Source organism: Chiloscyllium plagiosum, unplaced genomic scaffold, assembly GCF_037043375.1.
Source record: "Chiloscyllium plagiosum isolate Xiang-an unplaced genomic scaffold, Cpla_swu_hap1 HiC_scaffold_3, whole genome shotgun sequence".
In the NCBI taxonomy this organism is placed as follows: Eukaryota; Metazoa; Chordata; class Chondrichthyes; order Orectolobiformes; family Hemiscylliidae; genus Chiloscyllium; species Chiloscyllium plagiosum.
The window spans coordinates 102,543,405-102,687,583 of NW_028270141.1; the positions used below are offsets into that span (position 1 = coordinate 102,543,405).

General features: G+C 41.1%; 1 protein-coding gene and 1 long non-coding RNA gene across 2 annotated transcripts; both read left to right on the forward strand.

The window, feature by feature from the left end:
• Nucleotides 1-11,952: 11,952 nt before the first annotated feature.
• On the forward strand, nt 11,953-85,211 carry LOC148150631 (uncharacterized). Its single transcript, XR_015751893.1, has 3 exons — nt 11,953-12,142; nt 49,910-49,975; nt 85,082-85,211. It is a non-coding gene; the product is annotated as an uncharacterized LOC148150631 (long non-coding RNA).
• On the forward strand, nt 33,096-36,835 carry LOC148150632 (transcription initiation factor TFIID subunit 7-like). The gene is made up of 2 exons (XM_087975797.1): nt 33,096-33,107; nt 36,267-36,835. The coding sequence occupies exons 1-2, from the start codon at nt 33,096-33,098 to the stop codon at nt 36,708-36,710; spliced, it is 456 nt and encodes a 151-aa protein (XP_087831923.1). The 3' UTR covers nt 36,711-36,835.
• Nucleotides 85,212-144,179: the final 58,968 nt, after the last annotated feature.

The following is a 144,179-nucleotide window of genomic DNA, read 5'->3' on the forward strand; positions in this document are numbered from 1 at the left end:
AACGTCAATGCACAGTAGCAGCAGTATATGCTATCTGCAAAACAATTGAATGAGGTTCCTTCGGCAGCATCTTCCAAAATCATTGCCACTACCAGAAGGACAAGGACACCAGATGATTGGAACACCACCACCTACAAGTTACTCCCCCAAGCCATTCATGATACTGACTTTGAAATACATTGTCATTTCTTTTCATGTGGCTGGGTCAAATCCTGGAACTTCTCCCTTACAATGTTATGGGTGTAGCAATGCCAATAGGACTGCCATGGTCAAGATGCTTTCTTACTGCTGCTTTCTCAAATGCTATTAGTGATGAGTGATAAACAATGCCTTAACCAGCAAAGCTTACACCCTATGAATGAGTAAAAACCAACTTTTTCTTTTACTTCATCAAATAATTCAACTTCATTAGTCAAGCATGATCTCTGCTTTACAAATCTGTGCTGGCTCTCCTTAATTACTTCAAAACTCTGCAAAAATCAGATCTTTTTCACTGATTACTGTTCCTCACTTTTTACCCACTTCTGACATTAATATGGTTGGCTTGCAGTAACAAGGAGCGCCCTTATACATTTTATTGAATTTTTGGCAATCTCTACCTCTACTAATCTGAAGAATATTGGAAGATTATAAAAACGCTTCTGCTGTCTTCACCTCAACTTTCTCTCACAACCTGGAAAGCAAGCCATCTGGGCTAGTTGGCTTATTCATGCTGAGTGTAGCCAGCTTTTCCAGTGCAGCCCGCCTCTCAGTTTTCACCTCATTCATAACATCTACCGTCTCTGCTTCTGTTGATATGTTGTCAACTTCCTCTTCCCAAGAATGCAAACAGACAGCGCTGGAGAAACTCAGCAGGTTTGACAGCATCTGTGCAGCATCCGTTTGTCTTTCAGATGCTGCCAAAAGATCTTCCAGCTCTTTTTGTTTGCATTTCAGAACTCCAGCATCTGAAGTTCTTGGCTTTTATTTTCTTTTTCTCTGGTCTTGTTCATCACTTGAGGCAAAGTGGAGCATATTCATCACTTGCAGTGTTTGGTAGGATTCCAGTTGGTTACATGAATGACTTCTGAGTCTGGCTGTGCCTGGCAGGTTTCACTGCAAATAACGTACTATTCTGCAGATGATTCGGATGAGTTGCTGATTCAGGATTTCTCATGGTGCATTTCTGTCTTACATTCAAGAAGGCTGCAATTTTTTTTTTGGCTGTAATAGGTGCAGTGATCATGGGCAAGTTTCTCCCAGAACTTGAAGCCAAACCTCCTAAGGGAAGCCTTCTGAATGTCCTTATAATATTTCCTTTGATCACCAAGAAAGCACATCCAGACTGAAGGATGTTTTTCCCAAGATGTTTTACGTTTAATATTGGATGGAGGGCTTAGGTTTTGTAGGATTTAGAAAAAGAAACTTATTCAAGTTTGTGGACCAAGTTTGGATAGTTTCTTCAAAAGATATCATTGAGGTAAAGTTCACAATGGACTTTGGAGACTTTCTTTGACAGGCATTTGGTATGCTTTCCTTTATTGGTCAGAGCATTGAGTACAGGAGTTGGGAGGTCATGTTGTAGCTGTACAGGACGTTGGTTTGGCTGCTTTGGGAATATTGTGTGACACCCCGGCCTCCTTCCTATTGGAAGGATGTTGTGAAACTTGAAAGGGTTCTGAAAATATTTACAAGAATGTTGCTAGGGTTGAAGGATTTGAGCTATAGGGAGAGGTTGAATAGGCTGGGGCTGTTTTCCTTGGAGTGTCAGAGGCTGAGGGGTGACCTTACAGGGGTTTATAAAATCATGAGGGGCATGGATAGGATAAATAGACAAAGTCTTTTCCCTGGGGTAGGGGAGTCCAGAACTAGAGGGCATAGGTTTAGAGTGAAAGGGGAAAAATATAAAAGGGATCGAAGGGGCAAACCTTTTCACTCAGACAGTGAGGCGTGTATAGAATGAGCTGCCATAGGAAGTGATGGAGACTGGTACAATCACAACATTTAAAAGGCATCTGGATGGGTATATGAATAGGAAGGGTTTAGAAGGATGTGGGCCAAGTGCTGGCAAATGGGACTAGATTAGTTTGGGATATCTGGTTGGCGTGGGCAAGTTGGACCGAAGGGTCTGTTTCCTTGCTGTACATCTCTATGACTCTATAACAAGGCTTCCAAGAAATCATGTCACTGGTTAAAACTGCCGTTTTGCAGTCAATTCATCTGAAGCTTTTTGAACAGGGACTGCCTTGGAATGATTGTGTTTTATTTGGGTTTACAGGAGGAATACTTGCTAAAAACAAACTGTCCATCTGATTTATCCCATTTCTGAAAAAGAAAATCCTCTGCATCCATTTGGGGTGAAACCTATTTGGTCTTTCAAAAGAATGATTAAAAGAAACATAGAAATTGAGAAATAGGAGCATGAGTACAACCTTTGGCCCTTTGAGCCCGCTTCACCATCCAATATGATCAAGTCTTGTCATCCAACTCAGTACCCTGTTACATTTTTGCCCCATAACTTCAATCCTTTTAAACTCTAAGAACTTTATCTAACTCCCCATTGAAAACATTAAATGTTTTGGCCTCAACCACTGTGTGACAGAACATTCCACAGGTTTGCCACTCTCTGAGTGAAAACAGTTCACCTAATGTCAGTCCCAAATGGTGTACTCTATATCCTTTGACTGTGACCTCTGGTTCCAGGTTGCCAGTCAGCAGGAGCATCGTTCTGGTATTCACCCTGTCGAGTCCTGTTAGAATTTTTTTAGGTGTTTACGATATCCCCATTATTCTTCTAAACTCTGATATATATAATTCTAACAGATCAAATCTCTTAATGAACATCTCAAGATTGTGTTTCCTGATGATGATTAGAGACTTAGCCACACATACCAGGACATCACAATAACAGACAACATCTAATTATTATTCAATTGTCTTCCCGGATAACTAATTGGCCAAAGTGTTTATATTTTTCAGAAATCCTACCTCTGTTTGGAAAATGATGCTTTTTAACCTCATTTCATGAAGAATATGTGAAAGTTTGTGTGTGTACTTTGGGAATATTTCAAGAGGTATAACAGATATTTCTACTTTACTGATTGTTAATAGCTTATTGTATGTATACTGAATGCCTAATACACATTATACTGCAATCTCATGTGCTCACTGAAACCCAGTTTTAGTTCCACCAGGATCATTCAACTCCTGACCTCATTACAGCCTTGGTGTAAACATGGACAAAAGAGCTAAATTCCAAAGGTAATGAGAATAGCAGCCTTTGACAACAAGACCACATTTGACTGAGTGTGACATCAAGGATTCCTAGAAAAACTAGAATCATTGGGAATTAGAGAAAAGCTCTCCACTAGTTGAATCATACCTGGCACACAGGAAGATGATTGTGGTTGTTGGAGGTCAGTCATCTCAGCTCAAGGGCATCTCTGCAGCAGTTCCTCAAGGTAGTGTTCTCGGCCCAACCATCTTCAGCTGCTTCATCCGCGACCTTCCCTCCATCATAAAGTCAGAAGTGGGGATGTTTGCTGATGGTTGCACAATGTTCAGCACCATTTGTGTCTCTTCAGATTCTTAAGCAGTCCAAGTCCAAATGCGACAATACCTGGGCAATATCTAGGCTTGGGATGAAAAGGTGCAAAGTCGAAAAATGTGGTGCTGGAAAAGCACAGCAGGTCAGCCTGCCTCCAAGGATCAGGAGAGTCAACGTTTCAGACATAAACCCTTCATCAGGAATGGACAGGAAGCAGGTAACATTTGTACCACACAAGTATCATAGAATGACCATCTTCAGGAAGAGACAAGCTAACCACTGCCCCTTGTCATTGAATGGCATTACTATCACTGTATACCCTACCAACACCGTCTTGGGGATCACCATTAACAAGAAACTGAACTAGACCAGCCATGTGAATATAGCTTCAGAATATTGCAGCCAGTAACTCACCTAATTCCCCAAAGTCTATTCATCATCTACAAGGCACTAATCACAAGTGTGATGCAATACTCCCCACTTTTCTGTATGAATGTAGCTCCAACAACACTCAACAACCTGACACGATCCAGATCAAAGCAGATCACTTGATTGGCAACTCATCCACAAACATTCATTTGACCACCACTACCAATGCTTAGTAGCAGCAATATGTACCATCGACAATGCACTGCAGAAATTCACCAAGGTGCCTTAGACAGCACCTTCCAAATTCATGCCCACTACCATCTAGAAGGACAGAAGCAGATACATGGGAACTCCATCACCTGCAAGTTCACCTCCCATCCACTCGCCATCCTGAATTGGAAATATATTGCCATTGTTTTGTGTTGTTGGGTCAAAATCTTGGAACTCCCTCCCAAATAACACTGTGTATCCATCGACAGTACATGGATTGCAATGGTTCAAAAAAGCAACTCACCATCTGCTTCGCAAGGGCAACTACAGACTGGCAATAAATGCTGACCCAGCCAGCAACACCCATAACCCACAAGCGAATCAAAAGTTTGATCTTTAATAATTGTTTATTAAGAAACCTGATCAATAAATTGTTTTGTTGAAAACCTGACGTAGGCAAGGAATTTCATTGTTCATCTTGATAACTTGACAAAAGTATTGTTATTTTATATTGTGTCCTGTGGCTAGAGTGACAGTGCCCTCCCTGAGCATCAGTCGTAACAGTATGTTTTGACAATTGGCTTTGGAAATTAGAATTCTGACTACCTTGCCAGCCAATCCAGGGTGCCGTGCTTGGTCAACTATAGTGTATACCCCAGTGCCTGCTATTTTGTCCTGCTGGCTGCATGGCACTAATCTGCAGTCCAAGTCTCAAATCTGTACAGCAGATATGAGTATTATCTCCCAGACGCTCCGCTCGGTAGGCAAACTTCTCATCATCCGCAGACGGATGTTCAAAATTTGCTGAAAGGCTATTTCTGGCTTGGCAGTTCTTTAATGTGTCCTGTCATCAATATAAAAACTTGAGAGGGTGCCCTGCCTAAACAAATTTTTATTATCAATTTGGAAGATAACACAGCGTTCCCATGCAGCTGCTACTCTTGACCTTTTCGAGGCAATGGTTCTGTGTTGGATGTTGCAGTCTCAGATACTTTGGTGAATTTTGGCAGTGCATCCTGCGGATAGCACACAATGCTGCTACTGAGCATTAACAGCTGAGGGAGTGATTCCTAGTGGATATAGTGTCACTCAAGTGACCTGTTTCGTCCTGGATGGTATCAAGCTTCTTGAGTGTTGTTGGAGTTGCACTCACCCAGGCAACTGGGGTGTATTCCATCATAATCCTGCAATGTGTTTTATTGCTGGTGGACAGGCTTTAGGGAGTCAGTAGGTGAGTTACTCACCTACCATTCCTAGCCTCTGATCTTGTATTGCAGCCACCGTATTTCTCTGACTCATCCAGTTCAGGTTCTGGTCATCCCCAAGATGTTTATAGTGGGGGTTTCAGGGATAGTAATCCCATTAAATGTCAAGGTACAATGGCTATATTCTTTCATATTGGCTATATGCCAATATGGTATGAATGCTATTTGCTGCTTCTTAGCTCAAGCTTGGATATTTTCCAGTTCTAGCTACATTTGGACATGGACTGATTCAGTATCTGAGAAGTAATGAATGGTGTTAAACATTGTGCAATCATCAGCAAATATTCCATTTCTGACTTTATGATGGAATGAAGGTCATTGATGAAGCAGCTGAAGGTAGTTGGGTCTAGAACACCATCCTGTTTAGGTTCCACCAGGACCACACATTTCCTGACCTCATTACACCCTCAGTTCAAACATGGATAAAAAACAAATTTCCAGAGGTGAAGTGAGAGTCACAGAGAATGATCACCTTGATGTGGTTGTACTATCTGCTTTCCTAATAGTCAGAGGGAATTTGTGGAGCAGATATGTACAGAGATCTCAGAATATTAGCATTGTAATATTGGGGGATTTTAATTTTCCAGATATTGACTGGGGGACTGCCAATGTTTTAAAGGCATGAATGGTGAGGAGTTTGTTAAATGTGTTCAAGAAAATTTTCTTTTTCAATATATAAACATACCTACTCTAGAAGGAGCAAATCTTAACCTTCTCTTGGGAAATAAGGCAGGCCAAGTGACTGAAGTGTTAGGGCAACACTTTGGGATTAGTGATCATAATTCTACAGGTTTTAAAATAGTTATGGAAAAGGATAAGCCTTCCATAAAAGTTCAAGCTCTTAATGTGAGTAAGGCAAATTTTAATGGCATGAGACAAGAACTTTCAAAAGTTGATTGGAGTAGACTATTCACAGGTAAAGGGACAAGTGGGAGGCATTGAGAAGTGTGATAATGAGAGTTCAGAGGCATTATGTTCTTTTTAGAGTGAAGGGTAAGGCTGGTAAAAGTAAATGAAAAATTGATGAATTTTGAAGTTCTAGCCAAGAAAAAGAAAGAATCATATCTTAGATATACACAACTGGGATCAAATGAATTTCTTGAAGAGTAGAAAGAGTGTAGAGGCGTTCTTAAGAGGGAAATCAGGAGAGCAAAGAGGAGATATGAGATAGCTTTGACACATAAGGTTAAGGATAATCCAAAGAGATTCTATAAATTCTTTAAAAACAAAAGAGCAAGTCAAGAGAGAATAGGGCGCCTTAAAGATCAATGTGGTCATTTATGTATTGAATGTCCGGAAATGGGAGAGATACTAAATTAATATTTTGCATTATCTTTTACTGTGGAGAAAGAAAAGGAGTCTGGAGAATGCAGGGAAATGAATATTGATGTTCTAAAAACAGTTCACATCACAGAAGGGGAAGTGCTGGAGAGCTTAGAAAATATAAAGGTGGATCAACCTCCGAGATCTGACCAAGTGTATCCCAGGACATTGTGGGAAGTTAGGGAGGAAATTACGAGGCACCTAGCAGAAGTATTTCTATAATTTATACCATGAGTGAGATGCCAGGGGACTGGAGGGTGGCTGATAGGTAAAAACAATGACTGCAGATGCTGGAAACCAGATTCTGGATTAGTGGTGCTGGAAGAGCACAGCAGTTCAGGCAGCATCCGAGGAGCAGTAAAATCGACGTTTCGGGCAAAAACCAGGGCTTTTGCCCGAAACGTCGATTTTACTCCTCCTCGGATGCTGCCTGAACTACTGTGCTCTTCCAGCACCACTAATCCAGAATGGAGGGTGGCTGATGTTGTGCCTTAATTTAAGAAAGGCTGTGAGGAAAACCCTGAGAACTATAGACTTGTGGGCCTGACATCGAATGTTGGTAAGTTGTTGGAGGTGATTCTGAAAGATAGACTTACATGCATTTGGAGAGGATAGTCAACTTGTTTTTTTTTGCAAGGGAAAGCATGTCTCACCAACGTGACTGAGATTTTTGAGGAAATTACCAAAAGGATTGATGAAGGCAGAGTGTTGTTATTGTTTGTATGGACTTTAACATTTGCTTTTGACACAGTTCTGCGTAGTAGACTAATTAATAAAGTCAGACCACATGGGATTTAACTGAGCTTGCCGATTGGATATAAAATTGGCCACTTGGTAGAAGATAGAGGGTGGTAGTAGAGGGCTGTTTTTCAAACTGGAGGCCTGTGGCCAGCAATGTTCGACAGGAATAGGTACTGAGTCCAATTGTGTTGGTCACTAATATAAACAATTTGGATGAGAGTATAGGAGGCAAGGTGAGTAAGCTTGCAGATGACACCAAAATTGATGGTGTAGTGGACAGTGAAAAAGATTACCTAAGACTACAAAGTGAACTTGATCAATTGGGTCAATGGGCTGAGGAGTGGCATAGACAAGGTGAATAGCAAAGGTCTTTTCCCAAGAGTGGGGGAATTCAAAACTAGGGGGCATCTTTTCAGGTAAGAGGAGAAAGTCTTACAAAGAACATGAGGGGCAACTTCTTTACACAGAGAATGGTTTGTGTGTTGAATGAACTGCCAGATGAACTGTTGGATCCAGGTACAGTTACAACATTTAAAAGACATTTGGATAAGCATATAAATAGGAAAGGTATAGAAGGGTATGGGCTGAAAATGAGTTGCTGGAAAAGCGCAGCAGGTCAGGCAGCATCCAAGGAACAGGAGAATCGACGTTTCGGGCATAAGCCCTTCTTCAGGAATGAGGAAAGTGTGCCCAGCAGGTACCTCCCCCTTACTTCCCTCCAAGGCCCCAAGGGATCCTTCCATATCCACCCCAAATTCACCTGCACCTCCACACACATCATCTATTGCATCCGCTGCACCTGATGTGGCCTCCTCTATATTGGGGACTCAGGCCGCCTACTTGCGGAACGGTTCAGAGAACACCTCTGGGACACCCGGACCAACCAACCCAACCACCCTGTGGCTCAACACTTCAACTCCCCCTCCCACTCCACCAAGGACATGCAGGTCCTTGGACTCCTCCATCGCCAGACCATAGCAACACGACGGTTGGAGGAAGAACGCCTCATCTTCCGCCTAGGAACCCTCCAACCACAAGGGATGAACTCAGATTTCTCCAGTTTCCTCATTTCCCCTGCCCCCACCTTGTCTCAGTCAAATCCCTCGAACTCAGCACCGCCTTCCTAACCTGCAATCTTCTTCCTGACCTCCCCGCCCCCACCCCACTCCGGCCTATCAGCCTCACCTTGACCTCCTTTCACCTATCGCATTTCCAACGCCCCTCCCCCAAGTCCCTCCTCCCTACCTTTTATCTTAGCCTGCTGGGCACACTTTCCTCATTCCTGAAGAAGGGCTTATGCCCGAAACGCCAATTCTCCTGTTCCTTGGATGCTGCCTGACCTGCTGTGCTTTTCCAGCAACACATTTTCAGCTCTGATCTCCAGCATCTGCAGTACTCACTTTCTCCTATAGAAGGGTATGGGCCAAATGCAGACAAGTGGGACTAGTTTAGTTTGGAAACATGGCCGGCATGACTAGTTGGACCGAAGGGTCTGTTACAATGCTGTATGACTCTATGACTCTATAACTGGAGTGGCAGGACTGCAGAGTTTAGATCTGATCCATTAGTTGTGGAATCACGTAGCTCTGTCTATTGCTTCTTTCTGTCACTTTTTGGCATACAAGTAGTCCTGTTTAAAACATCTCCAGGTTAACACTCAGTTTTAGGATGACCTGCTCCTGGCAGGTCATCCTGCATGTTGCTTTGTACTAGGATTGATCATGGTAATGGTAAAGTTGGGGGGTATCCTGGGCTATGAGGTTGCGGGTTGTTTTGAAGTATGATTCTGCTGCTGTTGGCCCACACCCAATGGATACCTAATAATGCGCTGCTGAATCAGTTCAAAATCTATCCTATTTAGTTCAGTGATAGTGACACGCAAATTTGGAGTGTATCCTTAATGTGAGACCCAGACCTTATCACCACAAAGACCATGGAGTGGCCACTCCTACTGATATTGTCATCAGATTAGATAAGGTTACCTACAGTATGGAAACACACCATCTGGCCCAACAAATCCACACCGACCCTCCGAAAAGTAACCCCCCCCCCCCAGACCACTTCCCTTACCCAATATTTACCCTTGACTAATGCACCTAACACCATGGGCTACTTAACATAACCAATTCACCTGACCTGCACAGGACTGTGGGAGGAAATCCACCCAGACACAGGGAGAATGTACAAACTCGACACAGACAGTTGCCCGAGCTGGGAATCAAACTCAGGTCCCTGGCACTGTGAGGCAGCAGTGCTAACCACTGAGCCACCGTGCCCCCCCTATAGCATCATGAATAGATATAACTGTGGATGGTAGATTGAAGAAGAAGAGGACATGTATTTTTTCTTCTGTTTGGGTCCCTCACTACCAGCTTCTGGCCCAGCCTAGCAATATGTCCTTTAGAACCCAACCAACTTGATCTTTATCGCTACTGCTGAGCTACTGTTAGGAACAGATGTAAAAGTCCCTCATCCAGAGTACATTCTGCACCTTTTCTACTGTCAGTGCTTCCTCCAAGCGGTTTTCAGTACTGATTCATCAGCTCAGGGAGAGGTGGTGTGTGGTAACCAGCAGGGGGTTTTCTTGCCCATGTTTGACTTGATGCTACGAGATTTCACAGAACCTGGAATCAATGCTGAAAACCAACAGGGCATACAGGCAAAGAAGGAAATGGGTGACTATCTGGAAGTGTAAGAAAACCAGACAGTAGCTGGTGAGTCTATTGTGTTTGCTGATGAATATTCCATTTGGAAATTGGTGACGACCATGCATTTCAGGGAAATGCCTCAGAGCCAAACCCAAAACACCACAGGTGGCTCAACTGTATAGGGAAGCAGGAAGAAAAATGGAAGAGTGATTGTTATGGGGGATTTCATAGTCAGGGGCTCAGACTGGCATTTCTGTTCTAATAAATGTGACTCCAGAGTGCTGCATTGATTCCTTAGTGCCAGAGTCAAGAATGTGGTCATGCATTTGGAAGATGCTGTCTAAGGACCTTTGGTAATTTTCTACAGTGCATCTTATAGATAGTATACAATACAGCTGCTGAGAGGGAGTGGATGCTTATGGATGTGGTGTCAATCAATTGGGCTGCTTTGTCCTGGATGGTGTCAAGCTTCTTGAGTGTTGTTGGAGCTGCAACCATTCAGGCAAATGGCATATATTCCATTACACTCCTGACTTGTCCCTGGTGAATGATGGACAGGCTTTGGGGAGTCAGGAAGCGAGTTACTTGCCATAGTATTCCTAGCCTCTGAACTGCCCTTGTAGCTACTATGTTAATATGATATGTTCAGTAAAGTTTCTGGTCAATGGTAACCCCTAGGTGTACTCTGGATGAGGGACTTTTACATCTGTTCCTAATGCCACTTGTCAGCCCAAGCCTGGATATTTTTCAGATCTTGTTACATTTGAACATGTGCTGCTTCATTATCTGAAAGGCTGTGAATGGTGCTGAACATTGAGCAATCATTGGCGAACATCTCCATTTCTGACCTTATAATACATAGAAGAGCACTGATGAAGCAGCTAAAGATGGTTGGGTCTCAGTCAGTACCTGAGGAACTCCTTCAGAGATGTCTTGGAGCTGAGATGACTGACCTCCACCATCTTCCTATGTGGCAGGCATGACTCAAACCAGCAGAGAGTTTACCCCCGATACCTATTGATTCCAGTTTTGCTATGGCTCTTTGATGCCACACTCGGTCGAATGCACCCTTGGTGCCACCTCATGTCAAATTCCCATAAAAGGCAGGGTCCTGTTGTGCAAGTTCAGTCCATGCTGTTCCAGTGACTTAAATCAAACAAAGAACTGTGGATGCTGTTAAAGTGGTCATCAGAATATCATGGCTGATAGCACACAAAAGAACACCTTTCACTGTATCTTGGTTCACGTGACAACAATAACTCAAATCAAATTAAATCAAAAAAATGTGAATATGGCAATACACTCATTCATTGTAAGAAGATTTATTAAAACATAGAATTATAATCAACACAACCAAGCAGAGTAATGATTTTTAATCCACTAGAATGCAGAAATCTTATTCTAATAAGAATAGCTGCTTGCAAGGGTCTGATGGTTAAAATAAATCTGATCAAAAACAAGTGATTCCTTGAGTTTTGCATTTCAGATGCAATCAAGAGCTAAAGAAATCGTGTTAAATCATCCCCTGTGATGAATCGCTTTCAATCTTTTGAAATGTTTCAATTGTGATATAAAACTTGCATTGATGCTCGTATGCATCTTTTTTCAACTCTGATTAGATCATTGAATCCTGAAACGTTAGAATGCAAACGTCTTCAGTACACGTGAAATTTAATGCGGCCAAAATCTCCTCCGATGACCTGATATTTTGCAACATCATTGGCCAAAACACATGATCACAGTAAACACCCCAGTGCTTGTATCAATTACCTAGTTTATTACAGTAAGCTGTGCTAATATTGATGCAAATAGAGCTACTTACATTGAGCTTTGCAACTTTCTTTGTCACGCTGAGTCAATTTCCAAAGCAATCAATGTGTAATTTTAATTTGGAATGAAAAGAATTTCTTTTCTATAATAAGTAAATTCACAGCTTTAAGTAGGTTGCTTCAAAAACATTACTTGGCAATGAAAAATGTTCCAGACGTTTTGCTGCAGAGCCCATGCATCTGAATTCTTAAGTATTAGGGATAAAGTTTTGTGGCAAAGGGATTGATGAGGTAAGGAGAATTTACTGTAGAGAGTAGAAATGATTAAACATCCTTTTTTTCAAATTAAGCTGAATGATATGTTACAGTTAAATACAATGATTTTAGTCAAAGAATGAAGCTTGTGAAAAGCCATTAGGTTATTGTATTCGTTGTTGACAGAATTATTAAGCGAGTGCCATCAACTTGAGGTCTTAACATTTGCACTTGTTGATGCATAGCAGTGGAAGAATGTGCTCTTATAACCTGACCCGCTGCCACCTTCATTAAAGGAGGATTTGCTAAAACCACAACCACAGATATCCACACCTTGACAGACACAATGTACACCTGTGCTCTCCTCAGAGGGAATAAGCATGACAGGTCAAGCAGGATTTGCTGGAATTAGATTAGATTAAACCAACTCTTGCCATCTCTTTTTCAAACTGTCACTTACACAAGGGATTTGCAAACCATGAAAGGGGTCTGCTTCCATTGTGCCTCGAGCAAGGCTTCTAACCACTCTGTCTTATGCCGAGGTCATCTGCCATTCTGACAGGTGACTGCGGTTTTCCTGTCAATTTTTTAAAAAACCATAAATGACTTCTCAAAATGATCTTCCTGCTCTTCATTGCTAATATAATGGGAGTTTCTTTCTTCCCCACTAATCGCATCCTTCCTTTGTTAGTTTGTCCTTCTGCATGCACTATACAAGCTGTCACTGGATACAAAACAAAAAAATGTTCTGTTCTTCACTATAAGCAGCATTCACTTGATCGAGAACTTCAGAGAAAAAAGATAGATTAGAACCGTAAACAGAACAAACTCTGGAAAGCAACTTTGGTGCTATTTCAGCAAGGAACAATAAATAAAATCTCCATTAAAAGTAACCAATCAATTTTGGAAGTGGAATCTGGCAAACCATTTGGCTCTGTATGCTAAAATGATTTGACACCAAGTATTAAGATAATCCTTCTCATCAGAGACACTTCTCATAATGGGTTAGTGAATGGTGAGCCAGTAGACACCACCTTTGGGGTATGCAGACTAGATGAAAGGGAAAGCTGTAGATAACATTTATTATACTCTAGTGAACTAAATCATACCAATCAGAAAATAATTTATTTTGCCTCAGTTTGCTGCACTTCATCCTCTGAGTGAAAAGACTAGGGTCAAAACCCACTACAGGTTTTGAGTGCAAAGTCATAATTTTAATTCATTTTCAATTTGCAGATGGTTCCTCATATGCCACGACTGGTGAAAGTGCTCCCCATATTTCGTTCGATCAACACTTTCCCCAACCATAGCTCCAGACTATCCCAGGTCTAAACCCTCATTTCTCTAACTTCGCCTACATCTTCCCCAAGCTAATCTTGTCCATGTGACGCACTAACATCTCTCCCAATCCATTCCTATGACAACCCGCTCTCCCCCACCCACCCTCCATCAACCTGTCATCTAATGTCCATTCCTGACCTCCATGTTAGCTGACATTGTAAATAGCTCCTTTTACTTTAAGAGGGAGTTGATGGCCTCATTGTATTATTGCTGGACTTGTCAGTCTGGAGACCCAGGTAAGGTTCTGGGGACTTGGGTTCAAATCCTGCCACAGCAGATGATGGAATTGAATTCAATCAAAATTTGGAATTCAGAGTCTAATGATGACCATTGCCAATTGTTGGGGAAGCCCATCTTGTTCACTAATGTCCTTTGGGGAAGGAAATCTGTCATCCTTATCTGGTCTAGCCTACACATGACTCCAGACCTGCAGCAATGTGGTTGACTCTTAACTGTCACCTGTGATGGACAATAAATGCTCACCTAACCAGCAACATCCTCATCCCATGAATGAATAAAAAAGACTTCAGTGTTGTACCTTTTATCATAATGCCAACCCTCCCCAGCAAAGAAAACTTTAAATTATTTATCTTTATGGGTTACCACCTCAGGTTCAAGCAGCTATTGCTCTCCAAATAACTTGACTATTTTTGTTGATCTCCAGGCCCAGGGACCATCTTTCCCAAGCTTCCTGGTTAAATCTCCTTATGTTAGTTTCGTTTGCAGTATAGTTTTCTACATGTTAGTCCACATCACATCTACTATAAAAGTCATGTTCTTGTTAAGGCAGATGCCTTGAAGTTTATTAAGAAAACCAACCATTTGCATGTCTGCAATATCCTAGGCACATATAGTCTGGGTCTATGCTTACTGATGTTACTGTATATTATACATACAGAGCCGACTAAAGCTGAACACATTGCACTGACTCCATGACATAAAGAGGCAGGTACCTTTATACCAGGATGTTTCACACTGTGATGTTATGTAACCATCTTAATGATACAGTGCTTCTGTGGTATGGCATCTATGGCATAATAAAATATCCACCTTTTCACTGTAAAGAATGGGAACATTTTAATGCATGAACACGCACAAGGAAGCATATACAGAGTTGTCTCTAAACAATCAAATGATGGTTTGTGGGAGGTATGATGTGACAACGTCTAGTACGTAAGCAGTTTTAATGACTTGCTGTGCTTTCACTATGCTATCTGTCGTAGCGGATGGAATTGTATCATAAGGCATGAATATGTCTAGCATGATACCTTCAATATCTGAGTTGGAATTCTGTGTGATGGGTGATTGATGATATACAGTTTGGAACATGCAATTTCTTTGCAAAACTTGACCACTGCTCATTACAATGTCATATGACCGAGGATGGACTCATGAAAATTAAATCTTTCCACAAACCCATGTGTTCAAATGAAAATCTTATACTCGTATATTTTGTCAAAGTGCAAGGGCAGGATAATTGAATTATGTTCTCCTTTCTTTCCAACAATGTGTGCACATCTGATTGAGTGGTGGAACAGAAAAACTGACTGGATTTGTCTTCCGAACAGAGAGCTGCCAGTGAGAGTAAACTGTTGTCTAAAGGAGTAGTTCATAGATAAATGTAGCTTCCTGAAAACCTTGGCAAAGTGCTTTACATTTAATGATCATACATACTAAGGTACAAACAATGCATTATGGAGGACCATGTGACTAAGGATAGTGGGGAGAAGAGATGATGTGTTGAAGACGATATTTCCTGCAGGTTTTGGGAGGGTACATTGCTATACTGCCCATGGTTGTCAGCCACAATTTGCTGAGGGATGTGGAACATACTATATATGGTGGTCAATGTGTTAACAGCCACAATACTAGTGGCATCTTTATTTGTTGCACAAAGAGGAATTTTATGCAATAGTCAGCAGGTAGAATGTAATTGTGTCCAAGGATATGGAAAGGATTGGCATTAACTTTGCACCAAGATCAGAGGAATCTTATGTGGAAGGAAAGGTTCTCTCCAATTGTGAAGGTTGATTGAGTTGACATGTTTGATTAGGTAATCAATTTTCTTATTTATGCACGGCCAAAATAAAGATTTATTCACCAATCTCTTCATTTTCTCTGCTCCTGTGGTCTAGCGTGGTTTAATGCAGCGCTTGCAGAATTGCCACTTGCTTATGCTAAGATTTACATTCTTAGAGAGTCTGAGTTCATTCCTGAATGACCAGTTTATCAGTCTTTTAGATTTCATTTTGGTGAAATCACACTCGTACCTTTCTGTCAATACCTGCCTATGTGTATTGATCAATTGTTTAACCTGGCTGATGTAGTATGATATGAACTCAATCCTGTGGCGCATGAAGTTGACCTGAGTTTCAGATTCTTCTAAAATCTGAAAAGTCTTGCTCAGATTTTTGTAGTCACCATCAGAAATACCAGAGGAATTTATTTTTTGAAACACTTTAGTTCCCAAAGCGAAAAGATGTTTAAGGGCCTGCTAACCTTTGTCAGCTATCTTCTGATCCATGAAATAAAGTTTGATTCTTCCTTTAAATAACTGAAATTTTTACAAAATGTCAGTGGATTTCCCATCTATGTTTAGATATATGCTTTTGATCTTCCTTCTGTATAGCTTTGTTTTCTTTAAGATAAAATATAAAAATCTGCATTGTAGGATGGCGCTTTTAGTGACTTGTTATTAGTTTATTTCTCTTTGCCAATATTATCTGTTGTTGTTTTAAACTTTTATGCTCCTTTAAAAGTTGCAGGCTTGTTCCCAAAGGTGGTATTCACAGAAACAGGAAGTTATAATGTCACACGTGCCTTTTCTCCCTATGTTTACATTTTTTTTGAAAGGCACGATAGTAGATTGACCATGATGATCAATAATCCTTTTTAGTGAAGAAAAACACAATTTTCAGGGGCTTTTTTGTTCTAAGAACTGTGCTAACAGCACCTTTTTAATTGCCTGTTCTAAAAAATAATGTCGCTGCTCAGGGCCACTTGTAAACTGCTGGGTATTTTTTGGAAACAGAGATTGAGGTAAACAACCTTCAGTGCTTCAGTACAAATTTGTCCACTTTAGTTTTGGCTGTAGCATGTTAGACCATGCTGTAGTTGCAATTTCAGCTTTGAATTGAGATAGCTTCATGGTGACTTTTAGGAAAAGGACTTTTCGCAGCTTTGATACTGTTTTCACCTCTCAACCTTTAGCATCCAATTACTGCCAATAACTAACTCTCAGGACTAGCTTTTACTGCTTACTTGCTGCCACCATAGAACATAGAACATTACAGCACAGTACAGGCCCTTCGGTTCTTGATGTTGCGCCGAACTGTGGAACTAATCTGAAGCATATCTATTCTACACTATTCCATTTTCATCCATGTGTCTACCTAATGACCATTTAAATGTCTTAAAGTTGGCAAGTCTACTACTGTTACAGACAGTGTGTTCCACACCCCTATCACTCTCTGAGTAAAGAAAATACCTCTGACATCTGTCCTGTATCTATCACCCCTCAATTTGTAGCTATGTCCCTTCGTGGTAGCCATCACCATCTAAGGAAAAAGGCTATCATTGTACACCCTATGGAAGCCTCTGATTATCTTAATATATCGCAATTAAGTCAACTCTCAACCTTCCTCTCTCCAACAAAAACAGCCTCAAGTCCCTCAGCCTTTCCTCATCAGACCTTCCCTCCATACTATGCAACATCCTACTAAATTTCCTCTGAACCTTTTCCAAAGCTTCCACATCCTTCCTATAATGCGGTGACCAGAACTGTACATAATACTCCAAGTACGGCCACACCAGAGTTTTGTACAGCTGCAGCATGACCTCGTGGCTCTGAAACTCAGTCTCTCTACCAATAAAAGCTAACACACCGTATGCCTTCTTAACAACCCTATCAACCTGGGCAGAAACCTTCAGGGATCTATGTACATGGAGACTGAGATCTCTCTGATCTTCTACACTACTAATAATCTTACCATTAGAACAGTATTCTTTATTCCTGTTGCTCCTTCCAAAGTGAATCACCTCACACTTTTCCTCATTAAACTCCATTTGCCACCTCTCAGCCCAGCTCTGCAGCTTATCTATGCCCCTCTGTAACCTGCAACATCCTACAGCACTATCCACAACTCCACTGACCGTATTGTCATCCACTAATTTACTAACCCATCTTTCAACGCCTTCATCTAGGTAATTTATAAAAATGACAAAAAGCAATGGCCCCAAACAGATCCTTGAGATACACCACTAATAACTGAACTCAAGGATGAATATTTCCCATCAACCACCGCCCTCTATCTTCTTTCTGCAAGCCAATTTCTGATCCAAACCGCTAAATCACCCTCAATCCCATGCTTCTGTATTTTGTGCAATAGCCAACCATGGGAACCTTATCAAACGCCTTACTGAAATCCATATTGACCACATCAACCACTTTACTCTGATCCACCTGTATGGTCACCATCTCAAAGTTCTCAATAATGTTTGTGAGGCACGAACAACCCTTCACAAAATCATGTTGACTATCCCTAATAAATGTATTCCTCTCTAGATGATTATAAATCCTATCTCTTATAAACTTTACTCACACTTTACCCACAATGGAAGTAAAGCTCACAGGTCTATAATTACCAGGGTTGTCTCTACTCCTCTTCTTGAACAAGAGGACAACAGTTGCTATTCTCCAGTCTTCTGGCATTATTCTTGTAGACAATGGCAACATAAAGATCAAAGCCAAAGACTCTGCAATCTCCTCCCTGGCTTCCCAGAGAATCCTGGAATAAATCCCACTTGGCCCAGGGGTCTTATCTATTTTTGCACTCTCCAGAATTGCTAACACCTTCTTCTTTTGAACTTCAATCCCATCTAGTCTAGTAACCTGAATTCCAGTATTCTCCTCAACAGCATTGTACTTTTCCAGTGTGAGTACTGACAATAAATATTCATTTAGCACTTCCCCTATTTCCTTGGACTCCACAGACAACCTCCGACTACTGTGCTTGATTGACCCTAATCTTTTTGCAGACATTCTTTTATTCCTGATATACCTATAGAAAGCTTTAGGTTTTCCTTGATCCTCTCTGCCAAGGATCTGTCATGTCCCCTCCTGGCTCTTCTTAGCTCTCTCTTTAGGTCTTTCCTGGCTAACTTATAAATCTCAAGCACCCTAACTGAGCCTTCATGTCTCATCGTAACATAAACCTTCTTCTTCCCCTTGACAAGAGATTCGACTTCTTTGGTACACCATGGCTCCTTTGCTTGACTACTTCCTCCCTGCCTGACAGGTACATACTTATCAAGGACACACAGTAGCTGTTCCTTCAATAAGCTCCACATTTCAATTGTGCCCATCCCCTGCAGTTTTCTTCCCCATCCTATGCATCCTAAATCTTGCCTAATCACATCATAATTGCCTTTTCCCCAGCTATAATTCTTGCCCTGTGGCATATACCTATCCCTTTCCATCGCCAAACTAAAAATAACTGAATTGTGGTCACTATCATCAAAGCGGTCACGGACCTCTCCAAATCTAACACCTGGCCAGGTTCATTACACAGTACCAAATCTAATGTGACCTTGCCCTTTGTTGGCTTCTCTACATACTGTGTCAGGAAACCATCCTGCACACATTGGACAAAAAGAGACCCATCTAAACTACTCGAACTATAGTATTCCCAGTCAATACTTGGAAAGTTAAAGACCCCATAATAACTACCCTGTTACTCTCACTAATATCCAGAATCACCTTTGCTATCCTTTCCTCTATATTTTTGGAACTATTTGGAGGCTGATCGAAAACTCCCAACAGGGTGACCTCTCCTTTCCTGTTTCTAACTTCAGGCCATACAACCTCAGTAGTCAAGTCCTCAAATGTCCTTTCTGCCACCATAATACTGTCCTTGACTAACAATGCCACACCACCCACTCTTTTACCATCTTCTTTGTTCTTACTGAAACATTTAAATTCTGGAACCTGCAACAACCATTCCTGTCCCTGCTCTACCCATGTCTTTGAAATGGCCACAACATCGAAGTCCCAGGGACCATCCCACGCTGCAAGTGCATCCACCTTATTCCGGGTGCTCCTGGTGTTGAAGTAGACACACTTCAAAAAACTTGTTGCTTGTTGCGACCTTGAAACCTCATTTCTGACCTCACTGCTCTCAACCTCCTGGACACAGGAACTACAATTTAGGTTCCCATCCCCCGCTGAATTAGTTTAAACCCACCCGAAGAGCATTAGCAAATGTCTCCTCCCCCGCAGGATATTGGTACCCCTCTGGTTCAGGTGAAGACCGTACTGTTTGTAGAGGTCCCACCTACCCCAGAATGAGCCCCTCCTGCACCATCCCTGTAGCCACCTGTTCATCTCCTCTCTCTCTCTCTCTCTATTCCTCGCCTCACTAGCACGTGGCATGGGCAACAAACTAGAGATAACAACTCTGTTTCTTCTAGCTCTATGCTTCCACCCTAGCTCCCTGAATTTCTTCCTTAAATGCACATCTCTTTTCCTATTTATGTCGTTGGTGCCTATGTGGACCACGACTTGGGGTTGCTCCCTCTCCCCCTCAAGGATTCTGAAAACATGATCTGAGATTTCATGAACCCTGGCACGTGGGAGGCAACAAAACAACCGTGAGTCTCTCTTGATCCCACAGAACCTCCTATCTGTCCCCAGTGACTAATGCTCTGCTCATCTCCCCACTTCCCTTCTGAGCAATAAGGACAGACTCTGTGCCAGAGACCTGTGCCCCATGGCTTAACCCTGGTAAGTCCTATCCCCAACAGAATGCAAAATGGTATACTTGTTATTAAGGGGAATGGCCACAGAGGTTCCCTGCCCTTCCTGCCGTTTCACATTCCGTCCCCTGAATATAACTCATCTGCCTTTTTCTTGAACCTGAGGTGTGACTACCTCCCTGTAACTCCTCTCAATAACCCCTCCAAATGATCCAAAGTTCATCCAGCTCCAGCTCCAGTTCCCTGATGGTTTTCGAGGAGATGGAATTGGGTGCACTTCCCACAGATGAAGTCAGCAGGGACACTAATGGTGACCCTTACCTCCCACATTCTGCAGGAGGAACATTGAACTGCCCTAATCACCATCCCCACTGTTCTACGTTCCCAAAGAGACTGTGGAAAAATAAAGAATTAAAAAGAAAACTATTTACCTTACCAATCTGGTGCACAGAACCTTTGTTGGTTAGAGGAGGAGGATGGGTCAGAGACATGACCTAAGTAGTGTTTCGGGTAATGCCACCACCCATATATATTATTTCATTTATTCAGCAGTCCTGTGTCCGCTCCTGCTCACTGTGCGCTCCGCCTATTCATGAAGTAAGTTTTTAAATCAGCAATTCATCTTCCTGTCAGCTCCCTGGTCAATGCTCCCACTCTTCCTGCTGCTGAAACAAAAATGGAGGTCCCCGATGCTCAAGGTAAGTGTTTAAATCAGTGCTTCACCTTCCTGTCAGCACTCTCGTCAATGGTCCTGCTGATGCAGTTTGTAGGCTTCCAAATGTTAGTCTACATGACATGCACCACAAATGTTAAAGTTGTTGTTGAGGTAGATGTCTTGAAGTTTATTAACAACATGATTTACAGACTGAAGTATCAGAGACATGCACACACACAGCTGAATGTTACTAGAAATTGGTTAAGTCCCAATCTTGTTGCTTTTCATGGAAGATTCCTCTCCATGGAGTTGAGCGAGATTTCTCACACTATCTTCCTAAACCACATTCACCAAGCTCCTACGGCATCCAAATAATTAATTTCACCCATTCCCTAAAGGTGGAAGTATTTGCCATCACTGGGATGACCCAGGATTCCTTGCACCTGCATAGTTGGCAACAGATCAAGCTCTGTCAGTCCAGACTTGCCATCGATAGTTTTTGTCATTTATCCCAGGGAAATCTAACAAAGGATAATTAGCGGCCATTTTGCAGACAGAGATCTAGAGGGCCTGATAAATAAGGTGGTGCAGAAGAGGGCTGTCCTCTTCTCCCCAGGACTGTCAGAGAAAGCCACAACAGCAGGCCCCTGTCGGACTGATCCAGGGGTTGCCAGAGTTAGTTGTATTTCCACAATCCATAGGAACAGCCAGAAATGTCACAAAAAGGCAGCATCTGTGGGGGTTAGTACTTTCTCTCTGCTACTTCAAGTTCACTATGCCACATGCCTCCCATCAAGGCTCTGAGTGTACAGATTGGGAATCCCTTTTACGAAACCTTCGGAACCGAGAATCTTTTGAGTAACATCTGTTTATAGTTTTCAGATAGAGGTCCATTCAAGCCTGTTCATGCCACCTGAAGTTTTCTTCCAAAAAGCCTGAACACAGCATGGCCACAGGTCTGTTCGGATCCATTCAGATCCGCTTTCAAAAAAACTTTTGAGTTTTAGGTCTTTTGGGTTTTCGGATGTGCGGTTAAAGCGAACCCAACACATACCATCCTGACCATTGAATGCAACATCTTCCCTCACACTATCACCCACCAGGCTACTAACCCTCCATGGTCTCTGAGCTGCCTACTCACTGATTTGTGACACCTCATCATCTTTTCCCCACCTAGCCCAGCTCCAACGTCCAGGCCAGGCCAGACATGTCCATCACACTCAATCTGTCCCATTGTTTCATTCAAGGATAGTTTGCAGCTGTCATGGAGACTAATGTTTTGGCTCTGACTTCACAATTGAAGACACATCAACATCCTAAAAATGTTGGGGAACACATGTCTGGTGAGAGAGAGGAACTGAAGGAAATTAATAATGGAAGGGAAATGGAGTTGGGGAAATTGATGGGAATTAAAGGCCGGTGGCTCAGTGGTGAGCATTCTGTTTCCCAGTGCAAGGGGTCCAGGTTCCATTCCACCCTCAGGCAGTTCCATGTGTGGCAGTTTGCACATTCCACCCCAGTCTTTGCGGGGTTTCCTCTGGGTGCTCCAGTTTCTTCCCACAGTCCAGAGATGTGCGAGTTAGGTGGATAAGCCATGCTAAATTGCACATAGTGTCCAGGGATGTGCTGGTTAGGCGGTTTAGTCATGGTAAATGGGGGATTACGGGGATAGGGTGGGTCTGGGTGGGATGCTGTTTGGAGGGTTGGCGTGGACTCAATGGGCCGAATAGCCTCCATCAACATGTAGCGATTCTATGATTCCATGAAATCCCCAGGGCCTACAAATCTACCTCCCAGAGAATTTAAGCAAGTGGCTGTGAAATAATTGATGCATTGGTGGTTATCTTCCGAGATTCTCTAGACTCAAGAACAGCTCCTATGTATTTGAAGGGAGTTAAGAGAACCACACTATTTAAAAATGGGAGATAGACAGAAAATAGTGAATTATAGAGTTAGTTAGCGTGACGTCAGTAGTTGGGAAAACACTCGAGTCCATTATAAAAGATTTAAAGTCAGAGCACTCGAAAAAAAGAGAGAGGATCAGCAAAGGGAAGTCATGCTTGACAAATCTGCAATTTTTATAAGGATTAAAGTAGCAGACTTGATAAGGGGGTTAATCAGTAGATGTGGCTTACTTGGATTTTCAGAAGCTTTTGATAAGGTCCCAGATAAGAGATTAACGTGAAAAATCAAACTTTATAAAATAGGAATAGTGCAATACAATGGATAGAGAGCTAGTTGGCAGCCAGGAAACAAAGAGTAGGAATAAATGGGTCATTTTCCTAGTGGCAGTCTGTGACCTGTGGGGACCACAGAAATCAGAACTTGCACCCTAGATATTCACAACATATCTTAATGATTTAGATGAGGGAACGAAATGTAATTTTTCCAAGTTTGCAGATGACACAGACTGCGTGGAATGGTAAACAGTGAGCAGGACGCAGGGGTGCTTCAGTGTGATTTGGACAAGTTGAGTAAGTGGGAAAAGGCAGCCATATGAAGTATAATGTGGAAAATTATGAGGTTATACACTTTGGTAGCAAAAACAGGAGGGAAGACTATTGTGTGAATGTTGATAGGTTTGGAGAGGGGGAGGTACAATGAAACCTGGATGCACTTTTGCACCAATTGTTGAAAGTGGGCATGCAGATACACCAGGCATTTAAGATGGTAAATGGTATGTTGGCCTTCATACTTAGACAATTTAAGTAATGGAGCAGGGATCTCTTGCTTCAATTTTATGGGGCCTTCGTGAGACAATACTTGGAGTATTATATAAGGCTTGGTCTCCTTATCTAAAGAAGAATTGCTATCAAGGGAGCATAACAAAGGTTTACCAAACTGATTGCTGGGACAGCAGAACTGACCTATGAAGACAGTTTGGATTGGTTAGGACAATATTCACAGTGTTAGAAGTAATGAAGGGGGATCTCATAGAAATCTGTTAAATTCTAGCAGGCCTCGATGAGGTAATGGCAGGGAGAATGTTCAATTTAAGAGTATAGGATTGGCATTTAGGACTGAGATCAGGAGAAATTTGTTAACCTAGGGAGTGGCAAGCCTGTGGAATTCTCTGTCATAGAAAGCGGTTGAGAGCAAATAATTGAATGATTTTAAGATGGAATTAGATATATTTCTCAGGGTTAATAGGATGAAGGGGTATGGGGAGGGGGGGAGCTGCGGAAGCAGGAACGTGGTATAGAGTTGGATGATCAATCATGATTATATTGAACAGCACAGCAGGCAGGAAGGGCTGAGTGGCCTACTGTTGCAGATACATTCAATGTTTGTTTCTATCTCCCCCTTCCATCCAGGGGTATGATTCTCATTTTGAGACATTTTATCAGGTTTTAAACAAGTACAGACGCAAGGTAAGGAGGGAGGGGGTGGGAAAAGCAAGAGTCTAAATTATGAAGGCATTATTTTGCATGGCAAAAGGAGACCATAGAATCCTTACAATATGAAAGCAGACCATTCAGTCCATCAGGTACATTCTGACTCTTTGAAAAGCATTGCATCCAATGGAATAAGTGCAAGAGGTCCTGGATTCAAATCATGGACGAGTCCTGGCATTCAGTATCTAGCTTCAGGGAAACACAGTGAATCAGAGGGAAGCACTGCTGCCTTACAGCACCAGGAATCCAGGTTCAATCCTACCCTCGGATAACAATCCGTGTGGAGTTTGCACATTCTCCCCGTGTCTGCATCTGTTTCCACTGGATGATCCAGTTTCCTCCCATAGTCTAAACATGTGCAGGATAGGTGGATTGGCCACGCTAAATTGCGTATACTGTCCAGTGAAGTGTAGTTAGGTGGATTTGTCATGAGTAATGCAGGGTTACAGGAATAGGGTATGGGGCTGGAATTGGATGCAATGCTCTTCAAAGAGTCAGAATGTACCTGATGGACTGAATGGTCTGCTTTCATATTGTAAGGATTCTATGGTCTCCTTTTGCCATGCAAAATAATGCCTTCATAGTTTAGACTCTTGCTTTTCCCACCCCCTCCCTCCTTACCTTGCATCTGTACTTGTTTAAAACCTGATAAAATGTCTCTGACCTGAGATAGATTTCTGTTTCATGTTCTCTTCCCAGCATGACACCATCACCATGGGAGCCCCTTAAATTTATATTTGGAACTCCAGCCTTACTTTTCTTAAGGCTGCCTTTTAGTAACATCATCTTCAGGTAAAAGACACCCTGCTATAAATATGCTGATAATATTCTTTAACTCTACCATGTTCCAGACCCGCAGCAAAGACTCTGTTGTAAGGCTGCATGTCCAACCTCCAGTCCTAACTGAGCTACAATCTCTTCCTTTGGGGAGTCAAGCTAACTGCCACACTGTTCAACACCAAAATTCCATGCTCTCTTGCAGACGTCTGCCCTCTTCTTGTCCACTGTCTGAAGTTGAGTCAAACCACTTACAATTTCAGTGTTTTGTTGTATCTGCCATAAACACTGGCAATTTTCATCATGGTAGCCTGATCCCTCTCCACACCATCTGAGCTCAGCACTTCTTCTCCAGCAACTTACAAATCTGTAAACTTTAAAAATCTAGAAGGATAATGGGCAGCAGATTCAAGGAAATATCCTACCTGGAGGCTACTCTCCAAACCACACACCATCCTCACTTGCAAATGCATCACTGTTTCTTCAATGGCAATGGATCACATCCTGTGAAAGAGGGATCTACATATGACTCCCCAAAATGTATCACTTCAAACTTGTCCGGATTAAGCTCCATCTGTCGTTTTTCCACCCAAGTTTCTAATAGATCTATATCCTGCTGTACTGTTTGATAACTTTCCCTATGATTCATACTTTCACTAATTTTCATGTCATCTGCAAACTTCCTAATCAGAGCACCTAGATTTTCATCTAAGTCATTTACATATATTATAAAGAACAACCATCCCAGCACTGATCCTTGCAGAACACCACTGGTCAGAAACACATCCTCCACAACTATCCTCTATCTCCTATAGTCAAATTTCAAAATTACAATGGATCCCATGCACCTCAGTCTTCCGGACCAGCCTACAATGCAGGACCTTGTCAAATAATTTAATAAAGTCCATGTAGACAACAATCCATTGCCTTACTTTTGTCACTCATCTCCATCACTTCCTCAAAAACTCAATCAAGTTTGTGAGATAAGACCTTCCCCACACAATGCAAGCTGACTATCCCTAATAAGTCCATTATTTTCTGAATGTGATTAAATCCTGCCTTAACAATCGTTTCCAACAATTTCCCTACCACCAATGTAAAGCTCACCAGTCTGTAACTTCCTGGATTAGCCATGTTTTTAAACAAAGGAACAGCAATGGCTAATCTCCAGTCTATTGGTATCTCACTTGTGGCTAAAGAGCATACAGAGATCTCTGTCAAGACCCCAGCAATCTCCTCCCTTACCTCATTCAGTATCTTGGGATTGATACCATTAGGCACCAGGGCTCTATCTACCTTAATATTTTTCAAGACAGCCACCACCACCTCCCTCCTAACATCGACATTTTCCAGAATATCTGCATTTTACTCCCCAATCTTACCCTTATCCATGTCTTTTTCCTTAGTGATTACTGTAGTAAAGTGCTTATTAAGGACCTCACCTGCTTTCTCTGGCTCCAAGCCTAATTGCCATCCTTCGTCCTTGAGTGGACCTACCCTTTCCCTTGTTACCCTCGTGCTCGCCATCTGTATAAAATTCCTTGGAATTCTCCCTATACCTACTTGCCAAGGACATTTCATGGTTCCCTGTAGACCTCCTAATTTTGTATTTAAGTTATTTTCTGCTTCTTTTATATTCTTAAAGTATCGGAGAAAGTTAGCAGGAAATATAAAAATAAGATAGTAATGATTTCTTCAAAGACTTACGAAAAGAAAAGTATTAATACTGTGAGCATTGGTCCTTAAGAAAGTGAGTTTAGGAAATTAATCATGGAAATAAGGAGTTGAAGATTAATTGTACAGGTAGTTACATCATCTTTCATTATAGACCTATAGATAATGTACCAGAAATAGCTATAAATCAGGAAATAAAAGGGAGGAAGGCATTCAAGGAAATTACAATTTCCAGGTAAGTGCCGCTCAGCAAATTGTTGCAGGCTGACACATCCCTGGGTCCTGATGGACTTCATCCTATTGTCTTAAAAAAAGTGGTTAGTGAGGTGATTGGTGTGCTGGTTTTAATATTTCAATATTCCCAAGATTCAGGAACAGTTCCGCTCTATTGGAAAGTAACAAACATAACTTATTTATTCAAAAATTGAAAAAGACAGAAAACAGGGACCTGCAGACCAGTTACCTTAACATTTGACAGAGGAAAGATCTTGGAAGTGATTATTAAATATGGCTTAGTATGACACTCAGAAAAATTCATGAAAACCCCAGGCAAAGTCAATATGGTTTTATGAAAGAGCAATCATGTAACACCAATGCACAGTCTGTTCTGATATAACACAATAGTTCCATTCCCGTGTGATCCTGCTTGAGAAGAAAATCACTTAGTAAAAGCACCATTTAAACCAATAGGACTGGAATTGCATTGTAACCAATATAGATCAAGAAAGTTTGTGATCCACAAACAATGGTCTGAACACAATATAATCAATTCGCATAGAAGAAATGCGGGTTATAGCAGAACCGACTATATTAGAGTTTTTTGAATGAATGATGATTTATTGTCACTTGTACTAAACATAAACGACACAGTAAAATACAGTGAAAAGCTGCAACTGTTGCCACAATCCGACACCATTTTAAGTAGCTTAGGAATAAAAAGGATCAAAAGATATAGCTGAAAGATATTCCCTCGTCATTCTGTCGCCTCCACTATGAGATCTGAGCCCTGAGCCAGCTCACCATTGACACCTGCACCAACACCCCTCTGTCAATTGTGCTGAACCCACCAACATCGGTGTTCCCAATGTTCAGGCACCATCTCTTCAGCACCGGGGCTACCTCACCAACACCCTTGCTGATGCTGGATCCCATGCTGGACCTACACTCACCCTGCAACCAAGAGACCTCCCACTCTACCGCCACTGCTGCCTCCTCACTGATAACCAGGAGTCCCTAGCTCCAGGCCTACCACAACTAGAAGTTGCCAACATCGCAGGTACATGGCCATTGAGTTCACTTGTGCCATGGATAAAGAGGGACTGGTAGATACACTCTGCTTTGCTTTCCAAAGACACTTGATAGGATGGCAGATAAAGGGTTATTGTGGAAAATAAAAAGTTATTATGTGGAAGTTAACCTCTTGGCATGGATAGTACATTGGCTGGCTCACAAGAAACAAAGAGTAGGCATAAATGGATCTTTTTTGGACTAGCACGATATAATGAGCGGTAACGAGCTGGGGTTTCAACTGTTTATAACTTAAATAAATGATTTTGATGTAGGGATCAGAGGTATATTACTAAATTTTCTGATGCTGTAAAATGGATAGGAAAGTAAGTTGTGACAGTGCAGAAAGAAGCTACAAACTATCAGTTATATGTTAACTGAGTGGACAAAGTTGTGGTAAATGGAATACAATATGGAAAAATGGAAATTGTCCATTTCAGAAGGGAAAATCAAGAAAACAACATGTTATTAAATGTTGAACGATTGCAGAGTTCTGGGATACATGGGCATTTGGATGTCCTCGTGCATGAATTGCAAAAGAATGGTCTGCAAATACAATAAATAATTTTGAAAGCTAGTGGAATATTATTGTTCATTGTGAGGGAAATTGAATACAAATGTATGGAGGTTATGCTTCAATTGTATAGGGCAGTGTGCTGAGACAACATCTGGAGTACGATGATCTCTTTACAGAAGGAAAGATGGAAATATGTTGGAAGCACTTCAGAGAAAGGTTTACCACACTAACATCTGGACTGGGTGATTTGGCTTATGGGGAAAAATTGAAAAGACTATACGTGGAGTTTATAAGCAGGTTGATTGAAACGTGAGATTCTGAGGGATTTTGACATGGTAAATGTGAATAGGATTTTTTCATTTTGAGGAAGACTCTGTAAACATGGGTCACTGTTTGAAAATCAAGGGTGTACCATTGAAGGCAGAGATGAGAAGAACTTTTCTCAGATGGTGGTGTGTCACAGGCACCTGGGAATCTCTGGCACAAGATGTCCAAAGTGGAGGAGGTGCATCTGGGAAGTTGTCGAGCTTCTCAAGAATTGTCATCGGGAAAAAAATGGAAGCCAGGCAAAAATAGCAGCACAAGTGTGCAGCCACACTACTGCCTCACCCACCCCTTCCCATGATCACCACCTGCCTCAAGTGTAAGAGAGCCTGTGGTAGCTGTATGGGTCAGTGCAGCCACTCATGGATTCACGCTGAGAGTGGAACAGAGTCATCTTCGTCTGCAAAGAACCATCAGTGATGAAGGTGATTCTACAAGGGTCAGTGGAATTAGAGTCTTTAAATATTTTTAGGGCAGAGGTGGATGTGTTTTTGATTAGCAAAGGGGTGAAAGGTTATCAAGGGTAGGGTGAATGTTATGGTTGCCAGCAGTGTCTGCTGTTTCTGGTTACTTTATCTATATCCTAACTGACCCAAAAACCAATTGGCCTTAAAGATGCTTCCATCACTCTCTCTCCACGCTGCCACTCACCAGTTTGGACTTTCGCTCAGTGTTATCATTTCAGCTTTAGATCTGCAGCTGGTCCCTTCTGAGTCTTGGCACATTTCCTTATCTTCTGAGTTTATAGATCTGCTTTGATGAATTGACCCAATTCAATATAAACATCACAAGTGTTATCCAGCAATTCCTGTTTTTGTTTGAGCATAACTTTGATGGTGACTAGTGGCATTAAAGAGCTGCCATTTTCTTCTCAAAGCAACGCACACCAAAAACTCTCACTGCCATTGATGTTCAGTATGTTCAGTGTTAACATTATTTATTACATGGTAGTACTGTTTAGTTCTGTCCTGAATTTCCTTGTCACCAATTGTAGCCATCCATTAGAGGGCATTGTTGTACCATTCATAATTTATTCATGCTGTGGAAATCATTTTGAGGTTTTCAGTTGGAACAACAAAAATATTAGATACACGAAAGATAAGTTTTTTCCTTAAACAAAATCAATTGAAGATTCATTTAAAGAAAGATTACTTGGGCTGAATCACGCATTTTCTTAGTCAAATCCAAGTTGCATTGAGATTTTGGGAGGGATTTCTACTGCAAAGCCAAACATTTCTTTTGGATAACACCATAAGACATAGCAGCAGAATTAGGCCATTCGTCCCATCGAGTCTTCTCCATCATTCAATCATGGCTGGTATGTTTCTCAATCCCATTCTCTTGCCTTCTCCCCACAACCCGTGATCTTCTTACTGATCAAGAGCCTACCCATCTCTGTCTTAAATATACTCAATAACTTGGCCTCCACAGCCTTCTGTGACAATGAGTTCTACAGATGCATCACACTGAGTGAAGAAATTGTTCCTCATTTCATTCCTAAGGATCGTCCCTTCACTCTGAGCTATACCCTCTGGCCCTAATCTCTCATACTAGTGAAAACATCGTCTTCAAGCCCACTCTATTCTGGCTTCTCAGTATACAGTAAGTTTCAATGAGAACCCCTGTCATCCTTCTAAACTCCATCAAGTGCAGACATAGAATCCTCACCTGCTCCTCATATGACAAGCCCTTCATCCCCGTGATCATTCTTGTAAGCCTCCTCTGAAAGCTGTCCAAAGCCAGCACAACCTTCCTTAGATATGGGGCTTAAAACTGCTCACAACATTCCATATGTGATCTGAATGAGCCTGATACAGCTTCAGCAGTATATTTCTGTTCTTGCATTCAAACCCTATAGAAATGAATACTAACATTGCATTTGTCTTGTTAACTGCCAACTGAACCTGCAGGTTAACTTAAAAAGGATCCTGAACCAGTACTCCTAAGTCCCTTTGTGTTTCACATTTCCAAATTTTTCCCCATTTAGAAAATAGTCTATGCCTCTATTTTTCCACCAAAGTACATAACCCTCCACTTTCCCCTATTGTATTCCAAACATCACTTCTTTGCCCTCTCTCCCACCTCCTCAACATTATCTTTGTGTCATCTGCAAACTTAGCAATGCCCTCAATTCCTTTGTCTAGTTTGTTAATGTATACCACGAATAGATGACCTTCCCTTAATGAGGCTGTGCTGGCTCTGCCTTATTTTACCATGCATTTTCTAGTGCTTCACAATCTCCTCTTTAGAAATGAACTCTAGATTTTTACCAATGACTGAGGTCAAACTAACTGGCCCATGGTTTTCTGTCTTCTGCCTTCCTCTCTTCTTAAACATGTGTGTTACCTTCGTCATTTTTCAGTCCTCTAGGAACCTCCTTGACTCCAGTGATTCCTGAAAGATCACCACCAATGCCTCTTCAATATCATCAGCTATTTCCTTCAGAACTCTAGGGTTTAGTCCATCTCGACCAAATGATTTATCCTCTTTTAGGCCTTTCAGCTTCCCCAGCACCTTCTCCTTAGTGATGGCCACAACACTTACCTCGGCCCTCGACACTTGTTGAAGTTCTGGAATGCTGCTGTTATGTTCCACCATGAAAACAAAGCACCTATTCAGTTCCTCTGCCACTTCTTTGTTCCCTATTACTACTTCTCCAGCCTCTTTTTCCAGTGGTGCAATATCCATTCTTGCTTCTCTTGCATCTTTTAGATATCTAAAATAACTCTTGCAATCTTCTTTTGTATTATTAGCATGCTTACTCTCATATATCATCTTCTCTCCCATTATTGCTCTTTTTATTTGTTCCCTGCTGGTTTTTAATTGCTTCCAAATTCTTTGGTTTCCCACTAGTATTCACCACATTTGTGTGTTTTCTCTTACTTTTATGCTGTCCCTGACTTCCCTTGTCAGATCTGATTGTCTTGTCCTACTCTAAATATATTTCTTCTTCTTTGGAATGAATTTCACTTGCCACATATTGCAGAAATAATTATCCACCTTGCCCCATGATGCCTGAATCCAGCCTCAATTTGCCATGCACTGTACCTGTAACAACTCGCCATTCACCAGTATCGACAAAGACGCCAGAATACCCTGTCTCTGCACCATTCTTTGTGGACCTAGAACAGTGCTAGCAAACTGGCATTGTGCCTCACTGGCAATGAAACCCCATTGCTCAGGGCACATAGCTGTTGTGGCTTTCATTCCCTCAAACATCCATGCTGCCTGAACTCTGGCATTGTACCTTGGTGATGTTCACTCTGCTCCCTACAGTCCACTTTTGGAAGCCAGGATTTTGCTCAGTGCCATTAATTTCCCGCTTGCATCATTCTGCCATTCCCTCTGATGCATTTCACATGCTTCTCCCATTCACCCTTAGTTTTTTCCCATCATTATCTTTGTCCCCACCTCTGCTTTGACCCCCTCCCCCAACAATGATTAACTCTTCCATTCCTTTTGGTAGTCATCGGCCTACTGCCCTTGCAGACCCTCCTTGCACCTTCCTGAAGGATCAGCAGATCGACACCCAGGACTGTATTGACCTTAGATCTCTGATCAACTTCAATGAGCAGCTCCGAAACCTGACTGATGAGACCCTGACCATTGTGTTTGCAGCTTCCAAATGACTGTATGTGATTGCTCAAACTTCTTGTGATGGCCTTGCAGGACTGACACTGCCCACGGCCAGACTCAGGTTAGACAGATTCCCTTACCATGAACATTCTAAGTGGACAATTAACAGTGTTCAAGCCTCTGAACTGTGCAAGGACCATGCATGTGAATGATCGCACTGGGATCCCTGAATGACAGCAGCCCCAGATCTTGACTGGACTGAAGACTACACCCAACCATTTAATTGAATGAACTGCACAGGCAGCAGGCGCATGCTGCAGGTGACACTTTGGCTGCTCAGTGTGACATACAATAAGATGTACCCACACATCCCCCTCTAGTGCCAATATCCATGGGTATGGGGTGCATGGGACCTACGCTCATTGAGTGTTCCCTGAATTGTTAATACCCTGTGTCCAACATGGAGGTTGCTTAGAGCAAGGGGTGAACTGAAGTTGCAAAGTACTCACTCTGATTCCCATTTCAGGATTTCTTGCTCTCCTGCTCATTTCATCCATTTTGTGAGATAGGAAGCTGAATATTAATGAGGCAATTTGAAGAATTAACAAGGCATTGAATAAGCAATAATTCTCCTCAATTGGCAATTTGTCACTACCAAGAGAGAAACTCACCTCACCGCTTGTCAAAGACATGAAAGATGAAGTGAGTTGCTCCTGATGTTGAGATGGGCTTTGTTGGATCTCTGGTTTGACTCTGCCATAAATCTCACCAAAGCTCTATGGCACTCAGACCCCTATAAAACTCCACTCTTTGGTCTTACTAACTATAAACTACAGTGATAAAACTACATCCTTTGATATAACACATGAAGTAATTTTGATAAATTGCTTACATCATAGAAAAATTGTGTAGAATTTAATGCACCCCGCAACAGCAAGTTTGGAGATTAAGTCATTTCCATCGTCGCCTTCAGTCTCCACCTGATTAAGGTCAAGTCCAGAAAGCTTGAGGATGGATTTCCTGTCATATTGAGAACATTGACTTGGCAATTAATATCCATCCAAGGGCCTGATCATGCTGTCACTGCTAGTTGACCAGCTCCAGGCAGGGGAACTGACATGTGAGGTGACTTAAAAGCCACATTCTAATGGGTTAGCTTGGGGCTTATGGAGCAAACCCTTGCTCAAAGGCATTGGGAAGGGTGTCCCATTGACAGCCAACCACTTGTCTTGTCTCTTGAACCCCACCGCCCTGACCAGTGACCCTGACCAATACTATTCCTCTGTCAGGTATTTGTGACCTGTGTCCATCTTCAATCCTAGGCCTCTAGTAGATGTTTACTGGTGACGGTCGTCATTGCTGGCTGAGCTGGTGGGCAATGGAGAGGCTTCCTTTGATTAGCTGGCTGCTTGTGACTGAAAGGTGGGGTATCAGTCAATGGGGTTCTAAATCCCGAGGAAGACCTAACATTTGCCAATAAGTACCTGACGGGCTCTTTGTTCTAGCTGACCTTTCCCAGCGGAACAATGGGAGATTCCCACCAGTTCTCCAGCCAGTAGGTAAAATCTCTTGCCAACAAATTAAATTCCACAGATTGGAAACTGTTGGGGAGGCTCAAAAACAGAATGAAATTTTCAGCAACAGCATCAAACTGGGCCATGCAGCTTTCTGTGAACACCCAAAGATTCTGTACAACTGAAACAAATAAAAGTACTTGGAAGCGGGAGCAGGGCCTCACCACATAAAATAACAAACAGCATCCATGCACAGAGGTTACAAACTGGCAATTTTTACTGCTGTAATTTCAAGCAAATTAACATCTGTGATTGTAGTTATGGTAACTGTACCTTTTTTATTAGCTCGATAAATGAACAGCGCTTATGCCATTTTTCCAGATTGTTGGGTTGTCGATTTTACATATGTGCAATTACATTTTTATTTTGGCAGGAACTTTGTGATGATGAGAATTGGATCTTAAGTAGCAGTGATAGTAGAGGAAATTATTTATTATCTATTGCGAAAATTAGCTGAATGCAGTAAATACCATTGTGATGAGTGAAACCAGCACAAACTTTATGCTACTCCTGCAGTTGGGAAAGCAGTTGTACTAACAAAGGTAGTATTTATTCTCCAGCCACTCATTCTCTGTATTGGAATGTGGGTTACACTGACAAGGTTACAGATCTGCTCCTCGGATGCTGCCTGACCTGCTGTGCTTTTCCAGCACCACTCTAATATATACACATTTTTACATGGATCATACTTAGATGCTCTGAGGGCATTAAAGTCAAATGCAAGGAGTCAAAGTGAATGGCACCGATTGAGTTATACTTTACAATGTCAAAAAGGTTTGATGGACATATAGACTACAGTGGTTCAAGAAGGAAGCTCATCACCACCTTCTCAAGGACAACAATAATTGGGCAATAAATGCTGGACCATCCAGCAGCACCCACAGCCCATTAGTCAATAAAAGAAACATGTCTAGACAAAGGTAAAAATCACAAACATGAGGTTATAGTCCAACAGGTTTATTTGGAAGCACTACCTTTCAGAGCGCTGCTCCTTCATCAGGTGGTTGTGAAGCAGGGCCATAACACACAGAACTTAAAGCAAAAGATTATAGTGTCATGCAACTGAAATGATATATTTAACAAACCTAGATTGTTGCTAAGTCTTTCATCTTTTAGAATGGGTTGCAGGTTTCAGTTCATTAATATGTGAATCCCAGAGCTTCTTTTAACTCACATTCTCAAGACAACTTAAGGTTTTATAAAAAAACGGTGGCTTCTCAGCTCAGACAATGCATAAAAGGTGTGACGTCAGAATTTGTCTGAAAACCAAATTGAGTCAGATTGGTTCTATTTCCAAAGTGGAATTTGCAAAATATTACATGGATTGACTGCCTGCATTGACTGCCTACAGGCTGTGCATTTTTGAGTAAAATAGAATGTATCTGCAAATATAATTCTGTAAAGACAAATTCTCCCCATAGACTGATATGTGTGCTCATGCAGGAGAGAGAGAGAGTGTGTGCATGTGAGTATTTGTGTGTGCATGAGAGTGCACGTGAGGAAGTGTGTATTTACGTGTGTAAAGTGTATGTGTGAGTGTGATAAGCCTGGGAGAGGGTGCATGCATGGATGTGAGTGTGGGGGGTATATCTGTGTGTGCCTGAGAGTGTGTGTATGAAAAAGGGTCTGCGTGAGGTGTGAATATGTAAGAGTGTGTGTGTATGTGTGCTTGTGTGTGTGTGTGTATGTGAGAGAGAGAGTGTATAGTATAGTGGGGTCACCTAGGAGAAAGTGAGGACTGCAGATGCTGGAGATCAGAGCTGAAAAATGTGTTGCTGGAAAAGTGCAGCAGGTCAGGCAGCATCCAAGCAGCAGGAGAATCAACTTTTTGAGCATAAGTCCTTCTTCAGGAGTGATATGAACCCAAGGTCCCAGTTGAGACCTTCCTCATGGGACCAAACTTAGCTATCAGCCTCTGCTCGGCCACTCTGCAGTGTTGCATACCCCTACGTCTGCCTTGGAGAATGGTCATTCGAAGATCTGAGGCCAAATGTCCCCAGCCACTGAAACATTCCCTAACTGGGGATACACAATACCCCTGCCTGGCAATTGTTGCGCGGTGTCCATTCCTCCGTTGTCCATTTTCCATTCAACTACTAATTCTACCATAAATAATTGATTCTAGAAGCTTTTCCACTGTTTCATTTAAACAGAATGGTCTGTAACCCTTACAGTGTTCCTTGATCAAAATGGTAATGTTTGGTATTCTCCAGTCTGCTGGCATTTCCTCTGTGTCTAGAAAAATCTAAACAATTATATCTAATACCTCAATAATTTTCAATCACAGCATAAATATCCTATTCACCACACCTCAGCAGTGGAGAGAGATGAACTGCGTGAGATCTTCAATGACATCAGCAGCAGCAGTGAGGAGGATGAAGATGAAGGTGATCGCCATGATGACGAGAACCTAAACATCATGGATTCAGAGGATGACTTGGCCCGTCGCTTGCAACAGAAACTCGAAGAAACTGATGCTCAAATGCAACCAAAGCAAGAATCAAACCAAATGGTTGTGCAGTTCCAGGATGAGATTGAAAAACTGAGAGAGACATTACAGTTAACCCAGGAGAAGAGAAAACGACAGGAGGACCTTATTATGAAGGTGGAGAATTTGGCATTGAAGAATCGTCTGCAGGCTGTGGTTGATGAGATCAAACAACAGGAGGAGAAGGAGAAACTACAGTTGGCTTCTTTACAGTCACAGCTTGACAACCTGCTGAATAAATGAAGGACTGCTCACCGACTCTTTTAACAGGGACAGTGCCACAGTGTGTGGGGTGCAAGCAACCTGCTTGACCAGACATGTCAAAAATCAGAATCAGCATTGCAAACCATTTGTAGCTTGTACATAAATGTAAAAAAAAATTAAAAAAATAAATATCCTATTCAATACTCCCTCCTTATCAATTTTGAACCTTCTAAAGACAAAACTCCCTCCTTTATCACCGTGGAGAAAGTGAGGACTGTAGATGCTGGAGATCAGAATTGAAGATTGTGGTGCTGGACAAGCACAGCAAGTCAGGCAGCATCCGAGGATCAGGAGAATCGATGTTTTGGGCATATGCCCTACAATCCTGATAAAGGACTTCTGCCTTTTACTTCAAACTAGTCCTCTATTAATTGAAATTTCTACCCCAGAAGAAAAGATCCTGATTATTCATTCCACCCGTGCCTCCCATAATTTTGAAGACTTCTGTCAGGTCGCCCCTCAATTTTTGATGTTCATGTGAAAACAAGCCAAGTTTGTCCAATCTCTCATAGAGTCATAGAGTCATAGAGATGTACAGCATGAAAACTGACCCTTCGGTCCAACCTGTCCATGCTGACCAGATATCCCAACCCAATCTAGTCCCACCTGCCAGCCCCCGGCCGATATCCCTCCAAACCCTTCGTATTCATATACCCATCCAAATGCCTCTTAAATGTTGCAATTGTATCAGCCTCACCACTTCCTCTGGCAGCTCATTCCATACATGTACCACCCTCTGTGTGAAAAAGTTGCCCCTTAGGTCTCTTTTATACCTTTTCCCCTCTCACCCTAAACCTATGCCCTCTAGTTCTGGACTCCCTGACCCCAGGGAAAAGACTTTGCCTGTTTACCCTATCCATGCCCCTCAAAATTTTGTAAACCTCTTTAAGATTACCCTTCAGCCTCCGACACTCCAGGGAAAACAGCCCCAGCCTGTTCAGCCTCTCCCCATAGTTGAAATGCTCCAACCCTGGCAACATCCTTGTAAATCTTTTCTGAAGCCTTTCAAATTTCACAACATCTTTCCGATAGGAAGGAGACCAGAATTGCACGCAATATTCCAACAGTGGCCTAACCAATGTCCTGTACGTCCGCAACATGATCTCCCAACTCCTGTACTCAATACTCTGACCGATAAAGGAAAGCATACCAAACACCCGCTTCACTATCCTATCTACCTGCGACTCTACTTTCAAGGAGCTATGGAACTGCACTCCAAGGTCTCTTTGTTCAGCAACACTCCCTAGTACCTTATCATTAAGTGTATAAGTCCTGCTAAGATTTGTTTTCCCAAAATGCAGCACCTCGCATTTATCTGAATTAAACTCCATCTGCCACTTCTCAGACATTGGCACATCTGGTCCAGATCCTGTTGTAATCTGAGGTAACCCTCTTCACTGTCCACTACACTTCCAATTTTGGTGTCATCTGCAAACTTACTAACTGTACCTATTATGCTTGCATCCAAACCATTTATGTAAATAACAAAATGTAGAGGACCCAGCACCGATCCTTGTCGCATTCCATTGGTCACAGGCCTCCAGTTTGAAAAACAACCCTCCACCACCATCCTCTGTCTTCTACCTTTGAGCCAGTTCTGTATCCAAATGGCTAGTTCTCCCTGTATTCCAAGAGATCAGACCTTGTTAATCAGCCTCCCATGGAGAACCTTGTCGAACGCCTTACTGAAGTCCATATAGATCACATCTACCGCTCTGCCCTCATCAATCTTCTTTGTTAATTCTTCAAAAAACTCAATCAAGTTTGTGAGACATGATTTCCCATGCATAAAGCCATGTTGACTATCCCTAATCAGTCGTTGCCTTTCCAAATACATCTACATCTTGTCCCTCAGGATTCCCTCCAACAACTTGCTCACCACTGAGGTCAGGCTCACAGGTCTGTAGTTCCCTGCCTTGTCTTTCCCGCCCTTCTTAAACAGTGGCACCATGTTTAAGAAGGGCGACACCTCACCCGTGACTATCGATGACACAAATATCTCAGCAAGAGGCCCAGTAATCACTTCTCTAGCTTCCCACAGAGATCTCGGGTACACCTGATCAGGTCCTGGGGATTTATCCACCTTTAACCATTTCAAGACATCCAGCACTTCCTCCTCTGTAATCTGGACATTTTGCAAAATGTCACCATCTATTTCCCTACAATCTATATCTTCCATATCCTTTTCCACAGTAAATACTGATGCAAAATATTCCTCGTGAGTATTTCCCTCAAACCAGACAACATCCTGGTAAACCACTTCTGTACCCTTTCTAAAGCCTCCACATCCTTCTGGTAGTGTGGTGACAAAAGCTGGAATCAGTTTTCCAAATATGGCGTACCTAAAGTTCTATACAGCTGCAACATAACTTGTCAATTTTTATTTTCTATGCCTCAACCAATGAAAGCAAGCATGCCTTAGGCCTTCTTGACCTCCTTATCCATTTGTGTCACCACTTTCAAGCAACTGTGGACCTGTACACCTAAATTTCTTTTACATTGATGCCACTATGTGTTCTGCCATTTATTATATATTTACCTCCTGCATTGGTTCTCCCAAAATTCTTCACTTCACATTTGACCGGATTATACTCCATCTGCCATTTCTCCGCCCAAATCTCAAGCCCATCTATATCCTGCTGTATCCTCCAACAATCCCTCTCACTATCCACAGATCCCCCAAACTTTATGTTACATGCAAACTTACAAATTTGGTGACCTACATTCTCCTCCAAATTGTTTACATCTATTACAAACAACAGGGGTCCAAGCACTGATCCCTGCAGAACACCACTGGACACAGACCTTCAGACAGAAAATTATCCTTCCACACCTACTCTCTGTCTTCTATGACTAAGTCAGTTCTGTATCCAATTTACCAGCTCTCTGTGGATCCCATGTGACTTCACCCTTTGTATCAAACTGCCATAAGGGACCTCGTTAAGGGCCTTGCTAAAGTCTGCATAGACAACATCAACCACCCTGCCCTCATCAATCATCTTCCCCCTCTGCTTCCTTGCCATTCAGCTAATTCTGGTTCCAATTAGCTAAATTTCCTTGGATCCCTTGGGCTCTTACCTTCCTATCAGTTTGATCAAAAGCCTGGCTGAAGATGAAGTAGATTATGTCAAAAATCTTATCCTCATCTACATACTTGGTTACCTCTTCAAAAGAATCAATCAAGGTCGGCAGGCATGACCTCCCCTTAACAAAACTATGCTGACTTTTCTTTATTAATTGCTGCCTCTCCAAATGTCTATTTTCTCTATCCCTCATAATTGCTTCTAACAGTTTCCCCATCACAGAAGTTAGACTGGCCTATAGTTTCCTGGTTTATCCCTTCCTTCTTTCTTGAACACTGGTACCACACTGGCTGTCCTCCAGTCTTCTGTCACCTCTCCTGTGGCCAGAGAGGGATTGAAAATTATTGCCAGTGCCCCTGCTACTTCCTCCCTTGCCTCACTCAACAACCTGGGATACATTTCAATGACCCTGGAAATGTTTTTTTTAGTACTTTTAAGACTTCCAGACCACTCAGAACCTCCTCTCTGTCTTTGCTAATTTCTTTAATTGCATCATAGTCCGTCTCCTTGATGTCTATGCTCACACCATCCCTCTCAGCGGTGAACACCAAAACAAGGTATTCATTTAGAACCACATCTACATCGTCTGGCTCCATGCACAAATTACTGCCGTGGCCCTTAAAGAGTCCTCGTCTTTACCCAGTTATTCTTTTGTCTTTTGAAAATAAATAAGGCATTTCCCTTACTTTACCTGTCATTCTCCACGTTGTGTCAGTTGCTCTCAATGATGGCTGCACTCTACACCTCCTGTATTTATATTGTTTTTGGCTTAGGTAAGCCAATTCTGCTCCACTGTTCAAGAACATGCTTTAGCTGGCTCTTTAATGAATTAACTACACGAGCTGCTCTCAATAGAGAACTTCCTTGTTTAAGCCTGAAATAAATTTTAGATTTTAACTCAAATCAAACAAGATTTGAGAACAAAGTCCACGATGTCATACTGCAATTGTACAAAACGCTAATACGGCCACACTTGGAATATTGTGTATCGTTCTGGATGCCCCATTACACAAAGGATGTGGAAGCATTGGAAAAAGTGCAGAGGAGATTTACCAGAATGTTGCCTGGTCTGGAGGGAAGGTCTTATGAGGAAAGGCTGAGGGTCTTGGTCTGTTCTCATTGGAGAGAAGAAGGCTAAGAGGTGCTTTAATAGAGACACACAAGATGATCAGAGGTTTAGATAGGGTGGACAGTGAGAGTCTTTTTCCTAGGATGATGATGTCAGCTTGTAAATTGAGGGGTGATAGATTTAAGACAGTTGTCAGAGGCAAGTTCTTTACTCAGAGAGTGGTAAGGGCGTGGAATGCCCTGCCTGCCAACCTCAGCCGCATGAGGGGCATTTAAATAGTCCTTGGATAAGCATATGGATGATGATGGGATGGTGTAGGGGGATGGGCTTAGATTAGTTCACAGGTTGGCGCAACATCGAGGGCTGAAGGGCCTGTTCTGTGCTGTATTATTCTATGTTCTATTTTCTAAGACATCTTACTTAAATGCTAATTTATATCAGCAATTAACATGAGATTTTTAAAAAAGCAATTAACCTTTAAAAGCTTCACTCCTTCCAAACTGCCCAGTTTTCCATTCTGTGACAATTGTTTGATGGACACTTATCTGATATACCAAAGTAATTAAATTAAACTTCACAAATTTCTGTTTGAACTCATAACTGTTGATTACTAATACAGTGCCATATCAACTAAGCTAAGCTACCCTGTACTTAGGGTAGTGCAGTTATGCAATATAAATTCAATTGTCTCGCAAATTTGGATTTATAATTGCACAAACTTCAGGCTTTCAAAAGTGACAAAGGAAAGCAAGATAACTTGATTGCTAATAAACATTGGGTACATGAGAAAGGAAAGCTTGGGTAAGCATTCTTGCGCAGTTGGCCTAGATGTGACTCCCATCCCAGAGCAACATGGTTGACTCCAACTGCCTTCTGAAGTAATTTAGCAAGATATTTAATTTATTAAACCAGAAAGCACAAAAAATGCCAGCCCTTCCAGCAGACTGATAATGCCTATATCTTCAGAGTCAAGTATAATCATAACAATGCCCTACTACAATATGAGATGAGATGAGATTACTTACAGTGTGGAAACAGACCCTTCAGCCCAACAAGTCCACACCGATCCTCCGAAGTGCAACCCACCCAGACCCATTCCCCTACATTTACCTAACACTATGGTCAATTTAGCATGGCCAATTCACATAACCTGCACATTTTTTTTGGACTGTGGGAGGAAACTGGAGAACCCGGAGGAAGCCCACGCAGACACAGGGAGAATGTGCAAACTCCACACAGACAGTTGCCTGAGGCGGGAATTGAATCTGAGTCTCTGGCGCTGTGAGGCAACAGTGCAAATGGAGTTGAATGTTGTGATGGGCGGCACAGTGGTTAGCATTGTTGCCTCACAGCGCTAGAGACCTGGGTTCAATTCCCACCTCAGGCGACTGACCGTGTGGAGTTTGCACATTCTCCCCGTTTCTGCGTGGGTTTCCTCCGGGTGCTCCGGTTTCCTCCCATAGTCCAAAAATGTGCAGGTTAGGTGAATTGGCCATGCTAAATTGCCCATAGTGTTAGGTGGAAGGGGTGGAATGTAAGGGAATGGGTCTGGGTTGGTTGCGCTTCAGCAGGTCGGTGTGGACTTGTTAGGCTGAAGGGCCTGTTGCCACACTGTAAGTAATCTAATCTAAAAAAAACATCAGTGAGCAACCTCCAGTCTGAATATGTGACATTCTTAAGGTCACTGATAAAGTAGTTGGAGGTTAAAACAACTGTGGATGCTCGAAATCAGAAACAAAAACAGTGAAGAAGGGTTGTTAGACCCGAAACGCTATCTCGGCTTTCTCTCCAGAGATGCTGCCAGACCTGCTGAATTTCTCCACAATTTTTTTTGTTGGTGAAGCAGTTGAAGGTGGTTGGACCAAGGACATTGCTGCAAGCAATGCCTGCAGTGGTTGGTCTTCGAAAAGCAGAGACAAGCACTGATTTGTGACCAGCTACTAGCTTGCTTTCTATTGCCTTCATTGACCATAATTTTAGTGTTAATTAAGGGACATTATCCGTATCTCTCTTTCTGCATGTATTTCTTTTTCAAAGAATTTGATCAGGTCTGGCGTGAAATTATTTTGGAAATATATATGCTAATTGACATTGAACACAGGTTCTCAGTGAGTAAGTTTCTTGCGTCATCCCACTGTGGTCTGGGAAGTCCAATTGGGCATGAGTTGTCCTGGTTAGATTTGTCATACCTTTGGTTGATAAGACATAATGTAATATTCTACGTTGTCAGATAGATGCTGGTATCAGAACTTCAGGAAATTAACTCACCTAGATTGTTGGCTAGTTGTGACAAACGACTTCACTATGACAGGTAGTTGCTTCAGGGCAGCTTGCTCAATGTCAGCATTGCTCCTCAAAGTCACAGGAGGTGAAATGAGTCCGACTTAATTAATTAAAATTATTCACAATTAAGTGAAGTAGGATTAGTCAACTTCAAGAACAATATAGAATGCAAGAATGGCTTTTAGAAGATGGGGGCTATCTTTTACAGTATTTGCTAATGGTATCTGTCAAGATCCCCAAATTGTACCAGCACGTTATTACATGACACCTGCAGGGTTATCTGTAGGTCATACTATCGACATGCTTTGATGATACTTTGATTGTTTGAACCAATGCAGTGCCATCCAGCCAGGAAGAGTAACATCATCAGATTGCTGCATGTTTAATGATTTAACCAGTATAAGAGGAGAAAACAATGACAGTGCAAGGAGCCAGAGAGCTGCAGATCCCCGGGAACAGCGAGTGGCTGATATCGATTCAGCTGATGTGCAGCAGTCAAAATGGAAGGAACACAGAGATTACCATTTACATTCAATACTAGACATCATGTGCCATTATCCAGTCATAGCTCTGTGGATATGGCATATATTTCCTTCATCCTTATGCTAGGAATACTGTTGAAATGTATAAATTAACTAACCTTGCATTAGAATGCAAGATCAAAACCTGATGCACCAAGATGACATTATAATCTCAAAGCATAATGATTAAGTGAGCAGAAATTCAAATTAGTACAAGAAAAGCATGTGACATGGAGTTCTAAAAATAACGGTGGAGGAAAAACGTTGAGTGACTTAAGAAGAAGCTGAATGCTCTGACATGAGACTGTAAATGTTGAAGTTTCAAGCAAAATTCTTCAAAGCCAATGAATTACCTTTAAGATGAACAACCAGCTAATCTGTGATTGGTCACTGATGAATGTTAGCCAGTTTGCCATCAAATCCTGCTGATCATCTTCATTTTCTTTTATATTCATTTAAATAGATAAATGGGAACTCCTGAATGAAAAAAATGTGGATTTCCTAATGGATGTCTGATCCTTATAAAATTCAGGAGCAGAACTATGGTCATTTCACTCCTCAAGCCTGCTCCACCGTTCAATAAGGTCATGGTTGACCTGATTATGGTCTGAGCTTTTTCCTCCTATCCGACCCCAGAATCCTTCACTCCTTTGTCGATCAACTACTTATCTAACTTAGCTTTGAATAAACTCAGTTACCCAGCTTCCACTTTATTCTGAGTAAGAGGCTTCCACAGACTGACAACTCTCTGAGAGAAAATAAACCTCCTCATCTTCTTCTTTAAAGCAAGATCTATTATCTTTAAACTATATCACCCAGTTCTACTTTCTTCTAAAAGGAGAACACCTTTCCGGCATCCACCCTATCAAGTTCCCTTAGGATTTTACATGTTTTCATACGATTACCTCTCAATTTTCCAAACTTTATGGATAAAGGCCTAACCTGTTCATAAGATATCAGTCAAGTAAACCTTTTCTAAAATGCTTCTAATTCAATTCTTTTTAAATTAGAAAATCAAACTGTACACAGTACTGTGATTATAGTCTCACATCACTCTGTATAATTGTAGACAAAAACATCCTGACTTTTATTTTAGAAGAATTCTAACTTTTTAATAACATAACCTGGGAACAATCCAAAGAATTACAGTAGATTCCACATGAACTCAAATGATATACAATCAACAAAAATGCAATCTGAAAACACCTCAAAGTAAAATTCAATGTGACTTGAGCCCAGACTGCTGGCTTACTGCTTCACAGGCATCACCCACTCACCGTAAACATTACAGAAATTGCTGGAAAAGCTCAGCATCTGTGAAAAGAAATCAGAGTTAACATTTGGGATCAGGTAACCCTTTCTCAGGAAGTTAACTGGCTATGATAGATTTGTTATCAGAGTTTGGAATGCTTCTGCCATGATGCAGGATGTGATTCCTGTATTCTGTATGTGGTCCATTTTAACATCACATGATTTTTCATGGTTACAAAACAAACACATCGACTGTGTTGCTAAAGTCCCATGCTCTTAGTTGGAGGGTTTCACTTCGATTTCCTGCATTCTATTTCAACTTCTGTGATGGTGGCCCCGTTTAGCAATCCCCTCCCTCCCACTCTGTCCCAGAGACAGCTGTAGCTGTAGCTAATATCCTGACTATTATATTCCATTCCTCTTGCACTAAGCATTCCACTTACTTTTCTAACTATTTGCTGTACTTGCAAATTGACTTGTTGTGACTCAACACCCAGGTCCCTCTGTATCATGGGGCACTGCAGTGTCTCCCCATTTAAATAATGTACTGCTTTTCTATTCTTCCTGCCAAATTGGACAAGTTCACATTTTCTCACATTATTCTCCATCTGTCAATTTTTTTTGTTCACTCATTAAATGTCTATATCTATCTGGAGAAAGTGAGGTCTGCAGATGCTGGAGATCAGAGATGGAAATGTGTTGCTGGAAAAGCGCAGCAGGTCAGGCAGCATCTAGAGAACAGGAGAATCGACGTTTCGGGCATTAGCCCTTCTTCAGGAATGAGGAAAGTTGGTCCAGCAGGCTAAGATAAAATATCTTTTATCTTAGCCTGCTGGACCAACTTTCCTCATTCCTGAAGAAGGGCTAATGCCCGAAACGTCGATTCTCCTGTTCCCTAGATGCTGCCTGACCTGCTGCGCTTTTCCAGCAACACATTTCCGTCTATATCCATCTGTCAACTCTCAAACTGCCTTTGACAAAATACTATCTTACCTACTTTGGTGTTACTGAAAACACCATATATTCAGTCCTCACAACAAGTTATTAATATAGATTGTAAGTAGTTGGACCCAGCCACAGAAATGGTACTCTACTAGTTAAAGCTTGCCAGTCCAAAAACATCTCATTTATCTCTACTTTCTGCTTCCTTTTAGCTACCCAATTCTTTATCCAAATTACGTCATCATATTGAGCAAAAAGTTCCCAAGCATTTTCAATGCTGTGAAATATTAAAACGGTCTTCACAGATATATTTACAATATCATTTTGAGTATTACACCAAGAAAATCCTTTTTTCTTGCTTGATCATGAGTAAATCAAATTGATCGTGCATTTCCATGAAGGTTATAACTTGATGTACAGAAAATAAATGTTAGAAATGAAACTTTGTCTCTCAGAAGTTTTAGCAATCAAACTTAACTCTTGGTTTTTTTCCCTCTCTCGAAAAGGGGAGCTATAACCTGAAATCCACCTGCATTCAGTCCTAGGATCAGTGACCCAATTATACAACAATGTCTGCTCATCAGTCAATTAAATTGTGATATTTTAATAACATTTCTTTTGAGCCAAACCAGTAAGTTTACACAATGTTGTTTTCATTATTTGTGGATTAAACACAGCTTTGCTCTGTGCCAGTAATAAGTTCAGAATTAGAATAATATAGCTTCTTGTCTACAGTTTAAGTGAAATTAATATCCTAAATTAGCAGCAGTTACTATGCTCCCAATATTCTGTTCCCCTGAAAGCTAATACATTTTAACAGTTCAATATTCCAATGTTATTAAATACTCAGGGAACAGAAAGAACTCTAATCCTATACTCTATTGACAGACATCCATTTGTTTCTAATACAATCTTGCATAACGTAATTAATTTTACATTATCTTTTGCACAAATATTTACAATGATATGCATCTACTCAAAATGACTAGCATGAATGTTATATATGATTGCACCTTAGTTTGATGAGAGCAGTGGAAAGTAAAGCATCAAGTCAGCATAAGCTTGTTGCCAACGACACCAGATGAGAATATTCAAATTAGCTTCATTGTCACATGTACTCACATGAGCACAGCGTAAAGTTTACAAGTCACCCTAGGCATAGATTCTTAAGTGCAAATTCCAAGGAAGAATATTAGAAAAATGAATATGTTAAAAGCCCAGCATTACAGACCTTTCTGCCATCTTTGGTACGAAAGTACAAAATCATTGGAATAGATTAGGAAAATGAAATAAAAAGTTCAGAATAATGGACCCTCCCACTCAGTCCACTCCAGTACCTTGCCTCCAGATTGCGCTGGGATTCACCTCGAGCCCAGGAATCTGCTCTGGATTCACGTTGAGGCTGGGAGTCCATGTCGGCCTCAACTTGAGGCCAGGAGTCCTCTCTGGCTTCACCTCAAGGCCAGAAGTCCGCACTGAAGCTGGGAGTCCATGCTAGCTTCACCCTGAGGATCTTAAGGCTGGGAATCCACGCTGAGTCCAGGCTGAGCCTGGGAGTCTACTCTGGATTCACCTCAAGTCTGTCAGTGCAGTGTTAAGCATTTAATTCAAATATTTTGAAGACATTTTACTAAACCACCAAACCGCATTCTCTCCACAATGTGTTTTTTTAAAATAAACTGAAAAGTCAGTAACTAAATGTAGATTTTATCTATAAACTAACTTTCAACTATTTCTGCCCTTTTCATTACTTTGATCATCGTGGTCTTGAGACCGGTAACACAACTGTCCAAAAAAATTGGCAGCTAAGGATTCTGCTGGAAATAAAAATTTAGAAATTGACCATAGACCATCATAACAAGGGCTGAATTTTTGTAGAGGTTCTCCTTATTCACCACCATTTACACTTCAATAAAAGCAAAATGCTGTACATATTAGAGATCTGAAATAAGAAGGCTGGAAGTCTGGAGAAACTCCATAGGTCTGGCAGCCCCTGTGGAAAGGGAAACAGAATTAGCATTTTGCATCCAATGACATTTCTGCAGAATGCCATTTACAGCTTCCCAGGGTTTCCGCAAAACAAATAGCAACGGTTGGGCAAAATACCTCACTCTTCCAATTTCCAGAAAAAGGTCACCGGAACCTTTTTGCCAATCATTGCTTGAAGTCACACTGGGCACCTGGGTGAAACTCCATGGAAGTTACTGATGAAGGAGTCATCTCAGAAATTCCTAACATAAGGTGATATTTACGCAACCTCCAAGAGTCAATTGTAAAGCAGGGTGGGTGTAAAAATTATGTGAGATCGTAGGGACATACCAGTCTATTTGTTGTTATTGGTATTTTGCCAAGGGTGAGACAAGTGTTAGGTGGGCCACCCTCACTCAGCTCAATGACACCCTCAAGTGACCAATTACTGGCCACTTAAGGGCTCCCCCATTGCTGCTGGTATTTTATCAGGAATGGGGAGAACTCAAGCCATGTGCTGAGGCTGGCAAGTGAAATCCAAGCAACCTTGTTGAGATTTGGGTCTAGAGGGGATTTCTCTCTTTTGGCCTCCCCTGCTAACTAAGGAGTTAACTCCCATGTGGACTCAAGTTTGGCTTCCACACAGCTCTCACCATGGACTGCTAACCTGGCTCCTTCCATTCACCTTGCGAACCACCTCCAGCCATGACCCTCACTGGGGACTGCTTGCAGGCCCACACTGCCTAGGACTTCCAGCTGAGTAATTTGTCCAGGAAATGGAAGCCTTGCCCTGAATCAACAGCCTGACAGCTATAAAAATCAGCTCCAGGATTTCCAGCCACAGGGAGGTGGGTTCGTTCATGGAGTTAAGTGGGGTCATCACATTAAATCCCACCTAATAGGTACAGGAGGAGGTTTTCCTGGCTCCCAGCTCCAAGCTAGAAAAGCTCATGAAGTGTTGTGCACCAGAAATACGAAGGCAGCAGAGAGGGTCCCCATTCCAAGGAGGCCACCAGCTGGATACAGTAGCCTGCAAGTGCATGTAGGTAGTGTTTGTATGGCCCTGGGTTGGGCAGGGTGCAAAAACAAGGGGATTCAAAGCCCAAAGAGAGGGTAGCCTGCTTTTATAGTCAGAGAGTTATGGGGAGTGATTGCTTTGCTTACCTGAATGGCTTTTATCTTTTCTTATGCGATAATCACGCAAAGTAAGGTCCAAGATCATATCGGCTGAAGAGCCTTCTTCATCTGAAACTGTATTGTGACTTACTCTAGGCATTTTTTTTCTGAAAAGAGATAGGAACTTACATAATAAAAGTCATCCGAATGTTTGCAATTTCAATGGAGCAAATGCTACCAGCAACACCCACACAGGTTGAAATGTTCAGAAGGTTAAATCCAGAAGAAATTAGATTAAATTTGGTCCTGTCAACATACATCTTCAGACTCCCTGTAAGATTAGGGTGGTCAAAAGCTCTCAGTGGATGATCTGACAGACTAAATCTCAAACAAATTGCTGTGTTCCAGTAATCCCCTGTCCAGGTATGAACAGTATTAGCTGAAGGGCTCCCTATAACTCGACACATCAGCACATTTTATTAGATCTGCTGCTGAGCAGAGCAGCTTGAACCGCCGCCAGGTGTGTCTCAAGGCCACTTTAACTGGTATTTTGACAAGAAATAATTTTGTTTCATGTTTGTCTTTATGTAATAGAGTAAAATAGTGGTTAGTCAAACAAAGGTTTATATTCATTCAAAACAACAGAGGATCCAGTCTTGGGAAATGGAATAAAATGCTGTTAGAATTGCACATGTGAGGTGTTTTCAGGTAACTGTTTCAGAATTCTTTAATTCAGAGATTATATGCACCATGCCATTCCACTCTCATCAAAGTACTTTGATGCTCAGTTTATTAGATTCATCTTTATTTTCATACATTTGTTTCAGTCCTTTACTGCAAGATTAAGAAAACTTGTCATGCAACATACTGCACCAGTGAGAAAAAATAGAATAGTTTTCTGATGAATACAAATAAATAGAAGTGTTATGTTTTCCTTCTTCACAGCTTAAAATTCTGTGGTTCCAGGAGAATCAGGTGGTGACTGACACATAGGAGAGAACATTAAGAGAGGTGAGTACGATCCTGTTTAAATTAAATAATGGTGAATTAATGTTATTATTTTCCAATTTAGAATCTGGATTTTGAATGTAAGCACTTGTCCACTCACCTCGTTTAGATGGCTGTATCTAAGTGAAAGGGTCACATGGCTGACCTTGCTGTAACTTTCAGGTAAACTTGCAATTCGTCAGTCACTATGTTGGCAACATGACATAGTAAGCTTAACACAGCAACAAAATCACACGTAATAAGTGCTTCTAGATTATAGAAAAATCTGATATTGGTTATATCTATTCACATAGAGCAATATGGTTGATATAGCAGCCATATGTTTAATGATAGTCTCTAACCATAAGAAAAAGATTAGCACAATGTTGCCTAAGAATCAATTTAATTATGTCTGGAGTTTAATTTGATTGCTAGCCAGTTTGGAAAATATGATTAATCTAAATGCCATTCAATGATTAAGAAATCCTACAGGGCTTGAAAACGATTAGATGAACTGAAACTAGTTTTATTAATCAAATTAACTATAATGTATCATCGTCAGTTTAAGAACATATTCTTAGATTTGTTGTTGAATCAGAAAGGGAGCACCTGCTGCATTTATTTGAATTGTTGCCATTTTCCTGCAGTTACGGGAGAATATTCCAGCATAAAAATCTAAGCCTAAAAATCAGGTGTTCAGATCTTACAACCCAGCGATTCGAATTCTTGATGTATGCAAGCAGACACAAAAGAATTACATTGCTAAGTCTCAGATCCACATCATCAGAATTACATGACCTACTTTCCTTGAGACATCTGAGAAGTGATTAGAGACCAGCAGTCGTCCTCGGACAAAAACAAACTGTGAAGAATAGTAGCCATGTTACCAATTTGTAAAAGCTGGAACTATCAGCAATAGAATCTTGTAACAGGTCAAGATAGTAAATGGTCTGGAATGGATGACCAGAATACAGAGTTATAGACTCATAGAAAACTACAGCACAGATGAAGTTCCTTCAGCCTATTGTGTCTGAGTTGATCAAAAATAACCACCCAACTGTTCATTTATGTCCACTTTCAAGCACTTGGTCCATATAATCATGGTCTGATCTGCAGAAGATAAATGTTTATAGATCTCTACTTGTCTATCAGCTTCATATGAGACTGGGTCAAGAGCTGCAGTCGGAGGAGGAAGGGTAGACGGGTGCGGTAGAGAGAAGGTATATTTGGGTGGTTATTCAAATAGTTATTTCGCCAGGAGTAGTCAAGCAGTCAGGTGTAGGGGATAAGGACTGTGATCATCACTCCTATTGATGATCTATTTAGTGTGACATACTTCCATTTTACTCACCCAGATTCCAGCTCATGTTGTAATCTTAATTCGAGCTGTTTTTTTCTGTAAATTTCACTTTCCTCTTTGGGAACTTAAGAAAAAGCATAATTCTTCAACAGGTTGATTACCTTCTAGGTCAGTTACCATATACAAAAGCTACCCTATTATCTTTTGATCACAACAGAGTTGAACTTTAGACTCTCATCAGCAAACTTTTCATCCTAGGATCAAATAAAATGATGATGACAGCTGAGGGATGTGAATCTAGGAATTGAAATGCTCCTGCTTACATCTTATATATGGCTGATCTTTTCAGAGTTAAGAAAGTTAAGCTTTCTATTTTATCATGAGTAAACCTTCAGTTAGAGAGAGTGAGAGCACTGTCACACAGTAATGATAAAGCAGAGACACAGGGAGAGCACTGTCACACAGTGATAATAAACCAGAATGAAAGTTTCGTTATGTTCTGAAGAACTATCATACCGGATGTGAACCATTAACTCTCTTTCTCTCTCCAGAGATTCTGCTAGACCTGCTGAGTTCCTTCTGCATTCTCTGTGTTTGTCAGTGCTGTTGGTTGTGGGGTAAATATTTGCTACCTTGTTCTTCATGAAAATAATGGCAATTTTTCTCGTAATCACCTGAGAGAATAAACATGTTCCCCAGTTAATGCCGCATTCTGAAAATGGCATTTGTGACAATGCAGCAGTCTTTCAGTATTTCTCTGGGATTGTCTAGAAATGAAAGCCACAGCCTTCCAACTCAGCGTTTGAAATGCTACCATTGAGTTATAGCTGCCACATCTCACAGATAGAGAATAACATTTCACACAGCTCAACTCCGAGAACCGCAGCAAATTCTCTTTATGTTCAACAAGTATTTACCTATCAACTGGAATTTACTTCTTGTGGAGCATCACACTGATAGTGGGAGTTGGTGGCAGGTGGTAATGTCACTATCTTAGTAATTCTGAGGCCCAGGTTACTGTTCTGGGGACATGGGTTCCAATCCAGCCCTGCCAGATGACGCAAATTTAAATTATCAAAACCTTGAAATAAAAGCTCGTCTAGTAGTGACCATGAATCTTTTGGTGATTATTGTGAAAAACCACTTGCCCTTAAGAGGATGATATCTGCCGTCTTTACTTAGTCTGACATTCATGTGACACCAGAACCATTGCATTGTGGTTTCAGATAACATATGAAATAGTATAGCCAGCCACTCACTTGTATTGTCTCCGTTTGTATTATATTGTATCATTTATTGTATCCGTTGCTCCCGATGGGGTCTCCTCTACATTGGGGAGACTGGACACCTCCTTGCAGAGCGCTTTAGGGAACATCTCCAGGAGACCCGCACCAATCAACCCCAGCGCCCTGTGGCCCAACATTTCAACTCCCCCTCCCACTCTGCCAAGGGCATGCAGGTCCTGGGCCTTCTTCACCGCCGCTCCCTCACTACCCAATGCCTGGAGGAAGAACGCCTCATCTTCCGCCTCAGAACACTTCAACTCCAGGGCATCAATGTGGACTTCACCAGTTTCCTCATTTCCCCTTCCCCCACCTTAGCCCAGTTCCAACCTGCCAGCTCAGCACCGTCCCCATGACCTATCCTACCTGCCAATCTTTCTTCCCACCTAACCGCTCCACCCTCCTCTCCGACCTATCACCTCCATCCCCACCCCCATTCACCTATTGTACTCTATGCTACTTTCTTTCCACCCCCACCCCCCCTCTCATTTATTTCTCCATCCTGCAGGCTCCCTGCCTCTATTCCTGACGAAGAGCTTTTGCCCGAAACGTCGATTTTCCTGCTCCGTGGATGCTGCCTGACCTGCTATGCTTTTCCAGCACCACTCCAATCCAGACTCGGGTTTCCAGCATCTGCAATCCTCATTTTTACCCAGCCACTCACTTGTACCAATCCAACAAAAAGCCTGTGACAAGGCATAAAAGTGGACAGACCACCTAAACTCCAAACTGGCAACTGTTTACCCAGCCATGTTGACACTGCAAACCCATCCTTGCTAACATCTGGTTGACCCAAATCATGCCAAACTTTGGAGATCTGTCCTACAGACCAGTCAAGCAACACCTTAATATACTCATGCTTGGGGAATCTTGATGATACTCTCATCACCATCTTTATTTTGCTATTGAGATGAGACCTACAATCAGAGAGATTGTACAGTGTTACGCAGTCCCAAGGGGGTTTCTCTGGGAGTCCTCAACATTTACTTTGGACTCCAGGAAGTCTCAACGCGCAGTTCAAACACGGGCAACGAATCCTCATTCTGATTACCATCTCCACTCCCCCCCCCACCACCTTCCCCTTTACTCCACCTCACCCCCTCCCCCCACCATTGATCAGTCAGCCCTCCTGCATGTTTAAAAGTAAATTGAAGAAGAACTGAGGGGGAAAGGGCAAAAAAATGTCTTCTAGCTGGGGGTCTTCAATGTCCATCGCTAAGAGCAGCTCATCAGCCCCACTACTGACTGAGCTGATTGAGTTTTAAGGGATGTCATTGCAAGACTGAATCTGTGGCAGGCAGTAAGGGAACCAACAAAAGGGAAAAACATAATTGAACTCATCCTCACCAGTCTACCTGTTATAATGGGACTGACCTAGATGGAGTATAGGTGATTCATCACAGACCCTGCATCCCTTTGAAGGTCTTCTTGAGCAAATGCTAGAAATAACCCCCACATTTACCATTTGCCAAGATTTGTGATGCAAGAAAAGAACACTGCCATTAATGGGCGTTCAAGCATTCTAGTCATCATGATGCAATTGAACCCCCTAATCATGCACTTGCTTTGCAGACTGGATTTCTGTGCCCGCTGTGTATTTGCCAAGGTGGCAAGTTTCAGACTACGCAAAGGGACCTCCAGTGGGAGGTGGCAATGGTGATAAAGGGCAATGAGCTAGTTCTCTGGGATGGATAAATGGACAATCACTGGAAACAAAAGTATCTTTGATGGAGAGAAAACTACTGGTTCGCACTGCTGCCTCATAATGCCAGGGTACCATATTCGATTCCACCCTTGGGCAACTCTCTGAAATTCGCACATTCTCCATACATCTGCATGGGTTTCCTCCGGGTGCTCCAGTTTCCTTCCACAACCCAAAGCTGTGCAGGCAATCCATGTTAAATTAGATTGGCCATGTTAAATTACCTATAGTGTCCCGGGATATGCAGGTAAGGTGGAATATCCATGGGAAATGCAGGGTTACAGGGATAGGGTAGGGTGAGGGTCCAGATGGGATGATCTTCAGAGGGTCGGTATGGATTCAATGGGCTAAAGAGCCTGCATCCACATAGGGATCCTACAATTCTAACTAATGGGAAGCTGATCAGATAGACAAAATAATTCCTCAGCCCTATATAACCCAAATGTTCATTCCGTGGACTGAGTGTAAATAGTTCATTGTTTTTCTTTCATTTTCCTACATGTTTGCAATGCTCTGATATGATTGGAGTAAAGAATCCCTGCTTCGTGATCTTTGGGTCTTCTGCCTGTTCAAGTCTCATGTTTCAAAAGCTTTTCGTATTTTCCCTATGAAAGATGTTCAGGTAACTGGCCTGGAGTCTCCTGTTTCTTGTCTCCATTCTGTTTTGAACTTGCTATTTTTTAATCTAATGGAACCGTCCCTGAATCCGGGAAATTTTGGAAAATGAAAACCAATGCATTAACAGTCTCACTAACCATTTCCTTTGGGACCCTAAATGGAATCTATCAGGAAGCAGGAACTTGTCAGCCCACAGTTTCAAAGGTTTTTCAGCATTGAAATAACTCCATAGAGGCCGGTATCCTGTCATCAAGTCATCGTTTATTTACACATGGAGAGTCCTTAACACTGATCCAGCTCCCTCAGAGCAAGCTCTCAGCACGAACAGAACCTCTGCCACTCCTGTTTATATCTGTCAGCCAGGGGTCCCTGGTACGACTAGATTAGCAGCCCCAATCAGGGAACTCATATTCTATGAGTTCCACCTGACTGACCTTGTTACAATCACTACAAGTATCACTTTCCTAGTGAGTGTAATCTTCTTGATTTCCTCCCTCCCTTTCATTTCCTGATTTGCAGCTATTCCTAAGATGTTACTTATATTGTCTAAAGTCAAGACTGATGCCAAATACATGTTCAGTTCACCTGCCATCTCCATTTTTCCAGAATCAATCCCCCAGTCTTTCTGTTGAACCAACACTCACTTTATCAACAATTCATTTTTTAAATTATCTATAGAAATTCATACTGTTTTTATATATCAGTCATCTTCTTGTCATAATCTCATAATCTAATATTTCCCTCCTTATTGAATTTATTAATTTGTTGCTGTTTTTATATTTTGCCTAATCATCAGACTTACCGTCCATCTTTGCATTATAGCAGTCTTTTTCTTTAAAGTTTGATGTTATCATCTTTAGTTAACCACGGATTATGGGTCTTCCTTGTCAATTTTCTTTCTCATTCTAATGAACCTATCCTGTGAATTTTGGATTATCTCCTACATACCAGAATGGCGAGTCCAGGGAGGGGGGGTAATGCGATTGAGGAAATGGACAAGTATCATTCAGCTTTCTGGGTATTTCTTGTCCTGGGCTATCCAGATAAGCTCCTTGAGAGGGGGAGCCACACTCATTCCATTTGTTGTCTTCAGAGAACATCAGGAGAAAGTGGGTGGTGGGGAACAAGGTGGGGAAAATTATCCAGGAACCTATTTGTGGGAACAGGGAGCTGCAGGCTGGGGAAAAGATGAAATGACGATTGCGAAGGGCAGGAAAGTATTTGTAAGGGGGCATTATATTAAAGCATGGAATAACTGGAGTCATATGGAAGGGAGGTCATCGATGGTCAGGAGTATCCTGGTTTCAAAGGGTGGGACAATGTCGCCTATACACCTCAAATGCCCGTAGCTGGGAAGAACACTGGGGAAATGAAGACTTATGTTGACAGTGTGGTTGGGGACCTAGGGAGATCCTGTGGGGTTTAGTGGAAAGGCTATCACAAAGGGAACTTGGATATTCAGGGCCTCACTGACACTTAGAGGCTGAAATGGAAACCACAGGTTGAAGAGCATTCACTGTCGCTTTCCATCATGTTCACAATGGAGAAGAAAATGGCAGCACTCACAGCTGCAATGGTTTGGATAAGTGTCTCCACCTTGAGGAAGGGGGCTGCATGACCTACTGGTTTGAAACACTTTCAAGGGCAACATCATTACACACACAGCCACATACTGTATGGAACACAGACCTAGAGAGCTCCTTATTCATGCCAATCCAAGGCATTAACTCACCTCATTAATTACTTACACCGCACCTAGGAGTACCTCTCACCTGATTCCAGCCCCATCTTACCATGTGTCATTCCATGAACAACTTGCCACTCAGCAAATATCCTGGAATTGACTGGCATCCCTGGCTATCTTTAAAAGGCCATCACACATCCAGACAGTCACTGGTAGCCCAGGGGTCTCCTACACTATTCCTGACATTGGTCTCAGACATGGCTGATAACAAAAAGCTGGCCGTTCTCTCTGTGGCAGGGACCTAGGGTCCCACTGGACAGAGGGATTAACAGGAAGGACATCTTCTTGCCTTAAGACTGGCAGTGGAAGTCTCAACACCAGACCATGCTAGCCTGGTCCAATGTTGCTATCTGGGTCAGTGCAGTCTCAGCCATCTGGAGTAATGCTCAGCACTTCAGGAAGAAGGTCAGTGACCTTCTCCACTCTCCTAGCATAAGTGTCACTCTCTTCTCTCCACTATCTCCTATTCACTGTATCTCTGCTACTGCACACAACTCCCATCAAGGCTCATGCTCCATTACTCTCACGAATGCCCACCACATCCTCTGTAACTTGCTGTCGCCCACTCTAATTCCGATGCTACTAACTCTGAATGCCACCTTCACTGCCTATTCACTCTTTCAGGTCACCACCTCCCCCCTGCCTGCATTGAAAGTAACAGCTTACCACCCTCTTTCATCTCCCTGAACACTTGTCTTTCTCTGATTCTAATGGAAACAAGACCACAACAGAGTAGAAAGCGTCAAGATGGATGATGGGCTACCTGACGTTTAGCACCTTACCCCTGATGTGGAAAGCATCGTGACTCTAAACACCATGACCATTGACCGACTGTTACCAAGTCCCTGGATTGGGATTGGAGGCTACCCTGGACTTATTGTGTCAGGACTCCCTGACTGAAGGCTATCTTCCTTGACTTGGCTAAGGACTGCTGACAACCATGACATGTTCTGCCTTTGTGTCTGCAAGTCAACAGTACTATGACCCTGGTGCATCTAGGAGAAAGTGAGGACTGCAGATGCTGGAGACCAGAGTTGAAAAATGTGATGCTGGAAAAACACAGCAGGCCAGGCAGCATCCGAGGAGAAGGAGAATCGACGTTTCGGGCATAAGCCCTTCTTCAGGAAGGCGTATCTAGTTGAGGAACCAAAACACAAATAAGCAAGGGAAAACAGGGATGCTGTGAGCATTCAGGTCGGTTCAGAGTGACTGAGTGTTAAGAGAGCAAGCAAACAGGCTGGAGCCTGGTCCATTCCATGAGCTGGGTACATGGTGCTGTCTGCACTGTAATCTTTCTGCGCATGATGGAAATAGTTGCTGAGATGCAGCATTGAAGTGCAGAAATACAGTAAGTGGAGTACAGTGAGTCGATCAAAGCTGTTCCATGATGATTCATTGAGGCATGCACACTTTGGGAACAATATCTGTGTGCATGTGGGTAGTGCTCATAGAGTGTTTCCTGAGACGTTGTTAACCAATGTTCAATGCGGAGCTCATTTGGAGTTGGCAGTGAGTTGTGATAGGGTTAGAGATAGGGATACTCGCTATGACTTCCATGTTGAAAATTCCTGTACATTTGGTAAGATAGGAAGCTGCATGTTAATGAGACATGGTTTGTAGCTAATAAAGTAATTAACAAGCAATAATCCCCTTAACAGGCAACAGGCTGCTGCTTCGCCTTGACACCAGGCAGTTACATAAAAGACACAGCGAGCTGTTCCCAAAGCTGACCAATACCTTGCAGCATGTTTGTGCCAAGATCTCATCAAGGCCCATGTCATTCAGGCCCCTGTAACGTATAACATATAACCATAACTTTTCTTTCTCTGTGCTGTACTGTTTTACCTGCTCATGAGTATTACATTCCATCAGCACACTCTGAAAATGTTTAAGAAATATAAACAATAAAGTCCAAATATTTCAAATCCTTACAGACACCTTAGTTGGAGTCCCTGATGCTGGCATCTATGGTGTGTCTTACATACAATATTTTTCTTTTCGGAATTTTCTTCACAACCTTGTATCCACCTAAATGATAATGTAATCCAGGGTATAACAATACCACCAGCATGTTTACCTGAACTGAATTATCATGTCAATTTTATGCCCCTCCAAAATTACGTTCACAATGGGGATAGAATTCAACACCAGTGAGGGTGCAAACCTGCTTTTAGTGGAGCTGCCACCATGATACATCCCACCATTGATGTCCATGGAAAGAAAAATCAGGCACAGCTCATTTTAAGATCCTTAATCTCCTCAGACAATGACTGAGAAAATATTTGGCAACATTCTGCACAAATGTGAGCAGGAGTTGTTGTGGGCTCGAAACATAAATTCTGTTTATCACACTCCAGATGATGCCAGACCTACCGAGTTTCTCCAGTGCTTTCTGTTATTATTTCAGATTTGCAGCACCTGCAGTAATTTACTTTTATTTAAGTGGATTATTAAGTTGCTTTATCTCACAGCAAACAAAGATATAGGTCGATATTATCATCATTCTCACTTGGTTCAATCTTCATAGCCTACATTGTGTAATGATATTAAACATGCTATGCATCCCTATATCAGTGAGTTGACTTTGTGGACTTCTGCATTTTATTGTTCTGAATCTGATGCCTTTATTTTGGGTTTTAACTCCATACGCACACAACTTAAATGTAGGCTCGATAGAAATCCCCTGCCAAGAGTCTAGGTCATCAGATCTCTCAATACAGAGGTTGTCAAATGATTACCCAAAACAAAATATTAAAATGCTTTTGTTGACAGTAGTTTGCACAACAACTTCAATGACAATTTCATGTGTAATGTAGGCACTTTTCATCTGAATCTTTACTCTTCAAAGAACATTTATTCGTAACTCTTTCCTCATCCTTTCTCTGGAAAAGTGCTGAAAAATACAGAACAAAGAGTCAGCAAAGCATATTATAAAACTGGAGTAAACTTGACTTATGCATACTTAAAGACAATTAAATTATTTTCCAATACTTACTAGTTTCTTTACCCAAGCCAAGTTAGCTTTTCTTTCTTTTGTGCTCCTTTGGGGTTTTTGATGGTCTATGTAGGATGATGTCAAAATTAGGTTTTATGAACTGGTACTGCACTTGTTGCATTAGGTAGATTCATAAAATGTTGTATGCTGACCAAATTTGGCATGACCATGCATAAACAACCAAATGCTACAGTTAAAAGAGAATTAAACAGAATGGTTTTTTAATTGGTTCACTCATTAGATTTGATCTCAGTTTTTTACATAATCTTTTGCAGATATGAAAATTGTTTACAACTGTAAAATATTTCCAGATGTGAAATATCACATCTGTAAATTGGTTCAACACTATTTGCTAAGGAAGCATAACGTGAGGATTCAGCAGTATCATCAGGATATGTGTGCCGAGCTACTGATATTTTATAACTATGATCCATACAAGCATATTCAGAAAAACAGATGTAATAGCTAAAGGTACTGCTGGTTTCCATTACAGCCAAACACCTAAAATATATCTTTCAGAACTTTGTAGTCAATCTTGCAGACAGACATGTGTAAATAATTTAATCAAAGTATTTCCTGAACTAGAAGTTTCCCTCTTTCCTTCCCTTGCGATAGCAAACCACAGTTTGAAATGTATGCTGCCTTGTTCAGGAAATGTCTGCAGTGCAGTGTAGTAAAGTAAATAAGTCCAGCCTTTACTGTCAAAAAAAACTACAGATCAAAAAACAGTCTAATTGCTTGTGTGAGGCAAAGCAAGCATCTATTGACACTTTGCAGATTGCTTACAATCTCTACATTTAGCCTTTAAGTTAAATAAGATTTCAGCACTTTGGCATTTTATATCATTGAGCACAATTTCATTCAACTTACTTTCATTTTTCTATTGAGGCAGATGACATTCATTGAGCGTTGACGTTCAATCTCCATCTTGTTGTCAAATCATAAAAACACATTTTTGTTTTACTTCCAGTTCTGCCATTCATTTTCACTGAGAGAAAATACTTATGCAGCAGGTCTTTTTTGCACGAGTATAAAACATCTTTTGTCCTTGAAAAAATGCAGCCTGTACCACAATTATGGCCCAGTTACACAGGAAAATCACAGTCAGTTTTGATCATCTCAACATGAATTAATTGCAACAGTTCCAGGCTTTCCACAGTTATCCAGCTGTGGGCATGAGGGACTTGATTGAGACTGTAAAGAACTTGCAAGGCTTGGAAGGTTTGGCATGTGGGTGGGAGAAGGGATAGGTAGCTCATGATAATTTAGAAACTCATGTATTTAGAAATAAAGCAGATCTGTATCTGCATTAGATAACTTCCCTTCAGTCTTAAAGCCAATTTATATGCAGTCTCCAGTAAAATTTGGGCCACAATATAGTATTCTACATATGGTAGACTATGTAGGTGGTTTGACATATTAAGAGCTCAAGGTTTAATTGCTTTAAATAACCACAAACTCTTGTGAAAGGATCAAAATCTTGGCATTCCCTTGCTAAAAGCATTGTGAGTGTACTGCCACCAGATGGACTGCAGTTGTTCAAGGCAGCTCATAACTATCTGCTCAGGGCAATTAGTATTGGGCAATAAGTGCTAGCCTTATCATCGTGTCCATAACCAAAGAATGAATGTAAAAAAAAGAGACCAAGCCCAGTTTGAGGTCATTTTGAGAATAATAATTTAGTCATAAATGGCATAATGGCCCATGTGCGTCAATAGGAAAATCCTATGTTTTATGTTGGGGTGATGGTCCTTCAATAGTTAGACTTCTTGTAAAACACTGGGCTTCCAGTAACTAATCATGTGATCAAAATTCCTGGAACATAAACAATAGAAAAAGAGTCAGTAAGCAGTATGGGTAGGTAGATAGCTGATGTTGTAATATTTTGGTGTTCAGTTTAACTTTAAGACTTAAATCAAATACAATTATGGACTGTATTTGAAAAAAAAGCAATGCAAACGTTTATTCATCCTGATTAGTTAATAGAGCCATTCTAGGTACCACTAAGTCTTCACAAGTTTTACAAAATGTCTTAAGTTTATCACAACAAATATAAAAGAAACAGTACTTAATAAAAGCAATGGTTTCACAGTTGATCCATTTTGAGATGCCAGTTCACAACACTGGCACAGGTCATTTTCTTTCTTCTGTTGATTAAACGTTTCCTTCTGTCTTCAGTCTTCCTTCTTATGCACTGAATTACCAACAATCACCATTCACTAATCCTTGCTTACTTCTTGTGCATGATCAAGATATCCTGAACTTTAATTGGTTTGCCAACCCATGAACAACACATCAGATTGACTAAACAGAATATGCTCAATTCCTAATGCTTTCTTTAAAAGTGATTGTCATCTTAGTGATATACAGGTAGTTGTTCCAAAATGTGATGGTTGCTTCCTTGTGCAACCCTGCATTATAGAAAAATCGTATTTAGAAACAGGGTTTAAAGTGTTGGATATGTAATCCTATTACTGCCAACATATTTTTTAAAAGTTTGCGCTCTAGAAACAGTGTTTCCATTTCATCAATCACATGACAGCGAATTCGCGTTCATGAAACACAGGTCATAGCAGAACGACCTGTACTGTATGCAGTGTTACCTTTGGTGATTAATTGCCATCCTAAATGTCCCAAATGATATCTATGAATTATCTGATAGCTATCTATATCCTTTAGTTAAAAGAACCATGTGTGATTCTACAGCATCTGAAAAGAAATCCATTGAAGTTATTTTCTGAAGACCAATCAACTTTCATTTGTTCTCCAAGAGACCAAATACAGGATTCAAGATACAAGACTAAACCCAAACTAAAATGCAACTGTCTTTAAGTTAAACATTTTAGTTCAAAGCATTCACACCTTTGTTATCCCCCCATGTTTACAATATCTTGAGCCATAAAAGCAGCCATAAAATTATAAACCTTACTTTCTATCTGGGTCATATGGCTTTCTTCATAACCAGAAGCGTTGTGCTACTAATCACAATTTAATGAAATATAATGTAAGTCTTCAATTATTTAATCAAGTCAAAACTATTAATTGCAGAAAAATAACTCAATCCAACAATTTAGCTGTGGTCTTAAGAATAGTTTTTGCTTTTTAGTTTCAATTTATAACAATCCAACTCCAGAACAGGGAGCATCTCTTTCCTGCAGATTTCAGTTGAATCTCTGAGTGCTGGCGAAAATATTTGATATTCTGGTTAACTGAAGGACTCAACAAACAGTAGGTTTAACTGAGATAGTCAAGACAGAGTTCCACATACAAGACTCCTAAGTTAAAGAATATTAAAACAAGCAGGGTTATAAGCTGTGAGGCCTACATTTGTGAAACTAGAAATGCCCTTGTTCAACTGAAAGTCTACAACTGTGGGATAGTTTAGAAGAGATTTAGAGTCATAGAGTCATAGAGATGTACAGCATGGAAACAGACCCTTTGGTCCAACCAGTCCATGCTGACCAGATATCCCAACCCAATCCAGTCCCACCGGCCAGCACCTGGCCTATATCCTTCCAAACCCTTCCTAGTCATGTATCCATCCAAATGCCTCTTAAATGTTGCAATTGAATCAGCCTCCACCACTTCCTCTGGCAGCTCATTCCATATATGTACCACCATCTGTGTGAAAAAGTTGCCCCGTAGGTCTCTTTTATATCTTTCCCCTCTCACCCTAAATCTATGCCCCTTGGTTCTGGACTCCCCAACTCCAGGGAAAAGGCTTTGCCTATTTACCCTATCCATGCCCCTCATAATTTTGTAAACCTCTATAAGGTCACCCCTCAGCCTCTGACGCTCTGACAGTGGCCTAACCAATGTCCTGTACAGCCGCAACATGACCTCCCAACTCCTGTACTCAATACTCTGACCAGTAAAGGAATGCATACCAAACGCCTTCTTCACTATCCTATCTACCTGCGACTCCACTTTCAAGGAGCTATGAACCTGCACTCCAAGGTCTCTTTGTTCAACAACACTCCCGAGGACCTTACCATTAAGTGTATAAGTCCTGCTAAGATTTGCTTTGCCAAAATGCAGCACCTCGCATTTATCTGAATTAAACTCCATCTGCCACTTCTCAGCACATTGGCCCATCTGGTCAAGATCCTGTTGCAATCTGAGGTAACCCTCTTCGCTGTCCACTACACCTCCAATTTTGGTGTCATCTGCAAACTTACTAACTGTACCTCTTATGCTCGCATCCAAATCATTTATGTAAATGACAAAATGTAGAGGACTCAGCATCAATCCTTGTAGCACTCCACTGGTCACAGGCCTCCAGTCTGAAACACAACCCTCCACCACCACCCTCTGTCTTCTACCTTTGAGCCAGTTCAGTATCCAAATGGCTAGTTCTCCCTGTATTCCATGAGATTTAATGCTGCTAATCAGTCTCCCATGAGGAACCTTGTCGAACGCCTTACTGAAGTCCATCTAGATCACATCTACTGCTCTGCCCTCATCAATTCTCTTTATTACTTCCTCAAAAAACTCAATCAAGTTTGTGAGGCATGATGTCCCACGCACAAAGCCATGTTGACTATCCTTAATCAGTCCTTGCCTTTCCAAATACATGTACATCCTGTCCCTCCAACAACTTGCCCACCACCGACGTCAGGCTCACTGGTCCAAAGTTCCCTGGCTTGTCCTTATCACCCTTCTTAAACAGTGGCACGACATTAGCCAACTTCCAGTCTTCCGGCACCTCACCTGTGACTATCGATGATACAAATATCTCAGCAAGAGGACCAACAATCACTTCTCTAGCTTCCCACAGAGTTCTAGGCTTCACCTGATCATGTCCTGGGGATTTATCCACTTTTATGTGTTTCAAGACATCCAGCACTTCCTCCTCTGTAATATGGACCTTTTGCAAGATGTCACCATCTATTTCCCTACAGTCTATATCTTCCATATCCTTTTCCACAGTAAATACCAATGCAAAATACTCATTTAGTATCTCCCCCATTTTCTGCAGCTCCGCACAAAGGCCGCCTTGCTGATCTTTGAGGGGCCCTATTCTCTCCCTAGTTACCTTTTTGGCCTTAATGTATTTGTAAAAACTCTTCGGATTCTCCTTAATTCTATTTGCCAAAGCTATCTCATGTCCCCCTTTTGCCCTCCTGATTTCCCTCTTAAGTATACTCCTACTTCCTTTATACTTTTCTAAGGATTTACTCGATCGATCTTGTCTATACCTGACATATGCTTCCTTCTTTTTCTTAACTAAACCCTCAATTTCTTTAGTCATCCAGCATTCTCTATAACCACCAGCCTTCCCTTTCACCCTGACAGGAATATACTTTCTCTGGATTCTTGTTATCTCATTTCTGAAGGCTTCCCATTTTTCAGCCGTCCATTTACCTGCGAACATCTGCCCCTAATCAGCTTTCGAAAGTTCTTGCCTACTACCATCAAAGTTGGCCTTTCTCCAATTTAGAACTTCAACTTTTAGATCTGGTCTATCCTTCTCCATCACTATTTTAAATCTAATAGAATTATGGTCACTGGCCCCAAAGTGCTCCCCCACTGACACCTCAGTCACCTGCCCTGCCTTATTTCCCAAGACTAAGTCAAGTTTTGCACCTTCTCTAGTAGGTACATCGACATACTGTATCAGAAAATTGTCTTGTACACACTTAACAAATTCTTCGCCTTCTAAACCCTTAACACGATGGCAGTCCCAGTCTATGTTTGGAAAGTTAAAATCCCCTACTATAACCACCCTATTATTCTTACAGATAGCTGAGATCTCCTTACAAATTTGTTTCTCAATTTCCTTCTGACTATTGGGGGGTCTATAATACAATCCCAATAAGGTGATCATCCCTTTCTTATTTCTCAGTTCCACCCAATAACGTCCCTGGATGTATTTCCGGGAATATCCTCCCTCAGCACAGCTGTAATGCTATCCCTTATCAAAAATGCCACTCCTCCTCCTTTTTTGCCTCCCTTTCTATCCTTCCTGTTGCATTTGTATCCTGGAACACTAAGCTGCCAGTCCTGCCCATCCCTGAGCCATGTTTCTGTAATTGCTATGATATCCCAGTCCCATGTTCCTAACCATGCCCTGAGTTCATCTGCCTTCCCTGTTTGGCCCCTTGCATTGAAATAAATGCAGCTTCATTTATTAGTCCTACCTTGTCCTTGCCTGCCCTGACTGTTTGACTCACTTCTGTTCTCAACTGTATCATTCTCAGATTGACCTCTTTCCTTACTATCTCCCTGGGTCCCACCCCCCCACCCCCCCACCTTACTAGTTTAAATCCTCCCAAGCAGCTCTAGAAAATCTCCCTGCCAGTATATTTGTCCCCTTCCAATTTAGGTGCAATCCGTCCTTCTTGTACAAGTCACTTCTGCCACAAAAGAGATTCCAATGATCCAAAAATGTGAATCTGTTTCCCAGATACCAGCTCCTCAGCCATGCATTCATCTGCTTTATCCTCCTATTCCTGCCCTCACTAGCTCGTAGCACCGGGAGTAATCCAGATATTACTACTCTCGAGGACCTCCTTTTTGAATTCCTTTCTAACTCTCTGCAATCTCCCTTCAAAATCTCAACCTTTTCCCTTCCTATGTCATTGGTTCCAATGTGGACGATGACCTCTTGCTGGCCCCTCTTCCCCCGCGAGAACATTCTGCACCCTCTCTGAGACATCCTTGATCCTGGCACCAGGAAGCAACACACCATTCTGGTTTTTCACTGCTGGCCACAGAAACGTCTGTCTGTCTGGAACTATGTGGAAGGACCAAGAATTTCAAACCCTATGCTAATCTTTGAAGCAGTAAATCTATTGAATAATAATATAACTGCAGCACAAAAGGAGGTCATTCAGTGAATCTCGCAATTTCATTGGAAGTGGTTCAGAGGATACTTACTCGATCGAGTGAGATTGTCACATGAGGAAAGATTGGATAAGCTGGGCTTGTTTTACTGGAGTTTAGAAGAGCAACGTGTGATATGATTCAATTTGTAAGATCCTGAATGGTCTTAATCATGTGAACTGGAAATCAATTTTCTCTTAAGAGAGTCCAGAACTAGAGGAGACTATTTTAAATTAAGGAGGTTAACCTTTTAGGACACAAATAAAGGAATATTTTTTGTCTCAAATTGGTGTGTGACTTATGAATTCTGTGCCTCAGAAGACAGTGGAACTAATGACTGAATTGTTCATTTTATTCACTCATGGGATGTGGGTGTTGCTGACTAGGCCAATGTTTATTGTACGTCCCTAATTTTTTCAAAGGAACAGTTAAATCAAGCACATTGTTGTGAATTTCCACCAAATAAGTGGAGCTGCGGGACAAAAATGCTAAAATTCATTCCAGTAATCAGGAACAAATAATGACTCATTTTCTTTTTCCAAAAATAAATTACTGTTTCTTAACACAATCTGCAATAGATTCCAACTTAAATCATTCGATCAAGTGAAGGTTGACTGGCGAGAATAAGCACTTCAGTTGTCATCAGCTTCAAGGTGAATGTGAGTCACAAATAGACCAGAACATGTAAGCACAGCAGTTACCTTCCTTAAAGGATGTTGATGAACCTTTGGGTTTTTCCTGACAATCAGCAATGGTTTCATTGTCATTGTTAGACTCTTAATTCAAGATTGTTTTAATGAATTCAAATTCCGCCATCTGCCATGGAAGGATTCAAACCCAATTTCCTGGAAAATCACTTGGGTCTCTGGATTAAAGGACTAGCAACAATACCTTACCCAATTGCCTTACCCAATATTTAAAATGGAGGTAAATAGATTTTTGTTAGGCAAAGGAATCAAAGGTATTAAGGACTAAATGGGAATACATCTAATGTGTCTCATTGTGGAACAATTCTTGTCAATCTTTTCTGAACATTTTCCATTGCCTTTTATTCCTTCCTAAAGGGCAATGCTTGGAATTTTTTCATTCTTTCAAAGTGGTGTAAACAATGCCAACATCCATTGTATGATTGTATGATGGTGTGATGACAGCCAGCAGTTCATATGGTACAAGTATATCCATAGTGCTGTTAAGGAGTTTGATGCACCATCATCAAAGGAGCAGTGATATATTTCGAAGTCAGATGACATGTTTCTTGGAGAGAAGTGAGGAACTTGCAGGTGGTGGTGTTCAAATACTCACTCTACGAGATGATGAAGATTTCGAGTTTGAATGGTGCTGTTGAAGAAAGATTGATAAGTCGTTGTACTGTTCTTCTATTCAATACCACTTCTACCATGAAAAGTTGTTAAAACAATAATAACAGGATAAGATAGTCGGACTAGTTAGATGGGCAAAACAATAGCAAATGGAATTTAGTTTTGAAAAGTATGAAGTGATCCATTTTGGGATGATGAATGGTAGCACCTGAGGAAGTACAAAGGATCAGAGGGACATTGGTGTGCATGACCATAGATCTTTGATGGCAACAGGATAGGTAGACAAGATGATTAGGAAGGCATATACGATAATTGATTTTATTAGCCAAATCATTAAATATAAGAGGAAGGAGGTTATATGGAACTGTATAAAATGTTAGTTAGGCCACAGCTAGAGTATTGTACACAGGAGTGCTATGATTGTACTGGAGAGGGGGCAAAGGAGATTAACCAGGATGGTGCTGCGCTCGAGCTTTGAGGAGAGATCAGACATTCTGAGGCGGTTTTCCTTTGAGCAGAGAGTGCTGGTGGGGTGGGGACATGGTGGGGTGCGAGGTGCGGTGACGGGAGTGGAATTGTTACCTGATCGAGCTGTACAAAATTAGAAGGACCAAAATCAGGGGAGATAACGAGAAACGTTTTCCCTTAGTAGTGAATAATAATCAGGGGCCACTGATTTAAGCTAAAGGGTACGAGGGATATTTCATCCAGTGGGTGGTGACCATCGAGAGCTCATTGTCTGAAAGGACGGTAGAGGCAGAAATTATCCAAACATTTACACAGTATTTCAAAGAAACACAAAAGCGTACCAGGCTATGGACCATATGCTGGAAAATGGAATGAGAGTAGGTAGGTTATTTGTGACTGTTGTAGACTAGTTGGTTCAAATAGCTTCTTGGAGACAGTGAGGTCTGCAGATGCTGGAGATCAGAGTTGAGAGTGTGTTGCTGGAAAAGCACAGCAGGTCAGGCAGCATCCAAGGAACCAGAAAATCGACATTTTGGGCCGGAGCCCTTCATCAGGAATGAGGGCTGTGGCCCTAAACGTCAATTTTCCGGCTCCTCGGATGCTGCCTGACCTGCTGTGCTTTTCCAGCACCACACACTCTCTCTCAACTCCGATAGCTTCTTCCCAAACTGTAAAACTCTATGACTCTACTGTCCAATGGCTGCAACTCCTAGCACCTAGAAAAGAAAGGGTAGCAAATGCTTGGGATAACCACTATCTACACGTTCCTCCCAGGCCACATATCATCCTGACTTGGAACTATATTGCCATTCCTTCACTGTCATTGGAGCTCCTTCCCAACAGCCTGCAACTACTTAGCCATTTTTCCACTGTACTTTCCCTGCTGAGATACTGGAGTTGGAAAGCACTGTTCAGCAAAGGGACCACATTACCTGCAGTACCTGCAGCTCTCCAACCATAATAACAAGGAACTTGACAGGCTGCTGTGGCTTGAGTCACCATAGCCCAGGACATGGTCCTATTCAATATCCAGGCTGTGCTACTGTCCAATAAAACCAGGTATCTCAGCAAGTTTATACCTGAAGCAGCAAGATGAGAAAAATGGATAAAATATATCATTGACAAAAAATATTTAAGGAGAAGCTCTAGCATGCAATGCATGTCTTGGAACCATAATCAAGTGGTTCATCACTTCTTTCAAATTCTTCACTGAATGCCTGAGATCAACAACAAAATATCAGGCCAGCTCCTTCGGGTAGGGAGCAGAGGCTGACAGAGAAGTTAGAGGAGAACAACTGACGGAGGATGAGGATAAGAGTGGGGTTGTGTGGAATGTGAAAGAATTGTTTTATTCATTCAGTAGAGGAAGACATTGCTGGCTAGGCCAGCATTTATTGTCCATCCCTAATTGCCCAGAGATCATGGTTAATCTGATAATCAGTTAAAAAGTCAACCACCTAGCTGCGGGTCTGGAGTCACAAGGATGGCAGCTTCCTTCCCTGAAGGACACTAGTGAACGAGATGGTTTTTTTCCAACACATGGCAAAGGTTTCATGGTCATCGTTAGATCCTTAGTTCTGGATTTTCATTGAATTCAAATTCCACCATCTGCTGTGACAGGATTTGAACCCTGGACCCTAGAACATTACCTGGGTCTCTGGATTAACAATGATAATACTATCAGGTTGTTGCATCCCCTGGGCAGGGAAAAGTGGTGTGCGATGTGGGAGTGTAGGGAATGGGGGTTAGAGGATCAAGAGAATATGAGATTATTAGTTGGGGTGGAAGCATGAAAGAATGGAACATGGGATTTCTGTTGGCAGCAGTGGACAGAGGAGAGCATGAATTTGGGGAGGTGAGGAGTACGGGAAGACTGAAATGGAAGAGGGGACAATAGTTAGAGATCACAACAGGGGAACAAATTGATGGAAGTGTGAAAGGGTAAGAGGAGTAGAGGGCAGGAATGTGTCGGGGTTGAAGAGTCCATGGGGTAGAAGGGAAAGTGGAGAGACAGAGAATGGAAGATTGATGGAGTGGAAGGAGATTAGATGCTTCAAATACAGAGGTGAGGGTAGGGAAACCAAACAAAGCAGGGTGGGAAAAAGAGCAAAGAGAGGAGATAGGAGCAGAGAGTGGAGTGGGATCGGGTATGAGGTGATGGAGAGCAGGTTCTAAAGTGAAGTGGGGTTGTGCAGTGAGGGGAGTATGAGGGGAGACCATAAGAAAAAAGAAGCAGAAGGAGGTAATTTGGCCCTAAAGTTTTCCCCACTATTCCAAGAGATCATGGTTAATCTGATAATCCCCAACTCCACTTTCCTGTCTTTCCAAATAACTATTACTGATTAAAAATCAGTCTTTCTCAGCCTTTGATATACTAATAACAGTCTCTGCATGCAAAGAATCCACATATCGCTACTCTCTGAGAGGAGAAATTCAGCCACATCTGACCTAATTGGGTGACCCCTTACTTTGGGTTTATGGGCTCAGGTCTTGGATTCTTCCACAGAGAAAATGTCCTCTGGCCCTGAACTCTTCTACTGGGAAAACAGCCTGTCAGCATCTGTCAATTGTCCTAAAAAGTTTGTATGTTTCAATAAGTCTGACTTTCATTCTTCTAAGCTCCAATAAGTGCAAGTCCAACCTACTCAAACGCTCCTTATAAAAATGTCTGTCTGTATCCAGCATCAAGCTAATCAACCTTAGTGAATGATGCCTTCAGTACCAAACAAGGAATCAAAATTCACAACATTCTAACTGCATATTGATGCTGCTCACGAGTGAAAAACTAACCTCGTCATTCAATATCAGGTACGAAATGAGGACCTTTTGCTCTCAAAATAGAAATTCCTCAATGACCACCTTTCAGAATTTCCCAACTTTCTCATCGATGAGATCAGGGGCTGGGAAGGTTCCACCCAAAGAGTGCACCCTGGAGTATAGATGGGCTCTGAGTGGACAGCGGAAAATGTAGCAGACAAAATAAAATATGGGAAAACGGGAGCCTGTTCACATTGGTAAGGTGAATCGAAAAGCAATGTAATCATTCAATGTTGTAAGTCTATAGAATTCTGTAACACAACGGAATCAATATATCCTTGGGCATACATCACAAGAAGTAGGCGTGCATCAAGTCATCAGTAAAATAAATGGTGTAATGCCCCTTATTGCAAGACAGATGGAATATAAAGTTAAAAAGGTGTGTCTACAACTGTAGGATTTATGGGAAGAAGGTTTAGAGGGATGTAAGAAAAAAGTGTGGTGAGAGTGGTGGATATGTGGAACTCCCTGCCTGTAAGGGTGAAAGAGACAGAAAATCTGCATTGTATAAACAAAGTATTTAGACATTCACTTACTACTAGGCTAAGGACCAAACACTGGAAAATCATAGAATCCCTCCAGTGTAGAAACAGGCCCTTCGGCCTAACAAGTCCACACTGACCCGCTGAAGAATATCCCATCCTGACCCATTCCCCTACCCTATTACTCACATGTACCTCGACTAATGCACCTAACCTACACATCCTTGAACACTATGGCCAATTTAGCTTGGCCAGTTCACCTAACCTGCACATCTTTGGATTGTGGGAGGAATCTAGAGCACCAGAGGAATCCCACAGGGAAGGGGGGAATGTGCAAACTCCAGACAGATAGTCACCCGAGGCTGAAATTGAACTTGGGTCCCTGGCACTGTCAGGTAGCAGTGCTAACCACTGAACCATCGTGCCACCCCATAGGAGCTTGTATAAGATACTTATTAGACTTCAGTGTCAGGAGTGTGATGCTGGAAAAGCAGAGCAGGTCAGATAGCATTCGAGGAGCAGGAGAATTGACATTTCGGGCATAACCCCTTCATCAGGAATGGCCCTAATGAAGGGCTTATCTCCTTCCAATCCTCCCACTGCCTCCAAACCAAAGGAGTAGCCATGGGCACCTGCATGGGTCCCAGCTATGCCTGCCTCTTCGTCGGATATGTGGAACAGTCCATCTTCCGCAGCTACACTGGCACCACCCCCCACCTTTTCCTCCGCTACATCAATGATTGTATTGGCGCTACCTCGTGCTCACAAGAGGAGGTTGAACAGTTCATCCACTTTACTAACACCTTCCACCCCGACCTCAAATTTACCTGGACCGTCTCCCTTCCTAGACCTCTCCATTTCTATCTCGGGCGACCGACTCAACACAGACATTTACTACAAACCCCGACAGACTCCCACAGCTACCTAGATTACATCTCCTCCCACCCTGCTCCCTGTAAAAACACCATCCCATATTCCCAATTCCTTCGTCTCCGCCGCATCTGCTCCCAGGAGGACCAATTCCACTACCGAACAGCCCAAATTGCCTCTTTCTTCAAAGACCACAATTTCCCCTCCGACGTGGTCAACGATGCTCTCCACTGCATCTCCTCCACTTCCCGCACCTCCGCCCTTGAACCCGTCCCTCCAGTCGCCACCAGGGCAGAACCCCACTGGTCCTCACCTTCCATTCCACCAATCTCCGGATACATCGTATCATCCGCCGTCATTTCCGCCACCTCCAAACAGACCCGACCACCAAAGATATATTTCCCTCCCCACCCCTATCAGCGTTCCAGAAAGACCACTCCCTCCGCGACTCCCTCGTCAGGTCCACACTCCCCACCAACCCAACCTCCACTCCCGGCACCTTCCCCTGCAACCACAAGAAGTGCAAAACTTGCGTCCACACCTCCCCCCTCACCTCCCTCCAAGACCCCAATGGATCCTTCCATATCCGTCGCAAATTCACCTGCACCTCCACACACATCAGTTACTGTATCCGCTGCACCCGATGTGGTCTCCTCTACATTGGGGAGACAGGCCGCCTACTTGTGGGCGGCACGGTGGCACAGTGGTTAGCACTGCTGCCTCACAGCGCCAGAGACCCGGGTTCAATTCCCGCCTCAGGCGACTGACTGTGTGGAGTTTGCACGTTCTCCCCGTGTCTGCATGGGTTTCCTCCGGGTGCTCCGGTTTCCTCCCACAGTCCAAAGATGTGCAGGTCAGGTGAATTGGCCATGCTAAATTGCCCGTAGTGTTAGGTAAGGGGTAAATGTAGGGGTATGGGTGGGTTGCGCTTCGGCGGGGCGGTGTGGACTTGTTGGGCCGAAGGGCCTGTTTCCACACTGTAAGTAATCTAATCTACTTGCGGAACGTTTCAGGGAACACCTCTGGGACACCCGCACCAACCAACCCAACCGCCCCATGGCTGAACACTTTAACTCCCCATGCCACTCCGCCAAGGACATGCAAGTCCTTGGCCTCCTCCATCGCCAGACCCTGGCTACACGACGCCTGGAGGAAGAGCGCCTCATCTTCTGCCTAGGAACCCTCCAACCACACGGGATGAATGTAGATTTCTCCAGCTTCCTCATTTTCCAGCCCCCCACCTTATCTCAGTCCCAACCCCCGGATTCAGCACCGCCCTCGTAACCTGCAATCTTCTTCCTGACCTCTCCGCCCCCACCCCCTCTCCGGCCTATCATCCTCACCCTCACCTCCTTCCACCTATCGTATTCCCAGTGCCCCTCCCCCAAATTCCCCCCCCCCCCCCCCCCCCCACCTTTTATCTCAGCCCGCTTGGCACACCAGCCTCATTCCTGAAGAAGGGCTTATGCTCCTCAGATGCTGCCTGGCCCGCTGCGCTTTTCCAGCACCACACTTTTCAACTTATGCTCAAAATGTCAATTCTCCTGCCCCTCGGATGCTGCCTGACCTGCTGTGCTTTCCCAGCCCCACATTCTCGACCCTGATCTTCAGCATCTTCAGCACATTCTCCAATTATTAGACTTCAGCTAGAGTTTTTGTTGGTGCCACATTCTAATGGGATTAGAATAGGTGAGTGCTTGTTCTAAACCAGCACTGGGCTGAATGTTTTTTATGTGCTGCAGACCTCCATGTCTCTATGAAGAAAGTTACAGGTCATGGAACAAAAAGGACAACAGCAACATGGATGGTAAATTGGCAGAGAGATAAGAAACGGAGAACAATATTTTTGGGGGGGCTGGAGGAAAGTTTGTGTTGGAGTTCCCAGAAGCTGGTATTGGGACATTTGTTTTTCTTGATCAATATTAATGATGTGAATCTTCCTGTGCATGGGACCATTTTAAAATTTGCAGGTGACACTAAACATGGAAAAATTATGAGAGGATGACAGTGTGGAACTCCAAAAGGACATTGACAATTTGCTGGTGTGGGCAGATGAGGTTTAATACAGAGAGGTGTGAGGCGATGCACTTCATTTGGAAGAACACAGAAAGACAAAATAAATTAGGGGTTCTAATTCTAAAAGGAGTGCAGGAGCAGAAGTCTCTGGGTATATTTGTGCGCATATTTTGGAAGGCGGCATTACAGTTGGAGAGAGCAATTAATAAAGTCTACGGTGTTCTGAGGAAGGGTGATTTAACCCAAAATGTTAACTCTGATTTCTCTCCACAGATGCTGCCAGACCTTGTGAGCTTTTCTGGCAATTTCTGTTTTCATTTCTGATTTACAGCATCTGCAGTTCTTAGGCTTTATTCAGTCTACAATGTTCTTAACTTTATTAATAGGGACATAAAGTAAAAAGCAATAAGGTGATATTGAACTTATTAGAATTCAGCTAGATTTTTGCAAGGTTTGTGAAGGTTTGTAGCTCAGGTTGAGGTTTAGGGTGTAGGTTTGCTCGCTGAGCTGTAGGTTTGATATCCAGACGTTTCATTACCTGGCTGGGTAACATCATCAGTGGCGACATCATCAGATTGAAAAAGTTGGGACCATTCTTCATGGACAGGAGGCAGCTGAGAAGAGATCTAATAGAGGTTTTCAGAATTACAAATAGGCTGGGCACAGCAGATAGGGAGTAACTGTTTCCTACTCATAAAATGAATAGCTGGAGTGGCAAATACCTGCTTCATGTCTTTGTCTCTTCAATGTCTGAGCATCCACACTTTTGCCTATCAAACTGACATGAACTCTGCCCATCCTGGGAGTTCTCTCAGCTGTTTTCCTGATGCATCTTGCCATTGAAAGTATGGTAAATGGTGCCATGTGGAAATGCAACATGTGGTGGGCAACATCAGTATCTGGTCCAACTGAGACTCCACATCCCCTTTTACTCCAATAAAAAATTCCAACCATGCCCCCCATGTGGAAATCGGCCACATTAATCTTCACCTCAAACTATCCTCCTGATCCCTGGCATTACGCATTGCTCCCCTACCCCAACCCTCCTCACACTGTGGAGGCCACTATAGTGTTCACTGTCATTAAACCCTTCACCCGCAGACTATCATGGTCAGCAATGCTCTTCCACCTCCTCCCCTTACACCTCGGGTTCTTGAGTTCTCCCCTTCACTATTCTTTCCCCCTCCTCCTAGTATGCCTCTCCTTTCAGCCCTAACCTTGAAACCCAAGCCCATTTTGACAGTGATGCATCCTCTGCCCCTACAGGTCCCTTTGCACCCTCCCAGTAATCAACTGACCAATTCCCAGGACTTTATTCAGTCCAGAACTCTGACTGACTTTGACAAATAGTCCTCGGATGTGACCAACCAGTGTCCTGACTGCTGTATGTACAGACCATGAGTGATTCCCCTAGCTGCTGGTGACCCTACAGGACAGCACACCTACAAGAAAGCACATGCAATGTGCCTTAATAACTACAGCCCAGTTGCCCTGACCTCGAGAATCATTCATTGAATCCCTACAGTGTGGAAACGGACCATTTTGGCCCAACAAGTCCACACTAACCCTCCGAAGAGTAACCTACCAAGACCTATTCCCCCTACCCTATATTTTCCCCTGACTAATGCACCTAACTTACACATCCCTGAACACTACAGGCAATTTAGCATGGCCAATTCACCCAACCTGCACATTTTTGGACTATGGGAGGAAACAGGAGCACCCAGAGGAAACTCACACAGACACAGGGAGAATGTACAAACTCCACACAATCACGCAAGGCTGGAATCGAACCTGGGTCCCTGGCACTGTGTGGCAGCAGTGCTAACCACTGAACCACTGTGGCACCACAAAGTGCTTCAAGAGGTTGGGCATACCAACTCTAGTCTCCCAGCCTGCCCGAATCCTCTACAATTTGCCGATCGATATAACAGATCCATAGCGGGTGCAATTTACCCAGCCCTGCAGCCATTCCTGGACCGGGACAACATCTGGATAACAAAGACACTGACATCAGACTCCTGCTCATCGACTACAGCTCCACCTTCAACACCATTATCCCTTCCAGACTGATCTCAAAACTCTAAGATGTAAGTCTCGGCTCCACCGTCTGCAACTGGATCCTTTGCTTCTTGACCCCATAGAATCAGTGAAGATAGATAACTGCACCTCTGCCACAATGACACTCAACACTGGAATCCACCACACCACCTCACCTCCCCGCCTCCCCCCACCGCTGGACACGTTGTCAGCCCCTTACTGTACACCCGGTAGACCCACGACTGTGTTGCCAAATTCCAAACAAACGCCATCTACAAATTTGCTGACGCTATCACTGTGGTGGGACGGATATCAAACAACAACAAGACAGAATACAGAAAGGGTTTGATGACATGGTGCACCAACTTCAGCAAAACTAAAGAACTGATTTTTGACTCCAGAAAGAAAGGAGGAGAACATGCCCCATCTACATCAATGGAGTGGAGGCTGAGAGGGTCGAGAGTATTAAGTTCCGAGGAGTGTCAATAATGACAACCTATCCTGGACTGCCCATGTAGATACGACGGTCAAGAAGGCCCAACAAAGCCTCTTCCTCCTCAGGAAATTTGACATGTCCACAAGGACCCTGACCAACTTTTACAGGTGCACCGCTGAAAACATATTGTCTGGGTGCATAATGGCCTAGTATTGCAACTGCTCTGTCCAGACCATTACAGAAGCCAATCTTCCATCCATGGACTACCCATTGCTGCGGAAAGACTGCCATCCCACCCTGGTAATGCTCTGATACAACCTTTTCCGTCAGGCAGAAGATACAAAAGCTTGAACATACCCAACAAGAGGATCAAGAACAGCTTCTTCCCGGCTGTTATTAGACTGATGGATGGACTCTCTAACTTCAAATAATGCTGATCTTGCTTATGATGATCTTGCCTAGTGCATGTCCTCTGCGATATATCCTGTATACCTCTGTCCAAGAATTTTTTTCACCCTATGATCTATATGTCCTTGTTTACTATGATCTGCCTGTATTGCTTATAAACAAAACTTTTCACTGTACTTAGATACATGTGACAGTAAATCAAGTCAAATCAAATCAAAGACCATTACCCATTCCTTGAACTGTAGTCAGACGGGTCCACTAACCATGGACAAGTTCCTGGGCTGGGAGCAGACTGAGCCCCTCACTCATGGTCCCAGAGCTTCTTTGATAGACCCTTGCATGAACTGAGAAAACTATCTCCCTCCCACTTTCTGACATGGCCATTCGATTGAATGAATGTACATAGTGTTTGCTGTGCAATCAGCTGGCACATGCTATAGCTTTTACATTGGCATCTCAGTGTGCTGGATAGCAAGGTATCCCTGTTTTGAACAGATCCTTACTGACAAGCTGCCAGTCTATGTGTCTGCACAAAAGAGCTTGTCAATACAATGGTATTGTGACCCTTTAACTCTGCCTGGAATGTCAATGCATTAACAGGCATGGTCTGGTAAAGTAAACTAAATCATGGATGGTGTAAGCAAACAGGTAGGTGCAAAATGAGCAAGTGCTAAGGGAGCAAGCGAACAGCCCTGAGATGCAGACTGGTCCAATCTGTGTGCTGGATGCCTGTTCCTGAGCATAAAGTATCCCCGCAGCAACCTTACAATGCTTACTGCCGGTGTGCTCTGCAATACAGATCAGTACTTCCTAAGGATCCTGCAAATGTACCAGAAATGTACCAAGAGGATCATGAGGGGTGGCATGTGGCCAGTACCCATGGAGTGTGCCCTGAGGTGCAACTGTGTTGGAACTGACAATGTGGCTCTTTGCAATCAGCAGTGAGCTGCAGTCATCAGGGAGCCGCTCGGATTCCCATATAAAGATTTCTCGACCTCCAACCTGTTTGGTACATTTGCTAAGATAAGAAACAGAATATTAATAAGATGAGTTGTGCTGGTTGTAAGGTGCCTAATGTGCTATGATTCCCCCTCAATTGATGACTCACTGCTACCAAGTGAGAAAGTCACCTTGATACCCAGCAGATGCTGAAAAGATGCAGAAAGTTGCTCCCAACATTGAGATCGGCCTTGTCAGATTTCTCACATGTGTCTGTTGTAAATCATACCACAGCTGACACTATTCAGGCACTTGCAAGGTTCTGCCCTTCCTCTTACCAAACTCTTCTGTACTCATTATTAACCATCAACAAAGTTTCTGAAATCTTTCACTTTCAGTTCACTTACATTTTTCCCCTTTTCCAAAATACCTTCACCTACCTACAGCCCCTTTGCTGTCCACCTTATGCTTCTTGCCACCTTATTACTCAATTCAAACTGCCCAGATGACCAATTTACCAGTCTTCATGTTTTCCATTTTAGTACCATATCATAAAGTTTCAGAATCATAGAGTTACACAGCACAGAAATAAACTGTTCAGTCCCACTAGTCCATGCCGACCATGTTCCCAAGTTAAACTTGTCCCACCTGCCTGCATTTGGTCCATATCCCACCAAACTTTTCCTGTACATGTACTTATCCAAATGTCTTTTAAGTGTTGTAACTCTACTTACATCCACCACTTCTTCTGGCAGTTCATTCCACACACTAACCACTCTCTGTGTAAAAATGTTGCACCACATGTCCTTTTGTAAATCTTTCTCCTCTAAACTTAAAAATATACCCCCTTGCTTTGAACTTCCCCACCTTAGGGAAAAGACCTTTGCTATTCACCTTATCTCTGCCCTTCATGATTTTATTAACCTCTATAAAGTCACCCCTCAACCTCCTACGCTCCAGTCAAAAATGTCTTAGCCTATCTAGTCTATTTTAATTACTCAAATCATCCATTCCTGGCAATATCATGGTAACATTTTCTGTCCCAGCATTGTGTTTCATGACATTACCATTGTCACCAAAATAAGCCACTGATCACAGAAATGGCATCCAACAAGATATAAATGTAATTAACATTGTTATTCAATATTCAAATGCAGCAATAATACAAATCAAATCAAGCTTCATGTTACATAAAAGTAACTTATGCATTCTATGTTTATCTAACACAAGTTTTCTACCTTTATTGAATGCAGCCTGAGCAAACCAATGGCAGATCTACAAAGTATGGCCGAATTAACTACATCAAAGATACCCATATCATTTGTTATGCTCAGTGGCTGTCTAATGCCGAGAGTGTGTTGCTGGAAAAGCACAGCAGGTCAGGCAGCATCCAAGGAGCAGGAGAATTGAAGTTTTGGACGGAGCCCTTTGTCAGGAATCCTGATGAAGGGCTCCGCCTGAAACCTCGACTCTCCTGCTCCTCAGATGCTGCCTGACCTGCTGTGCTTTTCCAGCAACACACTCTCAACTCTGATCTCCAGCACCTGCAGACCTCACCTTCTCCTTGCTGTCTAATGCCTGCTGGTATCAAAAAAAATTCACACCTATGAATGGGGAATGGGTGTTTGAACTGAAAGTGCATTTCGTAAAAATAAACTGTTGGATCATTGTTGCCTCCTTCCAACTAGCAACCTAAAATAAAGGAACGAGTAACTAATGAAGGATTATGATTCTAAACATTTTAGAATTATATCACGTACATATGACCATATATCATATTCCATGTTAAATTAGAAGACAGAAATTTCATTACTTCCTCTTTAGTATATCCTGTGACTTTTAGCAATCAGTAACTGTACATTGAAAGAGATGTAATGGATTATACTTTATCACCAGATAGATCTCTTTGCAATTAGAAAGGAAAAGTTATTTATTTTGTGGAACCAAAGTTAATATAGTGAGCCAGTAAAAGCTTAAACTGAAGGAGGTATGATTAAAATTACACGCTTATAGACAAAACCAGATATCGATGGATAGTTGAAAATGTACGAAGTGTGAATAGTACTAAAACTATGTTAGTGCGAAATACCATTGGCTTGGGCTGGATTTTCTGGTGGAGTCATAGAGTCACGTAGCAGGGAAGCAGATCCTTCAGTCCAACTCATCCATGCTGACCAAACATCCGAACCTGATGTGGTCCCATTTGCCAACATTTGATCCAAATCCCTCTATTTATAGAACCTTCCAGATGCCTTATAAATGTTGTAACCAACCTCCCCCACTTCCTCTGGCAGCTTGTTCCATACACGTACCACCGTCTGTGTGAATGCGTTACCCCTCAGTTCCTTTTTAAATCTTTCCCCTCTCACCTTAACCCTATGCTTTCTAATTTTAGACCCTCCTCCACCCTAAGAAAAAGATCTTGGCTATTCATTCTATCCATGCCCCTCATGACTTCATAAACCTCTATAAGGTCACCCTCAGCATCTGAAGCTCCAACAAAAAAAAAGCCCCACCCAACCTATTCAGCCTCTCCCGATAACTCAAACCCATCAGTGCTGGCAACATCCTTGTTATTTTCTATACCCTCTCAAGCTTAACAGCATGCTTCCTATCGAAAGATGAACAGAATATTATTAAATATTCTATAAATGGCATCAGCAACATCCAGTACAGCCACAACATGGTGCCTCAACTGTTCTGATCTATGAAGGCATGTGTGCTAAATGCCTTCTTCACCACCTTGTCTACCTGTGTCTCCACGTCCAAGGAATTATGCAAATGCACCCCCAGGTCTCTTTCATTGGCAACAGTCTCCAGGGCCCTAAGATTAATCATGCCAGCCCTGCCATGGTTTGCTTCAGCAAAACACAAAACCTTACATTTATCTAAATTAAACTCCATCTCCTACTCCTCACCTATTGCCTCAGCTGATCAAGATCTCATTGTACTCCAAAATAACCATCATTAGTGTCCACTACATCACCTATTGTAGTGTCATTTGCAAACTTACAAAGCATACTTCCTATATTCACATCCAAATCATTTATATAAATGATGAAAATCAGTGGACCCAGCGTCAATCCTTGTGTCACACAACTGATCACAGGCCTTCAGTCCAAAAAGCAACCTTCTACCACCACCCTCTGTCTTCTAACTTCAAGCAAGTTTTGTATCCAATTAGTGTGCTCCCTCTAGATCCCAGGTGATCTAACCTTACTAACCAGTCTACCATGCAGAATCTTGTTTAATGCTTTGCAGAAGTCCATACCGACAACATGTACCACTCTGCCTTCATCAATCTTCTTGGTCATCTCTTCAAAAAACTTATTCAATTTAGTGAGACATGATTTCCATTGCACAAAGCCGTGTTAACTCTCCCAAAACAGTCCGTGCCTTTCTATATGTATGTAAATCCTGTCCCTCAGAATCCCCTTCAACAAATTACACACCACTGATGTAAGGCTCACTGATCTATAGTTGCCTAGCTTTTCCTCACAGCCTTCCTTAAGTAATGGTATCACATTGGCCAACCACCAATATTCTGGCAACTTACCAGTGGCTGTCAATGATACAAATATCTCAGTAAGGGGCCGCCTTCCATAGTTTCTCATAAATTTCTAGGAAATACCTGAGCAGCGCCTGGGGATTTATCCACCTTTATGCATTTTAAGACTTTCAGCACCTCCTTTTCTGTAATATGAACTCTTTTCAGGACATCACTATTTATTTCCCCAAGTTCCCTAGCTTCCATGGCCTTCTCCACAGTAAATAGTGACTTAAAATATTCATTTCGTGTCTGATCCATGCCCTGTGATTCCACACATCTGTGGCCTCGTCAATCTTTAAGGGGCCCTATTGTCTCCCTTGTTATTGCTTTGCCCTGAATGTACTTATAGAATCTGTTTGGATTCTCCTTAACTCTATTTGCAAAGGCTATTTCATGTCCCCTTTTTAACCTCCTGATTTCCCTCTTAAGTATACTGTTATTGCCCTTATTCTCATCTAGGGATTCATTCAATCTCAGTTGTCAATACCTGACATATACCGCCTTGACCAGAGCGTCAATTTCTCTAGTCATCCAGCATTCACTACACCTACCAGCCTTGCCCTTCACACTAACAGGAATGTATTGTTTCTGAACTCTCATTATCTCATTTTTCAAGACCCTCCCACTTCTTAATCATCCCTTTACCTGCAAATAACCTCCCTCAAACAACTTTTGAAAGTTCCTGTTCAATGCCATATTCCAACTTAGAACTTTAACATTTTGATCAGTTCTATACTCTCCCATAACTATTTTAAAACTAATAGAATTATGATCACTAGACCAAAAGTACTCCCCATTGACACCTTCGTAATTTGCCCTGCCTTATTTCCCAATAGACAGCCAAATATTGCTCCTTCTCTAGTAGGTACATCCACATACTGAAAAAGAAATTTTCTTGATTACTTAACAAATTCCTCCCCATCTAAACCAATACACTATGACAGTATCAGTATATGTTTGGAAAGTTAAAATCTCCCACCATTAGAACTCTATTTTCCATACAGATATCTGAGATCTCCTTACATATTTACTTTTCAATTTCTCACTGACTATTGAGGGGCCTATAATGCAATCCCAACACGGTGGTCATCCCTTTCTTATTTCTCAGTTCCACCCACATAACTTCACTGGGCTGTCTCCCAGAATATCCTCCCTAAGTATTGCGAAGTTGGAGAGAGTATTTGTAGATTAAGAGGCAGGAAATTAGAATTTGGGTGGGGGGAAAGCATTGCGTAGTCCCCCTAAAAGAGCATGTACTTCGAGATTTAAAATAGATGTCTGTGAGCAGTAGCTTGAAAGTTTGTAAGTACACAGAGAGCACTGGAATTGAAACCTTTGTATTGAAAAGCCATACAGTTAGCAGGCCAAGCAGCAGGTTTTACCAAAACAACAGGCTTTTGAATTTAGCCAATCAATTTGTACCAGGTACTTAGAAACCAAAATCTATTAAATTTAAGTCTGATGATTTTGACAACATAGGACCAATTCTATTGTAAGAAATATGTTTTCAATGGTCTAAAAGAAAGGGGCAGTTGGACAAAGCCCTGGATAAAGCTGCCATCAACCAGAGCTAATGGCACTCCATTGTTGAGAGAGAATCATTGTCTCTCACAGCCACCTAGCTGTCTTAGAGAAAGCACCATCTGATTAACAACAGTACCAATGACACAACTAGTTAATGTTCCTGACAGAAGAATTGATGGAGAAGGCACAGCACATTCCAGAAGACATGTAACCTGGCTGTAATTTCGAGAGACCATATTCTTTTTATTAACGAGTGGGATTTGTATTTATTGGGACAGCATGTCATTGGAATCTAGCTTTTTCAAGTATAGTTAATAGTTGGAAGGGATTTATTCGGTGTGTTAATAGTTAGTTAATTTGTTCACTGTTAGAGTTAAATAAATACATTGTTACTTGCTTATTTTAAAGTGAGGGTCGGGGATTTACTTTAATTAACCATTAGAAGTTGCTGAAAAGCAGGTTATACCAATTTTCACACTCCTTTTACAGATTATGAGGTGAGGTGTGCTCCTCTTTGGGTGTTTTGGTTTTAGTTCTCAGAGAGGGGACAAGCCCTTCTGCAGAGCCAGTCATGGTACCAGACATCTGGCTGTCTATACTCCCCTGAGAAGCCATTCTCCTCTATGGTATCCAAAACAGTATACTTTTTTGAGATGGGGATAGCCATAGGAGACTCCTGCACTACCTGGTTCCTCTCCTACCATTTCTAGAGGTCAACCACTGTATCTGTGGTGTTTCCATTTTCCTGAAACTGCCATCCATCACACCCCCTTGCTCTTGTAAACTCCTCATCGTTTATAACTGTCACTCTAATCAATCCATTCAGTCCGATAGGATTCATAACCAAACACACTTCTTGTAGACATAGACTCCAGGAAAATTCAAATTCTCCCTGATCTTCTACATCTGACAGTTCCTGTTCAATGCCATATTCCAACTTAGAACTTTAACGTTTTGATCAGTGAGCACATCACCCTACTAAATGGTACTATATATACCTGAGTAATAGTCAACGTTCTTTGACTACTTTTTAAGGTTAAGTTTATGGGATCGACTATTATATGGATACTACCTTTGAGGGGCTGAAATTCATGCCTGTCAAAACTCAAACCATATCATTAGCAGAAGCCCAACTGATCTCTAAATGAATTTAAAAAAAACTGAATTGTAGTAATTCTGAAAAGCCGGAGCTGAACACAACAGTCAGTGGGCTGGAAGACCGGGCAGAGCGAAACAACCAGCAGACTGGGAAGCTGGAGTAGAATGCCACAGCCAGCACAATGACTCATATTCTGTGAAGAATTAGGGTAAACTTTTACAAGATATATAGAAAATCCCAGGTTATTTGGCCAAAAATAAGGGGTCGACTTTTACAAAAGATCGATTACTACCTGAGTATATACAGTAGATGTCAGGACCTCGATGTTGGATGTCTCAAACTGACACATGTGCACAACTTTCTGAGAGCCTTCTACTTGGTTGCATCTGCACTTATCATCCTATTCATGAAGTTGGGCATCCTGAGATGCAGACTCAGTAAGAAGGTCTATATCAGGATCAAGTCCCAGGGAGAGTTTGACAACACTAACACAGAAAGTGGACAAGAACAAAGATGTCTTGGCAACCTGCATAGAAAGGATAAATTTAAAAAAGGTCCAGAGCTGGTAGGTCCATTAGGTTGGAGGGGAGACCCCGCTACAGTACACTATCAAGTTGGTTTGAAGTATTTCATCTTCTTCACCCCTTCATTAGGGCATGGTGTTTCCAACTCTAACAGGGCTCCTTATGCTGCAGGAACATCACCTCAATAAAGCTGGACAGGCTTCCCCGTGGACAGAAAGTCACTTTGACATGACTCAAGATGACGCATTATACTGCGCCCTAATCACACCAGCTGGCTATTGGCCTGCCTGAAATCAGCAGCATCCCAAATTGGTGAGGATGATTTATTTGCCTTCTTTGAGACTGCAGTTAGATATTGCTTTATAAGTATCTGTTATGAGATGAATCACAGTGGCTTAACTTTCCATATTTCTATCCTGCAAAGCAACTGTTCCCTATTCAGGGGGAATGACAGGAATGGATTGGGAAAGGGGCATGGATCTGTGAATCAGCATCAGACTGCTCTGCATCACACTGTATGGGAGAGTCCACATGTTCCGTTATGAAGCCACCCTCACTGAACTTCCCACATGAAATGTGAACCAGCAGGAGCTTGCTGATGTTGTTTCTTGCAATAAATGCGCAGAATATATTTGAAATCAAACTGACCCTTTGTCTTCCACCTTGTGGCAATCCCTAGACACAGCAAGCTTGAAAGGCAAGGTGAATTTTTATTCCAAATGAGCTTTCAAATAAGAGTTTTGTAAAAGTACACCAGTAAAATATTGATTTTTGTGATTTATTACAAACATTTCTGATTACACCTCAAACATTCTTTTCTTGAATTTAAAGCATGCTGAGGGAGCGGAATAAATGAAAACTCTTTTTTTTTCCTTTACTTAATTGTATTAAGTGACATATTCAAAATGTTACTGATTACAAGATCCACAGGAAATCCATCTGTCCACGTTTACTATTTTAGCCAAACTTTAGAAAAATGTTAAAGAAGGACCAGCCTCATATTTGCCTATACTGAGAACATGGTTTCTCTGCTTTCCTGGAGTGACTTATAGGTGGAGAACAGGTCTTCCACAAGTTCTCTATGTCTAGAAGTGGAGGGTTAAAAAAGCAGCTAAGCCCTTTTTTTCTTGTCTATACTGAGAAAATGGCAGAGGCTTTAAGTGAATATTATTGGGTCAGCAGAAAATAGATGTTCTATCGACTGAACTTTGAGGGTTAAACAGCCAGAAGCAAATGACAATCAAACTTACAATTATCTTCACCTTTTAAACCACCTACACCTTCAAATATCAGTAGTTGACCACTTTGACACATGCCAGTCTCCTTTTCAAACATGCTTCTTAAGTAGCTACTGAACTGATTAGGAGATTAGCCAGCCAGGGTAACAGCAGATCAAACAAAGACTTTCTGTTACCTCATTTTCCAAGTCAAGGAAGGATTTAAGTATATGTTTTAAGGGAAGAAAAGCACTGAGTTGAACAGAAAAAAATTCAGTTGCTGAATGTTACATGGAATTATATTGCATTCACAGAAATAGGACATTTGATCTAATATTATACGCCGTTGGGACATCCTCAACCCTTCCGTATTTGCTTCCATACACAATCTTCCATTCTGTTCTCCATTGTAGATACATTTCATCAACTTTATCAGGTATGTTATGCAATCCCCCCAATTGGACTTGATGTTAGGCCTTCTGGCCAGAGGTAGACACACTCACAAGATGCCCTAAGCAGTTGTTATGGTGATATTTTAAACCCACCTCACCAGATGGAGTTATCTAGATTATTCATCCAGTATTGTTACCACTAAACCACAAATTGTCTTTTTGTCTCTGTAGATCTTTAAATCAACCTGCTCAGTCAGTGCAATGTGTAAACCTACAAGAGTATTATTCAAGCACTTATAATCTTGAGTGCAAATTATAGTTTCCACTTGTAAATATTTTTCATGTATAAAAAGCTACTGTCATAAACAGTTTCTTCACTCTTGCCATTGACAATTCAATTAAAATTGCAACTGGAAACTACAATTACATCCTCATATCTCTATAATTAGCCAATGGGTCTGCACCGCAACTTTTAAACTGAGGCAGTCTTCTTTCATGCTGTTTCTTGCCTCAAAAGCCTTTCCAGTCTGACATGAGCACATGTTCAGTTTACTTCAATGCTAATAACAGAGTTTGTGGAGAGTTTGACTGTACCGTACAATTCATTACTTCACAATGGAGACAGCATGCTCATAATTCAATGAATGAAAAATGAGCAACATTTTCTCCCACTCTCCCAACACTTTTTATTTTTAACTAAACACCATGCAGCAACACATTAGTAAAATGAGCAAAAGCCCAAGTGAGGAATTTGATGAAAATGGGATAAATGGAAGTCAACAACCAAATATAACTTTCTGCTATTGCCTTGCAGATGTATTGAAGCTGTGTAGCTATGTCTGTCTGACTTACATGGAAGCTTTGAGGAGAAAGTGAGGTCTGCAGATGCTGGAGATCAGAGCTGGAAATGTGTTGCTGGAAAAGCGCAGCAGGTCAGGCAGCATCTAGGGAACAGGAGAATCGACGTTTCCGGCATTCGCCCTTCTTCAGGAAGCTTCTTACATGGAAGCTTGTTTCCTTACATGTAGATAATGCTCCAATGTTATTTAAATAAAAATCACGCAATACCAGATTATAGTCCAACAGGTTTATTTGGAAGTACAAGCTTTCAGAGTGCTGCTCCTTTGTCAGGTAGCTAGTGGGGCAGGATAATAGGACACAGAATTTACAGTAAATGTTCCTGCCCCGCTAGTTATCTGACGAAGGAGCAGCTCTCTGAAAACTTGTGCTTCCAAATAAACCTGTTTGACTCTAACCTGGTGCTGTGTGATTTTTAACTTTGTCCACCCCAGTCCAACACCAGCACCTCCACATCATGGTTATTTAAGTAGTTTACCGAGCAGAATGACTTTCATGGTTACACTGCTCTTCAGAATCTACCAGGCTCCAAACTGAGACACTTAATGGTAAGTAAGCATTCTTCATGATGAGGTAAGGGACAAAAGCTCCAATGATATCTGCTCTCAAACCAACCTAACCCCAATCGACAGTCATGTAGCTTCTGTGGTGCCAACGTTAAGCCATCTGAACTCAGAATGTTGCCTCTGGGTCCCTGCTTCAGGCAGCAACATTTATATGTGCCCATATATATTGTTGGCTGATCATCCGAGAATTAAAATTCCTGCATCAGTGTCACACATCCACAAAAGCTGCTTTATACTTGGATTTACATTAGCAACTACTACAAAGACATACACATTACTGTGCACAACACGTTGGATGACTGTCTTGTAAATAATTGGATTGTAATTCTTCCAAAAATAATCTTCAGTTTGCTCCACATTTGAATGCAGATTTTTTTTTGATTGACACAAGAAACCTCAGCACAGAGCCTCCATCAAAACACTGGTTTTATTTTGTGTTGGTAAAATGCCCAGATATGAGAGGCTTTACCAGTGATTCATTTTAACGTGTTAATAATTACAACCAAAAGAAAGCATTGCTATACAACGTTTAAAGGAGCAGGATGTCCCTAGGTGCATGACATTTAACACAGACTAGACTAATGGAAGTGGAAATATAGTAATCCCATTTCTTCAGGTCTGCCCTGTAACATTTTACTCTGAAGAAAATTCCTTTTGAACCTATTGTTTGATCTTTGCTGTCAATCATTTTCATTAAGACACATGAACTTCAGCTTGGTGGTCTTTCATGTATTTGTGACAAAGCTGACCTCTTTAGCTTTGTATTAAAAGGGTAGAATGTGAATTTGACTCATCACCTGGAGGGATTCTGCCTCACCTATTCTTCTTGTCTGAGTTAGGGACATTAGAAAAGTGATTGATTTTACATTTACCATTGTCACATCATGGGCAGCATGACGCCAGTGGGCCCCTAATGCACTCCCAAATTAATGTATGATCATGTAAGTACTATGGCTATTCCATTTAAAACCGTCAGAATATGCAAATGTAGTGGTGGTGCACTTTCTTGACCTGCCGCTCCAGAGCATAAATAGAAAAATGGTAGATCATACAGCAGGCAAATAAAGGACATTTTCTTTATAATCTGGATAAGATTGGCTTAAGGTCTGATGCCATAAACACCTTGCATCTTAAATTTGAACATCGCATCTTGAAGATAATCCAGGTGGCTAAGGTCAGAGCCCTGTGTTAAATTTCATGACATCTTCTTCGTATTGACTTTAATGAAAGGTAAAATCAAGCCCACCTGTTTGCTGCCTGAGTTAGATTAAAATTACACTCTTTAAATCTAAAATGCAACTAAATGATTAGCCTAAGTACCAAGATCTGTTTCTTTTTCAACCACTCAGTTTTGAATGAAACAATCTATCCTTGGATTCAGGAAAACAATAGCTGAAACAAAGGCTCAACCAGAAGAACTGTCAATATTGATGCATAAATGCACCTCAAATAGCTGTCCACATACTAGATAAATACATTATCCTGTGTGATAATGACTACTTCAAAGTGATGTCACAAGGAATTAAGGGCTACGGGGAGAATGCGGGTAAGTGGAGTTGAAATGCCCATCAGCCATGATTGAATGGCGGAGTGGACTCGATGGGCCGAATGGCCTTACTTCCGCTCCTATGTCTTATGGTCTTATGATGCTGCATTCAATTCAATTCTGTACTGAATTAATTGAGTTAAATTGAGGTTTTAGGCCATTTTATAATGTTACTGAAACTACATAAGTATGCATTATAATGGAGTTGGCATTGTGGCTTATCCAACTAACCTTAGATACTGGACTAAGGAGCAGGAAAATTCTCTTCCTTGCTCATCAACTAGTAATTTCTGTTGTACATGGTAAAATTCTGATTTTACCACGGCATGTGGGTTTGGGAGCAAGAGCAGTTTAAACCTGGGGAAGGGCTCCTAAACTCCAAATTGAAACTGATGCATTACGTTAAGATCAGATCTAGTTAAGAAATATTTCTTTGTGCAAAAAGTGATAGCAGTGCAGCAATTTATTCCACAAAAAGTGATAACTTATAAACCTGGGATTGATAGATTATAGCCAGACAAGGATGGAAAAACAAAACAATATACTTATTATCCATGAGCTTATTCAATGGCAGAACAGGCTAAATTAGATTCTGAATGACTTATTGTACAGGTGGCTATTCCTGAATCCAGGGTCTATTTGTTGCTTTTCTACTAATAAAAGATGGGCTATATATCTCCACATCATTCTCTTTATCTTCATCCTTGTCATCATAATTTTTAAAAATTGTATCCAATATCGGAATTTTTAAGTTATCTTGCTTTATCCAGTCACCTCTTCCTCCTGTCTAATTTTATGAGCCTGAGATCTCATCACAATATGGTCAGGAAGCAATCTGGAATTTTCCTCCCATGTCATCTCAGTTTTTTTTGTCAAAGCTAATTGTTTCATCTCCTCAATGAGGCCAATATTTATGAACAGTGTCCCACAGGGATCAGTGCAGGGGCACTGATTTTCCAAAATAATATCAATTCCTTACCCTAGAGTTGTTTCACTGTTCCAACTGGAAGTTCATCTTTTACTAGACACTCCTTTGTCCAACTCCGTAAAATGGGACTAGTTTATAACCTTTATGTTTACATCCAATTAATACTTTCTCCTGCAAGACGAATGGCATCATCAACCAGCATTAGTAATAGACTTACAGTGTCTCTCAATATATGTATTGGTTTACCTTCATATTTGATGCATGAGAAGATACCTTTCCTTTTGTGATAATTAGGTTGAATTAGTGAACATTTGTAGATTCAAAGGAGATAAACTAAAGGTAAAAGGTGTTTGACAAATTTGCACACTTTGTTTTAAAGAAATGACTATGTGAATTAATGGCCTGCGACATAAAGTGTGGTTTTATGATCGACTCCATTTCTGGGATTTTGAAAGAATGTATCATTCAGAGACCAAATGATTCCAAAAGATGTTAAGTGGCAATGTTCAGTTCTGCCCTGCCCTTTACGTTTTTGCAAAGTATCCAACAGGTCAGTCAGGTCAGTTCAAAGGTCACTGCAAAAGCAGTCCCGGGGTCTCGTTCAGTTGGAGACAGAGATGGGAAAGACTCCATTTTAGGAGTGGGCCACATAGTTGTACAGTTGGGAAGACAGCTGAAATGAGGAGTTAATGGTTCAGTGTTGTTAGAATGAATTCAGAAAGCAGCAGAGAATTGGAGCCAAGATTCTGGAAGAAGTGGACATGGGATGACTGTGGATTGTGCCGAAGCTGTGATGGGTTTGGAAGAAGCGTGCCAATAAGAGTACTTCAGTGCAGCTGAGTGCATGGACATGGACACGGGCACTTTGCAGTTTGATGATGAGCTGGAGTTCTGACAGAAAGTAAACACCGGAGTGTACTTTGATTTCAGCAAAGTGTAAGCCCAGGAGAGGAGGGTGATCAATTAGAAACAGGAACAGTCATTAAGGCAGTATATGATGGAGAAGATCCTCAGTGGGAATTTCATTGACAGATCAATAAAAGAAAAATTGTAATCCTGAGGGAAGCTTACTGAGATATAATGGTCCATCATGTCATTAACATCCGGGGAGTGTTGGTGAGAAATCTGTGGAGCCTTCCTTGTTCACATTTGCTATTTAATGAATGGGTGATCTATCACAAAAATTATCCATGTTTACTACATGCTAATTTGATTCGATTTATTGTGGTCACATGTACCTAAGTACAGTGGAAAACTTTGTTTGCGAGCAGTGCAGGCAGATCATAGTAAGCAAGAACATACAGATCGTAGAGTGCTTAGACAGAATGAAGCATATAGGTTACACCACACAGGCGGTGCGTGTAGCAAGATCAACATTGTTTGCAATTGGAGAGCCCATTCATCAATTGAATAATGGCAGGGAAGAAGCTGTTCTTGAACCTGCTTGTGCGTGTATTCAAGCTTCTGTATCTTCTGCCTGATGGAAGAGGTTGTAAGAGAGCATTAGCAGGGTGGGAGGGGTCTTTGACGATGTCATCAGCTTTTCCACGGCAACAAGAAGTGTAAATGAAGTCCATGGATGGAAGGTTGGCTTCTATGATGGTCTGGACTGTGCACACAATCTTCCGTAGTTTCTTACTGGGCAGAGCAGTTGCTGTATCAGGCCATTATGCACCCGAACAATATGTTATCTATGGTAAAAGTTGGTGAGGGTCCTTATGGACATGCCAAATTTCCTAAGCTGCCTGAGGAAGCAGAGGCATTATTATGTCTTCTTGACCATCACATCTACGTAGGATGTTCATCTTAATTGAATTGCAGATTGTAACTGGCTGTAATTGGTAAAGTATTTTTGTTAGTTTAAAAACCCTGGAGTCTTGTGGCTTGATTCTCTTAGTAAGTCCATTGGATCTCACCAGAAGATATGGAAACAGGGCCACTGAGTATATTCAGAAAGAGATTGAGAAATATTAGCTATTAAGGGCATAAAGGGACATGGAGAGAACACAGGGATATAGTGTTGTGATAGAGGATCAGTCGTGATCATGGAATGTCAGAGCAGTTTTGCAGGGCCAAATGGCCTACTCCTGCTCGTTGTCACTATGTCTTTATGAATATACTTAATGACCTCTGTGGCAAAGAAGTCCACAGATTCACATCCTCTGGGAGAAGAAATTCTTCTTCAACTCTGTCTTAAATGTGTGACCCCTCATTCTGAGATTATGCCCTCTAGTCCTACACTCAACTGCAAAGGGAAACAATCTTTCCATGTCCACTCAATTGGGTCCTCTGCAAATTTTATATGTTTCAATGAGTTTTCTGCTTATTCTTCTATGTTCCAATGAGTACCCAACCTACACAATCTCTCCTTATAAGGCAGTCCTTCCATTCCTGGTACGAGGAGAAAGTGAGGACTGCAGATGCTGGAGATCAGAGCTGAAAATGTATTGCTGGAAAAATGCAGCAGGTCAGGCAGCATCCAAGGAGCAGGAGAATCGATGTTTCGGGCATGAGCCCTGATTCCTGAAGAAGGGCTCATGCCTGAAACATCGATTCTCCTGCTCTTTGGATGCTGCCTGACCTGCTGCGCTTTTCCAGCAACACATTTTCATACCTGGTACCAGCCTAGTAAACTACCTCCAATGCCAGATATGTTTCCTTAGATAAAGGACCCAAACTGTTCACAGAATTCCAGCTTTACTTTGACTAGTCCCTTGTACAGTTTTAGCGAAACTTCTCTACTTTTATATTTTCATTTTGAAATAAAGGCTAACATTCCATTTGCTTTTCCTATTACTTGCTTAACGTAGATGCTAGCTTTTTGTGATTCATGGACAAGGATTCACAGATCCCTCTGTTCTATAGTTTTCTGCAGTCTTTCTCCATTTAAGTAATATTCAGCTCATCCAATCTTCCTGTCAAAGTTCATAACCTCACATCTTCCCACATTATACTCAAACTGCCAAATTTTTCCTATTTACTTAACCTGTCTCTTCAGACTCTTTGTGTCATTCTCACCACTTAGATTTAGATTTAGATTTTATTGTCAGGTGTACTCAAGTACAGGAGTACAGTGAAAAGTGTGTAATGTTGCCACACACTGCACCATCTTAAGTACAAAGGTACATATGTGCAAAAAAATTAGGTATGAATAGTAAAAGAAACAAAGTTTAAAAAATTAAGTGATACCTTCATAGAATATGTAGACAAATAAAGAAATAAGATAATAGTTAACATTAAAGTCCTTCTTAATACAAACTAGAAAAAATAATGGAATAAAGTTAAAAGTTCAACACTTGCTTACCCACCTACTTTTGTGTCATCTGCAAATGTGGCTATAGTATATTCACTTTCCTCATCCAAACCATTAATATATATTGTCAATAATTGTGGCCCCTGCACTGATCCCTGTGGGACACCTCTGGTTACAGAATGTCAGTCTGAAAACTAACTGGACTCACCACATAAACACAGTGGCTACAAGATTAAGTTAGAGGCTAGTAACTCATCCACTGACTCCCCAAAGCCCATCCACTATCTACAAGGTATAAGTCAGGAGTGTAATGAAATATTCCCAGCTTGCCTGGATGAGTGCAGCTCCAACACCATTCAAGAAGCTTGACAACATCTGGGACAAAGTAGCCCTCTTGATTGGCACATCAATAAGCATAGACTTATTCTATCACCAACGCTCAATAGCGGAGTGTGTTCTATCTACAAGCTGCACTGCAGAAATTCACCAAAGATCCTAGACAGGCACCTTCCAAACCACAACCACTTCTATCTAGAAGGACAAGGGCAGCAGATGCAAGGGAACACCACCAACTTCAAGCTCCCCTCCAAGCCACTCACCATCCTGACTTGGAAATATATCATTGTTTCTTCACTGTCACTGGGTCAAAAACCTGGAATTCCCTCTCTGATGGCATTGTGGGTCAAGCCCCAGTAGGTGAACTGCAGTGGTTCAAGAAGGCACCTTCTCAAGGGCAACTAGGGGCGGGCAATAAATGCTGGCCCATTCACCAATGCCAACATTCCTCAAATGATTTTTTAAAATGGAACTTTTCTTTTTGAACAGTTTCATAATCTGCAGATTGTTCTTCTGGCAAACCTGTATACACAGTCATAGTTGTATCTTTCAACAAATTCTGTAATATTAAGGTCCAAAGATCTTTTGGCCACTTTGTTTGTCCAGCTACCTTTTCAAACAAAGTGAAATATATTTATGGTGCTAGACAGGTCTACATATCAACTTATGGAACATTGTGGCCTGGTTAGTCTTTATTGTTAACTTCCAAATGTCTTGTTTATTAAAAATGGTGGATTTTTGGAAAAATATCAAGTCGTTGTTCTAATTGCAGTTAAATGCTATATGCTGCACAGGAAATGCTAGAAACAAAATTTAAAGGAACTCCTATTTCCAACACTGTTAATTTCAAATCAAACATTCTAGTCTGGAAGTTACTCCAATTAATGTTCTACTAAGGTAATTTATTCCCTTAACAGTTCTACATTCCTTTCTAGGAGATAAACTATAGAGTGTATCTAATCCCAGTGAGGTCTTTTCAAAAGCTATCAATCACTGGGTTTCTTCAGCTGAAATCAATCCTTGATTATCTTAAATCAAAAACAAGCTGATAAAGCCAGTGCATCCAATCCCCATTCCATGACCACTCCAGGGGTTCCCTGCTTTGACAAAGACTGGATTATCTTATGATTCTTGAAAGACTTGATGTTGAGGTGTCGTTGTTGGACTGGGGCGGATAAAGTTAAAAATCACACAACACCAGGTATAGTCCAACAGGTTTATTTGGAAGTACAAGCTTTCAGAGTGCCACTCCTTCATCAGGTAGCTAGTGGGGCAGAATCATAGGACGCAAAAGACTGATTGACCTAATTAATTAAAAACCCTTCACAAAAGAAGCCATGAGCCATACATGGCGAGTTTGAAATCCAAACTAAAACTGTGATATTAATACATAAAACACACAGCTTACATCACAAATTCATTCTGAAGGAATACCTCTGATAGTAGATTTGGAAGCTGGAGCGTTGCGGGGACGGGAGAAGTGGGGCCCCACATGTGGGTAAGTTTCAATGTTAAAGTAGTGGTGTACATTAATGCATAAATTTTAACTATGGAATAAAATATTAGGAGAGGCACGATGTAATTAGTTAAGGCAGTAATTCTGAAAGATTTAGTGTTGAAGCTGCATTCAAATCCAGTTAATCTGATGATGTATGATCCCAATTGAATTCAAAATAGTATGCCAGGTCCTGATACACTGTATAATTATACTACACTTGTCAATGTGACTTGTATCTCTGGAGAGAAAAAACAAAATTAATCCTTTTTAGTACAGTAAACCTTCATCAAGGAGGCACAGTTCTATATTTCCTTTCAGATTTCCAGCATGCACAGTCTTTTTTTTATTCATATGATGACTTGTACCTATTGCTGTCAGGCAATAAATCACTTTATGGAGAGGTGATGGCCTCGTGATATCATCATTAAATGATTATTAAGCCAGAGATCCAGGTAATGCTCTGGGGGCCAAGGTTCAAATTACAACATAGCAGATCATGGAATTAAATCCAATAAATACAAAATCTGGAATTCAGAGTCTACTGATAAATATGTTGACCATTGTCAATTGTCATGAAAAATCCATCTGGTTCATTCATGTCATAGAGTTATATAACATAGAAACAGACCCTTCTGTCCAACTATGATCACACCAACCATAATCCCAAACTAAATTAGTCCCACTTGCCTGTGCTTGGCCCACATCCCTCCAAATATTTCTTATTCATGTATGCATCCAAATGCTTTTTAATTGTTTTACTGTACCCACATCCACTATTTCCTCTGGAAGTTCATTCCACACATGAACCACCCTCTGTGTAAAAAAAAAATGCCACTCATGTCTTTTTAAAATTGTTCTCCTCTCACCATAAAAATATGCCCCCTAGTCTTGAATCCCCCACTCTAGGGAAAAGACACCTGTCATTCATTTTATCTATACCCTCATATCTTTGTAAACCTCTGTAAGGTCACCCCTTAACCTCCTAGACTCCAGTGAAAAATGTCCCAACCTATCCAGCCTCTCTTTATTACTCAAACCCCCCATTCCCAGCATCATCCTGGTAAATCTCTTCTGAACGCTGTTCAGCTTAATAATATCATTTGTATAACTGGGTGACCAGAACTGGACACAGTACTCCAGAACAGGCCTCACCAATGTCCTGTAGAATATAATGTCCCAACTCCTACACTCAAAGGTCTGAGTATGAAGGTAAGTGTGCTAAACATCTTCTTAACCATCCCATCTATATGTGACTCAAACTTGAACCCCTAAGTGTCTCTATTTTAGAGCATTACCTGTGTCTCTCCATTTAATTGCATAAGCCCTACCCACCTTCCTTTTCACCAAAATGCAACACCTCATATTTATCCGGATTAAACTCCATCTGCCATTCTTCAGCCCATTGACCCAATTAAAGTCATAGAGTCATAGAGATGTACAGCGTGGAAACAGACCCTTCGGTCCATCCCATCCATGCCGACCAGATATCCCAACCCAATCTAGTCCCACCTGCCAGCACCCGGCCCATATTCCTCCAAACCCTTCCTATTCATATACCCATCCAAATGCCTCTTAAATGTTGCAATTGTACCAGCCTCCACCACTTCCTCTGGCAGCTCATTCCATTCATGTACCACCCTCTGCGTGAAAATGTTGCCCCATAGGTCTCTTTTATATCTTTCCCCTCTCACCCTAAACCTATGCCCTCTATTTCTGGACTCCCTGACCCCAGGGAAAAGACTTTGTCTATTTATCCTATCCATGCCCCTCATAATTGTGTAAACCTCTATAAGGTCACTCCTCAGCCTCTGATGCTCCAGGGAAAACAGCACCAAGCTGTTCAGCCTCTCCCTACAGCTCAAATCCTCCAACCCTGGCAACAGCCTTGTAAATCTTTTCTGAACACTTTCAAGTTTCACAACATCTTTCCGATAGGAAGGAGACCAGAATTGCACGCAATATTCCAGTTGTTTTTCAAACTGGAAGCCTGTGACCAGTGGAGTGCCACAAGAATCGATGCTGGGGCCCTCTATTTTTTGTTATTTACATAAATGATTTGGATGCGAGCATAAGAGGTACAGTTAGTAAGTTTGCAGATGACATCAAAATTGGAGGTGTAGTGGACAGCGAAGAGGTTTACCTCAGATTTCAACAGGATCTTGACCAGATGGGCCAATGGGCTGAGAAGTGGCAGTTGGAGTTTAATTCAGATAAATGCAAGGTGCTGCATTTTGGGAAAGCAAATCTTAGCAGGTTTTTTACTCTTAATGGTAAGGTCCTTGGAAGTGCTGCTGAACAAAGAGACCTTAATCAAGATCTCTTTGTAATCTTAGGTCGCTTCCTTCACTGTTCATTGTTCCATCAATGTTGGTGTCATCTGCAAACTTCCTGACCATATCTTCTATATTCTCATCTAAGTCATTTATATAAAAGGCAAACAAAAGTGGATCCAACCCCGATCCCTGTGGAACACCATTGATCACAGGACACTTATGTCCACCACCATTTGCTGTCTCCTGCCATCAAGCCAATAATGTATTGGATTGGCAAGCTCACCCTGAATCCTATGTGATCTAATTTTGCTAATTAGTATACCATACCAAACTTTGTGGAGTAAATGATGTCTACCACTCTGCCCTTGTCAATTTTTTAAATTACTTTCTTGAAAAACTCAATCAAGTTTGTGAGACACAATTTCATTCATACAAAACCATGCTGACTATCCCAAAATATTCCTTGCCTTCTAAATGCATATAAATCCTGTCTTTCAGAATCACGTCTAACAACTTACCCACCACTGAAGTCAGAGTCACAGGTCTGTAATTCCCAGGCTTCTCCTTACAACCTTACTTAAACAAAGGCACAGCATTAGCCACTGTCCAGTCATCTGGCATCTCACCTGTAGTTATAGTTGATACAAATATTTCTGCAAGGGGCCCCGCAATTTCCTCCCTAACTTCCCACAACATCTTTGGATACATTAAATCAGGTCCCCGAGATTTATCCACCTTTATATGTTCTCAGTCTCCCCTTTAACAATATGCTTCAAACATTTTGAGATGTCCTTACATTGAAATAAATGCAGTTTAATCCTTCAGAATTACTTCATTCTCTGACTTGCTCTAATCTGTCTTTAAATAAATTGGTCTTTTCAGAGTCATCTTCATCTACCTTTCTATTTACTGTTACTCAGGATCCCTCCACTTTCCCCCTCCCTACCTGCCTAATAGTTTCCAGTTTCCCTCAAAAGATTTAGCAAATTTATCTGCTGGAATATTGGTCCCTTTCCAGTACAGGTGAAACCCATTCCTTTCGAACTGTCTTTTCAGTCTGAGAAGAGATCCAAGAACCTGAATCCCTAAGAATCACACCACCTCCTCAGCCATTGATTTATTTCCTTTATCCTTTTGCTCATTCAAGCTCGACACCAGGAATAAACCAGAGATTATTACTTTTGAGCTTCTGTGTTCTAATCTTCGGCCTAACCTCTTATATTCTCTCTGGAAAGCCTTATTTTTTTTCCATATGTCATTCCTACCAACGTGTATAATAACTTCTGGTTTTTCACTCTCCCCTTTAACAATATATTTCAAATTTTTTGAGATGAACTTAATCCTTGCACCAGGAAAGCAACGTTCTATCCTAGATTCACACTCATTGCCACAGAATCTCCTGTCGGTGCCCTTGACAGGAGAGTCCCCAATGACAATTATTCTTTTAAATTTTGACAAACCCTGCCTTACATCAGATTTATTCATCATGCCCAAGATCTGACTGCCTCTTCTATTTTCCTCTGAGAGACTATCCTTTTAAACAGTAACCAAAAACTGAGTGTCTGTTTGAAGAGGAATAGCCACGGGAGACTTCTGAACTACCTACTTACCTTTGCTGACAGTCACCCAACTTTCTGACTAGTCCTGCTGTGTAACCACTTCTCTAAATCTACTCACCACCTAGCTCTGTGTCTCTTGTATGCCTTCAATGACATTAAGCCTAAAAAGAAGTAGCTTTCAAATAGCCCTTTATACATAAAATAATCTACCTTTCCTTACCCAAATAATTAATATTATGCATGCAGAAAATCAAACATACAAATCTTAAATAAAATCCCCACTTAGCTGAACAATTGCAATTTTAAAAAAAACTCAAGTGGTCCAGCAAACACCTTTCAATCTTCTGATTGAAAAAGACTTGCATCAGAGCTGTCCACGTGTAGGCCGCTCCAAAAGCTCCATAAACATAACTCTATTTTAAAACAACTGTCCTCTGCAATTCAAAAAACATCTGTTCTTCTACGTATATATTTAAGAGGGTAGAAATGAGACTGGGGTGCATCATCACAATGGATAACAACACACTGATGCGATTTTTATAAGGTTCCTTTTCAGCGAGTAAGCTGCAATTTGTAAGGTCTTTGTAATTTTCCATTGACCATTAAATTTTGGGTTTTCTTTTGACTATGTAACATTCCTATGCAACCAGATCCCAGACCACTGGTAGTGTTTGCCACCTAGAGGACTGCATGATGTGTTCATGTAGTTTGTAATAGTCCCTGCTTACTTCATAAAGGGCTGTTCTGAAATCCTAGGTTGCACTTGTACTCCATCTTCAGATACCCAGTGCAGAGAGGGGAAGGCGGATTGGAAGACATCCTTACAGGTCTTCTCCTGGGCCTGGCCATGGTAGCCATTATAAAGCACAGGCAGCAGGTTGTGGAAAGCATCATTACATCCGAACTCTCACCTCTTTTTTTGTGGTCATGTCTGTATCTGAGATGGAGCATGCCGTGTCCACCAGCAAACTTAAGGCCTCACATGACTGGTAGTTACTGTGGGGTCTGGGGCATGCAACTAAATGCTAGCTTGACCTCTGTCCTTCAAATGTCATTTATTGCTTCTAGAAACCCATCTCCATATCCCTTCAGGCTCATGTCTTTGCTCAGACTGACATTTTGTTAAAGATCAGCATTGATAACCTACCATGAGTGAAGCTTATCATATAACAAACCTCACACATTTATTGTGGCATTAAATACTCCATTATCAAAATATCTAAAATAAACGATTGGATAACACAATCTAGATGTCATTTATGCTAAATATTATTGAGTAATAATTAAACACAAGAGCTAAAGATAGTAACATGTACCCTTGAACTGTCCCTGGATTAACTTTTCCACAATATTCTTAAGCCTTAAGCTACATGAAGAAAACATCCCTCATCGGAATTACGTTATATAACTATAGCACTGTACTAATTTCAGTCAAAAGAGAGCTGTTTCTACCTTCTTGTCAGCTTCTGAATTCCAGTTTAATTTGTTCTTTTATTGACCCTCTTGTTAAACAGATCTGTTCATAATCCCTAGCTGAATGAGTTAATGTTCACCAGCACATGTTAATAGTACACAAAGAAATTATCAAAGAGACTGGGAACTCATTATATGGGAATAAAAAAGTCAGGGCAGAATTTAACATTCCCATGCTCAAAGACTAACAGGCAGGGGTGGATCCCATAAAATTTTCTAAATGTTCTTCTCACTGATTTCCTCTCTACTCCAAACTCTCTATAATTTTACAGTGGCAGGGGCAATGGCTAAGTCAGCCCATGTACCCTTGCCCCAGTTGAGGACCTTAAGGAACCAAATAATGTTTGAGCTGGTGAGTGAAGTTCAGCAACTGGGGAGCCTAGACGGTGAGCTTTCTCAGCCATGAAGGGTAGAAGGTAAGTGCACCTCATCAAGTGCTTTCTTTCAACATCATGGAGGCTGTAAGGGTTGGTGCAGTGGATTTTGCAGTACGCAATGTCTGTCCGAAGAGGTGCATCCTTCCCCTAGGTTTTCCATTAACAGGGAGCCTCTGCCTTGTAGTGCAATTCCTGCCCTGAGCTGACATTTTCCAATTTCAAGGGGCTGTGATTGAGGGTCGCTCAGAGTTATCACTTGTATTTCACAGGGGCAGCTAGCTACTGAAGTGGCTAGCCGAGCCCATTCAAATCTAATATTGGGGTCCCTAGAATGTGAAACCTAGAGTGTGGAGATTAGCTAATGTCACACTGGGTCTGTTCTTTGTTTTTTTTAATTCATTCATGGGATGTGGGCATCGCTGGCTCGGCCATCATTTATTGCCCATCCCTAGTTGCCTTTAAAAAGGTGGTCTGATCTGTTTTTTGGAACTGTTGCAGTCCATTTGGTGTAGGTAGACCCGTAATGTTGTTACACAGGGATTACCAGGACTTTGATCCAGTGAAACTGAAGGAACAGCAATATACTTCCATGTTAGGTTGGTGAGTGGCTAGAGGTGAACTTGCAAAGAGTGTGTTCCCAGGTATCTGCTGCACTTGTCTTTCTAGATGGAAGTGGTTGTGCATTTGGGAGGTGTTATCTAAGGAGCCCTGATGAAATTTTGCAATGCATCTTGTATATAGTACATATTGCTCCTATTGAGTGTTGGTGGCAGAGGGAGTGAATGTTTGTAGATGTGGTGCCAATCATGTGGGCTGCTTTGTCCTGAATGGTATCAAACCTCTTGAGTATTGTTGGGACTGCAATCATCCAGTATTCCATTACAGTTCTGACTTGTAGATGGTGGACAAGCTTTTGGGAGTCAGGAAGTGAATTACTGTCAGCAAGATTCTTAACCTCCAACCTGCTCTTGTAGCCACAGTATTTATACGGCTAGTATAGTTCAGTTTCTGGTTAATGGTGACTCCCAGATGTTGATAGTGGGATATTCAATGTTGGTGATGCCATTGAATGTCAAGGGGTGATGATTAGACACACTCATTGGGAATGCTCATTGAATGGCATTTGTGTGGCACAAATGTTTCTTGCTAGTTATCAGCCTAAATTTAGACATTACCCAGTTCTGTCTGCTTTTTACCATGGACTGCTTCAGTATGTATGGAGTTGTGAATGGTGCTATGTAATGTGTAATCATCAGCGAACATCTCCATTTCTGATGTTGTGATGGAGAGAAGGTCATTGACAAAGCAGCTGAAGATGGTTAAGCCCAGGACACCAACCTGAGGAACTCCTGCAGAGATACCCTGGAGCTGATATGACTGACCTCCATCAATCAGAATCATCTTTCTTTGTGCCAGGTATGACTCCAACCAGAAGAAAGCTTTCCCCAGTTCATATTGACTCCAGTTTTGCAAAGGCTCACACTTGGTCAAATATGTCCTTGATTCAATTGCAGTTATTCTTACCTCACATCTAGAAATCAACTATTTTGTCCATATTTGAATCATGGCTGTAATGAGGTCAGGAGCTGATGGCCCTGGCAGAACATAGCAACATAAGAGCAGGATTAGGCCATTCAAACCTTGAGCTTGTCTGACATTCAGTGAGATCATGGCTAATTCTGAGGCCTAACTCCATGTACCTGTTTACCCCATATTTCTTTAATACATTTGCTTAACAACATTTATCAATCTCAAATTTAAAATTAACTGAGTTCAAAATCTCTGCCATCCTTTGTGTGTAGATGTGCTTCCCAACATCTCTCTTGAGCAGTCATGCCTTAATTCTTTTAGACTATGTCCCTAGTTCTAGAATCTCCAACCAGTGGAAATAGTTCATCTTTGCCCTGTCTTTTCTGGTTATCATTTTGAAGAATTTGACCAAATTACCCCTAAGCTTCTGATTTCTAGATAAAACAGGCCTAATTTGTATAATCTCTCCTTATAACTTAACCCCTGAAATACAGGAATCATTCTTTTAAATCGAGATTGTACTCCCTCCAAGGTTAAAACATTCTGACTAATATGTGATGCCTAGATTGGCTCACAGTACTCCAAGTGGGGACTAACTAGGGTTTTGTATTGCTATATACCATAACTTTTGCATCCTTACACTCCAGTCCTTTAGATATAAACCCAAATTGTGTATCAGTGAGCAATTTATTGCTGAGCAAGTATTGTTTGATAGCACTGTTGTTGATACCTTCCATTATATTACTGATGATCAAGAGCAGACTGATGAGCTGGTATATGGCCAGGATGGATTTACGCTCCTTTTTGCGTATAATACACAGTAGAGCAATTTTCCACATGACTGGATAGATGCTGTGGCTGTAAAATCAGAGGGGTAAAATCAGGTATGCTTTGTGATTGTTACCTGTGGAAACGATTTGTATAAAAAGGTATGTAATCTATTTTGAACTGCCCAACTTGTCAAGTCCTATCAGGATGAGTCAATGTGTTAAGACTGTCAAGACCAGTCAAAAAGTGTATTTTTATGAATCACAGATTTTTTCTCAATTGAATGTCAGCTACCTTATTGAAATTTAAGTAACAGGACTTTATCTTTGCTCTTATGAGCATGGGTATTAGTGGATATAAAATGAGTTGGCATGGAAGCTGTAGGAGGATAATGTTGTCAGGATGATGCTGCAAGCTACTCTCTTTCCTTCATTGGATCCAATAGCCTATTTACTTCACAGTGGTAAATGACTACCACTCATGAGGCTTAACAAGAAGAGACTCTTGCAATAAACCAAATATTATTCAAACATCAAAGCTTGTTAAGGTGAAGTTACATCTGCAAAACCAACATTGGTACTAATATTGTGATAAGTCCTCTGACTTTGTGTTTGCTTTTCACAGAATCATAGATGTTCTGTCTTATCTCCATTCAAACCTGTGTGATATCATCAGATTGCATGGAGCTTCATGCAATCTTTAGCATTATATAATAGGTGCAAGTAGTCAATACATTTGTGTGGGTTTATGAAATAAATGATTAGAGTGGCATTGATTGGTGCAAACAATATGAGAGCCCCTGGAGGTTCATAGAGGGTATCAGATTGCAGGGGTGGGGAATGGGGAGCATGTGGGTGAAATGGGCAGTAATAAAAGTGTGAAGGTCGAAGGCTGAAGGAATATTTCATGTTTTATTTTAATTTTGAAGACACACTTGGAGCCCCTGAGGAAATCTTTCTGCTCAGTCACCCATAGGAACTGATAGTGTCAGTTCTTCATGGGTTGTTTAGCTCACTCCCAATGATTTCCGCTTCCAGCCCGATTCCCAATACATTCTGTTTCCATCTCCACCGCCAATTAATCATGCTTTCAGCTCCCAATCCATCCCATTCCCAGACTAATTCCCAATCCATGCCACCTACATCCCAACTCCCAATCCATCCCATTTTCAGCCCAACTAGCAATTCAGGCCACCTCCAAGCCAACTTCCACCAAGGACTGAAACTAGGGAGTGTGGGTGGCTAGTTGTGAAAGTTGCATTCAGGGAGCCAGGCATTCCCCTGTCTCTCACACCCAAACCGAGAACAAAAATCAGGGCCAGTTCATAGACTCTGGGCACTCTCTTTAGTCCCAGTCTTGACAACTGCATCTTCTGGCACTGCTGAACCTAGAGAGTTGTCAGCCAATTAGATTATCCAGCTCTGAGGCAGGAGTTTGCCCTAAGTGAGGAGTGGAAGCCCCATCTCCAGTCAAATAATATATGTGGGGCAGCCAGTATCAGCAGAAACGCATTCTCCACCGACTCTTCAGCAGGCAGGCCAGGACACTCAACCATTTAAAACATCTTGATCCAAATTGCAAAAGACCAGCACTCAATGAGCAAGTATGTTTGATTGTAATATGTTCCTATTCTTCATATACCTTCTGTGTGTAATAGAGGGCCATCTATGGAGGACTGAGCTTTGAATAAATGTGCACAATTCTCCTAAGTTTCTGTTATCTGCTACTTCATGTTCAATGTGAGATGAGGGAATTAGCGTCTAGCCATAATTTGTTATTAATGTCTCTTTTTTTTTAAAGTACAGTTGTAATTTTAACATACTGACTGAAACTTATGCCAAGTTTTTCAAGACCTTTTTAAGCAGATGTGATTTGGGGATTTTTGTTTTTCTTTACAGACTGTTTGAGGCTGCAGAAGGAATGTGCAGAGGGAATGAAATGGACAAGAAACAATCTGGAAGTATGAATCCATTGATCCTGCTCCCAGCATAATGTGGTTCAGGCACAAGGCCACAGTACTGAAGTATTCATTCCATTGCCTTTGTAGCTTTCATTAAGAATATGGAATCAATGAATTGGAGGGGATATTTTACAATATCTTTCACAGCATTAAAAATTACCCCTATTACCCCCTTTGTTATCTGGATTTATTTCCATCTATAGGACTGGAGATAAAAGTAAGTACAGAAACTAAAAGGACTCATTTTCATGGCAGGCAAAAGTGAGGATCAGAGTCAAGACTAGAGTAGTGCTGGAAAAGCACAGCAGGTCAGGCAGCATCCGAGGAGCAGGAAAATCACGCTTCGGGCAAAAGCCCTTCATCAGGAATGTTTTCATGGCAGTCACTCATCTTAAATGTACCTGACGTGATGGTACATTTGTTAATTTGCATAAGTAACATTAGATTTGGGCAATAGTGCGAAAAACCAGACTACAGACATCGATGTTTTAACTGTGATCCAGAACTCTTAGGAAGTGTACAAAAAACAAAATTGCACAATGGGCACAATTTTCCATCCTTTAAAATCTGTGGGTGGTAAATCATGGTGTATATTCTTGTGATCTGGAAGATGTTCTCCCTGCAATTTTCACTTCCAATTTGAAGTGCCAGTCAATTACCTCCAATTGTAAATCATAGATCACTGCATTTTATAACGATGTTATGCTTTATAGAACTACACTACAGCCTTATGAAGAGTTAGCCAGGTAGAATACCTGTTTGTCGATGTTCTAGTTTCCCATATTCCTCCAGGTCCTGTGTAAGGATTTCAATGTGCTGCTCACACAAATTTGTGCATTATCACTATCTGATGAACAACCATACATTATACCTCTGGTCTATGACAATGTCTCCACGTCCTATTCTACCACTCCATTTCTCCTTCAGTCCTAGTTTTAGTACTGACTGTGTTAATGTATCACCGGATTTGCTTTCAGAGCCTGAATTATCAAAGACATGTGGAGCACTTCTTCTGTATCATCCCCTTCCTTAAAGAATGTTTTGGCTACTCCCACATCCATTTGTGGTATTTCTCTAACCTCCATGGAAAACAATTGTCCCTGTAATGATCCACCTCTTTAAGAACAAATTCTAGTCAAATCCCTGTATTTTAAATCTTCATAATGAGAAACTAATAATGGAGATTAACAGAAGCAAACCTCCACTAAGTGTTGGGGTACAATGCTTATCACAACATCGCCAGACCACAACAACACGACGGTTGGAGGAAGAGCGCCTCATCTTCCGCCTAGGAACCCTCCAACCACAAGGGATGAACTCAGATTTCACCAGTTTCCTCATTTCCCCTCCCCCCACCTTGTCTCAGTCAAATCCATCGAACTCAGCACCGCCTTCCCAACCTGCAATCTTCTTCCTGACCTCTCCGCCCCCACCCCACTCTGACCTATCACCCTCACCTTGACCTCTTTCCACCTATCGCATTTCCAACGCCCCTCCCCCAAGTCCCTCCTCCCTACCTTTTATCTTAGCCTGCTGGACACACTTTTCTCATTCCTGAAGAAGGGCTTATGCCCAAAACGTCGATTCTCCTGTTCCCTGGATGCTGCCTGACCTGCTGCGCTTTTCCAACAACACATTTTCAGCACTTATCACAACATCTAGCCACTGAACTTGCAAATTTTCACCAGCTAACTGACATTTTATTTAAATCTCTCTCCTTATTCTCCCTGCCAATGAAGACTCTGCTTTTTACTGGATATGCTTCAAAGGAACTGCCAGCCATCACTACTGTAAATAAATAAATAACTTTTCAAATGTGAGAGTTTAGAAGAATATTTAAACATTGGGACGAAGTTTGCATTCTCTGAACTTTGACCACATGTGGGTACCAATGTTTATTAGAAACCCATCCATATTAAGCTCTCCTTTCCTGATTCCTAAAGCCATTAATCTGGGCAGGATAAACACTTCTATTTCTGGGGAGTTTCCACAGCGCAATTTCAGAACAAAGAAGTCATATTATACTCCTCACCACATAACCTTGCCTCCCTCGCGTGCTCTTGATCGTGTTCTCATCATGAGAGAGTTGCTAGGTAGTATGGATCCTCTTTGTTGAAATCTTGAAGGTTTATTCATGAATTGATTTTATTATAAGAACATAAGAAATAGGAGACAGACTAAACCATTCAGCCATTCAAACTTACCCTGCCAGCCAATAAGATCATGGCTGATCTGACATGGCCTTAACATTACTTTCCTATCTGTCCCTTTTAACGTTTAACACTGTTCCGTTTGCATTTGTGCCATTTGGTATAGTGCTGCTATTTTCCTTCTTCTTGCCAACTCTCTCTCCCACCACCAATTCCTGTTGGGCCACAGTAGGTTTCCCTTTAGCACTCCTCTTTGGAAGAGAAAAAGGGATGCACATTTTGCACACACAGATGACCCATGCACCATAATGTAAAAGATTCTGTATTCTGCAACTGATATCTGGACAAGAAGAAAATGGATTTCTTATTGTCAAAGAAATGCTGATAATGCCTGGTTCTTCAAGTTGCTATTGCCCTTTTAATACAGCATGAATATACACTTTCCCAACTGCTCATTGATAAATGTCAAAGCAGGAGCTCCACCCATTTCTCTGAAAATGGAGTGCAGTCAGTGTCATGAAAAAGCACTGTTCCCACACTGTATCATTTCAGTCTATACCCTGCCTGTCAGAAAAGTCAATCTATCACTCAGTTGTGTTTCAGGAGGGATTCCTGGGCACATATCAGTACAGAAACCCTGTCTGCATTCATTTCTTCATCGCCATGGGTTACTGAGAATGAAGTTAGTGGGCCATTGCTGCCATGTGTGGCCACAAGAACATCTATCTGTTCTCCTTATGATAGAAACTCCAATTAATATTGCTCCCCCACTCTGTACTTCCATCTTCATCAAGCGCCACCTTCTTAGCCTCAGATGCTGCTAAAATCCCTAATTTCTCACATCACATAAAAGGAGCATCTCATCTAGGCAAGCTGCTATAACTTACAACAACATTACTATTTTTCCAGTTATTTTCTCTAGTTTAAATAATATTAAATATTTAGCAGTGACCTTTTCTTAATCCTTATCTTTAAACACTTAATCTAAACTAAGGACGAGTTTTAACTTTCAAGCCAGGACAGTGGAAATATTCATGTGTTCTTACTGACTATGGTGTTGTGCTGGCATCCAATCCCATTGAATGAGCATATTCTTTCCCTATGATGTCACTCTTGACTACATTCAAAGCATATCCTTCTCATCCGACTCCTGATTTCCTTGAGACCAAAGATAAAGGAAAAGAACACCACCCTCCCCCTCACCAAACTCTCCCCCCCTCATCAAACACTCCCCTCTTATCAAACTTCATCCTCACCAAACTCCCCTTCTCCCAAACTCCTCCCTCACCAAACACCACTCTGTCATCAAACTTTATCCTCACCAAAGTTTCCCCTTACCAAATTTCCCTTCTCCCCAAACACTTCCCTTCTCACCAAACACTCCCCCCTCACCAAACACTGCCCTGTCATCATACCTCTCTCTCCCCAAAGTCTCCCCTCGCTAAACTCCCTTTCTCAGCAAAACACTAACCCCCTCATTAAATTCTCATCTCACCTAACTCAGAGCACCAAAGCACTCCGTGACAGGGCACAGCATTTTATGCAAGAAGAGTCCTTAAACTGCAAGATTCTTGCCTCCTCTCTCACCAATTCAAAAAATTTTTCCATTCTTCACAAGAATGCCATGAATTGAGCTCTTTCATCCATATTTGGACTTATGCTGCAAGGAGATCAATGGCCCTGCTAAAAAAGCTTTGGTTGACCAACTACAACAAGATTGAAAAATCAACATTGAGTTCTGCACTAAAACATGAACAGCATTTCTTCAGCTTTCAGATAGTGTTACTGATATTAAAAATCACATTTTGTCCCTAAAATCAACACTCCATTTATTTATGATTTCCATCCGCTTAATATCAACATCTGGAACAGGACTGCACCTTAGCACTTTGGTGAGGTACACAAATCTAAAAGAGACTGTTAGTCTGTATTCTACCATTATATTATTCCCATGTTTAAATTAATACTTGAGCTGCTTGATGGGAGATAAGATTGCTAGAATCCATTGTTTGGGCATGACCCATGTACTTTGAGGTTAAAAGCGACACAAAGACACTCCTGAATACTTTTGAGGTGAGTTGTGCTGAGCACTATATTGGTGAGAATGTTAGCTAAATAAGAAAAGTTAGTAGACCATGACATTAACAAGCATACAGTGTTGATTTGAAGCCAGCCCTTCCATTTTGGAGCTCAGCACAGCACCCAAAGCAATCTCTTAATTACATATAGATTAGTGGAGTTAGTAGCAGAAATATCTACTGATGTACTTTGTGATTTTCTATCTTTTAGCCTGTCAAATATTGATCATAACAAGCTCAGTTCTTGTAGAGACAGATATCTTGAAGGTTTATTTTTTAAATTCATTCATGGGATGTGAGCTGGGCCAGTATTGATACTCCATCCCTAGTTGTCCTGACTGAACTATAAATGCTGGTTTAGCCAGTGGCACCCACATCCAACAAATGAATAAAAGAAACTTCAAGACATCTGTCTCAATTTGCAAACACTACTTGCTTACATGGCTACAAAATCATAGGCTTAACACACAGTCTGGTTCTGTGCTCACTGATGTTACATGACATATAGCTTACAGACTAAACACACTGCACTGACCCCATTACATAAAGACAGTGATCTAAGGTGAGATAAATGCCTTTTCTACTGGGACGTCACAAGTTGTGATGTCATGTAATTATCCTAGATGTATCCAAATATCTGGTATGCAAGTTATGCCGTAATACCAACATCCTCCTTTTCTCTTTAAAGAATGGGAATTCTTTTTCCAATAAACACCTACAAGGGTGCATAAAGATAGATTATCTCTGTTCATTCAGATAACTCCTTGGTGGATATGTGACCTGACCAGGTCTGGACTTTATACAAGTAACACGTTCTCCCCGTGTCTGCGTGGGTTTCCTCCGGGTGCTCCGGTTTCCTCCCACAATCCAAAGATGTGCAGGTCAGGTGAATTGGCCTTGCTAAATTGCCCGTAGTGTTAAGTAAGGGGCAAATGTAGGGGTATGGGTGGGTTACGCTTCGGCGGGTCGGTGTGGACTTGTTGGGCCGAAGGGCCTGTTTCCACACTGTAATGTAATGTAATCTAATCTAAACACAATTTGGTAGTGTAGCTTCACTCTGCGGTATGCTGTCATCACAGTTCGATATGTACCAGAGCAGTAGTCATGATGCCTTTAGGCAGATGAAGTCCACTGTTCCTAGGTGTATTTGAGCCACTCTAGCAAACCAAAGGATGAATAACCCATGCTGTTTGCTGATGGCATGACTGATGATTGTAGTGCACAATGCACATTGATACACACAATGAAAACAATGTTTCTACACAAAATGTGATGACTTGTTGGGACAATGGTTCCATTACATGCATAGTGCTGGACAAGCCCTAAAATACATTGAAGAGCAGGTCTCAGGATTCATCATGGTTGGCTGAGTGCTGCACATCATGAGGGCATAGCTCTGGCCAACAGCTAAACAGGAATGACTGGAAGAGAAAAGTCATGGAGTCATGGCATCATCTAGCACGGAAACAGACTCTTTGTCCCAACGTGTCCATCCTGATCACATTTTCTAAACTAAACTAATCCCATTTGCTTGTGTTTGATCCATATGCCTCGAAACCTTTCTTTTCCAGTTATCTGTCCAAATGCATTTTAAATGTTGTAGTTGTACCCCACTTTACTACTTCTTCTGGTAGCTCACTCCATACTCACACTACCCTCTATATGAAAGCGTTGCTCCTCAGATCCCTTTTAAATCTTAGCCTCTCATCTTAAAGTCATGTCATCTAGTTTTGAACTCCCCTGCCCTGGGGAAAAGATTTTGGCTATTCAACTCATCTATGCCCCTCATGATTTTATAAACCTCTACAAGGTCACCACACAGCTGTTTCAGTTGAGAGCATGTAAAGGCTTGGAGGCAAAGAGGTACCAACACAAATTCAGTGTCCTGTAGGCCCAATGGCACATAATGTTCTAGTAAACAAGCATGGAAGGAAACACTACAGAATTTAAAATATTAATCAAGACATTTGGCCACAAACTAAATCCAGTTATAGAAAGGATAATGTTCAATCAACAATCTCAATGACAGTGAAAATCGATTGATATGTTTTAACAGATTTATATTGACTCACAGGATATTATGGATATGGAGCTGTAAAGGTCAAACAATTAGAGATGAGTTGACAGTGGATATCAGCAGCAAGAAATTGACAGATTTCCTTTAATCTGAAGAGGACCTTATGTTGGAATAGTAGTACTCAGCACTAAAACCAGTCTATTCTTTGAGGAGACACTGGGAATTCATCTGACACAGTCACATGGATAGGTCCCAAGATGGCCGATCAACTTCCTGAAGGCCTGCCAAATGTGAAGAGAATGGACATTAATGCGCTTGACCATAATGAACTGTATAAGGCCTGAGTCAAAGCAATGCCACAAACACATTGAGTGCCCAACAAGAGGAGCTGACTGCCATTGATGTGAGTGATTAGGACACTGGATGGCTGAGTAGTGACACTTTCACCATCACAGATACAGTGGATAATCCATGGGAAGATTTACAGATTACTGGAAAATATAAGAAAACTCCGAGAAATAAAGAATGAAGAAGAAGAAAACTGTCCTAAGTGAGGTCAACGTGAATCAGACGAGGTCCCAGACCATCATCTTAAAAGTATAAAGGGTTTGAAATAGAATTTCAAATCAACTTAAGGGTGGCTGTTCTAATATTGGCAACAGCCTACTATAGTTGAAGTCAAAGAATGTCTGACCTGTGTGCATAAACTGCAAGGTCCGGGAGAATGTTTAATTCACTGATAAACTCAGCTACAAAGGTTGAGATGTCGGAGGGACACTCCACATACTGAAGGATCCGAACACTCCATGAGCAAAGACAAATTTATGTATATGACTAGGCCTCTCAGACAGAGTGAATTAAACACTCCAAAAAGAGAATGGAAAAGAATTTTAACAAGAATTTACAAAGTTATTCAAAAGTTTAGGCAAATTAAAACAGGAATGCAAGATTACTCTGCCAGGAGATGCTAAGTCTATTTGTTGCACATTCATAGAAACAGAGAAAATAGGAGCAAGAGTAAGCCAAAAATCCCTTCAAGCCATTCAGTATGATCGCAGCTCAACTCAGTATCCTGTTCTCATTTTCTCCCCATACTTGCTAGTACCTGTTCCCAAAACAAATGGAGAATCGGAATCATGTGTAAATCTCACTCAGTTAAACAAAGGAATGAACAGAGAAATTCATCCAATTTCATCAGTTGACAAGAATGTGGTCTAAGCAAGTTCTTTCCTAAATTAGACTCAAACAGTGAATTTTAGCAAATGTCCCAGATGACAAGCCAAGATTACCAACTACATTCATCAGTTCATCTGCACCAGAAATAAAGTCATAGAGACATACAGCATGGATTTTAATTTGAGAAACTAGGTGAGAATGGACGAGAATGAGAATAGACCCTTTGGTCCAACTCGTCCATTCTCACCTAGTTTCTCAAATTAAAATTAGTCCCACCTGCCTGCATTTAGCCCATTTCCTTCTAGGAATTTCATATTCATGTACCTATTCCAAATATCTTTCAAATGTTGTAAAATATTTCAGAGAGTGCTGACAAGAATTTTGAAAGGAAAATAAGGAATAATTTACTACATGAAAGATATCCTCGTGCATGGTCAAAAAAAAAGGAACATGGTCGTAACACTAGAGAAATGTTAAGGGCACTACAGAACATAAGCCTTACACTAAATTTGAAAAGTCAAACAACAGGCATATCTATTTGGGATTATAATCCTGGAATAAAATATTTCTGAGGAACTAAACAGGACAAGAGAATAAGAGATTCTGCAATTTCCCACACGGAAGTACATAAACGATGAACGGCACTCCTTCAGCATGGTGAATTAAATGGAAAGGTTATGCCCTAATTTGGGCTGTCTTATTCAACACATAGGAAAGAGAGCTTTTGACAAAAGATGAACAATGGAGTCAAGAATAGGACTCAGCGTTTCAGAAAATTAATGAGACGCTACTCTTCACAGATCTAATAGCTCATTGTAACCCAGACTTATTTACAAAAGTGGCCACAGATGCATTGTCCATAGAACCAGGCGTAGCTATTGTTCAGGACAGCAAGACAGTCAACATACTTTATACAAGAGCTTGAATTAAAACTGAGAATTTAAAAAGGAAGCATTGGCTGTTACATGAAGATGTGAAAGATTTGTAAGCTATTTCACAGCACTGAGATTTTATGTTGAAACATACCACCAACCTTAGTAGGGTGAGAGCTCAACAGTTAATATGTTGGTCAAGCATTTACAAAAAAGTAGATTGCCAAGTTGCACATATACTGGCAACAGGTAAGTGCCAATGGTAACATTAACTTCTTCAAAATCTTCAGACACACCATGTGTAGTACATGCAATGCATTTATACAATTTCATAGGGAAGGTGTATTTAGTAAATAACCATTCAAACTAGATTGTAGTATCAGCAGTTGGTGATTAGAAAACATTGAAATGAGTTTTTAGAAGATATGGTTTCCCAGAGGAACTAATCTTGGACAATGGACCTGAATTTGTGGGGAAGGATTTCAGAAAAGCCCCTTCAGCAGCAGGTATCAATCAGGTGACAAATTTTCCAATTCTTCGGTCAAATGGGGAAGCAGAGATGGTGGTCAGGTGACCATACTGTCCCTAACACCAAAGAACACAGAATAGGAATTTACATTCCTCAGCTATAGAGCCACACCATAAACAATGAGTAATGACCGGCTGAAGTATTGATGGGCAGGAGAATGAAAATAGACTCACCTGTGTTAAAGTGCAACCTTGTGACAAACATTATCGCACAATACCTCAAGAAAGTAAAAGAAATGGAGAAACACCACAATAAAAAGCAGCAGAAGTGATAAAATGCTACATACAGAACAAATGTACTATTGGGTTAAAACCAAGTCAGAGAATGTGGTTTATGAGATAGAAAAGTTGAGGCTACAGTCAGTAGAGGAGCAGACCAATGCAGGTCTCACATATTTAGAACACCTGAAGGAACGTTCTGGAGGCAGTATGATGCTGGCAAGCTGACCACATTAGAGAGGCAGATTAATCATACATTTCAATCCTTGCATCCATTTCCAGGAGCTATTGAATTTAGCTTTAGAGTCATTTAGCAGAGATGACTAACATGTACTTCTGAATATCAACAACAGCACAGGTTTAGTCACCTTTTCAGCTGAGGTAGCACTAGGGCTTGCCTCTATTAGGAACTGCCTCTTCATCCTATTCCTGAGAGTGAAAATCATTGGTAAACCACCCCTGACAGAAACTGTCAAGAAATTAACATGAACCATCAGCACATAATGAACCAAGGATATGTTTTTGAGCAGTACTTGTATAGCATACCATGGAATATATTTAGGAAACAATTGCTGATTACTTCAAAACTGTACTTTTCGACATTAGCACATGAGGAAAAAGAATTTGATAGAAACACATTTGGCCACATTGGATAAGAGCAGATTGTGTGTAATTTCTAAACAAATTTCTCTCATCAGCTCTGAATTTGTGAGACTGTTGATGACAGACTGTTAGTATTTGGGCTATTGTTCCTCTGAATTGGATAGGAACTTCTATTCAGCATCAATGCAGATTACAATGGAAAGCCTGAAGCAGTGGTCTGTCATTCATTGGTTCACCATAAGTTGCGCTTTGACTGCATCTCTTCTTCCAGGTCAGTAATCAGTTCCCATGCTTTACCACAAACCTGAGAATCTGAGCCAATATACATCATAACTTTGAGCTATGGGAAAAACGTATATTTTAAAAACTATTGAACCATCTGGAAATCCAAAGCAGTAAATATCCCGATCTTTAAGTTCAGAACCATTAGTCTTCAATTTGTCTATCCTTGAACAGGAAGAATTGTAGTGAAAAGATATTATGAAGCTTCCTTTGTTACAGTCAGATCAATTAAAAAACCTCCTAGGACTGTCCCACATGTTCCTCAGAATTTCCTGCTACTTTGGTAGTAGTATTGTTCTCAGAAATATTATGTCGGTGCTTCCCTGGAAAACAAATCAAGATTAACTAAATTACAAATGAGACAGGAGATTCTGGCAGGTAGAACAAAGCCTTTTCAAAAGCCTAAATGTTTAAATTAGTCTGATGCTATTACTCATCACGAGATACCATAATACTGTATCACAAGTAACCCGAAAGACAGGGAGCGGTGGTATACACCAACTTAACGTGTGTCCACATAGAGATGGAATTCCACTTGTGCAAACGCAAAGCTTTTTTTTGTTATTATGCATAAAGTACCTTCTCACCTCAATATACTACCCGCTGCGCATGCTCAGATTAATGAAAGACTCCCATTGATGCTGTTATTTTGGAAGTCTTTCCAACATCCTGTCCTTTGGCAGGTTTTTTGTTTTGTTCCAGAGTAAAGTTATCCATTGCCTGTCCAGTCTCCACAGGTCACCAGGGAATGGTCTTACCAGCACACACAGCATACCAGACAAAACACATATGTACAGATAATCACCTCCTTTCTTCATTTAATTTATTCCAGAATGAAACTAAACATGCAATTAGCTTTGAGTTAGGAATTGTACCATAGTAATTTAACACAACACTTTTCAATTGGGCAAAGGGGGATGAAGTTGGTTGATTTGCACAATTTTCTTTTCCGAGGAGAATTGAATCAGACTCTGTGTAATATGATCTGCTGCTTCACTATCGGCCCATTTTCACAATACTGACAGTGACCAATTTTGCCCCCAAAGACTTAATCCTTCTGAGATTATAATGAATAATATACCATGCCTAGTTTAATTTGGAATCATAACTACCAAAACAATAATGGAGTATGAAATACAGTATTAATATCCATTTAAATATTTTATATATAAAATCATTCTTTGCTGAGTGTGTAATTAATTTTCATGCTGGTATCCTCAAACCAATCAGAGTAATAGTGGCATTTCAATTTTTAAAATACAAAGAAGGTGCAAAAGTGTTATTGCTCAAATAGTTCTGTCAAATATTACAATATGAACTTTCAAAATCATAATGTCCTTCTGGATTACCTACACTCCAGAAAGGTTGAACGTACCTTTCTATTATACTGCTCATTCACCCCATTTACTGTTTGCAGCTTCATACTGTTTACCTATTAGTTGCCATATTTACCAACAATTCAAGTGGTTACACTTTAAAGAGTCATTACATGTGTAATGTTATGGGAAGCCTTCAGAGGAGCGATAATGTGAAATATAAATGTGAGTTACATGAGGAAGATTATCTTAAACCTAGATCATTCATCTCTTCAAACAAAAGCCTGTTGACTAAGAGATTTCACAAAGGGAGAGAAGGCTGATCATTATAAGATTGAATGACCTCAACAAAAGATTGGCCATGAAATTACACTGTGAATAAAAGCAAGCAAACATTTAATATGTTCAAATGAAACTTGTCCAACATTCTCACAGAGACATTAACCCATTAAAGTAAAATTCTTGGTTATTGTCTCTATTAATTAGTGTACAAAGGAATTTCATACAATAGGTGAAGTATTTGCAGACCATGTTTGTACAATGTGATTTTCGATGGTACACTTCCTCTGTAAATTGTTTGTGCTGAATTACATTGAGCAGAGCCTCAAAATGTACTGGAGTGGTGATTTAGAATTATCTTGAGTGTGTTATGAACTCAGTTGAGTACCAAGTTGTCTGGATTGTATCATTAATTGAACCAGCTGTAAGATGCTCTCTCAAATCAGTGCCTCATGGTAGAGATCATATGGCTACTACCAACCAGGAGTAAATTGGCATAGTTCAGTTATCTATCCCAAATATCCACTTCCCATACAAAAAATACAAAAAAATTCCACGCATTATCATTTATATTTTTTGGTTCCCAAATTACCCACAATGCACACAGCTGATTGCATGCATAAAGCAGCTCATTATTCTTGTCTGTCTCTGTATATGCTTTGCACAATATTTAATTCATGCCCCCTCTTATGGTATGCACCTTTGTTATAGTAAGCTGTTTATCTTGATGATATTCATTGGGGAGTGTTGTTCCCATGTCATTTGTTGTTCTGGTTCCTCTTGTTGTTTTAATTCTAATGTTGGAAATTGTGAATGTCTAGCACTGATAGCTGATCTGTGTCTGTGTAAATGGTAAGTTCATCTCTTTCTGATAGGCCACCTCTAGCTGAAGAACAACTTTTCCAGTTGTGCTAATTCACCTGCAGTTGCAACGTTATGTCTGATCACTCAACTTCCACTGCATATGAACAAAGTGACAGCAGCTTTCCACAGGTCCCATGTTGTCAATTATGCTGACCTTTTGTTGAGAGCATTGAAGGTTTGTAACCTGACTGGCTCTCCATTGCTCAACCCTGACAATAGTTGGATTGACTCATCAAAATTCATTTTGGCTTTCTGCTGTTTCATCTTGATTTTGGCACTTCTGCCTGTTACTACACCTGGCTTCAGGATCTTCTTATGCTATCAGAAAAATCATTTGATTTTGCATGACATTAGGCTCTGTACAAGCCTACTTTGGGCACCTACAGAAAGTTTGTTTCTCTATTCAAGGATTGCATTTTATACACCTGCTCTGAATTTGCTTGGCTTATTTGAAGATTTTCACTGCTGCCTCTGCCTTTTCATTTAACTGGGAGTAGTGCAGAGATGAATTACAGTACAGAAATTTTCCAAAGGTGCATGAAATGGTTGAATTCTTCACTCACGGACCGGCTGCCATTGTTGCTCATGACGATATCAAGAATGCCATGACAGTTGAAGTATGCTTTCAGGCATATGTGACAATTTCACAAATAGCTTTAAAAGCCAGCAGGTCCACCTCACAATAATAGTCGATGATACCAGGAATGTGAATATGAAGAGATCTACTCCTAGCCTCATCCAAGGTATGTCTGCAATGTCATGTGCCATTAGTGGCTCTCTAGCTTGCTTAGCTTGGACTTCGTCTCAAGCACTTCACTGGTTGAGGTGGTTCCTGATTTCATGGCTCATGTTTGTCCAGTACAAGTATATCTCTCACTTGCTGATTTGCATGGTTACATTTTAACATCTTTCCTGCTTTTTGATAATGACTAATTTTTTTTTAATACAATGTCCCACCTAAGGGTAGAAATTTGTTTCTGTATGCCCAATATGCTCTTACAGCAACACTTGTGGCCTTGATGATTTCAGGCCATCTTTTCATTGTTAATTATTGGAGGATGGCATCTTGTTTGGAAGTTCATTTGATTTAAACAAGGACTTGCCTGTTATATTAAGTGGCTCTGTTGGGTGATGATTTCCAGAGCATATCAAACTGCTGTTTTCTGTTAGATCTGGAAGACTCCACACTCTGTCATTAGAATCCTCTACTTTCTTCATCAGGAGTACTGCTCTCAGCAGCATGTCAGCTATGTACATCTGCTTTGCTCATCTGTATGTCATATTTAGGTAGTATCTTTGTAACCGAAATGATATTCTTTTCAGATAGTTTGGAGCAAGTTGAGAACAATTGTTTTAAAGTGGACTGTAGTCAGACCTGAACATCACTACTTTGACTTAAGTACAAGTTGTGTCAAGTTAGCAGAGTCACACCACAAGACTAGTTCTTTATCCATCAACAAACTTGATATATTACATTTATTTTTCTCATCTGAGTTCTTAACATATATTGTAAATAAAGTACTGATTCCTGCAGTACTCCATTAGTTGCAGTTGCCATTGTGAAAACGCCCCCTTGATCCCAACTCTCTGCCTTCTATTAATTATCCAGTCCTCTTTCTATGTTAATGTACTATTTGCAGCAATATAGGCTTTGACCTCATTATGTGGCCTAATGTATGGAACCTTACCCAATGCCTCCTGCAAATCCCAAATTTATTAATCCACTACTTCCCTTTTTCTATTCTATTTGTTACATCCTCAAAAAAAGCAACTCTGATAAATTTTCAAGACATGGTTTCCCCTTCATGAAGCTATGCTGAGTTTGCATGATCGTTTTATATATTTCTAAATGGTCTGCTATTATATCTCTTATAACTGACTGACATTTTTCCAATAACAGAATTTTTGCTGTCAGTACATGATCTGACGTATATACATGATCATGGGCATATTAAATAGCAAATTTCTTTGTTTAGTTTGAGGTTCATTTAGCAAGCTCTGACCAGCAGTTGCACTGGATTTTGACAATGATGATCAATATTTCCTCCACTGTCTCTCCATATCGTCACTGACAGATCATCTACTACAGATTTCACTTCAGCAAGATCTGTAAATGTCTCATGTTGTCATCATTGTTTCCTCTGGAACTGCGGAAATGCACAAACAACTATATATATTCCTGAATGGTAATCCAAATATAGTCAGAGAGCTGCTGCTTTCATCCAACCACATTTCCCAGTGGCCACCTAGGGTATTGAAAACTCTGACTTTTTAAGTTGTGGCAAAATGTATTTAATGGTTGGCATGGGATGGTGAGATCTCTTCTGAGCTTGTCCAGATATTTGGATTTTGCAGACTCTCAGCTTTCCAGGTTGTTTCACTGGCACTATGTTGTTAAGCCATTCTGTAGTAGAGGTAACTGTCTTGATTACTACCTTTTCTCCCAGATCTTTAATCTTGGCTTCAGGCAGCTCAAACTTTTTTCAGCAGATGCTGAATTGGTCTTTGTTTTGAAATTGTATTGTTCAGGAAGACATCCTAAATATATCATTGGACTCCTCCAAGACCTGTTCTATGATCAGTGATTTAGTGTGCTGTGACACATTAAGGGTTACCAGTCCAAGATTTAGAGATGCTCCAGCTGAGATGAGTATCTTTTCCTCTAGAACTCCATATCTTTGTTCTTGTCATGGCATTAGGCTCTCAGAGCAATCTGTCGTCTTGGCATGGTACCATCATATCGTGTCTACGTTGCTTTTAACTATTTCATTTTTGGATTGCCATGTCGAACCACCTCACACAGATGTGTGAAAGTCACAATATTGTATTAATACACAGTGTCTATCTGACAATTTATGCTCACCGGATAATGGTTCTCTGCAGTCCTCTTTCCAAAATGGAAACCTATCAATATGATTGATCCAATCTGTTATATGGTGCCCAGTGATTCTTTCAGAATCTTTGACTGAACTTTCTCATGGCCATTGGTACGTGTGTATTGTGCAATCCCCTCGACATGTATTCATGTACAAAATGATCTGATTTCTTACAGCAAGAATAGTCTTTCTCCACGATAGACATGTTCTTTTCTTTTGTATGAACTGGTCTCTTTTCCTTTGTGTGACTTGCGTCCCACCCTTTATCCATAATTTCTCTGGGCTTTCAGTCTGTGAGCATCATGCAAGGTCTGCTCTGTTGTGCTATGGATGTATTCTAGCTGCTGACTTACAAACTCCTTGGCTGTGCACAGGTCGATGCTTTCACTTTGAGACCTTTTGTGACAATAGATAATTAGGTTATCTTGCTATTTATGCAAATTGATAGATTCTGTGGACCGTGTAGTTGAAATCTTGTAGTGATCAACTGACATTATCTTTGCTATGGGCCTTAATATTGATAATAAAATGTTCAAATGTTACATTCACTTGTGGCTCAAAACATGCCTTCAAGGCATTTGAAATCTCAGAGGTCGACTATTTTCTGTTCTTCAGTGAGATTTTGGGTGGAATAAACTTTGAACTAGGAACACTCCAACAGTGATAATGGTGTTGCTATGCCTCTGGTCTACTCATTAGATATCTCCATAATGCATCTTACTGAGTTTAAAATGATTTGATTATAAAGAAAGATGATCCAATGGAAAGGCAATGGTGCCATGGTTTTGTCACTGGGTTAGTAATCTGGAGATTAGATCAGAGTGGTGCTGAAAAAGCACAGCAGGTCAGGCAGCATCTGAGGAGCAGGAAAATCAACGTTTCGGGGAAAAGCCGTTCATCAGGAATTTGCCTGAATGTTGATTTTCCTGCTCCTCAGATGCTGCCTGACCTGCTGTGCTTTTCCAGCACCACTCTGATCTAAACTCTGGATTCCAGCATCTGCAGTCCTCACTTTTGCCCAGTAATCTGGAGACACAGGGAATGCTCTGGGGAGCTGGGACTGGAATCCCACCATGGCAGGTACAGAGAATATTGGAGAAACTCAGCAGATCTAACAGCATTTGTCAAGAGAGAAACGGAGTTAAAATTTGTCTGGTATAACTCTTCAGAAATTAAAGGATCTGGAAACTTATGGCTTCTATGTTTTAGACAGGGAAAGTGAAGGAGTAAGTGCAACAGATGGTGAGTGTGCTCACAGCCAAAGAATAAATCCATGATAATGGCGGTAAAGGAGTAATAGATAGATGGATAGATCGATAAATAGGTGAAAATTTTAGCTGTGGAAATGAGAAAATGGGTCTGCTCTGAGAGCAAGCCAAGCTTAGAAAACACAGCCATGATCAGGGGAGAGTGGGGCGTAATAAAAGTGGAGTATCGAGGCCATTTTTTAAGTTACGGAACTCAGTTTTAAGTCCCAGAGGCTATAACATTTCTAAATGATCTTATCTTCCAAACCCATGGAGACATTGTGGGTCAACCTACAGTAGGTGAACTGCAGCGGTTCAAGTAGGCAGCTCACTATCTTCACAAGGGGCAATTAGCAATGGGCAATAGAATCATAGAGTCATAGAGATGTACAGCATGGAAACAGACCCTTCGGTCCAACTCGTCCATGCCAACCAGTTAACCCAACCCAATCTCATCCCACCTGCCAGCACCTGGCCCACATTCCTCCAAACCCTTCCTATGCCTTTTAAATGTTGCAATTGAACTAGCCTCCACCACTTCCTCCGGCAGCTCATTCCATACACGTACCACCCTCTGAGTGAAAAAGTTGCCCCTTAGGTCTTTTTTATATCGTTCCCCTCTCATCCTGAACCTATGCCCTCTCTGGAATCCCCCACGCCAGGAAAAAGACTTTGTCTATTTATCCTATCCATGCCTCTCATGATTTTATAAACTTCTATAACGTCACCCCTCAGCCTCTGACGCTCCAGGGAAGACAGCCCTATCCTATTCAACTTCTCCCTATAGCTCAAATCCTCCAACTCTGGCAACATCCTTGTAAGTCTTTTCTGAACCCTTTCAATTTTCACAACATCTTTCCAATAGGAAGGAGACCAGACTTGCACGCTATATTCCAACAGTGGCCTAACCAATGTCCTGAACAGCCGCAACATGACCTCCCAAGTCCTGAAATCAATACTCTGACTAATAAAGGAAAGCATACCAAATGCCTTCTTCACCATCCTATTTACCTGCAACTCCACTTTCAAGGAGCTATGAACCAGCACTCTAAGGTCTCTTTGTTCAGCAACACTCCCAAGGACCTTACCATTAAATGTATAAGTCCTGCTAAGATTGGCTTTCCCAAAATGCAACATCTCACATCTATCTAAATTAAACTCCATGCTGGCCCAGCCAGCAATACTCATGCCCCACAATTATATTAAAAAAGGATCTTGGGAATTTTCCATAGACAGCAATAGAATTGAATACAACCAGTTCTGTTCTGGACTGGTTTTTGATCTTCAATAGAGGCAAGAGTGATGGAAGGGCAGGTCAGAAGATGGAGATCAAGGCAAAAACAATTCTGTTGTGATCTTACCAAAAGGTGGAACATCCTTCCAGGCTCACTTGGTGGCCTGACTTTGCTCCAATTCTTTGGTTTTTCAGACTTGATGCTAGATTTTACCAGTTTCAGACAAGAAAGTTGAAAGATCTGGATTAAGAATTTTTTGTATTAATCTGTGGGATGCCAATATATTTCCAATTAGGATAGTTAGGCTTGGACATGAACCTGCAGATAGTGGTGTTTCCATGTATCTGCTATCCTTGTCCTTCTAGATTCACGTGGTCATGTGTTTGGAAGGTACTGCCGACACCCTTGGTGATTTTCTGCAGTGTATCTTGTAGATAACACACATTGCTGCTAATGAACATCAATGGTGAAGTTGCTCAATATTTGTGGATATGATGCCAATCAAGCGGGCTGCTTTGTCCTAGCTGGCATTTAGTGTCTTAAGTGTTATTATAGCTGCACCCATCCAGGCAAGTGGGGAGTAGCCCATCACACTCCTGACCTGTGCCTTGTGGATAGTGGACAGGCTTTTGAAGAGTTATGTGCTACATTATTCCAAGCTCTGACCTGCTCTTGTAGTCTGTGGATTTAAATGGCTAGTCCAGTTCAGTTTCTGGTCAATGGTAGCCCCAAGGATGTTGAATATCAAGGGTCAGTGGTTAGATGGTTCCTCATTGGAGATGCTCCTTGCCTGGCATTTGTGTGGTGCCAAAGCTACTTGCCACCTTTGTTATTGTCCAGGTCTTGATGCATTTAGACATGGATCGTTTCAGTATCTACTTTTTTTGTGAATGGTGCTAAACATTGTGCAGTCATTGACAAACATCCCTTCTGACTTTCTGATGGAGGGAGGGTCATTGATGAAGCAGTTGAAGATGATTGGGCTTAGGACACTATGCTGAGGAGCTCTTACAGACATGTCCTGGAGCTCAGATGACTGACCTCAAAAAACCACAACATCTTCTTATGTGCCAGGTATGACCCGAACAAGTAAAGGGTTTTCCCCAACTCCCATTGACTCCAGTTTTGCTAGGGCTGCTTGATGCCACACTTGATCAAGTACGTCCATGTTTGAACCATAACAATGGATGGCTGAGGAAAGAAATTTATCCTCCTTTCCATCTTCAAAACCTATTATCTGCAATAGAACACTGGCTATACCTTATTTCCCAATCAGGGGAAACTTAGCATCTTAACTCTCAAGCCCCTGAATCTCATATGCTCCCATGAGATTACTTCTCATATTTCTATAATCCAATGAGTATAATCCAACCTTCTTAAGCTTTCCACACCTTTCATCACAGAAATCAACTAAATGAATTTTCTGTGATCTACCTCCAAAGTAACTATATCTCTTTTTAAGTAAGAAGATCAAAATTATTCATAATTCTAGGTGTGGCGTCAACAATGCCCTGTATAGTTGTAACAAGACTTCACTGCTTTCACGCTGGGAGGTCTTGTGGCTCAATGGATTACGTCCCTATCTCTGAGCCTGAAGCTCTGCGTTTGAGCCGCACCTCACAAACACAGGAGGTGCATCCACAATGTGATCAACAAGTTGATTACTAACCTTTAAATCCTTATGCTGCACCTCCACCAGGCAGTAAGAGTGGGAGTGTTTCCTGGTTAGCCTCAGCCAGAACCATATAGTAGCTATAGTGCAACAGGCTCCCATGTTAAAGAAACTCCACATGCTGTTGCCATGGATTGTACTCATGCCAAGCAGCCTCCTAATTTTGAAGGATTGCTATAAAGAGACTGCTATACTCCATTCATTTTGAATTAAGGGTAACATTTCATTTGCCTTAATCACTTGCATGCTAACCTTTAGTATTGCATATAAGCTGAGAGTGAGAATCCATATTGCACTACTTTCTGCCAGATACAGGGATCAGAAGGTTTGCTCTAAGCTGGACAGCAGGTGTGGGAGGGGGAAATCTTAGTTGTGGTGGTCCACATCGGTACCAGAACTGGGAAAGCGGTTCTGCTAAGAATGTGTGAGCAGTTAGGGGCCAAATTACAATGCAGCACCTCAGAAGTAATTATCTCTGGATTATTGGGTCATCCCTCTGCCTCCAATGTTCCAGGGAAAACAGCCCCGGCCTATTCAACCTCTTCCTATAGCACAAATCCTCCAACCCCTGCAACATCTTTGTAAATTTTTTCTGAACCCTTTCAAGTTTCACAACATCTTTCCGGTAGGAAGGAGACCAGAATTTCTCGCAATATTCCAGAAGTGGCCTAACCAATGTCCTGTACAGCCGCAACATGACCACCCAACTCCAGTACTCAATATGCTGAAAAATAAAGGAATGCATACCAAACGCCTTCTTCACTATCCTACCTACCTGCGACTCTACTTTCAAGGAGCTATGAACCTGCACTCCAAGGTCTCTTTGTTCAGCAATACTTGCTAGGACCTTACCATTAAGTATATACGTCCTGTTAAAATTTGCTTTCCCGAAATGCAGCACCTCACATTTATCTAAATTAATCTCCATCTGCCACTTAGTCCATTGGCCCATCTGATCAAAATCCCATTGTAATCTGAGGTAACCTTCTTCACTGTCCACTACACCTCCAATTTTGGTGTAATCTGCAAACTTACTAACGATACCTCTTATGCTCACATCCAAATCATTTATATAAATGACGAAAAGTAGTGGGCACAGCACCAATCCTTGTAACACTCCACTGGTCACAGGCCTCCAGTCTGAAAAACAACCCTCTACCATCACCCTCTGTCTTCTACCTTTGAGCCAGTTCTATATCCAAATGGTTAGTTTTCCTGATTTCCATGAGATCTAACCTTGTTAGCCAGTCTCCCATGAGAAACCTTGTCAAACGCCTTACTGAAGTCCATATAGATCACATCCACTGCTCTGCCCTCATCAATCCTCTTTGTTACTTCTTCAAAAAGGTCAATCACATTTGTGAGACATGATTTCTCATGCACAAACCCATGTTGCCTATATTTAATCGGTCCTTGCCTTTCCAAATAGATATACATCCTGTCCCTCAGAATTCCCTCCAACAACTTGCCCACCACCGACGTCAGGCTCACTGGTCTCCAGTCCCCTGGCTTGTCCTTACCACCTTTCTTAAACAGTGACACCATGTTAGCCAACCTCCAGTGTTCCGGCACCTCACCTATGACTATCAATGATACGAATATCTCAGCAAGGAGCCCAGCAATCACTTCCCTAGCTTCCCACAGAGTTCTAGGTTACACCTGATCAGGTACAGGGGATTTATCCACTTTTATGGGTTTCATGAATCCGGCACTTCCTCCTTTATAATATGAAAATTTTTCAAGATATCACTATCTTTTTCCTTACATTCTATGTCTTCTGTGTCCTTTTACACAGTAAACACTGATGCAAAATACTCATTTAGTATTTCCCCCATTTTCTGTGGCTCCACACAAAGGCTGCCATGCTGATCTTTGAGGGGCCCTATTCTCTCCCTAGTTACCCTTTTGTCCTTAATGTATTTGTAAAAACCCTTTGGATTCTCCTTAACCCTATTTGCCAAAGCTATCTCATGTTCCCTTTTTGCCCTCCTGATTTCCCTCTTAAGTATACTCCTACTGCCTTTTTACTCTCAGGATTCACTCGATCTATCTTGTTTATACCTGATATATGCTTCCTTCTTTTTCTTAACCAAACCCTCAATTTCTTTAGTCATCCAGCATTCCCTATACCTACCAGCCTTTCCTTTCACCCTAACAAGAATATACTGTCTCTGGACTCTCATTATCTCATTTCTGAAGGCTTCCCATTTTCCAGCACCCCATTATCTGTGAACATTTGCCCCCAATCAGCTTTTGAAAGGTCTTGCCTAATACTGTCAAAATTAACCTTCCTCCAATTTAGAACTTCAACTTTTAGAATTGGTCTATCCTTTTCCATCATTGTTTTAAAACTAATAGAATTCAAACTACTCATTTAATACCTCAGGCATACTCATTGATTTCATGTGCGAATTCTCTTTTTGATCCCTAATTAACCCAACTCGTGCCACCCTTTTACAATTTATGTGCTTCTAGAAGACTTTGGGATTCTTTTTTTGTTTCCCCTTTTACATTAGTTGCCATCTCTTTTCATAATCCTTCCTTGATTCTCTTACTCCTTTTCTCACTTTCCTTCTGAACTCCTTGAAATTGGGCTAGTTCTCAGTTAGATTTATCTGAATGACACCTGTCAGGAGCAAATGTTTCTGATTCAACTCAATTTTAATCTCCATTTTTATTTAGAAAGGTCTGGATGTATTTGCCCTAATTTCCCCTTCTGTGAAAATAAACCTTGACTGTGATTAAAACATCTCTTCTTTGAAGGTAGCCCACTGTCCTCCCAATCTTTGGCTCCAGGCTATATTTCCCTATTCTATTTTTGTGCTTGTGATGTTGACACACCCCAGTTAAGTATTTACGTAAACATATGAGCACACGAATTAAGAGCATAAGTAGTTCAATTGGCACCTCGAGTCTGCTCCATTATGCAATAAAATCATGCCTGATCTTTATGTGTTTCAAATTCCACACTCCCAACTACTCACAATAATCTCCGATTCCCTTGCCTACCAAGAATCTATTGATTTACATCTTAAAAATATTCAATAACCTTGATTCCAACATCTTCTAAGGCAGAGTTCCAAAGTCTCGCAATGTTATGAGGGAAAGAAAGCTGTCCTGTCATCTGTACAGAAAGGGTGTTCCCGAATGTTGTAACAGTTCCACAAAGCTCTGGACTCACCCACAAGTGGAAATACCTTTTCCACATCCATCTTGCCAATGCCATTCAGGATCAATATCATTCAGTCAAGTCACTCTCACCTTTCTAAACTCCAGTGAAACCAAACCCTGCCTGGCCAACCATTCCTCATAAGACAACCCAATCAATTTTCAAAATATTCACTTGTGGAATGTGGGTGTTGCTGTGACCAGCATTCCAAGGCATTCCAGGTACCAACTGAGTAAACATTCTCTGAACTGCCTTCAATACATTTCTTTAAATAAGGAGACTAAAACTGCATACAGTATTCAAAATGTTATCTCACTAGTGCCAAGTATAACTGAAGCAGAACATCCTTAATCAAATTCCAGTTCCTCTTCCAGCAGAAGAAAGCATCACATTCGGGTTTTCTTTGTGAGTTTTATTTGCATACTAACGTTTTGTGACTCAAGCACTAAAATGCTTAGATGCCTTTGAATTTCAGAATTCTGTAGTCATTTTTCATTTAAGTATTACTCTTTTTTTTATTCTGAAATGAACAACTTCACATTTTCATTCCATCTTCCAGATTCTTGCCCATTCACTTGGCCTAATCACTTGACTGCCTCCTGGAATACACTGTAAAGTATCTTCATAAGTTTCCCCAACCCTGATGCTGCAGCTCAACTTCCAGATCACCAACTGAGCCAAACAAATCCTTATTTCCTGCGTACTTCCTATAGCTCACATCAGCATCCAGAAGCACCCATATCCTGTAGTCACTGCACTTCTCCTGCCATAACCATTATATATTCATTCATTCATAAATTCTCGTAAACGTTTCACCGCCATTACATTTTAGCAATATCAATAACTTTACAATGCTAAGATTTGCAATTTCTATTATTATATGCAGTTAAGGGTAACTATTTTTGCATGTTTTATAATATCTATAATTTCTTTGTTCCCTTTTACTAGTATATTGTAAATAAGGTAAGTGACCAAAATAACTTAAAGCTTTCTTTTGAACTACTTACTATGAACTGAAGATGAGAGAGTAGAAAATAGGATTACTCACACGTACTCAGTCAGCTTCTTCCCCTTTGTCCAAAAATTGCATTTTCAGGGTTAAGGGTAAAAACCAATTCCTGCAGGATGTAAGAGATTAAATAAAACAAAGAAACAGCTCTTTATTCTCTTCATCAAACTAACTCAAAATACCAAACTCGCGGGACTTCATTTCAGTCACATCCATTATAAACTGGTTGAGTACAGTCAATACTCTGCTTGTTGTAAACAGTCAAGGGTATCTACTGTTTGATATAGTTCACCAGGTCATTGGGATGTACAGATTATGTCCCCAACATCACACCAGCATGACATTCATACACCACATTATCCATACATATGCTTTTTGGCTGCAGCATCTCGTTAGTGGAGAATGCCAATCCTTACCACATAATAGCAGAATGAAATAACTAACTCCACATGTTAGACAGATCATTGAGACATCTTGCTCTTCCAGGGTAATTCATGATAGAAAGATTATTAGCCTAACTCGCAGTGTAGCTCATTTGTTCTTCAAGACCCTGCATATTTTTGTATGTAAGGCTTTGTCCTTTGCAGGAATAAAGAACATGTCCAGGCTTCACACCTTTTCTGAATTAAACAGTTGCCTGGGAGACTGCTGTTCCCTGGTGCATTTTCCATGGAAATATCTTAGCCAATTGAAGTCGAATTGCCAACCAATCAGCATCCTTTTTTCTCATGCAGTATAAATTTCTAATAACTTTGAAACTTGGTATTCTTGTATGTGTCCTGATGAATGCAAGATGGTAAGGATTAACAACCTGTCTCTGTTTTTCAGCAATATTTCAGTTCTGTATAATCAAGCAACAACTTAAAAAGGACTTAAACTGTCAAGCAGTTGGAGATATATTGATGTCAGGAAAAGTGGAACATAAACATGGCTTTTTTTTTTGCAGAAACCTGCAACTGATCTAGGGTGTGTTACTTGCTTGTGGAGACTAGAAGCAAGCAAGGCATGCAGGAATGTCACTGTTGATATTTCCTTTGAATGGCTGAGACAATGTTTTCCTCCTTAGCCCTTTTTGTTGTTCCACCAACAATTAATATCCAAAATAAAAATTTCAGAGAACTTCCTTGAAAACCATAGGAAAAAATAACAAATACATGAAATGGAAACAAATCAATGCTAAAATTGAGGCTATAATGAAGATACACACAGACAGAAATAAGGTGTGTGAGTGGAATCAAGTAAGTTTCAGCACTCATGCATTTTTCCAAAGGCATGTGATTTCAGAGAGCACCATAACCATCTGACACCCATGTGAACAACAGCTAAAATTACTGAGATTCATACTAAAAGTAGATGTTTGACAACTATCAGTGGTAAGCCATACAGTGTAGTAAATTTCCACATAGAATCGACTACAATCTGCACTGAATTAGTTAATTCAAGCCTTGGGTGTGCTACAATTGGCAGGAGCACTCGCTTAGCAGAATGAAAATCAGCCAGAATTTCTATTCCTTATGACTCCTGCAGGAAGGTGTATACATGACCACCCAGCTTTGCTTAGCTCTGATGGTCTACATGGTAATGCAGCCTTGTCTTTGTGGAGTCATAAAGAATAGCCAGTTAAGCAAATTATTACAGAGGTATTGCTGTATTGCTATCTTTGGATTTGTGTTTCAGTAAGAATTAATGCTTTCAGGAGAGGAATGGGGGCATTTTAGGGAAAATAATGAATGCTTTAATTATTTTATTTGGTGCCAACACACTGTTCTCAGTAATGAGACCTGTAAATATCAGTTCTGTTCAAATTAATTAAGCAAGAAATTCCATTTGTCAGTAATATATCAGGTAGTAAAGTGTGCATGTGTTAATTAAATGCTGGTATCAGCAACAACCTGCATGTATACAAGATCTTCAACATTGAAATTGTCCAAGATGCTTCACAGGAAATGTTTAATGGCTGAAGGAATACTGAAGGGGGCCCTTTACCGATGAACATGACACATTTGAGGTGCATCATATAATCCTGATTCAATGGAGACTATAGTAGATTAAATGTGGAAATTTGTTATGTTGTTTGGTTCACTACCGATTGTTGTCAAACATCTACTTTTAGTGTGAATCTCAGTAATTTCAGGTTTAGAAGCATTTGCAAATTGCTGGCTGAAAGAATAAATAAAAATAAATCATCAATTTCGGTATCATTACTTTTCCATTTACATTTGCATTATGAACTAATTCACATAAACTTTTAAGTGCGAGTTTAAACATTAAAGTACAAGAGAAAAGAGAATATTAAAGCTAGATAAATATGTAAAGTGTACAATTTTATTTCATATAGCAGTGGTTTTTAAAATCTCCTCCAGATGACCATGGCTAGACCAGACTGAAATCTGGCTTGATAGATGTTTTTCTTGTTTTAACAAGAGAGCTTTCCACTGAAGCACTAGCATGCAAGAAGTATATTCCACATAAGAAAGGAAGGTGAGACAGAATAAATTTATATTTATTTACATTCAACACAATTTGAAAGATTTTGAAACACATATAGATATACAATATTATATCTATCCCAACAGCATCTCCACACAGTACTCAAACACTCGATCACATCTACAGGTTTGATGTAATTGTTGCTTTCACTTCTCAGTCTTGAGAGTTGGATCATCTTTTCCTTCATTATCAACACAATCATGGTGTGAAAACAAAAGGCAAGTGATATTATAGTTGGATTATTAATCCAGAGACCGACGTAATATTCTGGGGACCTAGGTTTGAATCCTGCTATGGCAGATGGTGGAATGCAAATTCAATTTAAAAATCTGGAATTAACAGTCTAATGGTGACCATTGTTGGGAAAACCCATCTGGTTCACCAATGTTCTTTAGGCAAGGAAATCTGCCACCCAACTGCTATGGTCTGTGTGTGACTTTGGACCCACAGCAATGAGGTTGACTTTTAACTGCCCTCTAGGCAATTAGGGATGAGCAATAAATGCTGGCTTAGCCAGTGATGCCTCTGTCCTATGAATGAATTTTTTAAAAAACTGAGCTTAAAGGTTCAAATAACCTCCTCATGGTTACACCAAATATATATGTCAAATGAAACCTGAGGTAACCTAATTCTATCTTTTCTGAACTAACCTCATGCTCTAAAAATCTGTTTTATACAGTGAACTTCAACTTTCTGACTGAAATCAAACTAATATTCTTCAATGTCAACTTGTTAAACTCCCTGAAGCAAGTAAATTCCAATCGGATATCCAGGAAGTCTCTCTTTTAAATTGGTTTCATAAATCACAGCTATAGAAACGCAGACAAGTTAATCATTAAATCCCACCATATATACAGACCAAAGCCCATATGCCACTAATTCAAAACCCAAATCCTAAAATACATTATATTAAAATATACAAAAATCATATGATTTACATCATAGACTCCATATACCTGCAAGATTGAATTTTCAACAGCTTTGGAGAAGGAACTGGCTCAACTGATCCAAGAGGAGATTGATATTCTCCATCTCAGAACCATTTGCCATATCATTGGTGGTTTAACAAAAGAAGCAATTTTTTTTACCATTAATTCTTTTCTTTTTCAGAGCCAAAGGAGAGCAGGAGGGGTTAGGATTAGGGTAAACTTTCACCAGTATCTTTTATCTCACCTAGGAGTGAGCAGTCTGAAAATCACTTGGGTATAGAATAGTCTAATTTTGAAACCTAAATATATGATCCAATTGTGATGTGAATTATGTGGAGTTTTTGCTTTCTTTCCTGAATGTACAGTTTCAATGGCTACCTTTTCATTTGTGACTTTCTATTTTTGTTGATGGGGCAACTGAGGCTCCCACTAGGACAGCAAGAGCAAGGCTGAGCTGTAACTCAATGGGCTAACTATGCCACTAAAGATTCTGCAGTTGTTTGCAATATGGAAACTGTGGCCTTTCCAGTTCCACGCATTTTGAATGCCATCAGCAGAGATGAATACCAGCAATGCACTCATGTTTCTTACGTCAAGTATTCCTGAGAGCACAAATGTAGGAAATACATCATATGACATAATTCATCCATTTGTTCCCTCTGGTTTGTGGGTGGTGTTTTATGCACCTGCCCACATAAATCGGAGGAAGCTTTGGCATGCATGAAATTGGTCTCGCACAACTATTCTGAATCTCACTCCCACCTGTCAGGAATAGAGTCTTTTTGCACCAGGAAGTCTGGGCCTGGATCTCCTAAACAAACAGAACACCCAAACTAGAAATTTAGGCAAGGAAGCACTTGGTTTACATAAAATATTCAAGCCACGTTACAAATGAACTTGTTACTAGAACACAAATGTAGTATCTAATATTCATTAATATTCTTGCAGCCTTCCTGTGGCAATTGTCCCTTTTGGCAGCAATTGTAACTTTAAAACAATTATCTGGTTTAATTTCCTCTCTTGTTGTTGAAAATGTCATGTTAAACTTATGCTCAGTGTTTTACTCTATAAATAATCTTGAGGTGTAATTGGGAGAAGTAACTTTGGTGATTTTATTTATTCATCTTTTGGATTTAAGCAACAAAGGCAAAAACATTGTTACTGTTTATTCCAAATTGCCTTGGAAAAGCTGGTAGAGGACTATATTCCTTCTAAATTCTCAAGCCACTGCCCTGAGGACTGTGCAAGGCAGCAGCTGGAAAAACCAGAAGTGAATGCGTTGGCATGGTATCGACATGCCGGTGGGTATCTGCAGACATCTGAACAGATCAGATGGAGCTGTATAACCAATTTGTATTGCCGAGTGTTTGGTGTACAGCCACAGTGTTAATAGGAAGAGGTTTAGCCATAGAGTCATAGACATCTATAGCACAGTTAAAAGGCCCTTCAGCCCATTGAGTCTGCACCCAGTCAAAAACAAGCACCAACCCCATTTTCCAGCACTTGGCCCATAGTTTTGTACAGCTTGGCATCACAAGTATATATCTGAATACTATTTAGATGGTGCGAGGGTTTCTGTCTCTGCCAGACTTAAATGAAGTAAATTCCAGATTCTCACCATCTTTTGGGTGAAAAATGTTTTCCTCGCATTCCCACCCCTTACCTTAAATCTATTCCCCCCCCACCCCCCACCACTGCCCCGTCATTGATTGCTTCATCAAGTTTCTTCCTATCTAACTTGTCTATAGCACTCATAATGTTATGCATCTCAATCATGTCCCGACCCAGTCTCCACTGCTCCAAAGAAAACAACCGCAGTATGGCCAATCTTTCTAGGTGCATAGCCCAAGCACTTCAAACAACGTTCTGGTGAATCTCCTCTGCAGCCTCTCCAGTGCAATCACATCTCTCCTATAAGGGAGTTTCCAGAACAGCACATAGTACTCTAGTTGTGGTCTAACCAGTATTTTGTACAGTTCCAAATAACCTCCCTGTTCTTAAATGCTATGCCTTGGCTAATAAAGGTAAGTGCCCTATAAGGTGAAAGTGAAGACTGCAGATACTAGAGATCAGAGTCAAGATTAGAATGATGCTGGAAAAGCACAGCAGGTCAGGCAGCATCCGAGGACCAGGAAAATCAATGATTCGGTCAAAAACGCTCATTCCTGATGTTTCCAGTCAGTTTCCAATCAGAATGGTGTGTGATTTGTGAATGGCAGTGATGATGTACTCACCTTTCTAGGTAATAAGTCGTCATGATTTTGGAGGTGCTGTTCAATGAGTCAATGTAGGTTGCTGTAGAGCATCATATATTTAATACACGTAGCTATCACTATGGATGAGAGGTGATGGGAGGAAATGTTTAAGGTGGTGCATGGTATGTTGACCATATGTGTCCCAGATGCTGCACTTAGCTGTGCATTTCTGAATTTTGTCCAGGTCACACTACAAGTGGGCATGGCTGCTACATTGCAAATGGTGCAGTTCACTGTTCAAGGGTTAATGGCCATCCCCACTTTGACCTTATGTTGTTGGGAAAATCATGGATGACTCTAGATTAGAGTAGTGCTGGAAAAGCACAGCAGGTCATGCATCATCCGAGGAGCAGGAAAATTGACGTTTCGGGCAAAAGCCCTTCATCAGGAAGGATAGCTATGCTTTTCCAGCACCACTCTAATCTAGACTCTGATTTCCAGCATCTGCAGTCCTCACTTTTGCCTAAAGTCATGGATGAGGCAACTAAAGCTAGTTGGGCCTGGGAGGTTGACCTAAGGAACTCCTGCAGTAATATCTTTGGACTGAGATGATTGACTTTCAATAACTGCAGCCATTCTTTATTGTGTTTAGTATGGCTGCAATCACTGGAGAGTTTTCCTCCTGATTCTGACTTCAGTTGTGCCAGGGCTCCTTGATCCCATACTCAGTTGATGCTGCCTTGTTGGCTGTCAGCCACTCTCAATTCACCTTTGGAATTCAGGTGGTTGTCCATGCTGGGATCAAAACTGCTTATAAATCTGGAGTTCAGTGGTCATGGCAGAAAACAGCATAAGCAATAGTGAGGTGGTTATTGCTGAGTAAGTGTCGCTTGTTAGAACTAGCAGCCATCTCTTCCATCACTTTATGGATGATTGAGAGTATGCAGGAAGGTAATTGGCCAGATTGTATTTGTCCTGCTTTGTGTGTACAAGTCATTACTGTCCAATTTTCCATTTTGTCAGTAAATACCTACATTATAGATGAACTGGAATTCAGAGTTCCGGAGCATAAGTCTTCAGCTGTATTCACTGAGCTAAATGTTTCATGAGGCCAAGGTGGACCATCCAGTCAGCAAAGCTGTATAAACATAGTTGCAAATTGTTCAGCCTTGTCCCTTGAGCTGACCGGCTGAGTCATGCCAATATTGAGAATGGGGCAACATTCATAAAGCCTCCTCCTCCCATTAGTTAAATAATTAATGACTGGATGTGGCATGATTGCAGACGTTTGGTCTGATTTTAACATTTAGAGTTCAAAATTGGATAAAGGTGAGCTAAGTATTTGCCAGATGATAAGCAAAATGTTAGCCCCAAAGATTATTATTTTAAAACTTGCTCAAAACAGTATTGCATGTTCTGCACAATTGTTTATGTCATGGATATTAATTTTAATTTAACTTTTTAATAATTCTTACATACATCTGAAATTTGTAGTTGTATTTGGATTGCATTGCAATACATCCCAAGACATTTCCTCCAAAACCAAATCAAACTGCTGGTTATTCTTTTGTACTTTTGGAATAAAAACACTTTAGAAACCTTACACCCAGCACAGAAACAAAGAACAAGCTCGAAAGTTGAGTTGTTACCAGAAACTTGCAGCTGAACTGGAAAAGCAGAATGGGTTGCTTGCAGTATTAGCCAGATACTAAAGTCAGTTTTTGATCCTAGATGATCAATACAAGAGAAAAATACTGTGGATGTTAAAAATAGAAAACGTCAGGAGTACTCAGCAAATTTGGCAACCGTGGAAAGAGAAACAGAGTAAAAATTTGGGAGCATGGCCCCATACAGGAGCGGGAACAGAGGCATTCAGGCAGGCAACTTCCCAACATATTCAGCATGCCAGTTCCCCTCCATGGTCAACTCCTAGTTATTCCCCCAGAGACCAGATCACGTGAGGAACACCTCACCTGCAAGTGATGGGTAGTTTGTTAGGTCAGCTAAAAAGCCAATAAGTCAGTGAATAGAGTCCAACTCCTTACTGATAAATGCCAGTCAGCATGCATGCCCTCTGCTCTGCCTACTGAACAGATGCCTGGAGGTGGCAGACTGTGAATCTGGTTCTCCACCATCACTTAGAGCTTTACCAGTCTGTTCTCACCATCTCCTCCTACCTGTCCTCCCCTCCTCCCCCAACTTGGCCATTGCATGCTACAGCCTCATGTTATCTTATAGCATACTTTCTGCAATGGCAGTCCAGCTGCTGGCAGTCCAGCTGCTTTGGCAATTATATTCCCTTTATTTTGTGGGCATTGTTGTCAAGGTCAGTATTTTCATCCCATCCAAATTTGCCCTTGAACTGATTGGCTCTCTAGGCCCATTTCAGATAATAGCTAAGATTAAATTACATGGCCCTGGGTATTTAAAGTAGAGTCGCATATTGGCCAGACCAGGGAAGGCTGGCATATTTCCTTCCCTAAAGGCCATTAATAATTCCCAAAGTGCTTAAAGATGGATGCATTACTGCTTCCGCCATGGTTTGGGGTCAGATTTACACTTAATGTCAAAGTTGGATTCCTGATCCAAAGTTAAAATTCCTGCCTGTTTTTCAAGGTCACCGACTCATAGTCAGAACTGAGCACAGTTCGAGTTGTAGAGTTTTTTACAGCATGGAAAGAGGTCCTTCAGCCTATCAGGTCTATACAGGTCCTCAACATTCATCTAGTCTGAACCCATTTTGCAGCACTTGAGCACTGACTTTGTACATTATGGTGTTCCAAGTATTTATCTAACAGTTCTTAAGTTTGTAGATGGTTTTCAACTCGACCACCCTTTCAGTTAGTCAGTTCCAGATATACACGTAATCGTTTGGATGAAATTACTTTCTCTCAAATTGCTCTTAGCCTCCTGCCCCTTATCTTAAACCTTGGACATTGTACATTTTGATTCACTGCCTAAACAGTAGTGTGATGTACAGATAGAGATAGTAGTTTGGTAGGCCTGAGAGTTGTCCACCTTTCACCAAGCCTTAAAACAGGCTCATTATGTTCAACAGAACAACCTAAATTACCCCAAAGCAATTCATTGAGACATCATCAAAATGCTTAGATCTTGAAGGAGGAGAACAAAACATTTTGTAAAGAGTGTGAGGAAAGAAAGGTAAAGAGGAGGGGAAGAAAGAATCAAACAATCTATATGCATGAAGCTCTTTTCATGAGTTCTGGATGTCCCATTGTACTTTACAGATGAAACAGTATTCTTGAAGTGTAGCCACAGTGGAAACATTATTAATTTGCTCCCAGCAAGCCTCCAAAAACAGGATTATAGTGAATGGCAAGATAATTGAGTTTAAATATGTTGTTTGAAAAATAAATATTGGCCAGGACGGTTGGTAAGTTTAAAGAGGGACTTGAAGGAAGAGAAGGAGATCAAAGGATCTAGGAAGATTGAAACAGCCAGGAAGCTGAAAGCATGGTCACTAATGATGGGGTAAAGGGAAGGAGAGATGCACAAAGGACCAAAACTGATGGAATGGATAGTCCAGGGAAAGGAAGTGAGGAATGCAAAGATATTACAAAAAAGAAAGGAGCAGTGCCCCAGAGAGATTTAAATGCAAGGATAAGAATTTGAAATTTGAGACACTGGGGACAAGGGTGATAAATGAGCAGATGGAGTGCAGGATAGAATAAAGGCAATAGTTTTGTTTGGTTAAGCCAAAGTTTAGCAAGTATGGAAGCTGGTTGCATTGGAATAGTTGAGTCTGTGGTTAAGAAGAGCCAAAGTAGAAATTGAAACAGCCAGTGTGGATGTGGAAGGAGGCAGCTTTTATAATGAATAGGATGTGGTGTCAGAACCTAAACTTGGTGCCTAATATGATGTCAGGATTACCAGCTCTCTGGTTTATCCTGCAACAATAGCCAAATCGGATGGAATTATTAGCAAGGACTGGAAATCTGTGGCATGGGCGGAAAATAATTATTTTGGTCTAGTGAATGAGTAACTGGACTAGGGTCGTCTCAATGCTTAGTGAATTGGAGAAGAGGCCAAAAACCTGAACAAACAAGCAAATCAGTTTTTAAAGAGACTCAAGCATAGTTCTGTGCATTTGTATATCATATTCTGTGATCATTCTAAGACTGAAAATTTGCTTTCATTTTAATATTTTTCATTTGCACTTATTTCAAAATAGCACAGCATAAACATTCAATGGCCTGCAATCCATAAAGAGACTTTGAATGCATTTATACTTCTTAAAAAACCATAAATTGAAATGCATGAGGATATATGGATAAAATGATAAGGGTAAAATTGAAATAGATTTGAGGTGTTTATTATCAAACAAGTCAGATAAATTGATGTACATTTTTAAAAAATCATATCAGTGTTCTGATCGGTAGATAGAGGTTAATCATCTTTTCTCCTTCCTATTCGGTGAAGGTTGTGCAGCATTCAAAATCATTCCATTTATTTTTACCTCTAGTTATTGATGCAAAAACGAAAGGACTTTTTTAATCAGATGATTTACCAGCCAGTAATGTGAGCTCTTTATGACACACCATTTGGCAGGTACAGTATCTCATGATAGTGGCCTCATGGGACGGTCACTGCCGCAGCCTTGTCTTATAGTTCTCCAGAGACTACACAGAAACATTTGATGTTCAGAGAGGTGGGACAGCTGTCAAAGGTAGGAACTGCCTGTAGACACACAGATGGCACCAAAGGTAGTTCAACTGATCTATCACACACCTGAAACTGCGCTCCCAATGAGCAGCTGTTTCAATATACTTGCATGCAACCTCAGAGTAAATTGGCCAGAGTTCCAAGCATAAGCAATGTGGTTCTTTATAGGTTTAGGTGTGGCAACAATTAAACAGGGTGTTAACTCCTTGCAGTGAATGAAGCAGTCTACTACGGAACTGGGAGAAATGTCAGAACACAAAGACACCAAAGATAATTTCTTTCAGCATTGTCTAGCTTTTATATCTCTTGTAGTCGTCCCAAAGTTACTGGCAGCTATGAATGAAATGTAACATGCCAATCGATTGATAGCCATTGAAATTCTCTGACAACATGGGCCTTATTAAAAGGCCAGGGGAAAAATAAAAAGGTACTGTATTGTGCATCTTGAATCAGTGAGAGCTGATCTGCTGCCAAACACGGACTGTTACAGTCAAAGAGCTGTGTGAATAAATGAGAATAACATCCTTGGGGACCTTGGAGATCAGTTTACTCTGAAACTGCACAGCATCACAAAGGGTCAGAGTCACAAGGTAAATGAAAATGGCTAGGAGGGGGCTTTGATGGCTGCGACACTGTAACAGTAGAGGACTTAAAAGAAAACTTCATTTTTTTTAACAGCTCGCTTTTAACGAGAAAGCTATTTGGATGAGGGCAACTCTTTCAGAAATACAGAGACGCCCCTGGTGAACAATGACTCCATCTCTCTGTACAAGAATTTTCCTTGCAAAGTACGCAGCTTCCATAATAAGAAATGCTGCTGAATGCTTAATTTGGAATAGATACTGTGCAAAAAAAAGCGAAGAAGCAGTGAAAGGTGTGGTCCAGAAAAAAAATCAACAAGTATTTAAAGAAACTTGAAATTAGTTAAATGTTCTACCTATGCAAATACAAGTGATGTTTGGCATAATGTATTTTCAAACAAATGAATTACTATTTAATTATTACGGACCAATCTGTTTTAAATGAATCATGTATAAATTATTTTGAACTGTTAGCCCAACAGTTCAGTTTGACATCTAAAAGTGTATGAACCAGTATGTTTGAAGGGAACAGGTTTCTTCAATACTTTCACAGATTTTATTTCGGATGCTATAGATCTGCATCATTGAATATCAAATAAATTAAAAGATGGCCACTCCATTTTCTAGGATTGTCTTATTAGTTATCTAGATGCCACTTCTCTTTTAACATTCACAGAACTCCAGAACACTGAAGACTTAAAAATACGTTACATGAAATTCCGTAATTAGGAATGGTAAATCTGAAGAAATATCAAACCATTTACTTCTTATTTCTTCAATGTAAAAATCTTGAGGTTTTGAGAAGAAAGGCGTGTTTTAGAAATTTTGATGCTGATAGTTTGTAACTGAGGCTCAGGAAAGCCATGGAATATTCCATCGCTTCTGTTGATGTTGTTCGTATGCTGAATGATGTTGACCTCAAGGGGGCAGTGCAGGGCCAAAAAACAGATCACTGGTTGCGGAGAGGTGCAACCTAAGAAAACTTTGTTCAGAAGTGCAATACAGCACACAGGAAAGCCAAAGCTGGCTTGGATCATCTGTCACCGTACAAAGGAAAGCTGAGGCAGCCATATTAAATAGGCAAAAAGAAAAGGCCTTCTGCTGGGTCAGGTTTGCATTCAATAGTGGTGATGTATTCTAGTCTGTACTCAACAGCATTATTGATTAATATTTGTGTGATCCAAAGACTGCAGCAAGCTGCCTATCCCAGCTATCAGTCTGTTGCATTTAAGTACAGATATCTGCTCAGCTTTTATACTTGACGTCAGAAACTATAATCACCCCGGAAACAACAGACTTGGAATAGGTGAAGAAACTAAGAAATAAGTTAAATTTGAAGGAAGGAGATGCAACAGAAAAGCTAAAGTGAAAAGAAAGAGGAGAAATACGATACATGGAGGAGAAAGAGATGTGTGGTGTTGAGTCAGTATTCAAGCTCCAGTGAGATTTATTTCTATTATTCTGTTAAACAGGTTGTTTTCCCTATATCAATGAAAAGGAGCTGCTCCAAAGTATTCCGGCAGTTGTAGTCTTACCCATTTGTTCTGTCGCATGTTCATTTGGGTGAAGTGCCAAACTGAAGTGAATGTGCACAATGTATTAAACAAGGCAATTTCTAAGTTCACTTTGTCACATCTAAATGGGTGTAGCTTCCACTTGTCCATTTTTCAATGAGACATTTATATTTACGGAGATTTGGTTAGAAGATCAGAGCAAATGGTGCTCCATGTGACTTATATAAGGAGATAACAAAACGAAAGTGGAGAAGATTGTACAGCCCAACGTGCCTGTTCTGCCTTCCGTTATGTCCATGCCTGGCCTTGGCTTTCAGCTCCACTTTCCCAACATTCCCTACATCCCTTGATTACCTGAGAGACCCAAAACCTTTCTATCGCAGCCTTGATTGTTAAATGATGGAGCATCCACAACCTGCTGGTGCGAGGTTGATTCCAATGGCGCATCCCACTCTGTCCTTGGGTGGGAAAGGAAGGATGGAAAGCTGCAGTACCACCATCACTGCACCCCTTTCCAGGTCAGGTTTCCTACCTGGTAAAACGGTGACAGGTGGAATCATGAGCAGTGTCCCTATCAGTGCAGTCGAGATTACAGTTCAAAACCTTTAAAAGTGGAATAATCAAGCTTCTGTGTTAACAAAAACAGAAATTACTAGAAAATCTCAGCAGGCCTGGCAGCATCTGTGGAGAGAAATCAGAGTTAGAATTTCAGGTTGAGTAACCCTTCCTCAGAACTCCTAGGTTATCCATTCTTTTCGAGGTGCATTCATGAAACACGATATAACATGAACTCCCAGATACACCCAATGATAAACCAGGCTGGCTGCAATACTTAATGAAAATTAGCCCCAAATTCTTGTTGTTCATTTTCTTCTTATTACTTTGCAGTGGCACACAAACATAAGGAACTCATTCCAAGAAACGTTTATGTCCTTCAGATGCTGAGCCGCTATTTCCAGGTTTATCACCACTTCTCTGACTTATATTCCAACTCTTTCATCACATAGATTCTTGTGCATCCTTTTCAAACTGACAGTTATTAGTCTCCCTAGCTGTCCTTTCAGTTTTTAAATAAAAACAATTTGCTGGAGATCTGAAATAAAAACAGGAAGTGCTGGAGGAACTCAGTATGAAGGAGTATTATATCAGACTCAAAACATTAACTCTGTTTCTCTCTCCACAGACCCTGCCAGACCTGCTGAGTTTCTCCAGCACTTTCAGTTTTTATTTGCTTCAGTCGTCATGTTGGTCAGTACTTGGACTGAGGGACCAAAGGATTTCTTGATGATTGCTGACAAATATAAGCAACATTGAGTTGCAAACCTAACACTTTATGTTCCATGTACAAGTAAGAAGTGTTCAGCAAGCCCCTCTGCTTGTTTACTCATGCTTAATGCTCTTAAATTAAGTGTGTTTTTACTGGAACTTAATTCTCTATAAAGAAAGTAAAGGCTGCCATAAAGTAACAGTTTTGCAAACATGACACTCACTCCTGCAATTTCAGTCGTAAGGAACCAGGTTACATTTGTTGTGTAATTTATTCAGTAAATCCAAGGTCCAGGTTTTCCAGACTCTGAATGGTCAGAGACTCGACATACTCCAACAGACATGTATCAGGACATTTTGGAAGTTCAATCTCTCCGAGTGTGCAGGAATTGTCCAGGGCTAAAAAAATCTCCAACTCCGATTTAAGAATCACAGATTTTGGAGGTTTCTGACTCACTTCTCTAGAAATATGCAATAAAAGAACATGTCTGGTTCCTCGGTAACTATACAAGTGATTCCTCCCACTGGACTTCCACCACCAACTTTCCAACTTCTCCCCTCAACATTCTGATCTCCCTTTGACTGCTCATCCACCCTATTCCCTTGCCCACTTACATTACATGCTCTCCATTACTTCAAATCCTTTCAAGTGACTTTGGAAATTTGAACTGTCAATACATTTCGGATTACAGCAGCTAGTGCCATAAGAAGGAGGAATGGTTTCCACAGAGATTTTCTAACACTGCTCTCGCCAGGATTCTTTCTGAATACAGGCCAGAAAAATCACAGATAAGTAACTGTGCAACTTCTGTTGGAGCTGGATCATACCCAGAGTGGAAAATTTGATTTAAATGCTGAGGAACGTTTATGTCATCCGGATGCTCAGCCGCTATTTCCAGGTTTATCACCACTTCTCTGACTTAGGCTCTGGGACCTGACCTAGGCCTTTTGTGGAGCCGCAGGAAATGGGGGAGATACTAAACGAGTATTTTGCATCAGTATATACTATGGAAAAGAATATGGAAGATATAGAATGTAGGGAAATAGATGGTGACATCTTGAAAAATGTCCATAACACAGAGGAGGAAGTGCTGGATGTGTTGAAATGCATAAAGGTGGATAAATCCCCAGGACCTGATCAGGTGTACCCTAGAACTCTGTGGGAAGCTAGAGAAGTGATTGCTGGGCCCCTTGCTGAGATATTTGAATCATCGATAGTCACAGGTGAGGTGCCGAAAGACTGGAGGTTGGCAAATGTGGTGCCACTGTTTAAGAAGGGTAGTAAGGACAAGCCAGGGAACTATAAACCAGTGAGCCTGACATCGGTGGTGGGCAAGTTGTTGGAGGGAATCCTGAGGGATAGGATGTACATGTATTTGGAAAGGCAAGTTTTGATTAGGGATAGTCAACATAGTTTTGTGCGCGAGAAATCATGTCTCACAAACTTGATTGAGTTTTTTGAAGAAGTAACAAAGAGGATTGATG